This window comes from Takifugu flavidus, chromosome 3, assembly GCF_003711565.1.
Source record: "Takifugu flavidus isolate HTHZ2018 chromosome 3, ASM371156v2, whole genome shotgun sequence".
NCBI classification, from domain to species: Eukaryota; Metazoa; Chordata; class Actinopteri; order Tetraodontiformes; family Tetraodontidae; genus Takifugu; species Takifugu flavidus.
This window is the reverse complement of record NC_079522.1, coordinates 4056042-4200220: the sequence shown is the minus strand read 5'-3', so window position 1 is coordinate 4200220 and position 144179 is coordinate 4056042. Positions and strand designations below refer to the sequence as shown.

The window sequence follows — 144179 nt, the reverse complement described above, 5'->3', positions numbered from 1 at the left end:
TGATTTTAGGTTGATTTTGTCTTGAAGTTAGATGTCATGAAATTAGTCCTTTTTTTTACTAAAATTTAATAAATACAAATACTCCAGACATAAATGATGTGTACTATAGGTTACCGTTTACTTCGAACTATCCTGTTCCGGTCTGTTCTTCTGTGTGTTTGCCTGTCATGCACACTTGGATAAGCAGAACAAGACATCATTTTACACTTTATTAGGCAGACGTTCCTTTTCACCACGGCCTGCCGACTCGCAAGCTGAGCGTTTGGAGATGGAGGGATGGCATGAGAAGAAGCGCGAAATCAACATAATGAAAGCCGAAAATGGCTCCTTCGGGAAGACTCACCTAATGACAGACGCCTCAACGGCCATCATGAGGCATGTCGTCGTTCCAGATGAATGATGTTGAGCTTAAAGCAACTGTTTAGGTGCAATCTGCGGAATGCTTGAACTTTTCAGCGTTATTAGATTGGGTGATTACACAAAACATTAACAGCCCCTCTGGGGTAGCGGCGATGGTTACAGCGGCAGAGAACCAGTCAAATAGAAACGAGCAACTGTGAGGATTTGTACCCCAGAGCAGATTGGATAACAGCGTTTAGCTACAGTTTCGAGAGGTGTTCTTTCTTGGGTGAAAACAGAAATCCGTGACAGGTTTTTGTTGTTTGTAAGAGGAGTTCATCGTTGTAGATGTGGCTGCTTGGCGGAGCTTCAGTTTCACAGCATTGCTGAGCTGCAGCACTTTTTTTGCATATCTAGAACATAAACTATGTTAGTAATTCATTTATGTGAACTGAATTAAAATGACATAAGCTATCTTTGGGGAACTGACCCCAGTCATTAATGGTGATTAGGTTCTATATTGGATGCACCAGAGCAAATCTCCAAAGGACTAAAAAGCTGCTTAGGTTGCTGTTCGTGCTAAGATTTTCTGCATTTTAGATTTGAGAATACATCATTCAGTGTAGAGACTATATATAAAGACAAAGCAGAAAAAGTCTGTAAGTCTGAATTCCACCTGATTACCACCACGCACTGGTGGAATGATGAAGGCGTAGCAGCAGTGGTATCTCCTGCAGGTGGAGCGAACACAAAAAAGGCTTCAACATGGCCTCCATTATGCAACAGAAAACATTCCACAGTAGAAGTGCTGTCTGGATACTTTCCTTTGACAGGGCCCAAATGAAAAACGTCTCTTCCTTGGATCCTGCAGCCCATCTTCCACCCTTCTCTACAGGTTCAGCACTAATAAGGCCAGAGTTATATATATTTAAAAAGACCCCTCCACCCCCACTGTGATGCTGTTTTGCAAGACTGTCCTTTTTTTTCCCCGGTCTTTGCTCTTTCTCCTTCATATTTACATATTTCGCTAGAAATCTACCTGTCCTCAAGCCTCTGGGCTGAAATTTTATCGAAAGAAAACCTGCTTTTTCCTTCCGTATCTGAAATCTCCAACCCCCCCTTCAGAAAAGTCAGCTCTGCTTTCCTCCATTAATTAACTCCTCTGATGGAATTCAGGCTTGGGGGGTACTGATCACCTTTTGTGCTACCACGGCGGTGCCATGCTAGAATATTAAAAGCCTTGTAATGCCAAACTTATGGACGCAAACATCCATCTCTCTCTTCCTCGTGTTTTAGCTCCCAGGGTCTAGGAGCTATGAAGGTCCGCTCAGTGCTGCAGGAAGGTAAACATTCAGGAGGGAACTCGTTAGAGCAGTGAAAGCAGAGTGGAGGAGAAGGTTAAGTGAGTGAGATGGACGACCAGAGGAACAGCCTCGGAGGATAAAGCCAGGATGTGACACCTATGGTATATCCAAGCTGTGCCGTATCCCTGCGGTGAATGGTTTGCAGGATATGTTGCCAACCTGATGCTGAGGTTATCTTAATTACTCCTCCCCTGTTTTTGTTTTGCTGGGTAGATCTGAGAGATTACTGGCTAGATTTCAGCGAAACGTGGTGGAAGGATGGGCAATGAGCCACTGAAGGAGCCATTACCTTTGGGCTGGATCCAGATTCTGAGATGAATCTTAATTTAAGAAGCATCTTGGACAGTTCTTGGCGATTTCTTTTGCTGCTGTGTGTTGAGCTCTCACAGCTATTGCAATTACCTTTTCTATGTATATACATAAAACCTTTACCTAAACCTGAAACCTCGTGAATCATGATAACCAGTATTACTTGGTCTTAATTTCTTTCTGAAGGACTTTATAGCAGTATGGCCTCAGTCATTGTAATGGCTAAAGCTGAAGCAGGTATCAAAAATTAGAGTTGTAAATTTTAAATTTAAATTACATTTAAAGTTGTTGATGCTTAATAGCTTTGGCTGACTCTGGGAAACTTAAGTGGAGTCTCAGCCATCCAGGGCGTAAGCTCATGCTGTCTAAATTCATGCATTAATTACATTACATAATTAACTTGATTCAAACTTTTAACGCAAAAGCAGCACATGCAAAATTCCACTCACTGGTGAGGACAGAACCACCTTGGCCGAGGCGCAAACCCTAACCAACCTACTTCATGATTGTAAGCTTGAGGTAAAAAAACAAATCCAAGACAAAACAGTTGTTTTAAGCCAAAGGAAACTTTAGAATTCTTTGAAACCTGTGAGACATAACTCTTCTCAAAATTATGTATAAGGAGACAAATGTCTTCCAGAATCATCTAAATCTTCTTGAAGAAGCACTTTAGACTCGCACTTAACCAAACAAGGCGGATCAGGATATACATGGCTAAGATAGTTGATGTCATTACAGGCCCTTGATCGTGCCACGATGTGCCAACTGTGGCACGCATGCCTCGGATTGCTGACCCTCTGCTTCACACAGTAACACAGAAAACTGATGGCACTTCAGCATTTTCCCTGAGAAAAGTGATCATCTTTGAACACGACTCAATTCTCCATTAAAGTAAATGAAAACATTGTTTTCAGGTTCTATAACGCCATCGGTGCAGGGGCACATATTCCATCCCGATGAAACCATTCCAGCTTGGATATTTTTTAGCCTAATTGCCGCCCGTAGCTAAATCCTAACCATTTGCATCGATCTCCTTTGAAGAGAGATGCAGATGAGCTTAATGAGAGTGCTAATTATGCTCGCTCAGTGTGGGAGCCTTGCTGTAACCACAGCTATGTGTGTGTGTGTGTGTGTGTATGTATTTGAAATGCATGCCTGTGCATGCCCGAGTGTTTGTGCATGTAAATTCAACGAACAAACAACCTGACTTTATATCAATCAGTGAATTAATTTTAGAGAAAACAGGCGATGATTTTTTGCCAAAGAAAGAGGGTTGAGCCATCAAAAAAACCAAAAAACTGCATATTTGCTATTTTTTTCTGTGTTGACATGAGAATTGGGACGAATAATATTGTGTGGCGTGTCGGTTTGTACCTGGGGCTGTTTTGTTCTGTTGTGTGTGCGTGTGTGTGCATGCGCGTGTATGCTGCAGGCCAGCACAATGGCAATGACTGGTCTTGACCCCCCCCAGCCCACAACAGCGTGGAAGCCCAGACAAAATATCCTTCGACGGGCCTGTCTCTCCCTCCCTCCCGTCACTCCGCTCCCTGAAAATGATGTCACAACATGGCTGAGCGATGGAGCCGCAGCATGAAAAGCCACGACATCGGGGCACAATATTTACATTTGCAACTGAACATCTGACGCGAAAGCACTCTGACTGATGGATAATTGGCTTCTCGGAGATGGTCCGCGAACGGTGAAGGGCCGTGGCTGTCAAAACACATCACTGGTGATCGCAGATATGTCAAATATCAGCATCTTTGAAGGGGGGGCTCTATCAGTGGAGAGGAGGCATGCCACCCAACAGGCAAGGATCTCCTCACGCATAGCATCTTTCACGTCCCTTCAGGAAGTCAAGGTGAAGTTGCTTTGCGACTTCCAACTGCGTTACCAAGTTAGACCTGTCGGACACTCAGCAATAATGTTCTTCGATCTCACTGCGATGTTTTCGTCCTTCCTTCAGAAATAACAGCTTCATTTTTTCCAGGCTGTACATGTTGATTCTCTTATAAAAAAAAATAAAACAGAAAATAAGACGTGACCCTGCAAGACACAATGAAGCTACGAAGAGGAGAAAATTGGATTTTCAAAACAAGCCGCTGCAGTGAATTAGACTGAAAAGCTCTATAGAGATGCACATATTTGCTCTTTAGAAATGTACGAAAGAAAACAGGTTTTATTTTCTGGATGGTAGCACTCAAGTAGCAAATCTCATTTTTCAGGTAAGTGTTGGCAACTTTAAACTTCAGCTCTTCTATCTTTTGGAGGCAAGTGTTGCACTGTTTCTCCAGATTTACTTGTGAAACTGTGGCTACTTTGCAGATGACGTGCTGCATCGGCGATTTTCAATCATGTTCAGGGGGCTGCACGATGGTGCAACGGTTAGCACTATTCCGGGTTCCAATCCACATTTCTGTGCTCCTTGTTTTGCACCGGAAGGCTTTGGGAATGGATTCAATGGATTACATGCGTATTAAAAATCTTTATGTCTAAAAGTCGGGTTTGTTATCTTTGGAGTCTGAAAACATCAAATTTCTTTGGTCCAATCTGTGACGCCAATCCTGTAGTCTGACTAGTCTGGGTTCAGGACCTGAGATAATCCAGAATTGCAGTTTACCCACACAAAAACAGGCTTAAGGATGAACCACAGTGACCCACAGGTGGTGATGCTATGTAATCAGAAAACACACTCTTTTACAAACAATTACCAGCTTATGAGAGTTGTGGGGCTACCTGCTAGCACCATAACAAGGTAAGACATTTTTCTGATGTCCTCACATCTCAAAGTTGACAGTAACAAATTCCTTATGCTATGAAGTCACTGCGGTCATTATCATAAAAACTAATTTTGTGGCTCATCTTCTGTGAAACAATAGTAAAACCGCCACAACTACATCTCTGTTCTTCCAAGGAAGTGCACCCCAATTGCTGCGTTTAAAGAGGCTAATCTCCTACATGAGCTGTGTGTTTCCTCGATCATGACAAGCCCCGGCCAGCGGCACAAACAATCAGCGGATATCAGACCACGTACGCAGACAAGCCTTCCTTCAATTTGCTCTGAGTTTGTGGCGGAGAGGTGAGGCACTTGCCAGGGAAGAGAGGAGGGGATAGGCGGGCGGGCCGAATGAAGTGAGATTGATGCTGGCTGTTGGAGGAAGCTCACAGCACACGGCAACTGGGACTTGGAGATAATTTGCTACTTGTCTGTGAAAACAAGATGTGAAGCCATACTTGATTGTTGTTCTTGCTCTCCCATCTGCCGTGGGCCAGAATGAGAATGACCTGTGGTTGAGGACGTGTGCGTACAGGTGTGTATGTTTGTGTGTGTTCTGCATGCAGGCATTACCTCGCTCCTTGCCAAATTAAAAAATCCACAAGTGCATAAAGACTTGCACTTAAACTCAGAAGCCAAGCACATGCAGACACACGCTGCTTACAGGTTCACCTCACAGGGGACGATGAAGACTTGTGACTCATCGGGCTTAACTTTTAATTAGCTACAAGGTCATTAAAATGTGTTAATTATGTGCACTGTTAACGTGCGCGTCAAAGTCAGCTAAGGACAAGGCTTGGCAGAAGTGGCAGCCTTGCAATTCACAGAAATATTGTGTGAACCTGTGTAATTCCGATATGAGTGTTAGAAGCACCGTGTGCACTCTTTGCAGGCACATGCACTCTCAACAAGCTTTGACATATGACAAAGCAATACAGCACCCCCTTTTGGTGGGCTCTCTGCAGGGAATTGTTCCATCAAGTGGTAACATCAGCACTGTAACACTTGATCCAGCAGGAAGAGCACATTAAACATGATAAGTAATTCAGTTAATCTTGCAAAATGTCATATACCGATACAGCTACAACACTGTCGAAACTATAATTCACTGCTGTCGCAAAAAAGGTAAGCATAACCCCTTTTGGAGGCAAGACAGGCAGGCCTTCTGTGAAGAATATCAATTATTTATACAAAAGCCACACAATAGCAGCTATAATTCAGCCCTCCTATGAATAATGCATTTCAAATGTGTTGTTTTGACCAAAGTTGGGGTAAATTTAAAAAAAAAGTACTTGAATTTTTCCCCTTCATGCAAAGGAGAAGTTAGTAGGCATGAGTCTTTTCTGGACATGTCTCTCACATTACAAAACACACCATATCTTATTGTAAAAAAAAAAAAAGGATTTGGGAATATTTAGCTAAGGGGGATTTGAAAGTCACACACACACACACACACACACACCGTCCGTCCGTCCGTCCGTCCGTCCGTCCGTCCGTCCGTCCATCCATCCATCCTCCATCCATCCATCCTCCATCCATCCATCCATCCATCCATCCATCCATCCATCCATCCATCCATCCATCCATCCATCCATCTATCTATCTATCTATCTATCTATCTATCTATCTATCTATCTATCTAATTGGCCATCGGACTGAAACTGCAACATGAAATCCGCCATGTTGGCTCAAACCTACCGGCGTTGTAACGTGTAATCTGATGTTGTATTCAAGGACGTAGCAGATTCCTGTAATTACGACCACTCCGGTACGTGAGGTACGTGAGGCGGTCACTGTCATATGTTTAGTAATTGTCTGACCCACTATGTCGAAATATTTTAGTTTTCATGAGTAAGCGTCACAGAAACAAAATATTCATATCCTCGAATATTGAACAAAAACTTTTTTATAACGTAATGGTATGTGACTTTGGAAATCAGGAACCTTCAGACGCCGGAGCTTACAAAAAGACAGTGAACGCACCACAATGGTTGTCTTCCGCTTGTCGGACGCTCGCAACTGTCAGGTATGAACGCGTCTGTTGTCGTCCGGAGACTAGCGGCTCTGTCAGGGGCTTCGGCGGTCGGTGCCGGCGCATACGGCGCTCACGGTACGGATCCGCACATTCACGCTGCTCCGGCTTCATTCCACCGTTGCGGCTTACAACATAGGAGCCATTTCGACACCACACTCCTTTGCATAAAACAGCACAAATTCGACTCTCTTGACAACTTAGCTAGCTTTCCAACATTAGCATCCGGCGTTTATACCCGATTTTAAAAGCACTGGACGATTCGTTAGTGCGATTATTGACATGGCTCTTGTCATTTACGTAAAGTTAGCAGTTGTGTTGAAGGTGACCTGCCTCCACAGTGTGTCACATGCAGCAGGCATGTTTTATTAAGTGCGCCACCCTTAAGTTTCATTCATTCAAGACCACGACTGCTTAGAACTGGAACGTATTTTGCCTTAATCACCACCTACAGAACACTTTTTTCCCTTCCAAACTTTCAAAAATTAAATTCTGATACCCGCTTAATCTGAAATAACCATGAACACTACATGGCTATTTGACCGGTGATTATCATCCTCAACACCCTGTCCACTTATGAAAGCTTAAAAATTGTGGAAAAAAACTAAGATAAAGTTGCGCAATTCTGTCCAATATCTTGTTCCAGGTTTCAAAAGCAGCAACCCTGATGACTACCGAGTTGTGGTATGTAAATGTGCACCTTAACGAGTAAATTATGCATCTTTAAAGGTGTCTAGATGATTAAACCTTGCCTTTATAGATATACATTTGTGTTTCTGCCTCTCCAGCTATTTGAAATCGCCAACAAATACCATTTCTATCACAGCCTGGCCCTGCTGGGGGCCGCCCATTGTCGCAAACCCGCTGTGGTGAGTATATCAGCCTAATCGCTGCTCCTGGGGCTGGATTCACTTGAGCGTTCTTTAAAATTGAAGTTGCGTGATAGCATCAGCGTGTCCTCACTTAGAACACTGGTGCTTCTTTGCACCGTAATTACGGAGGCTGCCGGCTGCGTTTAGCGCCGTCCCAGTTGCTAAGAGCGATGGAGTGATGAAAGTCTAGGAGACGTTCTCTTTCTAAATCACAAACTCTTTCTCCTTCTCAAGCAAAGCTCAATAAAATAAGAATAAAAAGGTTAATACAGTCAAAGTGAACTGCTGTGGCTCAGAAAGGAAAATAGCCTGAATGATGAAATAATTGTGACAAAGCCGTTAATTGATTGACAAAGTCAGCAGCTGTGGATGCTAGCAGAAGGAAGCTGCCCTTTCACAAACAGAATTTCTTTTTGTTCCTTCCGTGCAGGCTGGTGGACTCCTGCTAGCGGGAATGGGGATGTTTTGTGGCTCTCTGTACCACCAGGCCCTGACAGGAGACCCTGGCATGAGCAAGGCTGCCCCTTATGGGGGCATGGCTCTGATGGCGGGGTGGCTGGCAATCGTTCTCTGAGCGGGAGCGATTGTCGGACTTGTTTCTGCCGCACCCTGTCCTGACAATAGGAGATAAGTCCACAGCGGGATTATCACTTTCCTTCTGTACCTGCCTCTGGCTGATGCCGCTTCACAACTTTTTACTGTTGTTTTTTTTTTTTTTTACTGGGTTCCAATTGTGGAGGTTCAAAAGTGAAATAAAAATGGTGAAAACCTAAAAACGCTTGTGTCAAACATTTTTAAAATGCATATTTTATTCGTTCTCTTCTTAAAAGCTTTTGCAAGTATTGACCAAGAACACATCTTTCCTCTATCATTGGTGGGACCGAATCCATCGATTTCATCTGCTCACTTGTTCTTGTTCCTTTTATCCCCTTTAAGGCCCCCAACAGCACAAAAGTTAGAGCAAATTTGGAAATTAAACTTCCATGTTTGTGGACTCACTCTGCTAAAGAAAATGAAGATATTCTGTAATTTAGGATTAAAATGGCAGCTGTGTGCCTGAAAAGCGTCGACATGTTTGCGTCTTTTCTAGCTTGATGAGCAGCTCAAAACGCCTCATCTCTAAATTTTAACCTGGTGCTTCTGCAAGTTTCTTCACTGTTTTCTGCTGCCAACTTCTTCCAAAGCTAATTTGACTGGCTGCGTATCCGCACAAGTGCACTCTGGGTGGAGCAGCAAACATTTGAAATCTGGAACTGCAGATGAGGCCCACTAATGCCAGGGATGGTTGAACGGGGGCATCAGCTCAGGTAAATGATTCCGTAGGATTCCCCACCTATAGCGGCTCCACGAAATCCCTCTTGCACAGCTGAATGTCTCGGCGGCCTCCAGCACTGGATCCTCAAGTCAGCAGAACACTAACGAGTCCATTACTGGTGACCTCTGGGCTGCATCTGTGCTCCCAGCCGCCTCGCATTCAAGTTGTGAGTGAAATCCACTGAAGCGCTTGTTCTCCATCCCAGCTGGAGCATTGTCGTACGCAGAAAGCAACTGGGCAAAGTTCTGGGTCGGGGTTTTCCTCGCTCGACGCCTCGGCCTCAGCCGGGAGACGGAGGTCGCTATGAACGGATGGAAAAGCTCCACAGCCCACTGATCCGGGGAATCGGAGTTGCTCCAGGTCCGGATTGGAGGTCGCACAGTAATCGGGAGGGGTTGACCCTCATCGGGTACATCTGAAGAGCCGCGTTAGGAGTTCAAAGGGAGAGTCGCGAGATTCTTTGATGAGATCAAAGCAGGTGCCTGCAAGAACAGAGTGGAGGAGCATACCCGTCATCACACAGGATATCTCGACGTCTCAGGATACCACTATTCCTCCAGAAAATGGTGGCTTAGTTTTATTAGCAGGAATTTATTTACCCGGGGAACAAAAATCAGGCTAATCTGAGCGGTGCACCTCAAATTTCTGAAAGGCGTTTGACAAATTAGACCTACTTTTGTTCTTGTCCTTAATTTTATTTTATTTTTTTCAAACTTTTGTGTCCCACGTTTACCGACAATAGCTTACATGCAGTAGCGTACATTGGCTCAAACATGGAGGGTAAACTGAGTGTTTATCGTTTACAAATCATCCCCAGAGGTTCCCACCTGCGTATGATTGTGTCGAACGTTAACCCAAAAGTGAGGTCAAGGTCATACTGGATTCCGATACGGGTCATCCTTGGGCTGGAGACGTGGTTGTTCGGATGTGTCTCTCAGGTGAGGCCTAGCCGGGACTCCCGTAACTTTACGAAACTTTCCACTTTAATCTACACGTCTCTTCCTGTCGCTGAACATACGGAGCAACCTCTTTCGCTAGCTTCCCTCCGAACACCTGTGATAAAGTAATCAATTTCTGCGGTTCCCCCAGTTCAAAATGAACAAGGCTCTAACGATCTAAAGTGTTCCACCCCTCTCATTTGTGGGGTAGTTTAAGGGTGCAGACTGAAGGGGGATTTTTTTTACGGTATCAAACACAATGCTACAAAGTTGCCGGTTCAACCTTCGCGCCTCACCGAGCCTCAGATAGGGAAGCATCAGAGATACAGTAGATATTGTTAATTGTATCTCTGGGGACGCCCCCCCCCCTGCCCCCCCCAACCCGAACCCCCACCACACGTCTCTAGCTTCCTGCTTTTTTCCCCCCTCTCGGGCCCGGTTTGGGTCACATTGCTTAATGTCTTGCTTCAGGTGAGATCGAGTCTTGAAAACCAAGGGGCCATGATGCCCCCACCCCCTCTTTTTGCCCCTCTGACGATCTTTTCAAAATATGCTGGTCATCAGACAGATTAGCCTCTCACTCTGGTGGACGTGGGGGCTCCTGACTCGCTCCGTTCTTGGCTTTACACCCAGCTGCTCCATGGTGCTGATGGCCACCCATGGGGGGTGGGGGTGGGGGTGGGGGTGGGGGGTGGGAGGGGGGGGGGCGCCAAGGGGGAAATGCACTGCGGGGATCCACCGTTGTACCGTATCACCATCATGGCTATCAGCAGCAGCCGTCTCACAGAGTAAAGTGATGGTCACGGAGTGCTATTATCCAGCTGGGGGGCTAAAGCTAGATCCTTCTGGGGGAGTTGGAGCTGCTTTAATGATTAGCACCCATCGAGATGCCACGTTTAGCTGTCGAGGGAAGTGGATCAAATCCTCCTGTTGACAAAGGAAGTCGTCACCTTGGCGATGTTTCCAGGTTGATGTAGAGGGGCCCCAAAGTTAGCTCGATGCATACTTCGACTAGAATTTTGCCCAGCTTTTACGTTTATTTCTTTATTTTTAACGTACACATCAGCTTGTCCTATAAGGAGCTGGTAAGAACCAGATTTTGTTCGGGACATTAGCATTTAAGGTGATTGTTTTTCTTGTTTTATCGCCACTCTAATTGAAGCCTTCCAGCTGGGAACAACAGTTTCTCCTTTTTTTTGCCCCACAGAGTGAAAGTGTGCATTAACCATAAATCTAACACCGACAGATGTTGCCTCGCAGGTGCGCAACAAGCGTCTGCCCGGGTTAGCAAAGAAAAAGAGACCAAATTATGACATTTATAACCGGAAGGGTCACTTTCCTTCAGCTGAATTGTTACTTTATTGTGTTTAAATTGCTTATTTATCGGATATGGCCGCTCCGGGGTACCTCAAACTCTCGCTGTCACGTGCTTATTTGCATAGGAGTTGTTTTCAAGTGACCATTTAGTTGTTTAAAGTGTGTACGGTTGCTATAAAGGATGCATTTCAGGATCAGCTGATGCTTTTGCAGCCTCTGCTCCGGGACTGTGCACACCCCTGCCCGCAGCGCACGCTCATCCACCCCGGGACTACACGGAAACAATTTTAATCACAGACCTGAGCTCACAAATCCCTCTCTAGATTTTTTTTTTTTTTTTTTGGATTGTCTGTGTGCGTGTGTGCGCGCGCGTCTAAGTAAATAGGGCGTGCGTGCGTGCCACGCCACTAATCCGTAGATCCTCAGGGAAGGAGCGTGATTTCTGGGACGGTGTTTCCAGGAGGGGGGGCACGGTTAAAGCCCCGGAACCTGTTGGAAATGACAGCTGAAGACGGCGGAGGGGCGCGCAGGAATCACGAGCAGCTCACGCGCAGGAGATAACCGAGCCCCGCGCGGCTTCGCCGATAAAGGGTGCGTGAGGGTGCGTGAGCGTTCGGGATCTTTCACGCAGGAGGCAGGTTGCGGATGGTTTGGAGCGCGGTCGTGCGTCTTTGCGGGCTCCCGAGTCCGACTCGGAGCTCGCTGTGTCGGCGTGCGGTCCCGCCACCGCGTGTGTGCGCGTCGCTATAGGTTTATCCGCGTGTGTTATTTACGTGCGAGTGTGAACGTGCGTCTGCTCTCTCCCCCACCTGTCGTGTTAGCAGGCTAGCAGGCTAATTGGGTAAAGCTAGGCAATAGTGGCTAATAAAAGAAATGAGCTAACTGTGAGCGAGGGGCCACCTCCGCCTTATGTTTGCAACCGAACGGGCGGTTTATGCGGTGTTGTGCGTGAATGATTTGCATAAACTCAGCCCGAGTTTATGGAGAAATATGTGATTAGCCGTTAACTTTAGTGGGGAGGCTCGCTAGTTTTGCTCGCCCATTAGCTTAGCAGCTAAGGCACGCTAATTGACACAGTTTATACCATGTTATTTAACTCGGCTTAACTTTGTTTCCGAGTTACCATCGAATGATTTACTTTAGGGGCCTGATTAGACGTCAGTTGAAGCGTGTAAACAGGGGCTCACGTGCCTTTAAACTGTGTGTCTGGCCATTTAATGCTAAATTCTGGAAGACTACTGGTGGAATGCAAATTAATCCTGGCTGTCTGCAGTAAAGGACGCGATCGACCAGTTTATAAAGGCACGACTCACCCAGTATAACCACCAGTATAACCACAGGACATTTTTAAGAGATCCAAGAGTGTTGCTACCCATAAAAGTACCTTTTATACCAGGTATAATATGAAAGCGTGTTTTTGTTTACCTTTACTAATTGGTAATGAGCAGGATCTTGTATTAGCACATTATAGGTTTAAATGCTGTTTTAGTATTTATTATTTTTCTTACTTTTTAGGAGCTGGTATACTAAAACAGTCATGTGTTGCTATATAGCGTAGCTGCTATTGAAATGCTGTCTTATTCCCATGTATATACCACAGGACTGACTCACAAGACGTCTTTATTCATATAAGGTTCTCTAAAACAAAGCAGATGCTGTGTTGAGGTAAAAACACGGCGGATCAAGAACATTCTGTTCAACAAGTTGCAGATTTAGCTGCAGGATAAGTCCCGGGACAGACTAAATATCGCCCAGCGCTTGTTCTCCTTCAGAAAAACCTGTAAAACGACGACAAACTCAAAGAATAAGCGGCTCTTCTGTGCTCAGGGTCACGGCGATGGATTCCCTGATGAACGCGGTGGCGCCGCGGTCCCCGGCCCCCGCCAAGAAACCCTCGGAGGTGGACTTCCGCTCCGGGGCCGCCCTGGATCAGCTGTCGTCCCAGGTGTCGGAGCTGGTCCTGTTGGAGCAGAGGGACTTCGGGGACCAGACTGCCTTAGAGGTCCACACTGCCAAGGACTTCATCTTCAACATGCTAGGTACCCCTCCGTTTAGGTGCCCCTCCGTTTAGGTGCCCCTTCGTTTCGGTGCCCCTTCGTTTGGGTGCCCCTTCGTTGGGTGCCCCTTCGTTTGGGTGCCCCTTCGTTTGGGTGCCCCTTCGTGTAGGTGCCCCTTCGTTTCGGTGCCCCTTCGTTTGGGTGCCCCTTCTGATGTGTGTCATTTTCCACGTGGTTTTCCTGGCCCGGCACGACCCCGTCCTTGTTCCTGGCACTGCGTTGGTTACTGAGGAGGGTTGTTGTTGTTGATGTGTTGGTGGCAGCTGCTCTGTAATGGCACACCTGTTTGGGAATGATTCTCAACCCCCCATCCCTTCTCGTTGCTAACTAGCTCCTGCAGCATATGTTTTCCCCGTTGTCAGAACGCAGATGATGCTAAACCACATGTGTTATAGTCTCTTTCTAGTCATGTCGCCTCGATTTGTTTTTTCCCTCCACCATTAATGGTGCATGTAAGGGTCCCAGTATAATCCCAGTTTAATCCCAGTTTAAATGTGGGCACTTGTTTTTGATGGGAAATTTGGCTGAAGCAGAGAAAATGGGCTCAAATGGAGTCGCGCTTCTCCGATAGGTGGCGCTCCCCCCCACTGTGCCCAGTCCTCCCAACTCTTCTCTCCTGTCTGTCCCTCCTTTCATTTGGAGAGATTTTAGATCATCTTAGATCTTCTCTTACTCCTTCGCGAACTGCAGGAATAAAAATATCACCCTTTGTTGAGCTCTTTTTTATAGCTGTTTCATAGCTGTTTCATTTTTCATGATTCCGGTGTGAAACTAGAAAAATGCGATGTTCTTTTCCCCTGCTGTTAAGGCCGTCCTTTTCTTTGGCATAATCATGAGCGGTTTGCAGGTTTTTTACACCCTCTGCCTCGCCGCCCCCCTGCTGTGTCAGCTCTGGGCGGAAAAAGAGTGAAAAAAAAGGCTTTCTCGAGAGAGGAGATGGTTTTTTCGCAGCTTTTGGAGCTAGGAATATCAAGCTAAGCGCACAGTGGGTGTCAGGAGCCACGGTGCTGGGGCCCTTGAGCCTGCAGAGGGAATTTTTACAGTCACATTACCAAGAAACAGCCGCTTTGCCCGGAGACAAGGAAAAAAACTAAAATTCCGCGTCACCATCGGAGCAGATGATCTGGTGCCGAGCTCAGCTGAAACCCCCAAAGGCAACATTGTTCCCAAAGGTTTTTCTCAGGGTCACGATCGCGTTTATGCATCATATCCGCTGATATCCAGTCCCAGTCCGATACTTTGGCGATACTTTGCTGTCCCAGCCCACCAACGACCAGCTGCCCCTCACCTTACCTGGAAGGTAAGCCCCAAATCTACGGTGCGAGAAGCCTCGTCCTGATGTGGGGACAACTTGGACGTAAAGACGCTACATTTTTGAGACATCGGTGATCTGGATCTTTTCCACGTGACTCCGATCCTTTGAAAATTATGTGATCGAGCCCGTTTTCCAGTGGCGGGAATGGATTGGGGACATTCCTCCGTTATCTGTCCGCTTGGTTGGGCTAACGTGATGACGACGCGTTCCCTACAGACCTATTGACGATTAAAGGACGACGGCTAGAGCTGAAAAAGGCTCATTTCATAGGTGACGCAAGAAAATTGATCTCCACGCTGATGTAATCAATTTGCATGTGGGGGAAGTGGTCGTTGTACAGTGGTTTTAGCTAACGCGGCAGCTCTCTCAGGTCCCGCCGCTCCGGGCCCGGCAGCTTCCACACGTCTTTTTTAGCCGGTTTGTACCGGTTACCGCTCTTGGATTTTTTTTTTTTTTCCCGGGTGGGCCTGATTTGCAGATTGACGCATTTTCCCCTAAAAATAGACAAATAGAGAGTAGAATTACAACCATGAGACAAAGTGAAACCCTTGAGGGTTTTTCGGTTGAAGACAGCAACAAGACTTTTAATTTAGCCAAAAAAAGAGGCTTGGAGATAATCTAAATCTGGCCGGGAAGATTCACACTTCCAAGGGGCTACTGTGGTGGCTCAGGCTAGCTCGACAGCTAATGCTAGCTATGGATGCTAATGACGCCAGGTGCTGTGCCCTAGAATTAGGGTGGCCAACCGTCCCTTATGATATGGTATCATCATGATGGATCCAATAAAAGACACGTCCCTGATAAGGGACGCACTTTTACCCTGCTGACTCTACCTGAGACACCGTTATGTTGCTACGTCACTGTCGCAACAAGAATGCGGATCTCTCCACCAATAGAAATCGCTGTCGTTGCTAAGATACACCTGCGACGCTCCCCAGTGCGTTGCAAGAAAGAACGGGAAAAACAAACAGGCCTGGTCAGAAATTGCGAGAGAGACGTGATGCAGGGCGGCTGCGCATCTGCCGAGGAAACGTCTCCGTTAGCCACCGCTGGACGATTGAGGCGGAGACGCCACGGAGGGACGAGAGACGTCAGGGTCTGTTGTCCACCAGCTATCGCAGGAGGCTGATCTACCAGGTTTTAATCATCATGGATTTGATTGAACTGGAATCTGGTGGGGAGGCCCGGCCAAGAGTGTCACGAATTTGCTGTTGAACTTGTCCCCTCCGCTACGTCAGTATAACCAGCTGACTTAAGACCACAACTGTAGTAATTAGCGAGCTAGCTGGATAGCAACTGAGCTGGCATCAAATGTTTCTTTATCTGTCCAAAAGCTAACTAGAAGCTAGCTGCCCCTGCAGCTCCTCTGTCTAGCCAATTTGTGGTGCGCAAACATGAGCCAGAACACAGCATTTGATTTGCTTGTTTGATTGGTAGCAGTTTCCTTGTTTTCTTTTTTTTTAACTTCTACTGTAAAACACCTGCCGACAGAGAAAATCTACAGGCAGCGGTCGCAAAGAGGAGCCTGGGAAATCTAATGAAAGAGAGCCCTGCTCCGAGCCACACACCTGCTGCTGACACACAGGAGCCGGCACGGATGCCAGGCTAATAAATTGCCTGTTAATGAAGCCGCCGTAGAGCTAGGTTGCACTTCCGCGCCGATCTCATTAAAACCTCGGCCAAAGCCGGGACCAGCGCGACACGTCTGCGCCCCCACGTGTAACAGTAAACCTGCAGTGACGCTTTTCTCCTTCATGATAATTGCTCGTCATTTAGCGGAGGTTAGCATCGCGCCGTAGCCGGCATGAAAGCAGCTGCGAAAAGCTGGAAAAGCTTCCTGTCGACACCCTCAGCAGGTGGTTGAGATGCGCCGTATCGCTCCGCAGCTTGTTTGTAGCGTGAACACGCGGGTTTGAACGTGCTCCGAGCAGACTCCAGGGCCCGACACCAACCCCCCTCCCGTCAGATTCAATTGACGCCTCTCTGTTTTTCTTCTTCCAAAGCTCTATTTTCGAACTAATCTCCCGCTTTGATACAAATTCATAAACAGCGCGCAGGCAGAGTGCGTCACCTCTCCCCGTTTGAGATTAATCCCGCCATTAGCATGCGAGACGCGGCCGCGAGAAGCGTCGGTTTGAACGGCGCCGATAGCATCCTGCGCTACAACAGACGCGGCCGATTCCAACAGGTGGAATCCTGCAGTTTTAAGACCATTGTTCTCCACAGTTGTAGAGCTTTGTTCTGAGGAGGCCATCACCACCTGGATCAGAACCTCTGCAGCATAAAGCTCACAGTTCTTTACAACCACAGATTTCTGGTGCAGGTTTTGCACTTTAATTTCACCTTAACTTCAAAGGTCGTGGCAGAGGCGGCTTCAGATACAGATCTGATCCATATTGGTGAAAGTCTTGTTCATTTACATCGTTTAGTTTGGCCAAAAAGGGGGTTTTGGTGCAACATTTACTCGTGTTCCTGTTATTAAAATCTTACATCTGGGGGATTCCCCCACGCTGGCCTCCTGTTTTTTAGGGCGCTCTCGCTCAGATTTGATAGAGCGGGAAATGCTGAAAAATTCCACACCTTCACTTTTCACGTTTGAAAGCGGACCAAACATCTGGGAGAACATCACGCAGCTGTTTTCCCAAAACGAGCACCGGCTATGAAAGAGATATAAAAAAAAGCCCCCTCACTGAATATGACCATATTTTCCAACCTTTTTTATCTCTGCTCGTCTCCGTCTTCAGATTTTGTCTCTTTAGTTCACTTCCCCTCTTTGGTTCACTTCCTCTCTTTGGATCACATCCTCCACTTCCTCCACTTCCTTCCTAGCGTACTGGATCCTTCAATCATGTGGACTTCAATATAAATCAAAGTCTGCTCTGGCCACAAGAAGCAGCAAATTAACATTTTAACTTTTTCCATTTGCTAATAATGATGAGAGGCTGACAGAGACCAAGGCGACATGTTAGTAGCCGTCAAAGTGACTTGGCTAACGGAGAACTGGGTCTGCTCTGGAAATAGCTCTTATCAGAAAATGCTCCTCTAATGGAAATCTCCATTCAAAGACATTTCTTACAGGATTAGCGGCTGTGAAACCAGCCTGGACTGTCTTCACTGCAGCTGTGTGTGTGTGTGCTAGCTCGCGCACACGCTAGCTGGCAGGACAACGGCACGCCGCCGTCGATTTGAGAGTTTGGATTAAGAAGTAGAACACGTTCCTTGGACCAGCCTCAGCCTTCCACAGCCAGTGTGAAGATTGGAGAAGCTTTGCTAATTGATGGAGGTTTTCCTCCATTTAATCGAAGCCCCCGCTGGGGAGGGGGGGCGCTCTTATTCTTCTTTTTATCACCCTGCTTCTTCCCCGCCGCTTTGACCCAATTTAGGGGGCGACGAAGACAAAAATCAGGCGAATCCTGGGTTCAGCCTCACTGGTTAGCATCTGATCTATTGCTCCATCTTGAACGGTCTATTTTTTCCTTTGTTCTCCTCAGTGTTCCCCTTATTAGCCTAACTGATTACTAGATAATAAAGATAATCGCATGCATTTTTTAAAGTCCTAATTAGACGAGGTCTATAGAACCGCACAGCAGCACACTTTAGCACGGCTCATTCCGCCTTAAGCTGATCTGCATCTCGACGGCTACATAATTAGCATCACCTCGTAGCTTTTTCTGGCTTATAATTTACCGATATATTTAAGGACAGGGAGGACTGCAGGATTGGTTGTCTACATTTTTAACCACCGTAAGACTGATTTTTGCTCCTTTGAGAGCAGGAACTATTTTATAAATATATCAAATTCCAATCTTTGGCGAGGCTCCCGCGCTGACTTCAACAGCAAGTCTACACAAGCGAAGCGAAACTTGAGCAGGTACCACGAGAGCCCTCGGAGCTCCCGAATAACTTCAATTCCCCCGATAAGGATCAAGCCGCCCTCATCAGAAAAGGAACGCAGCTCTCACAAGGAGAAAAGTAGATTTCTGCCTCTCAGCAGTGCACTTTCTTCCTGTTTCTCCTCTTGAACTGCTCCCGCTGAGCCTGTGTCAAACAGTGCACGTGTATATCAAAGCTAACAAAAGCAAAGCCCACTTTAATCTCTTCACTTTTAGTCTCTATATTTTCTTAGTTACCCCTTTCAGTATTTTTCCACTCGGTTCCTTTTGAATCCCACTCACACGTTGGTACACCCACAGACCTGCCACATGCGGAACACTTAGCCGTTAGCTCCAGACCAGCAGATATTTGGCCAAACGATCAAAGCATTTTTTCTCTCTCTTTTTCTTTAAGCTTGGCAAAATCGTAATAATTTGACTCCAGTGCTGCGACTCCCACGGGCCTTCAAATCAGGGAAGTTTACAACAGCGATAAGTAGCCATAAAGGGATTTGGAGGCTGGAGGTTCTCGTATAAAGTGTCCAGAATGGAGAGAAATGCCCATCGGCCTGAGGGAAGAAGCTGCTGCAGATGGGTTTGAGACTCAATAAAGAGGGTTGCATTTGCTCATTTCTGTCCTCTTTTAGCCATCTAATGATCTGTAATTGTCTATAAGGTAATTTCTCTTTGATGTACAGTCGTTGTCGAATGCAGCCTGGATGCTTTGGCCACGCCGGCGAATGCTAATCAACGCGTCGCTCTTGAACGGAGCCTTCCAGGCTGATTCTGCACGTCAATATTTCTATGGCTGTGGCTCATAAATCAAGGCCAGTTATCTCAGAGTTTCCTCCCCGAGCGTCTGAATGTTCCGAGCTTGTCTGCGTGTTCCGTGCACGTCTGAGGCGAGCAGACGGCCCGGTGGCGCCTTGGCAAGGACACAACGGTCTCTACCTCCCGCAGCACACAAACGCCAACACAACAGCTTTACAGGCTGGGGCGTTGGCCTGGCGCGTCATTGCTCCGCCCTTTTCATCAAGTATGCATCAGATGTGGAATTGGGACTGCTCGGTATCCCACAATGCATTTCAGCCGGGCCAGTGACAGTCGTGGCAACGGCGGAAAATACCAACTCCAGAGTTCGGGTGTGCAAGCGAACTTCCAAAGGAACATGCCGAGTATTTAGAGGCAGCACCTTACTCGACATCTACCAAACATTCTGAAGGGGTGGTCAGGTGACCATCATGTGACTGAGACAGGAAGTGACCATTCAAAATGTATATAAAATGGAAGGGAGCTAATTTCACTTGTCCAAACTTGCATTCACACTCATCAAAGTACCGTTCCGGTTCTTAAACTTGCCAAGGATGCACCACGTGACTGATGCGTGCTTGCCCCTCCCACTTCATCAGCTGCCCATCAACACATGTGACAGCTCGGGTCACTTTAAACAGATTTTGCTGTTTCTTAGCTTAAATATTAATGTTCATCTGCTGATTGACTGGGTTTCATGTCTTCCAGGTCTGGTCCAGAAGATTGACCAGCGCTTGCCCGTAGCTAATGAGTACCTGTTACTATCTGGTGGGGCACGGGAGGGAGTCCTGGACCTGAACCCGGAGGACCTGGGGGACTACGCGAAGGGAGCGGATTTTGACCTGGACTTCACTCTGTTGGTCCCTGCTCTCAAGCTTCATGACCGCAACCAGCCGGTCACTCTGGACATGAGGCACTCCCCGCCCTGCCACTCCTGGCTCAGCCTGCGCCTCTGCGACTCCAAAATCCTCTCCCGATGGAGCGTCTGCTGCCAAGAGGAGAACGGACTCTCCCCCGAGGAGGAGGAGGAGGAGGGAGATACGGGTAGGTTGACCTGGGACAGTAAAGTCAGAAATCAAGTGGAGTCGGAGAAAAATGTGGAAAAGGGAGCAAAACCGAGGCACGGTGCAGTTTGAAGCTGCAGCTCAGTCCTGTTTTTCTAAGCCCCCTCAGACGGGCTGAACATCAACACTGAAACATTTATGTGGACAGGACGTCTTCCTAGACTGTTCCCTGATATTACTGCACCAAAATGAGAAAAGCCTGATTGATAGAAATCTCCTCAGCCACTCCAAAGCCATTCCACTTAAGTGCGCTTCCGTGTGCATCTAAATTGGACTGCGCTTCCTCCTCAATCCCGTTGAATAATTAATGCAACCGGAATTTGTGTCAACAAAGCAGTTTGAGGTAGTTGGATTATGGGTGGAGTTGAGCCTTCCCCCCCAGGTGGCCATTTGCACTGTTTATCCTCTGAATGGGCGTATACTTTATGCTAGCTCACGTTAATCTACTGACAACTGAGCTAGCTGGGAGTGGTGGTCCGGCCTCACGAGCTCTGGGGGAACACATGAGTCAGCAGGAACAGAAACCCACCCAAGCCCTCTTCCTCCTGCTCTCCTCCCTCAGGGAAAGGCGCCATCCCATCCCTGGGGTCTCCTCAGGCTCTGGACGGATGCTACTTTTCCCCCGCCCTGGTGACAGGCTGGTTCTGGGGGGTGGTGAGCGAGGCCGTGGAGGAACTGAGACGCAGCCCCCAGAGGGGGATTCCCACTCCGGATCGGCTGGAGAGAAACGGACCCCTGACCACCATAATCCTGCAGGTATACCTGGGAAGGGGGGGGGTCAATGTTTCCGGGAACATTCCCTGCGTGACGGTGATGAATTGTTCCCCTCCTCCCGCAGGCGGGCTCCAGCCGGGTCTTGTACGACCTGCTTCCCGTGGTTTCGTTCCGAGGCTGGCCCGCCGTGGCCCAAGGCTGGCTGACCGCCAACCACTTCTGGGACGGGAAGATCACGGAGGAGGAGGCCATATCGGGCTTCTACCTGCTGCCCTGCTGCTCCGCTCTGGGTGGTCGTCCTGACCGGGAGTGGAGGCTGGCGTTCTCCCGCAGCGAGGTGCGACTCTGCCTCTTTTCTTTTTCCTCGACGGCGCTTTGTCTCCGGCGTGTTTCCAGCCGTCTGTTGTCTCCCTCCCAGGTCCAGCTGAAGAAGTGCATCCCCTACCCCATGGCTCAAGCTTTCCAAGCAGCCAAAGCTGTGCTCGCTCGCATCCTGGCCCGCCCACGTACGGGCCTCAGCCTCTACCACCTACGCACCCTCCTCTTCTGGGCCTGTGACCGGCTTCCCTCCACCTACCTGTCCTGCTCTGATGCCGACACCCCCGGTCGCCTCCTCCTGGGCCTCCTGGATGACCTAGCGCACTGCATCCTGGGGAAAAACTGCCCAAACTACTTTCTGCCCCAGTGCAACATGTTGGAGCATCTGAGTGATGCCCAGGCGCTCCTGGTGGCCAGGAAGCTCGCCCACGTGCGCTCCGATCCCAGCGAGCACCTCCGGGCGGCTCTGGACCAAGCCCAGCAGGCGGGCCATCTTAAGAAGGAGCTAACGGCTAGCACAAATGGTCACGGGTCCCCTGGCCATCAGCCATCCAACGGCATCATCTCTCCTTCAGAGGACAAACTAGCACAGCGACTGCAGCAGCTGGTGACGGAGAACCCGGGGAAATCCATATCGGTGTTCCTTAATCCCGACGATGTCACCAGACCACATTTCCGCATCGACGACAAGTTTTACTGAAGACGCCGCCGCCGCCACCGCCGCTGCTGCGTAGAAATACACTGTAAGATGCTTTAAGGGGGTCCAGAGGCTGTAATCAAGTGTTGGAATGACGTTCCAGAATTTTGAACCAAAAAATTGTAAAAATATCCACTACACTTAGCAGGTGTTGCACAAATGACCTGTTTTCATCTGTCATTGCCACGGAGACGACGCTAACATCTGGCCTTAGGGGACTCACCAGCCAGGGTTATAGACACACCGTATCAAATAAGTGTGTGTGTGTGTGTGTGTGTGTGTGTGTGTGTGTGTATCTTGCTGCCTAACACTTTTGATGTATTACCAAGACTACTAAAGACAGAGGAGGGAAAGCTTCTTGATTGCTGCTTTTCTCCTTTTTTTTCTATTTTAGATCAAATGAATTTAAACAAGGCGTTGCTGATGTAACTGAATGTAATGTTCTGAGAAGACCTTGAACAAAAAAGAAAACTTTCTCTGTTGTGAACACTTTATGCCCTATGCATCAGTGATGGCATGGTTTTTTCCCTTAAAATCTCAGGAATAATCCTTCTAACCCCTTTTGTAATGATGAATTCTCTTTTTATGAGCGTGCTCCTTCTATTTTTAAGTTGCGTTTCCTTATTAACGGGAATGTAACGTTCCAAAGAAGTTATCTTTCCAGAAACTCGACGGTTGCGGTCACCCTGCCATCTGAAATGGCAACGTTAGCATCGGTTTGGTTAGCATCTGAGCTAAAACGAAGCAATGAGCTAGTTTGTAAATATCCGAGGGAGCCTTTTCTGACATGTAGCTCAGCTCTTTCCCATATCTGATTAGCATTAATGGTTTGGTAAAAAGGCGCAGCTTAGTTAAGGTACAGACTGCATGCATCCCATCATGCACCCATGCTAATTCCCTCTTTATTCAAGAGGTTGGCAGTGACTTGCACCTCTTTTCATCTGTGCTTGTTGGCCGATGCTTCCGACATGACCGACTCCGATAATTGTCTTGTGTGTTCTCCGCTTGACTGGTCTGTTTTAATAAGCTGCGTGTTTCTGTGTGTGTGTGTGTGTGTGTGTACGTGCACATGTGTGTGTAGCCAAACCCACACAGCAGAACACTGACAGACACCCAGATGCCGCCTGTTGAATTCTACCCTCGGCGGGTGCGCGTTGTCGGCGGGTCGCGCGGGCCTATCATCTCTCACCAGATGCGAGTCGTCCTCCTCTGGCCTTTGAAGAGTCAACATGGGCCCACTGGGGGGTCTGGCAGCTACCTCTCTCTGGCTGGAACTGTTTCCTGCCCCCCCTCCTACTTTTTAGGACTGAAACTCTTGAAGCTATATTCAGGGTTTTTGTTTTTTTTTGTAATTTCTATTTTGGGGGTGGGGTTATCAGCCACATAGTAGCGTTAGTCATCTGCATAGCGGACAACCTGCCTCTTAGTTGTTTTTGATTGAAAGAATGGGGTTTTTAAAATAGGAGTATATTATCGTTTGATGGCGTTAAACAAGCACTAAAATGCTGCTCCTGTCACAAGCAGGGTGTCAACACTAGAAAGCACACTGTCAAATGTGGCCAAGTTTACGGACGATACCGACGGAGCGCAGCGAACTCCTCGTTAAATCTGGACATTTGCAATATTGTGATGTGACACTACTGAGCGTGTGGTTTAAATTAAACCCAAGTTTAAAGCAAACCCACCAAATTGGGTCTTTTGAAAATCATTTAGCAGGAACAAAGGTCTTTTTGAGGTACTTCAATTGATTTGTGTCCGTCTTCAAAGTAGTTATTACTTGATACCTTAACAGGCCGAATTAGAGATTATGAGACACTGCAAACACTCGCTGTCATAGATTGTACATTAGTCATGTTTGTGAAAATCTGTTTTACAAGAGTGTGTAGATTCTACATATGCAATCAGCACCAAATTGTACTTAATATAACATCAAAGGAGGACTTATCTGCTGTACCATCACTTATTGCTTCTTGCTCTTCTATTTATGATTACTCTTTTTGCTGAACCTTTTTTGTATTAGACACTGACCAAAAGAACGAATGTATCCACCGTATCTCTCTGATCTGCTCTCTACTTGGATGTACATCAGGACAAATTTCTCACTTTTATCTGAAATGACATCATCCAGACTGTGCTTTAGATGAACTGTATGGACTCGTATTTATCAGCCTTTTCTCTTATTGAGTTTATATCAATCTTCAGCATGAAATAAATGATATCTGACCAGTTTGGAAGTAAAGTAACTGTCACTGAACGTTTTGCTTTCACATAACAGTAGTGATGAGGAAGAAAAACGATTTATTTATCTGCTGTTTTGGCGGCGGTTTGTTATAAGCTGCAGTACTCGACCTGGCCATCAGAGGTCGCCATTGCACAGCTTTTGTACTGTGCTGCTGCCACACTGTTGAAACCCCGCGATAGTACTGTAGAATCTCAGACACCCGCCATTCAAAAGTTCAGGATTCCGCGTACATTAAACAATTCCTTGTCTGAAACCTTGGTTCTGTTTTTATTTTCCGCCCCTCATTTTCATATTGGGATGTGTATAAATGGGTGAGGTCAACATGTCGGATGCAGTCCCAGTAATGTGCAGAAGCTGAATGTCACAATGCAGATGTTCTTTAATTTGAAGTTCAGTGCTTTGAAATCAAGTTCATTTTGATTTCATTTATAGTAGATGAAACAAGCAGCTCATATCCCCACAAATTGTGACACCTTGTGCATGTTCATGAGGGCAGCTTCTGCTTTTCCTTTGAGATTATTGAACCTAAAACTAATCCCATGTAATTGGAAGATCAAAGGCTCCAAGATCCAGAAAATCAAGATTTACCGGTAGTCGTCTATTTCTTGTGATGTAATCAGCTTTACTGAAAATTTCCCAAACATTCATTCACATCTTTTCATCTTTCTATCACGTACCACCATTGTGCACCAATATCAGTGTGATCTTCAAAGGCATCAAAGCAAAACTTCATTGCTGTCTGGACTCTTCAAAGAGATAGTCACAGTTTTAATGTTGACGTTGTTTGGTACACGTTGACGTAAGTTTGGTACACGTCCTCAACAGAACTGTTCTCCAGCTTCCTTTCATTATTTCATAGTTAGTCTTGAATTTTAGTGTGTTGGGTTAATATAAGCGATGTGAAAAAGAAAAACAATCTTCTTCCCATGACTTTGACATTATACGAGTTCTATTCATTCTAAAATGAAAGTATGCCAGCTATGTCTTGATTGTTATCCCCTGACTTTATTCTCCAGGGAAATGGGAAACTGCTGCCGATGGTTAAATAAGTGCAAGAAAACCAGAGAGAGGTGAGGGAAATTTTCAGTACAACCCCCGATAAAAGCAGATCAGACTGAATGAATTTCTTTGGATTCTGAACCATCACATTTCAAATTTATTGTGTTAGCTTGTCCCGTCAGATTTCATCCGTTGCTCATGAGCGCTAATTCAAGCTAATGTGTTTTTTTTATTCTCCTGTTGTGACAGAGAAGTGTTTCTTCTCATGCTGGGAGCGACTAATTCAGGGAAAACTTCCGTCTTGCAGAGGATGATTGGTAGCAATAATTAGCATGGCCTGCTCATGTCAATATTTCCCCTCAGCTATTAACGTTTTTTTGGTGGTTTCTTTTAGACAATGCCCAGAATGTGATGTACTTGGATGAATTCACTCTGGTTGAGATGGTCATGGAAAACTTTCAAGTGACAATCCTCAAACCCAGCAGCCAGGAAACTACCACATGGAGCGAATTCTACGCAATAGCGCACAGTGTGATGTTTGTGGTGGACTCCGCTGATCTCAGCAGGATGAAGGAGACCAAAAAGACCTTGAAAAAAGTCATCAGCCACCCATTCATCGCAGGAAAGCCTATATTAATGTGAGCAATGCAAAGAAATGGACCATGAGCTTGTGTTGACATACAGAGGTCACAATTAGGCAAAGAAATATATGAAAAATGTAAGTGTAACTGCAACTGTATGTTTTCAGGATCGCCAATAAACAAGATAAGAAGGAAACACTGAATAAAGCAGAAGTTGTGGAGGAGCTCCACCTGGAGGGGCTCGTCAACAAATATGAGAGTCCGTGTAATATTGTGAGCAGCTTTTCACCTGTATAGAGACTCATTTCATCGGGGAGGATGGATTTTTAAGTCACGTCGGGATCATTCACGTGCGGGTTTGTCCCTACACCAGATCGCATACTCTGCCCTTCCGGCCTACATCGAAATTGCCAACAAAATGATGAAGGATGGCCAGGAGTGGCTCTTCAATGTCCTTGACCTCAACTACGAGTTCATCGAATACCGTGTGCTGAAGGATCTGGCCACGCAGGCCGCTCAGAGAGAGCTCTTCAAAAGAGGTCGATTACTTGTGCAAATACATGAGAGGTGAGGCAAACAAGTTGTGAGCAGGGGGAAAAGCCAACTTTGACACTTTTTACATTTATTCTTTAACTTATTTTAGTTTTGTCCTTTGAGGTATCAGGGTGAGCCCTAAATATTTCCACACAAGTTTACCCAAATCAGTTTTCTGCCACTTGTTTCTACTTGATTGGCCTATTTTGATGCCAAAAACATCGTTCATCCGCAGGTTGATAAAGATGTGTGAGATGTTTGAGAGCGAGTTCATTCCAGAAGAGGAGCATGATGGCGAAGAGCTGCGGAGTTCCGAACGTTTAGCGGTGAGTAGGATCGACTTAGAGGGAGCCAAAGTTGAAGTTGATGCTTAAGTTTGTGAAAAGTATTGATGCCGTTTCCCATTCCCAAAGTTCGACCGAGGCGATGAGCTTAAAGCTGAGTCAAGGCCAGAGAAGAACATCTCTGCCAAGCCTGAGTACAAAGAGGAACCAAGGTTGTGGATTATCACAAGATGTTCCACTAGAGACTATCTTGTCTTGACAACATCTTGCTGTCTTCACAGATACGGGGAGGTTCTCCAGAAGGTGGAGGACATCAGCGGGCTCATTCCAGAAGAAGAGCCTGATACTGAAGAACCTCAGAGCCCCTTGTGGGTGCTTGAAAGTGTAAGCTCGGAGGTGCGTTATATTCTCAGCTCAAATTTCAGCAAGTGTGATCGAGCTCAGGCGAATCTAACTTTCCATGTGCTTCCCCGTTAAGGATGAGGAGAACAGAGGCGATTTTATCACAGATCATCAGGAGCTGCAGGAGAACATCAGGACCAAGCCTGATGGGTGTAAAGAGGAACGAGGTGGAGAAAGGTGACCAGGCTGACGTCTGGAAGACCCCCGGAGAAAGCTTTGGATTGGGTGGGTGGTAAGAGCTGTCCATTGTGTGACCGTGATATCAAGAAACACAACAGGAACGATAACCCGCTCAAATCTGAATTTCACATTTTTTTATGGGTTGGACCACTACGATAATCCTCTAATCCACATATGACAAGAACTCCAAACGACTCTTATATTCCTCCAGTGATACAGAAATTGCAGAGAGTCATTTCATAGCAAAAGAAAGTTGTGTTTCATCCACTGCTCCATCTAACAGTGCCGCCCCCGTAGACCAATAAAAAATGCAGTTCATGTCTTTCATATATTTTTTTCATATCAAATGTACGTCCCCATGGCTTGAATGGCCTATTAAAATTGGCCGATTCTGGCCCACGGGCCCCAAGTTTCACAACCCCAAAGTACACTATTTTGTAAGTATGAGTGTTAAGTGGGGATCACTGTATGGTATTGACTGCACTCAATACATCCCATAATGCACTGGGAAAAGTAGCGTACGAAAGATAGTTGCGCAACAATCTGTATATTCTGTTTGCTCAAGAGAAGCTTGATATGACATAGATTATGAATTAACTATTAAATTAGTTATTAAAGGTACAGTAGTACATCACTACACATGTGTTTAATGTATTTAAATTTTAGAAAATGACATCGGAAATTACACAAGTGATGTCAATGTCAATCATTAGGTAACACTGAGACACCGTTGAAAGTGCGTCAAGTTTTCAGTATCTTATATCTTATATTTATTTCAGTAAAACTACCAAACTTCAGTAGGTAATATGGGTTTACCCTATAAAGACCCTCTGATATTACTTTAGCATTGGCTACATCTTTAGAATTATCATATGTGCTACATTCCACAAAGCAACAGAATTTCAGTTTACCTTTTGCATAAAGCTTAGACTCTAATGTTCACAAAACTGTCTGAAAGTGTTTTTCACCATTCATGAAATCAAGATGCGGTGACTGCATGCAAAAAGAAGCACACTCCAGTCCGAGGAAAGTCGTATTATTAGAATAATATCCATCGATTCCAGGATTTTTTAATGCTCGCTCTCACCTGAAGGCCAACCCCCCAAAAACTCTGTTATCACCAGCCCTTGATTATGGCTGAATGATCCAGCTGTTCTCCAGAGGTGTCCGGAGCTGACGCAGCGCTCCGTGCTTCTCCTCCACCGTCTGATCCCTGCATCTCATTTCTGCAGCTCAGGGGGAAAAAAGAGGAAATGATAGAGGGAGAATGGGGGGGTTGGCCCTCATCCCGGAGGGGGTTTTCTGGGAAGGCAGGGTAACAAAGACACGTGTGATGGAAAGGCGAACGGGAGGCATTAAACTTCCAACAAGACGGAGATTAGACCGAGGCGACAGATGGATAAAGGAGCTGACAGAGGAAAGAATAACAGTTTTATACATCCGCCGGAGATTTTTGGCCTGAGCTCCAGTGCGCATTTACGATCTGAAATAACTCATTCTGCCTCTTCTCACTAATCTCTCATTCTTTCCCCTACCATCTCTTTCTGTGTCTGCTCCAAATATACCGTTCAAAGGACGCCCACCTCTGCCGCCCCGCCCTTCCTCTTCCCTTGGCGTTCCCACATTAATTAAATTCCTGTTTAATTACCTCCGTCAAAAAAGGGAATCACGGCTGCGTGTCGCTGGAGCCGAAATACTAGAGCTGAATTCACTGCCGGAATAGAAAGACATAATCTGGAAAGGTCGGCTGTCAATTTAAAGAATGGCACGTTTGAACTGACTGACTCTAAGGCACAGATTGGAATGGACTGGGCATTCTCAAGGGTTCAAGGCCTTCTCAAGGCCTGGCGTTCTGAGATGGAATATCAGCTGTGTTTGGCGGGCAAAATATCAGTTTGTCTTGTCACCGTTTCACAACCGTACAGACAAAACTCGACGGTGGTGCAGTGATTGAGCAGGACGGTTCTGGGTCTCTGCACGTGTGAACCCCCCAATGGTGCTTGGATTAGTGTCAAAAGGTGACACTAAAGAGAAGAAGTTAAAAAAGACAGTGGGATCACGAGAGTATTCGCTTCTTCCTTCTGTAAAAACATCTGCTCTAGAAATGACCAGTATTGGCTTTACAATCATTTTATTTAAATCCAAGATCGTGTATTTAATAGATCACAGAGGTTCTTTGCGATGTGGACTGGATTGCATTCCTGAGGAAAAGACACGGGGGCAGTTTTGGTAAACATTTAATAGACTTCATGGTTAAAACTACTTTTTGGGATAAATTAAATTGTTAGAGTTTCAAGAAACTATGACTTAAGTAAACTTCAGGGGCTGGTGGGGGTGCCTCCTGGATACCACCTTGAGGAAGCATCGTTGCTGCATGTCCAGCTGGGAGGAGACCTCAAGGCAAAGCTGAGAAAATTGGAAGGTATTTAAAGTTTGGATGGGGCAGGGGTCGGCAATCCGCGCCGCCCTAGTGGCTCCCTGGTGCTCTTTCAAAAATACGAAAATGGAAAAAGATGGTTTCAACAGTCCTTGGACCGAATGGTTTGGAAGTTAAACTTAAAGTACCATCGTACAGCGGAGTAGTCACGTGGAGCATCGGTCTCTCCAGGATGTGCTGCAGGGAAAATAAACACTTAATCATGAATTCTCATTATGCATTTGTAACCTACTTATCATTTTGGTAGTAGGCTAATATAGCTAATATAGTTTTTTGGTCCAATATGGCTCTTTCGACATTTTCTGTTGCCGACCCCTGGGATGCCGCTAAGGTCGACTTTTTCTTCTTTAGCAAATCCTCCACAAATTGAATCTTCATTGTTCTGGTTTGATGTCGGTTGGTTTGATGTTTTAGTGGAAGGGCTGGTTTGGTATTCACACCGACCCGGTGCCTCACACTTTCAGGGAGTCACCACAGACTGAACTAATAACCTCTGAAGCAGTTACCAGCCTTCGGCCGCCCCTACCCCCGCCCCCAGGCCAACCTGCTGCCATTATCTTCCCCTTCATTCTCTGATCTTTCCCCTCTGCCCGCTTCTCCTCCAGCTCCGTCCGGGGCCGCGACACGCGCATGAATAATTCGCAGCAGAGCTCGCTGCATTATTGCCCTCCGTTTAATAACACACAGGAGTGAGGGAGCTCGCTCTCCCGTCCGCGGTGCTGTCCTCCGCCGCCCATCCTTCACGCGCACATGGCAGTTTGCAGATTAAAAACGCAGCAGCCTCTATAAAATGCACACATCCGTGCACGTGCAAAATATGTGTACAAGAAGGATACGTGAACATGCAAGCAGCACACAAGCATGCAATCATTGGGGGAGGGATGTCAGACGTGTAACCTGCCCGGTAGGGGGGCCTTCGGGGTATTTGGGCATTCAGCATCTTGCTCAAGAGCACCTCGGGAGTGCATGTGAATCCAACCAGAAGTCCTCCAACTCAGATGCACGACAGAGTGAGCAATGGGTGTGCACAAATGACACGTTGCCTGGTCATTAGCAGAGATTCAAAGAAAGGGGATGTGGGAAGTTTGCACTTTAGTCCCGATTGGAACCCATTTTAAGGTTATACAGTACTGCTCTAACATGTCAAAAGGGTCATTAAAATTAAATATTTGAAATTAAATGAATATCTAATGTGCACATTGATGTGATGCACAACTTGTCCGTCTTTGCAAGCTGCTCAGGATTTAGTGACACTAAGCTGAGGAGAGGACAATGAAATGTAAAGTTGGAAGTAAGTATGTAAAGAGAACTTTTGGTATTTATGATCAAAATGTCTGTGTATGCGTGTATTTTTAGATGGGTCGTTCACAGGGACACGTGTTTGTGAAAATAATAACAATAATAACAGTGGGAGGGAGGGCAGGATGAAGACAGAATGGTGGGATTGGAGAAAAAGGAGTGCACTCCAGGGAGGAATAATGGAAACAAATGAAGGGAGCGCGGGAAAGAATGCGGTGATGTGAAATGGAGTAGCGCTCTGGAACTAATATTACTTTTTATGTGAGGCTGGTTGGCAGGAACATATTGGGATTATTAAAATGGTGCTGAGCCGAAAGATGGACTGGGGATGAAAAACGACCACGGACTTTGTTGAATCACGCAGGCCACACCCAACCCAGAACTGAATATGGATGGATGGATGGATGGATGGATGAGTGGATGGATGGATGAGTGGATGGATAAATGGATGGGTGGGTGGATGGATGGATGGATGCATGGATGGATGGATGCATGGATGGGTGGATGGATGGGTGGATGGATGGATGGGTGGATGGATGGGTGGGTGGATGGATGGATGGATGGATGGATGGATGGATGGATGATGGATGGATGATGATGGATGGATGATGGATGGATGGATGGTGATAGTTCATTCATCCTACAAGACAAATTCTTTAATTAACCCAACTGTAATTTAGTCTGACTATGATACTGTTACTATTGTAAGGTTTTAAATAAAGGGACCACAAAGTTTTATTTATAAATATTTGTAGCAAAATACATTGGCAAAAATGACAAAATTGAAGATGTTCATAATGACACGCCCCTAAAGGGGATATGCCTATTTAATTTTCTCCTGTGGCTCGCCGGTGGCAGTCATGTGACAGGAAGTGAATGCTCCAAAATGGTGGTATCACCTGTATACACATGAAGGAAGGAGCTGCTTTCAGAGTTTCTTTGATGTCAAAGGTAACTGAGCACTTTTAACCGTTTCCGAGCTTCAAGAACACCAGCTTCACTATAAATAACATGTTCTGACTATGATTTCTGGAGACATTAACATAAAAACAATAGAATAAAAAGCAAACATCTTTTATGAAGCACTAAAGACTTGTGTTTACTGCTATCACCCAAGAAAGCAAATATGCAAATTTAGAAATGTGTTTTATCCTCGGTGACCTAACTGCTTAAGGTGAACCGTCTGCTCTCTTCTTATGACTCTAAAATCAAGCTTCAAGGTGCTTGTGGTTCTATTCTAACAGGCAGAAACACTATAAAAACACAACGGAAACTGCTGAGCTTGTGCTTCTGTCTGATATTTATGACTCCAAAATTGTTCTTCCTGCAGTTTAAATCAATAAAAATGCAGCTTTATTCCCGGCTTCCTTTGAGATTCCTTGAAAGGAACCAACAACATTTAAAAAATTACAGAATTTAAGCAATATTGTTGCGCCTTGGGGAAGATTTATTTTCAGAATGATTGTATCGGAACATTGTTTTGGTTTAATCATCAAAGGGAGATATCATTTTTTGCCGTCATGCCAACATATTTGTTGTTGCTCACTTCTGTGATCTCTCCATCAAAGTGCAACCTTTTACACCATCGTGCACATAAGGCAGGAGCAAACGCATGTTGGGGGCAGTGTTTAGCCTCCTTAGCATTTCTTTGTGTTTCTGCCATGTGTTTGTGATGGAGATAAAATGAGCATCGTTTATGCTTTTTAGCTTGAATATGTAATTTCACTCTCCTCCGTCTTTGTTTCTTCACTCTCATCCTTGATTCCAACACGCTCCCTACTCTAGATGTGCTCATGACCTGTCCGGGGTTTATTTCCACTAAGTGCTGTGTTGGCTTGACTAGAGGATGGATGGATAGATGGACGGACGGATGATGAATATTACCCTAGGGCAGGGGTGGGCAAATCCAGTTCTCGAGGGCCAGATTCAAGCCAGACTTTCTGTCCTACAGGTAAATACGGTATGTTCACCTGGAGTTCCATTTACCTTGGTGAAAGCATTTCCTGCCTGGTAGGATGCAAATTGACTGGATTCCAGCCTTCATGGATTGGACTTGCCCATCAGAGGAGGTCAAATCCATTCCTCGAGGGTTGAATTCAAGCCGGGATTTGCATCCTACCAGGCAGGAAATGCTTTCACCAAGGGAAATGGAACTCCAGGTGAACGTATTTACCTGTAGGACAGAAAGTCTGGCTTGGATCCGGCCCTCGATGCCCACCCCTGTCCTAGGGGCTACCTATGTTGGGTTTATGCAAACTTGTTAAATGAAATTAGTCGCCAACCCAGTACTGTTCCAATTCTAAGGTATCCCACGGGGCATTTCGCCTCGACCAGCGACAGCAGAAGTAATTTTAAACTTCAAACTACAAGCATATTTATTTATAGATGGTGTAAGTAACTTGTGGTGATTCCGGACTTGGATATAAACAGGTGTGGATGAAGTCAAATCAGGAAAATGTGTCTCTGTGACTAAATCTCTGTTTTTCTGAGGCAGTCAGTGATATGGACAGCGACACCCCTCAGTGGGCTGAGCCACTTATTCCCTTTGTCCATCAAAGTCATGCGTGTGAAACTTGTGAGCTGCAGATCAGTACAGGGAGGGGTGTGTGTGGGGGGGGGGGGGGGGGGGGTGGGTAGGGAGGAGCACGGGGGCCTGGAACAAGATCCAGGGGCTGCGATAAACAGGGAGCAATTCACATATTTCACCCTGGCAGATGAGTCATCGCGCTCGACACTGCGCTTGTGAATGAAACGGAATGGGGAGGGGGGGCACCTGCAGAGAGAGCATAGCGTGCGTTGGATGATGCTAAAAGCATTCCGTGTGGAAAGAGAAGAGAAAAAGCATTGTCGGTGAAAGGGGGAATCAAGTCAAGTGTGTATTTATTTGACCTTCAAGCTCTCCTACAATGCTGAGCAACCTCTTTAACCCCAGATAACTGGCAACACCTTTGCGCGTTAGTTTGGAGTCCCCCTCGTCGTGGTCGTAATGTTCAGTTTAGCGTTGCCAGTCAGAGTACATAGTTTAAATGGTTCTAACCGGGGGACATCAAAAGGACTAACATGGCGCTGGGAACTCTGAGAGGGGCACGTTGGTGGCAAGTAAAGCTGTGCCTGGGTGTGTTTTCCACAATGGCCACTTTTCCACCAACATTTCTGGGAACTTTTCCCCCTTTTCCCTGGATGAAAAAAATATTCAAATGAGGTTGATGACATATGGAGGAGGAGTGCGGCAGTAGGACCTGCTGCGACTGTGGTCGTCCTTCAGTTTCTTTGATTCTTTCCTAACATTCTTCAGCTTGTTTTTCATAGACCCAATTTCTTCGTTGTCCGAATATGGCGATCAAGGTCATAAGATTGTGTCTTTAACATGTTTTATTTATATATTTATGTATAACAGCATGTCCATTGTACAAGACCCCTTTCCCCGTGGTCATTACAATGGAAATGCGCAGAGGTGTTTCAAAATTCTGGCGAGTTCCAGAGGTGGAAAAGTGGCTAATATCTCCTTTTTCAGTTTTGTTGCTACGTGACATGAATGTGAGTACACGCTGCGGTTAGCATTTCCAATCAAATATGTCCATTTATTGTGAAGTTGTGAGGAAAAAGACAATGATCAAGCTAACTATTAGCCTGGAAATCACACATAATATCTTAAATTGTCAGGATTGGTTAGAATTATATAGGAGATTATATGTAATCGTTGCTATACCCGTAATGTGACTAGAATGATGATATTAGATCAGTGATAAAGCATGAACCAACAATGTGAACCTCCTTCAGAATTAAAACAGGTATTGTTATTTTTTAAAAATTGTATTATTGATAATAATAAAGATAATAATAGTACATTGATGTGGGTATAGAGATAAATAATGTTTTTACTGGATGCATGAGTTGTAGCGGCTTTAGCGGATTCGCCCTAGCTTAAATTAGAGGTCAAAGATTGAAACAATCAACGCATCAGTTCGCGGGTCCAAACAATCACTCCATAATTCACCAGTTGCGGTTCAAAGCCTTTCTTCCAATGCCAAAGGGGATGTAGCCAGGGGACGAGCTGATGGGGAGAAAGAGAACAGAGCAGCATCAATGGAACACTACAGGGCTATTATGCACCGAATCAAAGTGTCAATATCAAAATGTCGATCGCAGCAGCTGTTACAGTGGGAAAAGACACAAGCGCAAACTATGGAGGGATTAATTATGTGATTTAAAATCTATCGCCAAGCCTGTGCTCAGGTCATAGACCAGAGCTGGATGGAGATCTGTGGACTTCCTTTTGAAGATCAGACTTCCTCTTGAAGTTAGCCCCGCAGGGCTACAGAACCGTGGCTAATCACTACAACAATCTGTTTTCCTTTCTCACTGTGTGGCCGTTGGTTTTGCTGAATTTGCCGTTAAAATTTGAAACAATGACTCAGTTTTCGTCAAAGTATTGGTTCTTGCTCGTGCCGACCTCGGATATTTTGTGACCATAATGCTTGTGCGTGCGCCATCCGAGGAAGATGCGTCCTGTTCAGCTGCCTGCGTCACTTCTTTGTCCTATCACACTGGGATTACAATCACACTCTGCTGTCCTGATTATTTTGCAGCTAATCCCTGTGGGAACATTAATGCTGACATGCTTCCTTGCGGAGATGCACACACACACACACACACACACACACACACACACACCCACACCCTCGTCTGTCCCGACTTCATGGGCCATCTTTCAACGGGCTTTTCTTTTTTCCCAATGACGATTTCAGACCAAGGAGTAGCTCTTACTTTATGCCCCCCCCCCCCCCCCCCCCCTTTCCCCGGCATGTACAGTGAGGGGAGATGAGAGAGTCGCGATTTATGAAGTTATCTAACATCACACGGCGCTTGACCTTGGAGACGCTGACGTGTGTTGAAGCTGCCGACGCTGATCACTTTTCATTCCGACGTGCAGGCTCGCTGCCTGCGTTTGGACACGCGTATGATTCAAAATGATGGACTGTCTCAACTCAGCAATTAGCTATCTTATTAACCAATCATTTGTCACCTCACTGTGTTGCATCGGCAGATATTCTTTTTCTCATGGATGCTGCTAAGCCGAAGTTGACACGCTGGTGTGTTCACAATGTGTTTGAAACCATAGAAGTATTTCCTTTGAATTGTTGTTTCCATGCCAGACCACTAGTTGGGGCTGTATTCTGTGTGATGCAGCAGTAGAGCTTTGAGTGTGCACAAAAAAAGCATTGACTACAAGTGTAGCGAGCACGTCGTTGCCCTTCATGAACCTTTTCTCTGTGAACGTGGCCTCAGAAGTTTGGAAAACACTTCCCTCTGGAACCTGTCATATTAGTGTAGAAGGACTGACTCAGGAACGTTCTCATGTAGACGAGGTGTTATGTAGTTAGGACCAGTTAGGACCAGAAAACATAACATTTACTTACAAAGTGAGGACATTGTGGGTTGGTGAGGATATTTTGGTCTTTTTGAAGGTTGAGACTTGGTTTTAAGGTTAGGGTCTTAGAGTATTCGTGTTGGGGTCCTGCACTTAGTTGCGTTGGTAGGGGTCAAGGAAAGATTAGGGTATATATCATACACAGTCATACAAATGTGTGTGTGTGTGTGTGTGTGTGTGTGTGTGTGTGTGTGTGTAGTCCTGCCAGATGGTGTATTTAGAATTGGACCACAGGGGAAATAAACTGCTGTGGTTGGTTTAAGAAGCTACACTTGAAGGGAGGCGGAAGGCGTGATGTAGTGTATCAAAGTGTATTCTGGTTATCTGTCATTGCCTTTTCAGAAAGATAAGGAGCATCTATTGGCTGTTTTTGGATGCAAGCGCAATACACACATACACATTTCACGGGTAGTTCGCCCCCATGTGCACAGTGTCCTGTGTGATTCCGGTGCAGGAGAAGGTCAGCGGAGGCATTTGAGTGTGGCTCCAGGTAGGCAGTCAGTCACGGCGGAGCCACTGATCCACTCACCTCTGCAGAGGTCAAACCCGCCGTCCCCAAAGCCCCGAGGCCTCTGAAGGACCATCAATCACCGCAGACCCCAGATGCAGCCCACTTGAACAGTGTAGGAATGCTGTGAGGACCACCATGGCCACCACTTTTCTTGGGTAAATGTTCTTATTTTATTACTGTCCAAATACCTTGGAAACATGGGAATATCCCACTCCTGGACACTTGATGGGAAATGTTGCGAAGGCCCTCAGTTCATGAGCAGACGCTAGCTTGGAATGTCAGTCCATTACGTGCAGGGATCAAGGCCGATCCTGACGTCTTCATCAGTCACACCAGCCTATCTAAACCTTCTCTGCCACAAATCAAAAGCACAAGGATGAGAGCGGCGTGCGACTAAATCTTTAAGGAAAAAAACAACTTCTTTATACTGCAAATTTTGCATCTTTTATTCTGGTGAAAGGATTTGATTCAAGCTGAAGCTGGCTGGCCTTTAGTTTTTAAGAGTTAAAAATGTATTTTAAAAAAAACAACCCCGAAAAACAGTACATATTTTTACAGGGTATTTAAATATCTTCTCAATGAATCCCTCCTCTTTCTCTGATGGTGCTACCACAAACCAGAAATCGCTATAGTGTTGATGAAACTTCATTCAGCCTGTTTTGTCACTGCAGGAACTTATAGAATTTACCTGCGATATTAGAATGAGGTTGATGTCATATGGAAGAGTAGCACGGCAGTAGGACCTGCTGCGACTGTGGTCGTCCTTCAGTTTCTTTGATTCTTTCCTCTTCAGCTGGCCATGATTTTGTTTTTCATAGACCCAATTTCTTTGTTGTCCGAATATGGTGATCAAGGTCATAACATTGTGTCTTTAACGTGTTTTATTTATATATTTATGTATAACAGCATGTCCATTGTACAAGACCCCTTTCCCCGTGGTCATTACAATGGAAATGCGCAGAGGTGTTTCAAAATTCTGGCGAGTTCCAGAGGTGGAAAAGTGGCTAATATCTCCTTTTTCAGTTTTGTTGCTACGTGACATGAATGTGAATACACGCTGCGGTTAGCATTTCCAATCAAATATGTCCATTTATTGTGAAGTTGTGAGGAAAAAGACAATGATCAAGCTAACTGTTAGCCTGGAAATTACACATAATATCTTAAATTGTCAGGATTGGTTATAATTATATAGGATATTATATGTAACTGTTGCTATACCCGTAATGTGACTAGAATGATGAAATTAGATCAGTGATAAAGCATGAACCAACAATGTGAACCTCCTTCAGAATTAAAACAGGTATTGTTTTGTGACTGCAGGAACTTATAGAATTTATCTGCGATTTTGAAACTTTTTCGGATTACCTGGAATTTTTGAGGGTGTGTGTTCTGTTTGATTGGTGCGACACACTTGCAACCTTTGTTTCTTTCCTAAACGATTCACTTTGTATGAGAGATATTTAATGCAATATTGGAAAAATAAAAACGGACAATTTATAATAAAAGCACAGTATTACAACAGTTAAGAAATGTTGGTCTTTTGAATCGAGAAATACTAACAAGATTTGTTTTTCTTTTCTCAGAGTTTTCCTTGCGGTTTTTGAATCCTTTTGCAATTTTGCGACTATATTCTTGAAAAAGTAACGCAATTGACCCACCGGATGTCATCAGCCTAATTTGAATACTCTGTTTTGAGAACTCTGAGATGTAGTGGAAACACAACCAACACAGATCACCAGAGTTTCTTTTTACCCTGGTAAAAAAAATAATTCCTGGTTAAGTACCGTAGGTGGTAAAAATATTAACAAGGAAACCATAAAATGCAAGACAATTATATTAAACCTTTGCAGATTTTCCTGTTAAAACACACTAAAACATCACTATTGTAGTAATCACTAACAGCAGATCTGCCCCACTGAATTAATATGTAATTTTACTGATAGGGTTTTCCTCTTATCCAATGATACTTCCTCCTATTGGCATCAAGGTAACTCCCAGAAGACAATAAAAAGCAAAACAACCTGACTGTAATATTACCTATAAGTTAAGTAGCTGGTATAGCTAAGTGAGAAGCTGTGTAACCGTTAGGGTTCCTTAACCTTAGGCTTCTTCAGAAAATGTGGTGTGGCGCGGCCCAGCTGCTGCTCTTCACACGTACAATCCAAAACGGATAGGCTAACCACGATATTTATCATTGCGTAATTGTGTGTGAAACCAAGCGAAAGTCATTATGCAGAAAGTGGAAAATAATCTGGGTGATTTGACATCCCCACTGCAAACCCCCCCCCCCCCCCCCATCCATCACACACACACACACACACACACACACACACACACATACCACCTATCTCGGAATTTGTTGCTTTTATTGGAACTCTGCATCGATTGCGCAAGGGTTGAACGTGCTTGTTTCTGTGAAGACGTGTTGCATTCACGAAAACGAAGACCCAATGAAAAAGAAAAATAATCTTTCATAACAGCTAAAGTCACGAGGCACACGTTTTGTTCTTTTCTATCCCCAAGCATTGTGTAGCTAAAGTGCACACCAAAAGTTGGTTGTTTTGTGTAACTTGAATTGCTATCAGTCTTTGAAAAGTATGAGAATGCTATTCCAGAGGGAAAGAGTGTTTCCTCATACGTTGTATTTACTGCCTCATAAGTTATTGTGTTTTGGTTCCTGCTGCAATCAAATAAATTATTTCACAGCTGCAAAATCTCTTGGCATCGAGGGCAGATGACTAGTCTTTTCAATGCTTCTTATGTTTTGCAAAGCTAATGCAACCTAACTAATGTAAAATAAGCAAAATGAAATGTATTTTTCAAATTGCTGACACAGTTATATCAAGAGGTGTTGATACCCTTTTTATACTTGGTATTTGATACCATTTAGACTGTTATGACTTCTTTTTGAAGCTAATAAGCCAACATGCTAAAGGCTAGCTTGAAAAGTGAAACTAGAAAAATAACAGAAAACTATTTGTTTTGTTATTTTTAATTAATAAAAAATATTTTTAACTCATCTTTTTAATTAATCCAAATGTCTGCTGTTAGACTCACTCATGTTGGTGTCATTGCTAATTCAGAGCTAGCCAACATCGATCATCATTTAAGCCATCAGTTTTGTCACTAAAATGGTGCATTTGACTGTTGTGTTCTCTTAAAAGGGGCTGCCTTCATGGACTGGCATATCAATCAATAGTCACTTTTCACTTTAAAGAGAATAGAGATGAAAAACCATCATTCATTGCAAACATCATTATCTCCTTTCAGTCCTGAAAATGTCATAAAATGATCCTGAATTATGGCAGGACCTTGTGTTGCTGTCTATTGATTAAATATTCATTTGACACTTTCAATGCTTGCTTCATTTATAATAGAAAAATCAATTACTGCTACATGGGACTTGTTTGAAACTAGTTGGTGAATAAATGATTAATTGAACTCACTCACAGGTCAAATATACAGTTCAGTTTGTAGCAGTATTTAAGCAACTTTATGTTTTCTCTAAAACGTGGAAGAAAAGTGCCACCAGTCCATTCTCTGCAGCTCTAAACAGAATTAGTAGTATTATTATTGATGCAGCATTTTGACAGGACTGCGGTTGTTTTCCCTTCAATTTGTGCGCAAACTCCACGTCCTGTTGACCGTAAATAGACTTGGATAGGTGTGATTTACTAAGATTTACTAAGATATGTGGCGTCTGGGACCTGAGCGCAGGAGTGCTGACTGTGCAAACGAAGTTGTGGCTGCTCTTGGAAAACATTAGCGCTGTTCGTTCCGGCGGCCGCCCTCGGCGTCGCATAAACTGCACCGATGAGCGTGTGATTTAAGGTAGCACGCGTCCTCTCCTGAGCTTTGCACGGTTGCTCGCACATGCACTTACACCCCTGTGAGATAAAAAAACCCCCAAACAGTCACAAGCACACATCATTTGAAATAACTCGGGCTTAACTGGAGTCGGTTTAAGGTGAGCGATCCCATCGAGTGGCCGATACCAACTGATTTCTCTTCGTCCTCGATGACTTACTGCTTAAAGTTTGGCAGGTTCAAATTATTTTCAGACCTTCATTGAATTCTGACACTTACCCTTTATTACTGTTAAAACTGGGTCCTAATGTGGGTTTTGAAGCAACTCTTCATCTTAGCATTAAATGTTCAATATCCTTGAGATCCTTCATAAGGTCCTTAATTTTCTGACAGAGACTGCAGGCAGTCTGGTTTGGTGGGTACAGCTCCCAGTCCTTCCCATTGAGCACCGAGAGCCCACAAGGCTGTGTGCTTAGCCCACTACTGTTGTCATCGTGAACACATTGACATCAATTTAGGGAGGACCTGACACCACAGTGGTGAAGTGGTGAAAGGCACGTACAGGAGGGAGGTAGAACACTTGGTAAGCTTGTGGAACAACAACCTGATGGTTACCACATCTGAGAATACAGAGGGGATTGTTGACTTGTACGGTCGCAGCCTGTGTGCACGCCTGCAGATCTCTGACAGTCTCACCTGGTCCGAAAACATCTCTGTGGTTGGACCCTACAGACACTTCCTGAGGAAGCTGAAACAATCAGGACACTGAAACATTCTACAGCACAGCACATGGACAGCACATCAAAGTGTGCTCAAGCAACACTGGTAAGGAAAAACTCCCCTCTAACAGGAAGAAGCCTTGAGCAGGACCAGGAGGGACCCTCCTTCTGATAGCTGGCTGGGCATAGAAGGAGAAGGGTGGGAGGAAAGATAGAGGGGAGAAGACACATGCATCATCCTTATACATTAATTACACTGAGCTATCAATACTAGAGGTGAGCAGATCAGTGGGGTCAAAGGTCAGCAGGTCAGTGTGCAGCTAATGTTGATGCTCAATAAATCATATTGTATAAAAAAGAGAGGAACAGAGATCATACATGCAAATCCGTTAGACATGTAATCATTAAAGTTGGTTACCCTGAAGACGAAGAACCAAAACTGATGGGGTCAGAGGTCAATTTCTAAAGACCTGACTCTAAGGATTCCAATAAACCCTAATTATTCTGAACACAAACCAAAACTTTTGATCTTTCCTACACTAAAATGTTAAGTCATAGCCTGCAATCAATTCCAGCCTCTCACCAACATAATCTCACCTATGCCGAAGCAGCTTCTCCTTTTCCAGGCTGCAGGTCACTCTGGGACACCTCCTACTCACACACAGGAGCCAATCAGCTGTCTGTCGTGTTACACAGAACACTCTGTGGCTACAGCCATCATGTTTGTAATCCCGAGCGATAATGGCTAATCCAATTTACCAAATCCCTCCTGTCAAACCTCAGCTCTAATCACACACTATATAAATAAAAATATAGAATATTAATAAGGTATCGCGCTGGGCGAAAAAGTCTGTCACATGGGGCTAATATCATCAAAGGCCACTCTGGCTCCTTCATCTGCCAGGCAAGCACGAATGTACTGAAGAACCTTTTTGAACACTTTGTACACCAGGAGAAATCGTAATGCTGATTTGAATCAGAGACATTTCCGCCTTTGTAATGAGAGTTAATTTATTGTGACAATGAAAGCAGAGAGAAGGTGGGTACAGAGGAAGCTGCAGCACCTCTTACTGGCTGGAGATGGTGTCTTTCCAATGCTGTTATGCTTTGCTAAGCTAGCACAAACTCTGATTTTTGGCAAACGATGTCTTGTAAAATATTGCTCATTTAAAATAAATTAAAATGTAGTTTTCAAATAAGGTATTGCTGACTCAGGAACATTAGCCACAACTATAATATATAATATACACCGTAAGACAGCATATTATCCTATATGTCTGACAATATAGATTTTCTTTTCAATAATTCGGGGCAGCTGCAATCAAATTAGCTAAAAATGGGTGAAAGGGATAGAAAAGTAATTTAAAGTTTAGTGTCCTGAGGGGACTGTCATGTTTCATCTTAAGGAAAAGTTGGCTTGTTTAAAACCAGAGAGCGCACATAACGGAGGCTGTGAGGAATTACGCAATTTTGACACATCGTGTAGACACGAAAAGGGGTCGTAATTTGTCATAAAACGCTGCCTGAACATTGTAGACAGAGCAGAGCGTGCATCGTAAAAGCCGCTGTCAGGTTTTCTGGGTAAGTGTGAAATGCCCCCGCCAAAAGGAATCTTGTTTTTGCAGCCTCGGAAAAGATATCACTTTGTGCTGAGTATTAAACAGCATTTGACATTCAGAGCATTGTAAATACGGACCGTGTGCACCCAGACCTTACTTCCTGTCCTGTTTCGGGCCATGCTCACATCCACTCCACATCTCCATTTTCCTCTCCATCCCTCACTTCTTCCCTCATCCATCTTTTCTCCTCTGTGGATCATGGCAAGCTAATCTCAATCTGTTTCACTGCGATATCGCGGCAGTGGCTCTATAGCCGCGGCGGTGCCAGCCTATTGGGCTGCGTCTGCCCCCGTCACCAGCTTTTGCTGTCCTGCCAGCCGGCACCGGCTCGCAGCCCTGGCACCCGGCTTCTCCACGCTTTAGCAAGGGTTTTTCCCCATCGGCGATGTCGAAACACTTGGCTCTGCCACTGTGAAAGTGTTTCCTAGGCGCTCTGCCGCTTGTTATGTTCTCAATCCTCCTCTGGAGTCTTCCGTCTGAGCCGTTCTTTTTAAGTGCATGTTCTGCTGAGAGTGAATGCTCTTTGTAGTGACATTGAGAGCCTTTTACAAAAGACACAGTGGTGCAGCCTCAGTGATGGAGACCCTCTAATGAAGACAAACTCATCTGGTTCCTTCATTAGCATCTTTAAATTAACGTGAAAGAAGGACTAGGGCTTTAATGCTAATAATCAGATGTTGTGAGTGTTGAAAATAATCACAAACTGAAAAAAGTGAAGTTCTGAGCTGGGATTTAAACCCAGAACTGTCTTGCTATAAGGTCAATAATCAATCCAGCTATACACAATTAGTAATGAATCTCTATGTCCTCTTTTTGTCCTACCTCTCCGCCCGATCTTGTCTATTCCTCCTTGGAGGCCATCAGCAGGAATAAAGGGGGGGTCAGACTCAGGGTTTCTGCAAAACATTGAGAGACGATCTTGGTTGTAATAGGTGTTACATGAATAGAATTTGCTCAATAATTACTATTTGTCTAGCTTTAGCACCAAGCCTCCTACACTGTTAAAAAAACATGTTCTAAACCATAAGGATTCTGCTAAAATTGATGCTAAAAGGCTTAATCTCACATCCTAACTGTACTGTGACCTGAGTGCTACTTGTTCTTATTGCTCGAAAAGCTATTCGATATTTTAAATCATGAAAAACACGTGACTCCTTTGAAGAAGCTGATGAAGGTGGAAAAACAGAACAAGGAGTGTGGAACTAATGGAGGCCATGGAGACGAGGTTGTCTATTAAGCTTGTCCTGCTGGGTGATCTTAAAAAGTGTGCATCTTTCCAGGTTCCAGGTTGACCTGCATATTTCTGTCTCTGGACATAACACTCATGGCCTCCCCGTGTCTCCTCACGCCACCTGTCCTGTCTCTTCTACAAGGGTTTTCTGTTTTGAATCTTGTCTCTACATGAATATTCATGTTTGTGTCTGCTAAGAGACGTGTCCAGAGGGCGACGGAGCATTTGAGTGGCATGGCGTGTGCACGAGGAGGACAGGGCCTTGTTCACAGATGGAGGGACTGCTGCTGGGCTCCACTGTATGAGCTAACTAGTGTTGCTGTCTCCGGCAGCAGGAACACGCACATATCCACACACTGCAGACGAGAGTAGAGAACTCTGTCTTGATCAGTGTTGTTTCAGAGCCTGCCAAAGAACTCCAAGCAGAGTCGCTCTCATTTTACTCTAAAGAAAGCATTTTTTTTGGACAGGAGTTGTGTTGATCGTGACAAAATTGGCTTTACTCTTGATGTTGCACGTGGGAATTCTTTGACAGTGGATTTTACAATAGTGCAGATCCTCAAAATGTGTTTCTGCAAGCTAAAGTTTTTGAAATCGTGAAATCAATGCTTTGAAGATCAAAGAGAATTGTGTCCGTGTTACATTAACACCCATTTTGTCCGTTGATGGCCTCTAGTTACATCCTTGGAGCTGGTCAGGGCAGCCGAGTTGGTAGGGTAGGGTGCTATCACACAGGCTGGCTTTAGGTCAGCCGAGGTAAACTTTTGGTCCTAGCGTGGTGCAGGTAGCTCAGTCGTGGCCTTGGGCGCAAAAAAAAAACCACAAAGAAAACCCTCCAGGTCGAACTGTCGATGCCCTGATCCGAGCAGCTGCCTGGAGTACAGCACGTGTTTGAGCAAAGAAAGCTTCAGTTTCTGTTGAAGACATCGTGGTTCAGAAGGATTCATCTGTGCCTCCTCTGTTATTGCTATGTTGACACGACAAACCTTCTCATGTAAAGTTTTCTTGGATATGTCCGATGCACTGAGATGAAGAGGTGAACAAACACGTGGCATTTCCCAGGACGCCTTTCACCTCAGTTACACAATTATATACAATCAATCACGAGTCATGATTTCAATGTTTTTAACCACCTATTATGACAATATAATATTTGATTTTGACTGATAATTTTTACATGGTTGTCATGAATAAATTGCTAAAAATTAGACTCGTTTATTTAATTTTTCATTCCACCCCCATTTTGAATGTCGACATTTTGCATTATTGAACTGAACAATGTCAACACTTTTTACAGGCTGCGTCGATTATTTTGAGTTGAAATAGCAGCAGTACGAAGATCCTTCGGTCATATTTCATAACCTACGATCCATCAAATTGAAGAAAATAACAATGGTAAACTAATCTCAGTTCATCCGTACTCCAATCTGTGAACATGTGATGAAACACCTTAAAGTACAGGTTCAGGTTAAATTGCAGTACTGAAAGCAGCCAGCGACGCGTTAGTGCCCATCTTTATTCAACCGCCATATCAAATCCCTGGTTGGGGCCCAGTTGCCTCCCACAGTTACCAGTTAACAGGCACTTAGTGCCAGAGACAGAACATTATCCTGTTATTTATGGCTGGGTTGTACCGTTAAACCATCCTTTACCTGCATCCCAACCAAAGCTGGGGGCAGGAATGCAGGAATCAAATTTGTTACAGCCGTTGAAGCGCACAACTGATATACATGTACATTTCAGTTGCTCGTGTCATCGCTGACATGGCGTCATTTATGGGTTTATGGATGCGCCGCATGTGCTTTCTATCTTTATTGGGAGAATCTGTCTGCGACACAGCGTCCATAAGGCACGGGCTGATGTATGAAGGCGTAATGTATTAGCGCTCGTGCAATTGCTGATGTCAAGATGACAAATTCAGAGCCATGTGTTATATACAGTGCTCCTCTCCCAGTTTGCCTCATTTAGCCTGATTTTCTTGCACAGTAGGAAGGCATACAGGACAAATGTTTTTCCTTTTTTTCTGCTCTGAACAAAAGTGGCAGCTGTGTTAAATATTTAAAAGTCCTCCTTAAATGATGGTCCCTCGTCAACAAAATGTGTCTAAAAGACCCTTGCAGAAGTAACTGGTGTTAGTGCAGTAACACCGCCAAAGCCATCGTCACTGTTCGTAGAACATATTTTCATATGAATTAAATAGAGCCAGTTTTACCCCCTGTGGCATTTTGTAACACTGGCTGCACCATCTTCCCCCTCATGCAAATACACCCCATCTGCTCAAGATGCCTGTTGTTTATTTCTCAATATTTCAATAGTTATTGTCTGTAAAGTACTTGAAGAGCCATTTTCTTGGGATCACAATAGCTTGCGGTCTGGTATAATGTCTGAACCACATCATTTACACTTTTCATGATGAAATAATGTGATTTATTTTAGTAAAGTAGAGAAATCCTGCTTGTAGAGGGACACAGTTGCTTTTGCTAATGTAAGAAGGGGGCTGAAATTAAAAACACATTATTAAACCTGAAATAACAAATGAGCCAATATCTGCATAATGACCCTCGGATTAAAGTGAGTGGCAAAACAAAACCAGTCACCTCCACAGTGACATCGACATGTGAGGAAAGATGAGACGAGTAACATGAGGGTGAGGAAGGAGATTAGATTTGGTCTCATGTGGAGACAAAGGTAATGAAGGCAAAATGGGAAGGGGAGGGGGCACAGACTGGTATCTTTAGTTTAACTAGTGATTATGATGCACCTTTAAAAGAAAATGCACCTCATCTTTATCATTGCAGCCCCATATTGGTGCTTCAGTAGCGTGTAGATGTGGCTAATGAGAGAGAAAATCTGGAATTTTACTCAAATTACCTCCAATTCATGCCAACATTGACTGGACTTGGAAAAGTCCCCAATGGTAATTTAATAACATGCCAACTGCAGTTGGCAAAAGGAAAAATCTCGGGAAAAGTTGGCGTAAGGAGTGCAGCATCTCAAATAGAACGGATCAGAATTTTGAATATTAAACACATTATCTTCCAGAGAGGCCATCCTGTGGTCTTGAATCCAGTCTTGAGTCTTGAGACAGGGGGTTGCATCAACGTCTGATGGACCCAATAGAGAAAAATGTCCATCAGTTACCGCCTGGTTGTAGGTATCTTAACTTATTTTAATAAATAAGGGCTCACTCGTGGTGTGGTAGTTAGTGCTGTTGCTTCAGAACAAGAAGTTTCCAGGTTTCTTTAGGTACCCAGACCTAAATGAACCTTTAAACCGACATTGGGTCTGAGTGTCTTTGTATGTTGTCCTATGATGAGCTGACGGTTTGCCCTGGGTGTACCCAATCTCCCCTGAAGGCAGCTTGGATAGGCTCCAGCAGTGGAAAATAGATGGATGGATCACATTAGTTCCAAGAGTCACATAAAGACATGAAAATGCACCTTTTTGATGCCATGCTTTACTTCACCCCATCGTGAGGGGAACCCTGTCTCACCAATGACATATGTGTCAAAGTGTTAATAACTGTTAACACATTTTTGATGTCCCAGTCCAAAATGCAGAATTCCGGACTTTTTCAATGTTACAGCACATCTGAGGGAATTAATTGAAAGTCCCATGTGTCCGACAAAGAGAGAGACCTTGTGGAGTGGAACTGGTGCCAGAAGGGCATCAGAGGTAAATCAACCCCATAATAATTTCCCTGGCCGTCTTTAGTTTTACTGTCAGCAAGATGCAGCAGTTTGGACATATAAAGTGACTGTTAAGCAGTGTTTTCAAGGTCTCAGTTGTTTTTGTTGAATTGGTTAAAAAGTAACACCCCTCTAATTAATTCCTGCAGTGACCTGTGACAGAATGGATCCTGTTGAACAAGGACTAAATGGACTGACACTTTAACTGGCATCCAGACCTCACCCCCATTGACTCATGGAAACATGTATTTGTTTGAACAGGCCTGGGACATCATAAGTCATGTATTAGAAAATGGGACCAAGTACATTTGGGTAGCATCTTTCATCAACGTTGGCTCTCTGAAAACAAAATTTGCCGTTTTTCAATTAGCTTTAATTTGATTTATATGCCCCATTTGCCAAATATTTCATTGTTGTCTGTCAGCATTCTTTTCAATGTCATTGCCACGCAAATCCTCTCAACCGATCCTTACTTTTGTACGAATCGTTTGTCCTTTCACCTGCTCCGGTCTTCCTGTGAATTCCCTGCGTCAGCATTGAGCACCAGCGTGCGGTTTAAGAGGGTGGGGGCTGGGGGGTAACTTCGGAACAAGGTGGTTTTTGCACAGAGGGAGTAAGAGGGATGCCCTTGAGTGGGGAGATGGGAACGATAACAGTGGTGCAGTAAGGGGACAGGGCAGGGAGAGAGAGGGACATAATTACGTGATTTAACAGCTCAGGAAACTGCAATATGGTAGCATTAGGGGTGTGTGTGCATGTGTGTGTTCACGAGGGGAAATCCTGCAGGGTTTTCTCTACTCACTCTCTGCTTGGCCAGCAGAAAGAGAGAAGGAGACACCAGTAGCAAGGTCTGCCTGGGACTTCAGAATCCCACTATCCTTTTACATGTACTTACTCCGGGGGATCTGGTTGCTTTGAGGAGGCACTGTTGCTCCTCCACATCCCAGTGTAAAGACAGTTGTCTAACAAACAATACTTAAGAGCCCTTGGGATTTCTTTACCCATGATTCTAAGATTTAAATGTCTGCAATAAATAGCACATAGCTAATTAGTGGAATGATAATATATTAAGGCATGCGCTAGTGGCAGAACATTGGTTAAAGGACACATACTGGTCTTGTTAAGCTGTCACTAGACCTTTATTCAACAAAAGAAAGATAAAACTAATTTAGTGACTCTTCTGCAGCGATCTACTGTATGATGGGTGGATGGACTGTTAGATTGATGTGGTCGCTACACTTTGGATTTGGCTGCAGCCTGCTAAAAATCCTAACGTGCTGCCAACATATGCTCCGTTATTCAGTTTGAATATTAACAAAGCTGCCCTTGTGGAGACCTAGCTTGAACAGAAGCCAGCAAAGAATTATAGAGACGTCAAATGAAGTCGGCGGAAATGCAGACACTCCGAAATCCGAATTTACAGCTGGTACTGCACCTACAGCCTCTGAGCTGTTTGACTTGTTTTTATTTATTCATATTTGATTTTGGCCACTGGAGTGATCTGTTGATATTGAAGTTGCTGGGGGGGCTGGGCAAAATGATGGAAATCAAAGGCCACACGAAGATCACTTTGATGTGCGTGTGAAAAGTTTTTCAAAATGGCTGTCTGTGGCGGTCATTTGCAGATGTGCTGTAACATGTGCATAATGGATTAGACCAGATTATTGTGTACGTCTACTCCCTCTTGGCCCTAATCCCTGGGGCATTTTTCCTCCTCCAAGTCAGGCTTCTCTGTCAACCAATGATTGAACTGCAACGTGCTCGTACAAATAACACATTTCACCACTGTCCTGCAAAAAAAGAAAGACAACTATAATTTTGTCCTTCCTTCCCATTGCATGTAAATTGCAAACCATACTGCAACAGAATGAGCCTCTGTACATCATCTCGTAAAGACTTGTAAGCAAACACACTTTTCTATTTAGCCCCATCTCCTCAGACAGTCTAAGATTCTATCTTTGAACATAGTAGCAGGAGAGTGAATTGGCGTCTATGCAATTGGTTTTATATAAGGAACTTTAAAGATTGTATCCAAAGTAAGTCCTAGTCAGATGAAATGTCATGTATGTATATGAAATGCTTGTGTCCTTATCTGAAAATTGACGGTGTTCCTTTTGCGTATGGCCATATATACAAGTTGACTGATGCGTTGATGCACGTTGTCGCAGGACTGACTCAAGGTTGGCATGCAGTTTCTGAGTCAGGCAGTGTCACGGCTGCTTTACGTCCTTGTCACTGCTCCGAGCACAGCGCTGATGAGCTCAGTTTGTCTCTTTAAGCCACCGTTGTATTAGAGATGGTGCAGCGAGGGGGCACGCTGGGCTCCGACCCGGCCTGAGTCAGTCGCGCTCGATCCCTGAGAAATGATGAAAAGAATGTAGGTGAATGTGATCCGTAGGGATCGCGGGATGCAAGTGACAGAGGGGGGAGGAGAGTTGGAAAGGAAAGGGGAGGGTTTAGGGAAATGGATTTGAGAGTGTGACTGAGGCAGAAGTGTGTGTCTGTGTTAGAGAGAGAGAGAGAGAGAGTAAGAGGGAGGGAGAGAGATGGGGAGAGTATGTGAAGTATGCTGCCAGCACTCTCTGTAATGCACTGTGAACAGGGACGAGCGAGGGAGCGAATGCACACACACACCACACACACCCACCATCACACTTTCACACTGTGCTGCTTGTTCACACACTTGCCCGCACGTGTGCACCGAGGCTGAGCCGTACCTTGTTTGAGACTCACACTTTTCCTTCTCTTTCTCTTTCACACACACGGACACACACTGAGCAGCCGGACTCAACAGAATTGGACAGTGCCACTGTTGGGCACCAGCGGGGACTCTTGGCTCATCAGCAGCAATCCGGAATTCACTCTGAGGCAAGGCGACTTGCCGGCCCCTCCCTCCCCATCTACCTCTATCCACTCATTCATCCCTCATTCTCCCAGCTGTGAGGCAGCATGTGTGGCTGAAGGACACAGCGCTGCGCTCTGCTGTGGTGTAGCGCAGTGCCGAGAGAGTTGGACAGCCTGCTCCGGCGTGAGGTACTGATAGACTCCCGTTACTGTCTCTTCCCCAGCGCACTCTCTTGAATGTCACCTCTGTCCAGGAAATTTTTTGGATTAGTGAAGCTCCATGCCTTTTTTCCTTCCTCAGTGAATGCAAGTGATGCCACGCAAGCCTGAGAAACATCAAGGAAACAAACCCTCTGTATCTTTCCACGTCAGAACTTCAGGTTGGATCCGGTCCTCCTTTTCTTGGACATTGTTTGGGATGGGGCAATTTCACAACTAAGGAACAGAATGAAGAGGAGTTGCTTTTTAACCCAAGATTTGAGGTTCTAGCAATGTGGGTCTAGGACTGTTTAGGGATATTCCTTTCTATCTGGTTTCATTCTGTGGTGAAGAATTTCGGTCCTTTAATGACAAAGCTGAGCCAAACTTTTCTGGAGCTCTTTGAGACGGTGGTGTGGGAAGACACTATTCGCACGGCATTGGTATTTTGACTGAATAATGAAGTCCTGGCAGAGGTACAAAGACATATCAAGGCCTCACCTGAACCTCGACAACTAGGACAGAATATCAACTCTCTTACTCAAACCTTGATTTTTCAGGAATCCACCACTTTCCCCTTGAGAGATTCCTTCCCCTCTTCTTCCCTTTTTCTCACTGATATCAACTCCTGACGGCAACTGTCCTGCTCTACCTTCCTTCCACAGAGGTGCCCCATCGCCCTGGGTGAGTGGGCAGGGGGGTGGCCCTTGGTACCCCCCGACATTTGGACAGTGCAGAGCCGCCTGAGACCGAAAAGGAGGCGGCAGTGCCAGCGCTGGGAAGATGGCTGCTCTTGCCAGCTCCCTTATTCGCCAGCGCAGGGAGGTCAAGGACCCCCAGGCAAACCGGCAGGTTGCAAGCAAGCGCAAGCCCTGCCCGAAGAGCAACAAGTCGCTCTGTCAGAAGCAAATCCTCATATTAATATCAAAAGTTCGGCTATGTGGCAGTCGAGGGAGAAAAATGGAAAAAAGACCAGGTGAGTTCCTGTTTGAGGGTTACTCTGTTCGATCACCCTCCCCGTATTTTCATTTGCCGCAATTCTTTGGGGTCCGCGCTGGGTTTAAATGGTTGACTTGCCAGACTACAGATTAATCCTGAACTGTAAAGCCTCAATACAGAACATCCTCAGTTTGTAATTTCCATTGCAGGACTTAAGCCTTATCTGGGAAACATCCTAACCCATCGTCCCAGTAGCTCTACATAACATGTGCATTTATGGTGCTGCAAGCAAAGAGCAATTTGACTTCCAGTTTAGGACCTAGCCTGCATGTTAGCCCAAAGAAACACACACCTGTAATCTGGAAGGAAATGATAAACATGGCCGATACGGTGATATACCCTGATATAAATATGTCAAGAGCCACCTCATTTGCAATTCAGAATGTCATTACGCTGCTAATGCTTTGCCAGAGGCAAATGGAACACAATGTGACCCGTCCCGTGTGCATGCCTGTTAAATGCAATTACAAATTATTCATTGAGGCTAAATGAGATATTGACAATTGATTTGTATGATAAATTTTCCTGGGCTGTGTGCGTTTCCAATATTGTGATGTGAAGGTAAACTGAATTTTTGAATCATTCTCATGCAAAGGAGATAATTGATACCTTACACCAAAAGAGCTACTAAGAAGTCAGGGAAACTGTGAAATTGTGTCCTGTCCGTGTGCATTTTCTCATGTGTTTTGTGATATTTATTAGCTTGGTCTGCCACGTCTGTCATGATAATTGCGAGGATGATCAGAACAGCTGGTGTCATGGCAGCTGCTCCATATTGTAATAAAGGACCTAAAGTAAAGTCAGGGCAGTCCCAGCCTGTGCGCTGTAACCATTCGTTCCTCATAACATTAGCATTTCACATGCTGGGTGTTTCAATTTGACCAGATTATTTTGAGATTAATTGGGGCCTGTGTCAAGGGTTGTGTGGCACTGTGCATCTTGATGATTTTCTCAAGTGGTCTTTGTATGCACGTTGGGGTCGTAGAGGACGCCGTTGACCCCAGGCACAAGTGCGTGTAAATGGGCTAGTTGCTCTCCCGGCTGCAGCCTGAGGCAGCATTCGACCTCTGCCTGGGAATAAATGATTACACTATTCCTGAGACCCCCCCCCGCGGACTTTAGAGCAGCCTGCGACTGTCGTCCATTGTTTCTACTGGCATCATTCATGCTTATGGTGGCTTATTGTTATTTTGCTTTTGTTTACTTATAGAAAGGAAGATTATAGCAACATTTGTGCTTCTATGCATGTCAAGTTGAACCTGTGACAACATGTGTAGACATTGTACTTGCTTGTGAGGTCCCCTGGAGAGCTACGGAAAAGCCTCAAAGTAATGTGATCATGCTCAGGTGTATCGTTACACTCAACAGTGAATAAGCATCTTTCTGGGTCAGTGGTTTAACACGAGACAAGGGACTCGTATTGTATTCCATTCCTCTCTCTATTGCAATGACTGCTGTTAAAAACATTAAATTGGCCTTATCCTTTTTATATTTAAAATATAAAAGGAATTGCTCTTAAATTGTTCTTCAAGTGTGTCCACATTGGCAATATCTTTGCTCTGTATGCTAATTAGCAACAGAGCTTTAAAAAAAAACTTTGAGGGACTAATGAACTAATTTATTTATTATTTATTTAATCTATTTGTTCGACTGAGATCAGGCTTTATTTTCTTTCCATTTTTTCCCCTCCAATAACAGAATTTTTAAACAGATTTTAATGCTGTTTGACTCTTTTTAGCCCAAGACTTTCCTTAATATACATCTGTCTGGACTTTGGGCAGTATTCCATCCTTTTTAAAGTTCACAGGTTGTTCTGGCTAGAGAAAAATGTTTATTTTGATGTCCAATTTCCCCCTCCCCCAAAATACAACTAAAACATCTTAAGTAATTGTTTTAATCTTTTTGGCCACCACTGTGTAGTTCACTTTACTCCTAACATTTAGCATGCCGGGGATCTAATTTGAGGCTGCCTTTTGGAAGCTTCTTGATTTGCATCTCTTTAAATACTTCACTGAAGACCTATTGGCTCCGGAGCATTTTCCGGTGCAACAATTTAATACCTGGTACTTGCTGTAAAGTCAAGATCTGACTCAAATTCAAGTACGGTCAAAGAACACCTTTTGATACCTTTGAGGCTAATACACATGAAGATGGTGGTGCATGTCCCCGATCATTTGCGCTTTTGCGTGACATACTGCAATGGTTGTGTCCTGCACTAACCCGTGTCCCTCCCAAATTTCCCCACCGTTATTTCCCATATCTCCCCACTCGCCCCCACACCTCTTCTAACCCTCACCTAACCCATACTAATGATGCACCAACTCTCAAGCCCTAACAGCTTATAACAAGGTCACTTTGCCCTGCACATACACGCACATTAAAGCTAGCATTCAAAGATTAATACGCATTGTATGCGTTATGCACATGTCAATAATGACACACTTGCATGAATACCTACTGAAACGCGTAAATGAGATCTTGTGATTATTTATTGGGGGAGAGTGTGAGGTAGATAATTTCACACACAGTCGCATGTGTGTTTGAGTGTGTATGTGTGTCTGTGGGGGGCTGATAAGATCTAATGAGGATGTTAAGCCGCCTATTGTATATCAAAGCGAAAACCATAAATAGATTGTCTTGCCCTCTGCCTGCTTCCAAGAGCTGCCCCCCTCTTGCTCTTTGGAGGCACACAGAGTAGCGAACACAGGGACGGTTAAAAGCCTTCTGGTGAGGAAAATAGAATAGAGTAACCTATTATTACTGATGGAAATTATTAATTATACAATAAACAAAAATGGCAAAGGTTCAGGAAAAGTGGCCAAATGTACACTTAAAGAAATAAATTGCATAATTAAAGAAGTAAAATCAACGCGTCAAATGGCAAAATATCCAAAATATAGGCATTTTTGTAGTTTAAGTGACAAAATATAATATACAGTTAAAATAATAAAATGTTTGGTTTAAAGGAAAAATATGCCATTTAAGTGGAAATATGTGCAGTTAAAATGGTGAAATTTACAAGTACAGTTTACGTTGTAAGTATACAGTTAAAGTGGCAGCATGTACAAAAGTGTGTGTGTGTGTGTGTGTGTGTGCAGTCCATAGTGTTCAACAGTCCACACCAGCACTACTTATTGACACACACACTGATTTATCAATAATGTACATTTGGGTAGCGCACATTGACCTGGACGATTTACTGCCCAAACGCCGGATGCTTGTGTCAGGCTACACCAGAAAGCACTATATTTCTCACTCTTTCTCTTTTTATCAGCCGTTCCCGCCTCTCAATCCATTCCTCAACCTTCCTATCTCTGTTCTCTCAGTCTCTATTGCCCCCCCCCCCCCCCCCCCCTCCACACACACACACACACTGTCTCAAGGACATCTGGTTTTCTTTGAACTGTCTCTCCCTCGCCGTCTGCCCATTTCATCTCACTCGCCGTATTTTCTTCACCAGTGCTGATCATCTCATCTCTTGGCCAGTCGTTTACTTGCTCTATGCTAGGTAGGGGGTTACTGTGCTGCCATCTTACGTATGGCCGTGCCAACTAGATTAGAACTGATGCGATGTGTTGTTGGTGGAACTTGGAGCTTTTGGTCGATTGTCAATTCTTCTCAACTGCTTTTGAATCCTAAATGATGCATAATGATATGGTGGATTTGAGTGAGTAGATGTTTGAAAAATGCATGGTAGCTAATCCTGGGGTGCCTTGAAGCCAGAAGCATCTTGAATAGCATCTTCATTTAGCCAAGATATCCCCACTTGATTAGTCCACAGCTCATTGCAGGGCTTTCATTAAACGTTCATCCATTCACACGCACATTCACACCTAGGGTCAATTTAGAGGACCTAGTACAAACCTGGCCTGCATCATTGACAATGACTTCCCATTTTCTTCAATCCATTTCCGTGTTTTTCTTTGAAAGCGGAGACAGGTGTGTCCAACTTCCAACTAAACTAAATTGACTGCACATAGCTTCGCACATAGCGAGAGTTTGTTTCCCTCCTCCTTTTCAGGCAATCTATCAAAATTATATCTGCATTTATGAATCAGGGCAATTTGTGTATTAGTATTTAGGAGGGAATCCAGCTGGAACTAGCAGGACAAAGTCAAATTGCCGGGGTTTGCGCAGAGTAGTGATTGATGCCATGGTTACAGCAAGGGTACGGTGCAAGCACAATAATGAAGAAAAAAGTAATCAGAGAGGCGTTAATTTTTTCTCACATGGGTCACGAGGCCTTCGACTTGAATTTGAACAAGCTTAATCCTCTAAAACAGAATCAGGCCCCAAACTCAGCATTATAAATATGCATCCTGTCTTTGGGCTGCTGATGTGTTGACTGACAAGGAGACAGAATCGTGTTTTTTTTCTCGTAGACCTGACACTGACATTCCAAACGAGTGTGAAAACAAAAGAGTAGCGAAGCACTTTGTACTGCAAGCCCTCAGTGTGAAGCACACAGAGTCTGTCACGGAGTTCAGAGCGAAGACGTGTTTCCTCCCAACAGTGTGGTGTGAAGATGTGGAAGAAAAAAAGAGAGGCAGTCGTAGAGTAAATGAACCCGCTATGAGCCAGTGGGTGTTTAGAATTTGCTTCATCACACTGCTGCTCATATTACGGTAATCTAAACCTTTTTTATTTTATTTTTTTTAATGCTGCAGTCGTTGAATGCAAACATTTGTAATACTTTAGCTAGCTACACCTCTGGTCCACTTTACTTTTAAATATTCCCCAATGTCAAAGCCGTTATTGGTGTTTAGGTTTTCTTTCAACAAGGTAGAGACCACATTAGTAGACCCTCAAATATCCTTCATCTTTTGTCCCCCCCCAAAATCCATCACCACCTGGGAATATAGCCACATCCCTCATTCCACGCATCACCTGCAGCAGGTGGCTGCTGCCATTTGGTAACTGGTTTCGCCCTCTGCCTGTGCACCAGATGCTGCCACTAGAACACAGCCAGGTAAAAAATGATTTAGAGATGCTGACTTTTGACCTCAGCAATGATCGATGTTTTGCTCACACGTTGCCCAAGTGGTCATTTATTTCTGTGGAACATTTTAGATGGGTATCAGTCATCATTACCAGGCAAAATATATATGGTTCTGGTAGACATCAGTGCTGTTGTGTTCACCATTGTGGTCGTGCCCTGGCAGTAATGAGTAACTTGGCTTCAATGTGGGCCGAGTCAAGCGTCTCATCAAAAGCAGAAGGCAGCGAAATAGCGCATCTTATCATACGCATCTACCGGTGGTTTTGCATCAGGGCCATTCACTGTCATGAGAGTCTACCTAACCAATGTCCAGTAAATGTTGACGTTGATTCAGCGCCTTGGCTCCTCAACCCCACCCCGCCCGTGCTCTCTCCCACCAAGTCAACCTTGCGTCCTTCAATGTCAAAAAGGAAAAAAAAACAACAACTTTGAACTGCCCCTTTAACAAATGCCGGTAATTAAATTTCAATATTAGCCTGTTGAGGACAGACAAGCCATCATTAGCATTTTATATGCAATCAATTTTCTGCATGGATTCCATGCAGAGCTAAGCAGGATCTGAGGGGGACATTAAGATGCCAGACTACATGTGCGCAAACGTGCACAAGAGAGCAAGCTGCATGAATGCTGAACAAGGTGTAGAGGCACATAAAACTACCATGCAGCTCTCCTCTTCGCAACCATTAGTTGATGAGTGATTGGACACTGTAAAAAACATGCTTACATCATCTGCGTATACACCTCTACAGCCCAGTTTTCCATGCACCGATGCATGCACCTCTGTAGCCAATTACCTGTTTCTTCAATTTCCATTTACTGACAGGTCCCACAGACCCCAAAACATCACTGTGCACACATTAAAGATTCAAAATAAAAGGACATAATGTTTAGAGTAGATGAAGAAAACCAATGTGGTGCAGCAATTAATTTTCAAAGATATACCGAAAAAAAATCATTAGATAATAGTACAATATTTGTTATAGTGCAATAATAGTACAATATTTTCTGAAATGAAATTTCAGAAAATTAAGGTTAGTTGGTACAGACAGGATGGAAATATTTTAGTATTTAGAGGTTGTAGAATTTCATATTCCACCCTTTCTGTATCATTCAAAACATAATTTCTAAAGGGAAAAACAGCGCTGACTCGTGCACTACACCCCAATAAATGATTTACTGTATTTCCCTCATTGCTCTTGGGTGTGGAATTTAACCTCTTTGATTACCAGTGGCTCATGTGTCACCACTTCCTTACCTTCTCATCCAGTCATCCCCACCTCCTTTCACACATGCACCCTGATGTCTTAAATATGGATGTTGCTTTTACATAAAGTGCTGTTACCAAAGCACTACATGAATAACAATGAATAATGTAAGTTGCATTTGCCATCAGGGTGGTAAAGACCAGACGTCCAACCGTGCAAGGTTGATTATTGGCGTGGCGGCTCAACTTGTGTGATGATAAAAGACAGTGACTGAGAGCCGATGCTTGTTTGAAAAGAACATTTTTAGATGTTGGTTCAAAACAGAAAGGAGGAAAAAAACATACAGAATCCCCATGTGTGTGCTTTGTGTTTGTGTTGCGATGTTCACACCTTTTCCATCATGGGTGCGTGCTGTTACCGCGTGGTGCACAAGCGCAGGTGCGTGACGGGGGCCTTCGCTTTAATGTGCCATCAATCTGCAGAGCTACAGACGGTCCCAACCTGCCCTGGCTCCCTAAACTCACCCACCCACACGCAGGGAAGCGACAATTCCCTCAGAAACTGGAGCTGTGGTGCCTCCATTAAATTATCAATCACTCAATTAGTCTGCAGGGAGGTATGGAGGGAGAAAGGGAGACAGCTTAGCTGTTCCTTACGTCTAGTTTCAAGTCTTTACATTTAAAGATCCAAGAAGTCAAGATTATCTACATATCTAGAAAGACTGAGCCCACAATTGTTCAGCATAGGACAGTGCTAGCATGAGCCATTGTGGTTCCATAGCCTCCACAATAACCCAAATCACCTCTGAACTACTACTGGTTGTGATGTGACTTGATTGATAATTAGCATCAGATTTGTTGTGTTTCCAACCAAAATGGGGAGGTGGCGGGGTTAAAAATAGGAGTGTGGCTCTGTGGTGTAATGGATAGCGCATTGGACTTCTAGCCAAGCTCTTGAGAAGGAATCCAAAGGTTGTGGGTTCGACCCCCACCAGACTCAGCCTGTAATGGAGGTCAATGCCAGAATTACAATATTCAGCTACATCAACTTGGTTTTACAATGCTCACATTTGAAATAAAATCATCTTGGTTGATACCATTATTTTATATTTACAACCATCTGAAGGTATTTCTGTGAATGTGAGTCATAACCTTGGACAATTTATGACACATATTATTCTCCCCAGTCATCATCTGGAGGCACCTGGCAGGGTGCTAAACATGGCCAGGTATCTTTTTATAAGCACATATTCTGGATTTGTGTTAATTAAAATAACTACTGATTTGAAACATTTCATTGATGCTTATTGAAAAAAACCCAATACCACCACACCAAGTAAAATCTGCCATGATAAATATGTGGTTAGTCATTAACCACAACTGAAGGCTAAAATAAATGAGGAGCAAAAACAAGAACATTGTAATGAACTTTACAAAGGGAAGCTATGCTGGACAATTGTTCTATTTTGTCACATCATCACTCCTGACCTCTGCAGACTACTTTTATACTGATTAAAACCGTTATACGAATGTGTCTCTCTGAACTTCAATGAGGGTTTGATGTAACAATCTGCAAATAATAGCATGTGAATATTACAAAGACTACCAGACCGCCATTTCATGGAAAAGAAAAATCCCATCATCTGATAAATAATTTCATCATTTTTAATTTTTACACAAGTAAAGTCAAGCTTATGCTACATATCTCATGTTGAAAGACTTATTCCTTGGGAGATTTAGGAAACTTTGTGAAAACTTTTTAGATATTGTTGAAAAAAGATGAATTATCACATCCTGCTGGGAAATGACATAGGCTCTTATCAAGTAAAAAGAGGCGGCTTAAAATCAACCCTGGGCAAAATGGTAGAAGACAGAACTTTCTCTTAACTTCAACATCTTCCCCAGTGAATCCAGACATATTTTCAGAACAATTAAACCACCACATGGTCTGGAAAATATCACCCACATTCTCTTTTAGGCATCAATATGTATCAAACAAAATTTAACCCAGACGAACTTTCACTGAACAGTCTGTGGTTAATTTTGCGACGTTTCCCCCCCAAAATTCACAAAACCAAATTCATTTATGAAACTAAATGAATGTTTTATAAGTTAAAAAAGGCTTAGACTAAACCCATTGGGCTATTTCTTCTGCTTAAAACATAGATGCAATTTTTGATGGGAATACCAAAGGTGCAATCATACTATGAGACAAAAGAAATAACGCTGTTTAAATATTAGTGGTAAGCATTAGTGTCTATTTTTAGTGTATTCTGAACATTTAAAGGTTAAAAAAGAAATGATAAATTCACATCCACAACTTTTGAAAAAAAGTCAACTTCAAAATAATTTGAAAATGTATCTAGTTACCATTTTATTCATCTAATGCTGAGTTAAAACTATATAAATCTAAAAAACTAAATATATAAATTCCTGCTTTTTTTACACAGTTTGTCGTAGCTGACAAATTTCCAGCCTAATGTATTATTTTGAATATAGGGAACCACAAACTGATGTGTAGTGTCATATAACTGAAGACCAGTGATTTTACATCCTTAATAATCTACAATTATACAACAGATGTTATGCTATGTTAAAATTTTCAATTTCCTGGCATAGTTTGACATCCTTTACGAAGCGAAACTTGATGTTGACAATCGGGAGACTGTTTACGCAGTGACTGTGTTAGCTTACTTTGTGTGGACAACGCGTGTTAATGATTCTGAGGTGTGCACATTCATTACTTCAAGCTTTCTCTGCAGTATAGTTAGAACGTATTCACCTCTTCCTAAGACACCTCTGAACTCACACTGCATCGTGATCCATTATGATCGATCATCCGTCAGCATCAAACGTGTAGTGCTGTCGGTCTTCCAAGCAAAATACGGCACAAGTTAAAATCTAAAAGATCATGTCTGATCCTGGGATGAGGAAGGATGTCAAATAAAATACACTGTGGAGGTAAAAAAAAAAGAGACATTTATAACTGTTTGTGTACAAGAAGTGAGAAAACTGAAAACCCTTGAACTTTTTGAAGCACTTAAGCACTCTCTTCTCCCTGCACACAACAAAACTACTGAAGGGCAAATTAAGGTAGGAAGTATGTGTATCTAATTAACTGCATTATTTTGTGCTGTTTCCTCAGCTGCCATCATTGTATCATAAAAAACACTTGGTTTGGAGGCATTGGAACAAATATGGGGCTAAGTGGCACAAGGGACGGCGCATTGGTCGTCTAGTAATGCACTTGGAAAGTAGGTTCAAATCCCACCAAGAAGCTATTAAAGGTGGGCGATGCTGTAGTCTAGAATTAAAACATCTTACCACATTCACTACCTTGGCTTATGCACAAAAATAAAAAAAAATACATTTAAAGTACAAATGTCTGGCTTTATTATAATATTAATATTTAATCTCTTTAGACAGAAAAAAATACAATCAGGTGAAGGTGTCATTGTGAATGTGATTCGTGAAACAACTTTATACAAGCATATATTTTGAATTTGTGTTGATTCAAATACCTTCTAGTTTGAAACCCTTCATCGATTCTAATTGAAAAGTATAGCGTATGAGCTGGCCTCAGCTGCAGCTTGTTTGCTAGTGTTGCATTTGTGAAACACATTGATTCATGCTGGACAGACTGGCTCTTGCATTACCGATAGGAAGTAATGAATATTTCAGACACTATGATGAAAAGTGATGGTTACAATCCAACATTGTTTAGATTTTAAAGAACGTCCTGAAATTGTTTCCATTTGCAACAACGACAGGTGCTGTAATTGCACATAAAGCCAATAATTGTCGGCTGCTAACAGATGAGTTAGCTCAAAGCGACGTTGGTTAATTAATGTCACACCTCTGTTTTGCACCTATTTAATCAGTCAAAGGATGTTGTTTGGGAATATTAAACCTGCTGCTGTCATCTATATGCCATGGAATGAAGTTATACCATGCTATCGATGCTAGGTGAATGTATTTGCTGCAGCTGACAGGTGATCGGAGAGCGTGGAGTGTCTCGCTAAACCCTCCTTATCCTCAAGATCAAGGTTAGCCAGCTTTCACTTCCAATCCTTCTCTTCCTTGAACATCAAATTAAGAAACACTCGTTTGTATGAGACACATCCCAGAACAGACGAAAGACAGCGAAGACATCGAGGGAGGGGGAAACCGCTCCAGATCTTTACGAGTCGCAGCGTTGTAAACCTCGACAGGGCCATCGGACTATGAAGGACAGCCCTCTTCAGATATTTATCATCATTATTTTTCAACCATTTCAGCTTTATTAGGCATTTTCAAGTGGAAAGTGACAGGATGGGACGGCGGACGGGCGCCGACATTCACAAAGGTCACACCATGGGATTAAATCCCCACAATAGTGTCTACCGCAATGACTCATATCGACAGAACATCTATCGCTCCCAGCTTTAATTCACGCTCCGTGCATAAATGGATATATTAACATATGTATTCATGTTCGTCTCGTTTCCGGTAATCCATTTAAAGGCACGCAGAGATGAAGGGCGGAAGCGTTAAATCCTTCCAAAGACAGGATTGAGATGACTTATTCAACTGTTTTTCCCATCACAAATTCACGTCACAGTCTTAACTCAAGGCTCATCAACGGGCCACATGGCAGAAAATCACATCCACCAAGTTGAAACGTTGACTCGCTCATTTTTGTGTTTGTGTGCGTTTGTTGTTACCCTGAGATCACTCACGATTATGACGATGATGTCAGGGAAAGGCCATTATTCGGGAGATTTAATAGGGTGTGTGACAGAGAACAAATGGAATTCAGAGAGCTGGAGCTTAATTAAACAGTCCCACCACGTTATTTTAGCCTTCAGTGAACCTTTTTACTAGAGATGATGGAAAAAGGCCCAATTCAGTTCTTTTTCTTTAAATTCTTTAACACTTTCCCAACTCTGATCACAGTCAAAACTCTTTTGTTGGCTTTTAGTAACTTCTTAGCTCCATTTACCAAGCTAGTCAAGCACAGATCTATCTATCTATCTATCTATCTATCTATCTATCTATCTATCTATCTATCTATCTATCTATCTATCTATCTATCTATCTATCTATCTATCTATCTATCTATCTATTATTTATATAGCATCTTTTACAATCAAAATTGTTTCTAGGTGCTTTACAGAATCCCAGTGGCAAGGAAAAGCTCCCCTTTAACAGTAAGAAACCTTGAGCAGGACCAGACTCATGTAGGGGGACCCTCCTGCTGATGGGGGGGCTGGGTAGAGAGAGAAGAGAAGGGGGAGGACAGGGAGAGGAGAGGAGAGGAGAGGAGAGGAGAGGAGAGGAGAGAATGGAGAGGAGAGGCATAGATCATAGAGAATACATACAGAAATATATGAGGCAAGACAGGATTTTTTTTAACCTTACTACTATATGGAAACTACTAAAGAATTCTGATAAATGGACCCAAACATGAAAGCTATTTTTTTCATTATTATTGCATTTCTGAGATGATACAAACACTTCAGACTGGATTATTCCAACTATCAGATTATTCTAGGTTGTCAGAATTTTAGAGTCTCATTGCAATCTCAATTCAGTTTTTGTGATTTTTTCCCCCAGTCATTTTCAGCACAATCGGTTTACTTGGCCCATCTGATATAAAATATTGAAGTTTTTCTTGAAACGGAAAGTAATTTTAAGCTTTGTTGATAATGTTAAACAGGAAAATGTTTCAACATTTTGACTTAAAAATGACTCCCCAAGTCCTGGTATGTCAGAATGATTCTGTTTAATTCAGTTAAACTTAAATAAGACCCCCATCCCCATCATACGTGGGGACCCTCCTGGCAGGGCCAGCTCAGTAAACGAAGCGAAGGGGAGACATCAACACAACAACCTCTCAGGACATTTGGATCCATGTGTGTACTTTTTTTTTTTTGGGCCATTTCTTCGTTATGTTAGTTTTGCTACAACCAGCCTTATTTAATGCTGAGTTGCCAAAAGCACAGTTATGGTTCAAGTCAAGGCGCAATTTCATTTACAGTTATCACATGCTATCTGCAAAGCCGCGGCCTCTTTGTGAGGACAGTTCGTCACCATTTCCCATTTTCTGCACAGCCCTGGGACACAGTGATTTACATAGAAAATGCGTCTGGGGAAGCCAATTTATGCAAGCATTTGCCATTTCTCATTTTTCGATCTGCGCGTGTAAATATTTCACACAGCACTTTGTTAAGAAATCCGGGAAGAGAACTGAATCCTCCCTCCGATGCGCCCTCGCTCCGCCCCACCCCTCATTCTCTAAGACTTAAAGCAAAATTGGAGGTGGTGTGATTAGAGCAGAGGGAGGAATATGGAATTTGGACCTCCAGCAAGACAGAATGTGGAGGAGGAGCCTCATAGCAGGATGATCTATAAGTGACATCACTTTTGGTGATGTCAATTATCACCTCATGTTGCAGTCAAGTCTTTCGCTGATATAAATTGAGGGGGTGGGGGGGCAGAAGCTGCAACAACATATATTTAAGCAAACAAACAGGGGAAATATATTGTTTTATTGACAATATCAACCAGGAGCAGGTTCTTTAGCAACTTCATGAAATTCCTATCGTCTACTGGGACAGACTCAAATATATGTACAGTCGATGGATGAATGGATGGATGACTCAATACATGAATCCAAAAAGTGATTTTACAAACTGATATCGCAGATGAGATCATCACCTTCAATGTGTAAAAGAACTTCCAAGGGTATTATTAATGGATAGGTACTTCTAAGCTATGCTACATAATGAAAAGATATTTTAGTTTTATTTTGTATATTATTTCTTTATGGAACTTGCTGTGCAAAATCTAATGAATCAATTTAAAAGCAAGGTAAGGGGAAAAGGGGAAGAAAGCAAGGACCAAAGGTAGGTCTATGTTGGCCAAGGTGTGATAGAATGATGAATGGATAACGGCAAGTGGGAGAGTGAACCAACGTGGACCATTATAAAGTCAGGCAAGCGCCTCTCACCAAATAACAAGCCTGGCAAATGTTCCACAAGGATAACAAAGACCTCACAGAGGAGTGTGAGTTATGAATACAGAAGGACAAGAGAACAGTTTGATCTACATACCCACAGAATGTGGGAGCCTATGTAGCCAAGGGGGGAGGGGCAGTGTCACCATTTCAGAAAAGGATAAGCAGACATAATTAGGAGACCATTAATACATTTGTTAATAGGCGCTCTTAGTAGAAAGAGACAGAAAGATGGAGGGGGATCAAGTTGAATTGTGTGTGTTTCTCGGCTGAGGTATCATTATGAGAAACAACCCGCCTGCGCCACGTACACACTCTCATCTCAATGCTAATTTGCATAAAGAGGGCTTTTAGCCATGCCCTTGGACCCCCAATGACGGCGCGTCTACATCAAGCCACTCAGTCTCTCCAACACGTGCATGTGCGACGTTTAGGAATCGGTAAAAGTTGCCTAATTGTCATGGCATGTGGTGAACTTTATCCCAAAGAATAGTTGATTAAAATAAAATGCATTTACACACCTGAAGATATCGGCGTTAGTCGGAGGGGGCCTTTAACCTTTGTGTTAAATGAAAACAATTTGTAATGACGGGAATGATTTGGGCATACTTCGCTAATCCTGAGCTAAAAAACAGCAGAATACTGTGTGTGGTGGCATTTTACTGTTTAACTTACATCTGATTCATTTTGGGGTCAGTCTTGAGTGAGTTAATTGATTCTACAACCTGTCACAGGGAGAGCTGTGACACATTCCTTATTAGCTCTTTGTTTTGCAGTGCAAAACAGGAAGTGAACCTCAACCCGCCTCGCTTTTGTTGAACAAATTTTCTTCAGCTTGCCAAAAAAGACGCCACCTTGACTCTTCCTGGTATGCTAGCTCTTAGCACATTTAAATGCTTGGTGATTAATTTATTTGTTGCAACCAATAAATGTTGGAACATTATTGTTTGGCTACACTATCACATATTACAATTAACATAATTTACGTGAATGACAATTGCAGATTTTTACGGAGTGGTGGTGCAGAGGTTAGCTCACTTCACAGCGAGATAGTCTCTGGGTTCGCAGACTTTTCCGTAGGGAGTTTGTGTGTCCCACGTGTTTCTGCTCTGTCTGGCTTTTCTAGATTCTAAGTTGGCTTCTCTAAAATGGCTTTTGCTGTAAATGTGAGAGTGAATGGTTGTTTTTCTATGCTACTCCAGCAATGAACTGGTGCACCTCAGCTCAACGAGCACCCGGCATGACAGATAGATGGATGGATGGGTGCTTTTCTGTCTGCTTTCAAGTTGAGGTATCGCTTGGTTTGAGTCAAGCTAATGCCTTTCCCTGGCCTTTAAAGTCAAGTTTTAGTCAGAATAACACAATAGATAGTTTGGAGTTTGTTTTTAGGTGTCAAAAAACAAATGCAAACTTTTGTGGATAGCAGGCCAATCTGGAATTTTTAAAAGGAATACTGCACTGAAATGTGGAATAAATAAAAGAACACCTATCATACCGCAGCATAAGCTAGGTATAACCTGCACATGGGTACTTCCCCCACCTACTGCATGACACAAGGTTCAAATATCACCACACACTCCCACGCATAACGAGAGTACTATTGTGTTTCAAGAAATATAAAGAATGTGTTCAAATAGCGCCAGCAGGAGAGGAGAGAGAAAAAGATGTGAAAAGTCAAATCGCGTGTGTGCCTAACGGCCGGCATTCAAACACGCACGGAGTTCAGCAAGTGAAGCAGTTGACTGACTGTTGCGTGCAGGGTGTCACCAGGGGAAACTTGATGTATGTGCAAGAAAAGAAACATGAGAGGTTGCTGCTTGGGATTTTTTTTCTCTCTCCACAAGGATGGATGGATCCAAATTACTTCAATGGACCTTCCAGGATGATGGGGTACATGTTTTAAATGTTGTATCTGCCATGATAATGAAACAGTGTTTTAGCCAGTGCAATTTGAAAGATGCTGCCATTTCATTTCAGAAGGCTCGCAGACTTTAAGTTACACCCATCTACACTCGGGCAGCTACTCTGTGTGCCCAGAAGCTTCAGCACGCTGTGCTGTAATCTGTAATGTCAACATGATGTACGGTCTGGGGACCGTACACTGACAATGACTTTGTGGACTCACACATTGTCTAAATGTATTCATCTGAACAGACTGTTTGCTGTGCTGCTGTAATTTGTGCAACAGCGAAGGTACTTTTCATCCCGTTTGACCCGATGTCAAACAGCATTGGATGGAGAAATACAATGGGTGGTGCTATTGCTAAATGTATCTTGGCATCAGAGAAAGCACTGCAGAAATTGTAGAACTAATAGTAGCTTAAAAGAGTGGTAGATCATCTGCTTGGAAGAGCAGCGTGAAAATATTTCCTGGTAAACGGTTATTTGCGCCTCTACTGCGTCGTTTCGACTTGCCGACTCCAAGTCCTGTCCGTGCATGTAGCTTCTCTTCTCTTGCTCTATTTTTCTTTGAGGATGGAAAAACACAAACAAAGTGAAACCTTTCGAAAGGAAGAGGCAGTCCGTGCAAACCATAAAATGTTCTGGCAATAATCAGACCTTACTGCACCATAGTGGGCGCATATTGGTGCACTGGTTAGCGCTGTTACAACAAGAGGGTTTAAGTCCATTGGGGGCTTTTCTGTGTAGAGTTTGGATGTTTTCCCCGTGTCTGGAGTTGCTTGAATCAAAAAATCCAAAGGCTCCAGCGCCGTCTGCAGCCCTATTAAGAACAAAGGGGAAAGATGGATGGATGATCTATCATAGCTATACAACTAAATCTGTATTTATGGCTGCACAAAAAGTTGCCGTGTGTAGCTTAAGCACATAGTCAATCTTTACACTTGCATTTGGGTCCTAGTTTACTTTTTCCACACACATGAGATGATAATTGATGGTTGTGGTGATTTCTTTGTGCTACTTCTTCTGGCCAGATTGTCCACAAATAAGCGCCTTGCTGTTATTTGCAATTTGAGTTTGGCACAGAAGGAGTCTGAAAATTCTGTGTCAGCACATTTCTCACCACAACTAAGTAACTCAAAAACCGATCCCCATTGCACTGTAAAAGACTTTCAGTGTATTGCCATAGCCGAATGATTCTTGGCTGGTAAAACAGGGAGCCATTATCTCAACGTTTCTCAGTGTTTGTGACTTTCCATTCATCTCGGCATCATTCCCATCAGTCCCCTTGAAACTCAAACTAGCATCGACTGAACTGTAATTACAAACCCCCTGCAGTAATTAGCAAGGCGGAATGGCCGAGGGTTTCCCCACCATCGTTGCAATTCGTCTCATCATTTCTTCGATTAAATCAAGGATGGGCAAAATGAGAGTGGAGAACATAGGAAGGTTGATCAACTTATCGACCACTTAGTGCTTTATCCCTTCTTCCTCCCTTACAAATCTAAGAGAACCTTATGGGGAAGCGATTCATATGTTTTTTCTCCCTGTTAAATGATCGCTTTATTATGACTTCAACTCTCAACAATCATTTTGACTTATCACAAGTCTGTGGGGTGGTTGGAAGAAAGAACTGCCCTCAGTTTCTCATCTGCATCTTATCTCCTAACCACTTGTATCATCTCCCCTTCTCCTCCTCGTCTACCTAGCCAACTACCCATATTAGCAGGAGGGTCCTCCTAAATGAGTCCGGACCTGTTCTTGGTTTATTCCTGTTAAAAAGAAGCCTTTCCTTGCCACAGTTGTGTTTTTGGGGGTCATGTTTCTCTGAAGGAGTCAACTGAGGTCAATTGTGTTCTCTCTGTTGGTTTTCTCACAACTCTCAACTCAGCTGAGAGATTCCCTTAAATAGTCTAATTTTTCTGCATCCCCACTAGCTGTATTTCATTTTGTTGGAATATTTTGTTCCCAAGGCTCATTCAATCACTTCTGGCATTGTCTCAAGCAGCCTCATTTCAGCCATGATGAGATGTTGCCTTTGGTTTACCCTCGAGGGTCACGTTTGTCAAAGGAGCTCTAAAAGAAAAAAAAGGTTGCCTTTACCATAAAACCAGTGTTGTGAAGCTTAAAAGTCCCAATAAGAAACAATCAGAAGGACACTCTACAAAATACACAGTCGCATTAGTCTGAATAAAATTGAACATTAGAAGTACATTTAACCTTTTTAGTTCAGGCTGTTCTTTCTGGAAGATTCTTGTCTAATATAAGGTGCTTGTGGATGGTGTCTGTGGGGATGCGTGTGAAGAGTGACGTGACATCGTAGGATACCATGGTCTCTTCTGGATGTAGTTTTAATAAAGTCTTGGGAGTTTTTGATGTGGTGCGTGGTGTTGCCAAACATGGGAGAATTTAACATTCTATTCTACAAATTGAAGGTTCAGACCCGCCAAGGGACAGTTTTCAACTTAAAGCTGAATGTATAGTGAAATGGGTATTCATTATGAATTTCCTGGAAGATTGTGATGCAAAATGCCTTCTAGATTAAAATGGTCGTCCCTGGGTGGGCTCGAACCACCAACCTTTCGGTTAACAGCCGAACGCGCTAACCAATTGCGCCACAGAGACTGTGTTTGTCTAGTGCTAGGCACCCATCCCTCACACAGGCATGCACATATTACCCAGCATATAGTATGAATCCTATGTGAAATTGGAACAAATTGTGAATGTGAAATTGAAATTGGTGGCTTCTTCAGTTCTGAACTCGCTGGGGACCGATCTTGAAAATATAGCCCTAGTGGACCGTTGGCATGCTAATGATCTGGGTGGTCACCTGAGAGTCGTTGGCAGGGTCGCTCACCTAGTTTCAGTTGAGGTGTCTCCCCTTTGTCTGCTGGCTCACAAGGTGGTGAGTCAGCAGCAACTGAAATAATTTTTTTTTGTCGTGCCCAGATTAAAAGTCTTCACTTCTTGCTCATCTTAGTTGGGCAGCTAACGGTTGACTACCGGTGCGTTCTGTGACACTGTATATGTCCCAACGCTGACAAGCTGAAAGAATGAAAATCGTTACTTATTGTGGACCAGGTAACATGATCTTAACAACGCAAGTCTTGTGCCTGTATTCTGTGTAAAGGCGGTTTTCCAATTAAACAGCTTAGCTGGGTTTACCTGTGCCAGTGCCAGTTTTTCATCAAAAGGATGCTTTTAGATGTACAAGTGATGGTTAGTCAGCACCTCTGGAGAACCACACTTTCACAAACACAAATATATTAACACTAACATCAGTTCAACTGCATTAATTGAAATTATTTCGTTGTTATGAATGCAAGGTTTTCACTTGAAAAATAACATTGTACAAGCGGTGGCTTCTACAGGCAGGCCCGTAATTGGCCTGTGCCAAGATTTGGTCCAAAGCTGTTGACTTTAATGGCTGAAAGATCTGACAAATGCAAGTGTCTGAAACCTAAATGTTTCCTTTGCAGCACCATCCAATACCAGCTACAGGGTAGCGATTCATGCTCGGAAACATTTTAATTTGATATGTGATCAACCGGAACAAGTTAGCTTTTAAAGTGACGACCCCTTTAAAACCCATTTCCCACTGCAAGCTGAACTTTAGCACAGAGTTTTGTTAACTTGCAGTCGGATTTGCTCAGCTGCCATCTAATAGCTACAACAGTAATAAATGGACTTGCTAAGGGTGTGTCAGGTGTCTTGACCCACACAATGAGGGAATAGAAAGGATGGACAGATTTGGAAAAACATCTGATGGGACAGGATTGACATAGAGGTTCATGATGGGAATTAGCCCTGTCTCAATTATTACAGCGGCTTGGATAATTACAGAGTGCATCACTACCTGGGGGGAATCCTGCAGAGGGACAACTGAGAGAGGTTGGTAAGTATGAGGGCAGAGAGGAAAGCGGGAGAATCTTAGCATAGCGTCACTTTTTTATTATCTCTGTGTATTAATTTAGGCTTACAAACAAATCTGACAAAAGACCAGTGATGATTCTGATTTTCACAAATCCCATCCCTTCGCGGTCAGCTGTTCACTGTCGAGCCGACGTTGGGCTTCATCAGTCGAAGAGCAATCACATTGGACGGGGAACAGCTGCTATGGTCGAGATCAGGAAATAATTAGGAGCAACATTTTGTGAACCAGGTGGCATTTGAGCTGATTGCGGGGCTGCCAACGAGAAGGTACTGCACATTTTGGTATAGGTGGAGGCATGAATGGATTGGGGACAGAATGGAAGGTGAGGAGCGTCCCCGCAAATCAGTTTAATTAAAGAGTAGCGATGCATGAGATTAGATTGGAAGCCTGTGGTGTAAGGGATATGATTACACTGAGAGAGAGAGAGACGTGGAGAGACTTGGGAGACAACACAACAACTTTGCAGTTGATGAAGTAGCTGTTGCCTGCAGCGACGAGCAGTATGCCACTCTTATTGTTCCCCATAGGGTTGCCACGGCACCCTAGGTATTACCATTCCACACATACATGCAAATATATGTGTTGCCACATACCCTCCTCTGTTTAGCTCACTTTGGAGAATCTTGAATTTTTTAATTGCAGCTACATTAAAGAGTGCCAGGCGCTATCGAAGAAATAAATCATTGCAGAAAGAGGTCCCGATTAGTGTCAATAAAGCTATGAGCTACGTTCACTAAACCTCAGGGTTGTTTGCTGGCTCACACAAGAAATACGCTTTTAAAAATAATGTGATGACTAATAAACACCATGTGCATGGAGTTGTTTGTATCGTTACCTCCGCACAACTCTTCGGTTGGTTGGGGAATATTTTGTTGTGGTTTTGTTTTGCTACCAGGAGGCATTTTGGGATGATGGTACATTGTTTTAGTCATACCTTAATAATTGTGTTATGATACCCTTGTGGTTGCCACAGTGGATGCAGCTAGGTTGCTATGCAGAATTTGTCATCTAAATCAGTGATAGCTTTTGAATAGCAATGTGCTACACTTAGGTCTCATAAAATACAATAGATTTGCGATGTGGAGTGTCTCTGAAAGCTCCAGCAGTTAAAAATCAAAAGAATGGTAAGAAGGAAATCAACTATCTGCAAACGCTGATTGTCCTATTTGGGAGCAGATGTTGACATTAAATAAACAAGTGTGAAAATGACAGAAAGATGAAGCCAGGAGCCACGTAGATGAAAGGCGAAGCAAAGTTAGTCTTTTTCTACCCCCCACTTAACAGAAGACTGATGGAGCGCGTGAAAAACGGGCGTCCGTACTCCGGAGCCTGATTAGCATTGGGCTCCATGTTCCACTGCTGTGACTTGCAGAGGAAGAGGGAGAGAGATGGATGTGAGCGAGAGGAGGAGGAAGTGCTGGCTCAGCACTGTGAAGGAGGAAGAAAAGAGGACAAGAAGGGAGGACAGGGGAGAGTAGGTGAAACATGATGGATCCATATGTTTAGATCTGAGAAGACATCTTGTCCTCAACTGACAGCAGACCGTATTTTTCTCTTTATTGGTATGAGCTTAAATGTAGCTTTATTAGTATTATTGGATGTAATAAATTGCTGTATTGCGGCTAAGACAGAGGCACTGCAGCAATATTTACTATCACTTCAACATGTTCTTAAATAACCATTGTAAATGGGACAAAGATTTTGAGACATCCAGGTATCCTGAAGACAGAAAAACCACCTGCGTGTGTGTGCTTGTGTGTGAACTGCAGGGAGTCGGCGGTCGGTCATTAACTAATGCGCGGTGGGAGAGCGTGTCCACTGCCGCCGGCCTCGTTGAGATCAGAGGTCACTGACATAAATGCACGCAAGTCCCTTGCAGGGCCGGTCCTGCCTCATCCATCTCTGTCAGAGTCTAAGCCAAGAAAACACACACACACACATCCTTGTATTGCTATCTTTGTGGGGATTTGAATAGATATGATGCATTCGCCAGCTCCCTACTCTGACCCCAAACATCCCAACTAACCCACCAACCCTGACCTTAACCCAGGTCTCACCACAACTTTTAAAGCCTGTCTTAACCCTTAGCAGACTTTTGAAGTTGTGGGGACCTGCCAAGATGGCCCCACTTCACAAAAATGTTTTGGCTTTGCTAGATGAATGTACAATTGATACTCAGTAGGGAGTAAATACAAAGCCACGTTCACACACACCTGTATGCTGCTCCGGACAGAGTGCAGATAACATAAAATATTATTTCCTTTGAAATAAAGCAGAATGCTGCTTTAGTAAATGTGGTCATTTGCCTTTCTGGAGATAAACCAACTCCAGATGGTTCACAATGCACAGCTTGCACGTTTACAAAAGTTTTACCCTCCATAAAATTTTGGCCACCTGCCTTTTCAAAATAACAAATTAACGAGGAATCGTACAACCATTCGTATCCAAAGAAAAGTTAGACCGAAGTGAAGAGGCATAGATCAGGAGCCCTCTATATTTTCAAGTGTAAGAACTGGACAGAGTCTGCAACAAAAGGCTGAAATCATAGACATCTTTGCTCCCGATTGGCCATTTTTGAAAATATCAGTTATCTAGATTTGGCTGTTTTGGCCCTATAGGCTAGTGGTCAAGTGAGGAACTGCACATTTTGGACTCAAATTAAGCTATGTCCAGTTGCTTTTCATCTGTCTGTGGTTGACGTCAACCCATCCTTCCTCTCAGACCTCAATCTTGTTCCAAAATGCACTGATATTCTCTTGCAAGGATTTCACAACCTTTCCTGTTTTCCACTCATTCCCTTCTAGAGAACTTGAGTTTTATTCAGTACATAATGTTGTGACCATTTAAGTCCATTGTGTTTTCATAACGGTAAAAATACTCTGAGAAATATCATTACATTCAAAATCTGAAATATTGTCTGGATAAAAGGTATATATGACTTTTTATCCAAGGTAGTTTTCTCTGTCAACTGGACTGGGTTTCTTCTCTTGAAGACGTTTCGCCTTCTATCCAGAAGGCTGAACTGAAGAAGCCTTCTGGATAGAAGGCGAAACGTCTTCAAGAGAAGAAACCCAGTCCAGTTGACAGAGAAAACTACCTTGGATACAATGACCTGGATGACTGAGAATTTACAGGATATGACTTTTTAGTCCCGCTCAGTCTTTATCGCACTTCAAACTTTTGCTAAAGCCACTAAAGTTTCATCCTAAGAGACCAACATTTTTCCAAGTTTCTACACTTTAATCTTATCAACATCAGTCAAAGCTGTAAACTTGACTCCTCTTGCCAACTGGCACCTTGTCGAGTGTGCTCCCGTCGCATTTCCACGTGATATATTTGTGCATCCGCTTTGTTCGCTGGTGTGAGTAATGGCGTAATATTCTTTAAGTGTTATCTAGTGAGCTTCTATAGACAGGAAATTGGCTTGTATTTGCCTCTAATGGCTCCTCGGGGACGATTACTATTTATCTGTGAGGAGGTCGCCACTTACCGGAAAGAAAAGAAAGTGTGGAACGGTGGCACGAGTGGCCGTTCCATGGAGAGGAGGGATAAACTGAGTATGGTTGTTCCTGGTCATTGGCTCTTTTCACTGGTATGAAACCATGATTGACTGGCCCTCTACCCCACCCATTTCTTCCCATCTTTTGATTCCCCCAGTTGCTTTCCACATCATTTTATGGTTTGCTTCCATCTCTTTCTGTGGCTCTTTGACTATTCTGGCACTTTCTTATAATGTCACAGCCCTGTGCTTCCTTTATTTCCCTCATTTACCCCCATGGAACTTTGCCATCTTCTCTGATTCCTCTCAGTTTCTTCTCCTTCATCTCTTGGTAGTTTGCACTGCCTACAAATACAAAAGAGTGCAGAACTAGAGGTAAAATAAATGCACTTTTTTAAAATTTAAATTGTTTACATGCTTGATTTTAACATTTTATATCAGTTGCCACACTTCTATTTGATGTTATTATAGTTCTGGACTTGCTTTTGTTTGATATGTTTTACCAGAAATACTTTTTTTGAAATGAGAAGAATTCGAACTCAAGTAATCCTGTCATTATTACAGCTACCTCTGCTCCAAAATGGCTGAATCACATTGTTCTTTCTTACCTTTTGTCATTGTCATAAAGTGACATGCGTGTGCAAGGGAGAATAATTTCATGTGAATAATAAGTAACCAACTTTGTTTTCTCCCCCTAAATTGGTCAGCATCCTATTTTCTGTGATTTTCCAATTCAGAAGACACTTTGGAAGGGCCTTTGAAATAACATTTACTGATTAATTCCTTCTGAATATGAGATAAGAAAATGCTGACTTCGGATATCTTGTTGGCAAGTGATGAAAAAGTGAGTTTTGATGATGTTTGAGGCCTCGCCTAAAACACAGAAATTACGACAAAATATGCATCTGTCAAAAAGGTCAGTTAGTACAACATCCATCCATTTTCTATCCCCACCAGTCAATGTGCCTAAAGTAGAAATACACCTTGGGTTCATCAGCAGACCACCGGAGACCTACATTCCTTCACACAGTCAAAGGCAAAGACTATATGGATGCACTAACAAGGTTTAAAAGTACTGTATTGTATATCTGAAGGGGCTTTTTAAATTCTAAAGCACAACCTCGGACATGACCCAGGTTGCTACTTCTCTTTATCCTAGTCTCGCAGTCATTTTCTCCCCTTTTATTCCATAATCTTGTGTCTGTTAGCGTTTTACCAAGCAAACTCCTTCCCAAGGGTAACTTTCTCTCATTGCCTCCCATTCCATTTTCTATTTGGTTCTTTTTCTACCGTCTCTTATCACCCTCTCTATATACATGCGCTGCCTGACTTAATCACTAAGTCATTCGCATAATCTTCAAGTCATGAAGCTTTACAGCATCGGCTACAAAATTCACCCATTGCTTTTTAAATAACTGCCACAGTCTGACTCACTTCCTCCTATTTGTTTCAGTAGAGTTTAACTATAGGTAGCAGGAGCTGCATTTTTGGGGGGAGAGTATGATTTACACCAGCTAGTGTATCACTAGACAACTTTACCCTATGTGAAAGGCCAGGCTGAAAGGACAAAATGATGTCTAAGGAAACCTCAAAGAGGATTCAAAATACAGATCAGTTCATCCTGTCCTTGGCACAAGGTCTGAACACATGGCCTGGCACGTCCTAAAACATAGCAGTGGGTCCACCCTCAAGTAGCCCACAGGCTCAGAGGGTCATCTAGGAATTTGTGGATCGGGTGGCTGAATAGCTACCCACACGATTAAGTTACCAATTGTATAACAGGTCGGAGGGTGTTTGCCACCGGGCTGTCGCTTTCATGCTAGTTCGTTAAATGGTATGTCATTATGCTAACAACGTAGCAACCCACTGAGCCAAGATTGTTCTGTTGATCATTAGCCTTTTTTACTGTTAGTCCCATGTGTGCAACATAGATTGTGCCATGAGGTGGCATGTTTTCAACTCCAGGAGACTCAAACTTCAACAGTGCCTTGTTGTGCTAAATGTATAAACCACTACTGTTCACTTGTAATAACCGTGATTTGTTTGTTGATGCAGCTATTTGCATTTTTATAGCCTGGTTAAAACCATCCACTTTCCCATTTCTCCATTATTTGTGTCTTACAGAGCAGAGTTCCCACAATTATTTCATTTGTTCTGCCGTTACCTTGGGATGGCAAAGGCCCAATTTTTAATTTAGATGTTGGAAAAAATGGGGACCCTCTCGAGGCCTGTGTGGGATACAAAATTAATTGATGTTCTCACTAGTCTGTTTCATCAAGACCCTAAAAGTGATAATTACATAATAGCTCGTATAATGAAGCTAAAATTGGGGTTAGACATTGAGTGTCCCACGAAGCTGAGTAGATTGGAGGGAATCTGATTTGGACCACATTTGGTGAATGAATTAAACAGGACTGCTCTTTTTGATGCATTTGCAATTGACATTATAGGTTGTGCTAATGTTCACTGCAGATCAAGGGAAACACAAAAACATTTATCTCCATCTTTTAAAGCTGCTGCTGGCAGGGTTGATCTTGTTTTGTGAAATACTGAGTCTGACATATCCGAATTAGATTTTCCCCAAATGTCAACTCGATCGGCCTTGCACCAAGGAGTGATTTTTTTCCCCCACTTTAGATAATTTTATGGCCTGTTTGTGCAGTTTTGGAGCGGCTTCGCCGACACCAGCCCCTGTGCAACAAAGTTCTAATGTTGAAAGCAAGCGGTTTAATGACATTCTACCTCGTCCTTTTCTACCATCTTATGACAAACACATTTCCTGGTTGTTTGGAGATGATTGATGGTCCCTGTAAATATGGCCATTATCATAAAGGCACTTCCCACCTTCATCCTCATTATTCATTGTCATCCGGGGACATTCGGAGTCCCTAATTTGATACATATGCTGCGTGCATGTGGAGAAAAGTGCAAATATCATCCACAAAAAAGAAACTCTCTATCATGAATTGAAAGAAGAAACATATATTTTTGGCCATGGTCTCATTGCAACACTGGTTATGTTATTGTTTTTCATTTGTTTACCAGCGGATGCTATAAATGTCTGGAAATGAAATGCTAGCCGTTGTAAAATCCATATGTTCATGCATTAAGAGCTTTAGGGTGCTCATGCAAGTGGCTGGGAAAGACAATATTACAGTCAGTGGGGAGTAACAAGCTTATTAACTGTGGACGAAACTGAGAAGTGTTTCTGGCTCCATCGTGCACAGTGCGAAATAGCACCGACAGAGCCATAATTGCTAACTCTCACCACTTTTGACGTGGTTCTTGAGGAGTAAATACTTGAAAAACACCCACAAACAGGCTTTTCTTCAATCTGCGGAGCACCACAACTGATCTGTCAGCCAGCTGGCTGCATGTTGTGTGCAATACTGTTTTGGCCTGTTTGGTTCATGTCACTTCATAGGATAATGAGACATAGCTTCAGTTGCTAATACCGGTTAAGTTGCTGGTTGTCCATTGTGGTATTTCTCTTTGATTTTTTTTTTTTAAATGTAAGCAGCATAAAATATATGTTATTAACAAGGCACCATTTTACATTTTTTGGAAAAAATGGTGAGGTGGGAGGTTTGGCATTTGCCTTCACATTAGCTACTTCCTGACACGATGCGGACAAAGACCCAAGCACCACACAAACTCAAAATCAGCAGCGGTCTTTAACATGGGTACTACAGAGGACAATCTGGCAACGGACACATGTGGATTTGTGGCCTAAATACTGTGGCTGATTACAGGTGAATAGGATGCCAATGGGATTTGATGATAAAGCAAAGTGCTATATTATGTAACCTTGTATTACTACTGCTTGTATAAGCTTTACTATGGAAGTAAGTCGCAGTATGTGGGGAAATGTTTGGTGTGTGACGTCACAGGTCAGTTGAAAAGGTCCGACGCTAATTGGCAGGGTTATTGCTACATACCTTGAGCATGAAATCAATACTTTCCCCTAACGGACCCCTCAGTAAACTTGGAAAAGAACTGCACGGTATGTAGCAATAGCCATAGCTTGAGGAGATACCGGCTGTTGGTACTATTTATTACAGTAATCAACCATTGGCACGTGCCTGTAGGCCTAATTGACATTTCAAAGAGGAAACCAGTGGAGCAGCCTTATGTGGAAGCTAATTTTCAAAAATGCGGATGTGAAATTCTTCTCCAGTTGTGCCCTTTTTGCTTTAGGACATACAATGACTATGATTCATTAACAATGTGTCAGGGATGTCACACAGCTGTGCTGCCCCACAGAGCCACAGAGACATGACAAACAAATGGAGTTCTAATAATTGGCTGTCGTGAGTGTGCCATTGTCAAGTGGTCCGTCACACACGAGGGGCTGAAAAAAGAAGGAAACTGCATCGTGCCGCTGGCTAAATGAAACATCAGTGTCAACTCAAGTGACTGTGGTCATGCAGAGTGAGACAAACCCTAATATTGTGCTCTTGTGCTTCTTTATTTTAATTTCTTCCAAGTGACCTTGACCCTCCTTGAGTTTTCTTACATGTTTTCCTCAAGGGGAGATGGGTCCAGAATAAATTGTCTTTTTGCTTGGGTCCATATTTACTGCAGGGTAATTTAAATTTGCAAACTATGACGCCGCATTCTTATTTACGTGACATAACCAATTTTCTTTTGGCCATACTTTAATTTTATCATATTTGTACTGTAGTCAGAGGTTTTCTTGGTAACTTATTTTTGTATAAAACAAGGCAGAATGGACTAACGGAGAAAAGGAGGACAGAATGTGTCTGTTGACAGAACCAGGCCTTGGCAAATCCTGTCCAAGTCTTTAGCCAAGTGTCAGTGAAGGTGTCCAAGGGGCATACACACCCCCACATTAGGAGGTGGAGTGTGTAATACGGGCGAAAATAACACTCGAGTCGCTGCCCAGTTGTCATCTGACTGGACACGTCGGGGAGCCAAAGGGTTCAGGGTGACTTAAATGGTTGAAATTCTTGCTAAATGATTTTAATCCTGATCTTTATTAAGGTCACTCCATAATCGGAGTTGGATGTCTGTGGGATTATAAGCACAAATCCTCCTGTTGTGTAAACACACACAAACAACACATGCTGTGGTGACGATACTGTGATAAAGAGCAGAAAAACAAAACAGGATACTTTTTTGTATCAATGAGTCAGTGATTAATATGGGTTACAAGGTACTTATGGTTGCTTTTTTTGTCCCATTCAGCTACATAAGTTTAGCAACACAAGTGGCATGAAATCCAATCTTTAAATTAGCCACGTATATGTCTGGAATCTAGCACTGGTCTGATGCCGTGTTATATGAGCTCTTGTTGATGGACACAACAAACCCTGAAGACTTATCAGTGGATTTACTCCAACAGAAATGCCATTACAGTTCATTTTTGAGATTTATAGGAAGACATTTATATATACTGGATATACACATACACATCACAGCAGGGTGCAAGATGTTAGCAGGCAAGGCATACATGGAGCGGCATAACCAGGTGATTGGCATAATGTACAGGAACACCTGCATTAAGTATGGACTGGAGGTCCCAGGGTCCAGGTGGGAGACACCCCCGAAAGTGCTGGAGTATATATATATATATATATATATATATATATATATATATATATATATATATATATATACACACACACATATAGCATGTTGAGTTACTACATATGACTAAAAACGCTGTAAAAAAGCAGCCACAGCTAGCATGTCCAGCAGCATTGTGTTGCCTATAACCAATAAGTGATCCCATGGTTTCTGATTTCATTCAACCTTACGTCTCCTGAGTTGCTGTGATGACAGAAGTCAAAGTAAACAAAGGATCCTGGGGCCGATACCAATCTCGCGCTAAGATCGATAACCGTTGTGTGCGGCGCAAATCAGCAAAATGCAGTAAATCAGTCACGTTGCGGCCGTTCTCATTTTTATTGGCAGGTTTTCAAATTCTGCTTATCCTGAACACGCAAAAGTGCGTTTGTCGTGTTTATTTGCCTAAAGCTGCCTGCATAGAAACAGCGGCTACAAACACAAACAGACAAAAAAAACGCCCAATCCAGATTTCCAGCGATACGCCTCAGTGCTTTCTGATATTTGTCAGATCGAGCCTTTGTTTATCCAGCCTGTTTCTCATAGCTTGTTTTCTTGATTAATATTATATATTTCAAACCAATTAGCGTTTCTAATGAACAGATTGATGTCCTGCCTCACATTTAGTCTGGTTTCTATAGAAAATTAAAACTGAGCACTCTGCATGTGAATAGAAGGTTGAAACTGGCGTGTTTGTGTGGTCCGGGCCCCAGCAGCACGTGTCCTTGCCGATGGGCAAGTGTTTTGGATCACGACGTCATTACCAAACAGGGATGAGCAGAGGTGGAGTCGTTTTAAAGGTCAAGCATCCGCTTCCGCCGCCCAGCGCCACGGTGGATAAGTCGAGCAGCACATGGTCCGCTGTGCGGTCCGCGGCTTAATTTGGGATTAACACTTGGGATATTACAGATTACTACACTCCACGGTTGACCTTGACCTTGTCTGGTCAGCCAGCGATGGGGATGGATGAGCCGTTCTCTTCCAGTAGTTACAGCAGCTCAGTCTCGCTGGTGGCGGCCAATGGCGGGCCTGCAAACATGTTGTGTCACACGGTCGGGATGAAAGCGAGGATTACATGCCAACATGTCTTTGACTTATTCAAGTCATTGAGGCTTAATGGAACCGTAATGAGCTCCAACATCCTGATGCCCACAGCAAAAACTGCAGTTTAGATTAGCATGTATGTTCAGTATGTACTGAACAGTCTGAACTGTATAGTTAAATCCATAATATATGATACTGTTGGCCATATGATGTTAACATCGATATGTCCTGCGTATAGCTAGCTTTGTGCTGCAATACGGAATTGATACCCACTCCCAAATTTGTTGTTTGCGCTTCCTCTGCCATGCTCTGATGTCATCACACCATCAATAATGTCATTCTATAAAAGAATATATGCATTCTGAGCGGTCATGGCGTGCAAATGCAATTCCATGAAGAACAAATTGTGTCGAGGTGGCGGGGAAATTGAAATGTACTTTTGGTGAATCCTTTTCCACCAAGAGGCCCCTCCCACTGCAGCACACCTGCTGTCCACCTGCGCATCCTTTCGATGATGCCGTCCCGTCGTTTGGTGACCTTTCTGCCAATTCAGACCTATTTGCCTGCCTTTTTAAGTCTCACACAATGTTTTGCACACATGTTCGTGCTAACACTCAAACAACACACGGTTGAGGTTGTGACAACATGATATAAATTGTTCTATAAATTGATCTCTCTGTTTTTAGTGGATGTGGCTCTTGCAGGAACTCTCCCGTCTGGCTTCTTCCCTCTTACTATTCCCATATTTAATACCGTTAAATTGCTAATTTACATTAGGCACCATTTACTCCGGGTAGTTTTGATGCTAACTGCCTTCTTTTGACAATGTTCCACGAGAGGAGTATCAAATCACGCCAATTTAATTGTAACTCCACTTTTTTAATGTATATACTGTATTATATATTTGACTTTTTTTGGGAAGGACACAGTATAAAACATCAAGTCCTCTTTTTGCACTTTGAACTCAAAACAGAAACTTTTCTGACTCTTTCAGAATTTGCTTTTCCGTCCCTCTCCAAATCCCTCTGGCTGTGGTATTTCAGTGGCTGTTTGCTCGCTGTTGCTGCAATGTCAAAAACACAGCTTCTGGGATTATTGGTGAATAGTGAACAGCTAACAAAAGCAACTGCCCCTAGAGACCGGGCATGCCCAAACCCAACTCAAATTACTCTCTACGAGTGAGCGAGAAAGTCAAGCTCAAATAATGCATTTATTTCAATTATTAGCACTATTAATTGAACGTCCCTGCCATCATCTGTGACTTGGGTCACTCACATTATGACAGAGCAGCACAAAAAATACTCCAGGCCGCGCTGCTATGTGCTGAAAATTGAAAACCCTTGCAGCACATACTCGGAGAATTGGATTCCTCATAATTAATTTCACGAGTGAAACTTTGGGAAGAGAAACGGTTTGCAGTGCACTTACTCCCCCCTGCACATCCCTGCTGTCACCCGAGGGCCAAACGCCAGCTACCCCCTCCAGCTACTCCTCTGTCTTCATCCATATTTGATGGGCCTCATTAAAACTTAACTGTGGAAACACTTCAGCATTCTGACATCCCTTCTGATCCGCTATCTAGTCTCCCTTAGCACTTGGGGCCCCCCAGGTCTTGCATGTCTGGAAGTGAGAACGTCAACACAAACCCAACATTAGTGGAACGCCTGGGCACATGTCCAGTTGGTTTTCAATGACCAGTTGGTCCGATTAATCCATATTCTGTCGTTAATGGCTGGAAATCTGTATTTGAGCATGAATAGAGGATAGGGCCCATTAAGCTGGGAGCACGATGGTGAAGCTTTTTGCGGGGGGTCATTTTTGCCACATTATGCTAATTGCACAGAGCTTTGTGGCCTCTTTTGCTAACAGCATCGTTGCAAAAAAAATTTAGATTAATATTTCTCCTAAAAAAATTCCAACATTCTTGATTTTGACTTTCAGCGCAACGTATGGAAATATTGAACAAAAAATAAATGTATTGTATTCCCACCAACAAATCAATGTTTTTGTGGCTCTTGTCACACAAATTTGTATCCTTTTCCCCTCTTTTTCAATGGGAAAATGTTTCAATTTACACTCGTCCTTTGTTTTCAAAGACCAGCTGTCCTGCAGACCCCTGATAGAACACCTGAGCTGGGTTTTGCTTCCCTTTTTTTCAAGGTGTGTTTTGTGATGGAAATGTGATGCCTTTGGCTCAGTGCTGAAATAAGCCCTCTTTTGTGTCAAGGATCAGAACTTTTTTGTTGTTGTTAAATATGAAACTTTTGCATCATGACATCATACCTTTGCCACCATAAGCAAAGAAATGACTCAATGGTAAATAGCTCTAAAGATGTCTGGGCTTATTTACATGTTGATATGCGCAGAAAAGTGCGGCAGTGATCAAATGTTATTCAAGTTACTGTGATTGCAAGACCCCACATGGAGTAATTGACTGGGGTGTGACGTGGTTAATAATGACAATTAAACAAAACAGTAATTTACATGCAGTGATTAGCACAAGCTAGCTATAAAACCCAGCCTTTTTTTTAGACTAATTGAGTAATAAACATAACTGCACGTATTAGCTTGAAGAAGCATCAGCAAAAGTGCTGTTGGTGGTTAGCCAGCCTTTTCCTTTTTATTCATGTTCATTGATCATTTTTGATGATGACTGATGCCTTGACACTGGCCAGGATGTAAACACTTACAGTACATACTGACTGTATCGCATTGCCCCACTTGAACATTCAGCATCCTTGAAAAATGCATCAGTTTTTGCAGACCCCAAGGTGCCATAAATCTTAAGGGCCGACCCACACACACCTGAAGCACACGCTGTTTGACTATTTCACAGAGTAAATATTAAGATCCGCTGGCTGTTTAGTCGAGTCTGCACGGTGATAACAGTGTGTTTATATGTGTGCTCTCAGATGCTAACGTGTGTTTAATCCTGTGTTTGCGCCGCAGAGCCGCAGCTGAAGGGCATCGTCACGCGACTTTACTGCAGACACGGCTTCTACCTCCAGATGCTGCCGGATGGCACCATGGAAGGCACAAAGGACGAAAGCAGCTCCTTCTGTAAGTGAACAAAAAGAGACGCGGGGAAGCAGAAGAGCACTTTAATCATCATGTTTATTCTGTAGCTACGCCAGTGCAGGAGCCACTGGGGGTTCCCTCTCCTTTGATGCCAATGTACATTTAAAAAAGGACTTCTTGATGGAATTATTCATAGAACTGCATGCTTTAAAGGTACATGAATGTGCAATGACATTGCCGTATTTTTTTCTTCTTTTTATTCGCAAGGCAAACTACAAAGCCACAGGATGCTAGCAAAAGAAAGATACTTTTATGTCAGTTTTATGTCAGATTTATTTCAGTCTTGTGCAACTCCATATGTTAAAATTCATCACAACATATGCAAAGAAACAAACATGGCAAGCAGCACCATAAAGTTGACAAAGGGTCACTTCTGGAATTAAGAGATGATGAAATTCATATGAAATGACATGAAAACCTTTCAAGACCAGACCAAACAGCAATAATCTGATTGTGAGAATTTGAGTTAACGCACCTAGATTTACCTCCAATATTACATGTCTTTGTTCTCGTATACTTAGATATACTTGATAATCTGATTTTTTTTTCTTTTTTGCATGCATGTGTTTTAAAAAAATGCTAATGATAATATGTGCGTGCATGTTCGTAAAGAAATCAAGTAAATGGACTGATACATGCCTATCAAGGTTTCTTGATTACCCCATTTTTAAAGTGCATAATCTTAGCTGAAAAGTTACTGTGCATAAAATAGGATCAATATTAATGCCATTAAGTGTTCTGAGCAAAGCAAAAGTCCTGGAAAAAGTCATAAATTGAGAAAATTGTGAAATCTTGTTAGCAAGATCTCAAAACCAATGCTAGCAACTGAGTAGACTCACCTTCACCTCATGAGCAACAGCACACACATCCAGAGTGAATTTTAAACCTTCTCATGTCGTGTCTTAAATATTCAGCACCTGACAGTTCAGGCTGACAGGTAAGACTTGGGAAAAAAACGCTCAAATTGTGCACTTTTTATTTGTTTATTTATGCATTTATGCAGGAATTGTTAGGTGATCGACATCTGTGTAGCCGAGCATCAATCAGCGCCTCAATCACCCGGCTGGCTGCACAGAAAACTGGAGTTCAGAAATAGCTTCATAGGCATGTACTGTAACAGGTTAGGCAGATAGTTAAATACCTCCTAGTTAGAAAGGCATGTTTTGTAAGATAAAGTCAAACACCAAGGATCATAGACCACTTACTGCAGCAGATCTAACTGTTTGTGAGCTGCCATCCTAATAACCACCATGGCTATTGACATGTTGTTTAACATTTCCCCCCCAAAAAATTTAAACCCATGTGCAAGCAACATTTGACGACAATGAGAACAGACACCCTCATTTTTACCAGCTCGACTCTGGCCGACATGCAGTGTAAACAGCAGACCGAGCTGTGTTAATCAGATTTTTCGTAATCTGATTATTGATAACGCATATCAAAATGACCTCATGATGAATTACAACTCCAGAAATCTGATAATGATTGGATGTTCACGGTCATGTGACATGTGCTCCTTCCTGATTTGCAGCAATTCTAAGCAACCACTCAAGAGAATCTGCCTCTCAACTGCAGTGATGACAATTAATTGATGAGTTGAAGAATAAAGAATAGTAAGAAAAAATCTAAAACTCTTTTACAGATCCTTTATTTTTTCCTTTTTACTGTTTCATGAGTGACGATGACTGTTGATGTCATTATTAATGAGAGGTAACTTATAATAAGGTGCCCAACATCCCAGCCATAACAGTGGCTGCGGAAACACACGAGACTCAGCACGATATGGAGAGATTAAACTGGTTTCCATGCAAGACAATGTAAAATGTGAAAAGCCAATACACCCCCATGACGACCTTGGTTTTTGTTCAACCCCACTCTTCTGTTTGGTGAATAAAATAATCATTGGTGAATTTTATTGTTTCCTTATGTGAGTTCTGTTGATGCTTTTTCCCTTTAATCAGGACAGTAAATATGCATCCGACTGCAGCGTACACCAAGGGGGGGGGGGGTTAAATCAGCAGCAAATGGTGTGAATAATTAAAGCAGCAGATGTGTGAGTGACCCCATCAGCACAGATTGTGATGCATTTCTTAAATTCTAAATACAAATGAAAAAGGAAACTTTTCTCTCTTGTATTATCAAGGTCTTGATTTAACCCTCTCACCGCCTCTTCCCATGATATCATAAACCTGTATCCAGCATGTTTCATGTAGGTGTCTGTTGTCCTCTTCTCCTCCTCTACCCAGCCAGCCATCAGCAGTAGGGTCCATACATTATGAGCCTGGTCTGGCTCAAGGTTTATTCCTGTTAAAAGGGTTGGTGGGTGAGGTCGGACTCTGGGCTGTGTAAAGATAAACGTGATGGTAACGGATGCTACATAGATAAAGATTAATCAAAATGAATGATGCTATACACCCTGACTAGTTTGACCAGTTTAGACTTCTGCATTGCCAGTTTTCTTATTGTCATTTTTTATCCTCTGAATGGAGAAAATGAAGGACCCGCCTCTCAATTTTTGAGGGCAGAGATGAAATATGAGGGGACAGGTGTTGAGGGAGATAGAGGAAATATAACTGAAAGTGGGACTGACCAAAATACTTAAAGAAATGAGGCAAAAGAGACATGAGAATGAAAAAGAGGGAAAAAAATCTGGGTGAAAGGAAAGAGAAGGTGTATTGGCAGAAGACCGGAGGGAGTAAAGCGGGAGGCATAACCTGTGAGGATGATGGGGCATCTGGCAGACAGCGACGGCTCCTCCATCACTGCCTCCCACCCCCCGCAGGTAGAGTCCAGGAGGGGGGACACACTGCTCTTCCAGGCTGTGATGTAATCAAGCAGGAAGAGGGTAAAGATTAGAAGGAGCGGAGGGGCAGATGAGATTTATTGTCTATTCACGGCAGAGGAAAGTGGTTTTTATTTACCGGACTGTTGTTTTTGCACGTTTCCATGAAATTAATTTATTCCTATTGGTCAACATTTCATTTTTTAATATTACACTAGTAGATATGGAATTTTATTTGGAATTATATTCACTTAGATTTTAAGGTTTTCCCCCTTGGATGAACATGGATATAACAGATATCAGCAATATATTAATGCATTAAATTATGTCAAACCAAAAACGTGTCCCTGTATTATTTGGTTAACCCGAGTTAACTTGGGGGTTGTACAGAACCCAAACACAGTTTTGATCGGAATAATTTGTTTGAATTGAATCGAATTGGCCTTCTGTTCTTATTGTGTTAGGCCCACTAAAATTTTAATTTAAAAGTGTGTGTAAACATGTTAGCAGCATGAAACAACCACGCTAACACATGCAGATAAAGCAGCAGAAAGTCGATCTACTCTGGCCTGTACACAGAAAGGCACAGGATGTTCTGGAGTTGCTAACTTGCTAGTGCGGTATGGACGATTGTGATGTGTGCCATCATAGGTCAACTGAAACTGGCCCAACCCAGAAATCAGCATGACTGTGACAAAGAAAATGGTGCCATTTAATGGCTTAGTTAAGCTACACGTGTGTTTCACACGTAGCTTGACAATGGCTACAGTAACTACAAGAAAGCATGTTTTCGACAGGGTGGACTGTCAAAATAAATGTGCTGGGCAATGCTGATACTGCTGGCGCTTTGTTTAACATGTTATTATAAGTTTACCTTACGAGAACTATTTATTGATAGAGGGTACCTTTATATATTTTAATGCATTGTACCGATAGTGTCTTACAGGACAAAGGTTGCTGACCCCTAACTTTGGAACCTATAGAGTAATGGAAGGACAGTTTCTTTTTGGTGTTTAGTATTACATTTGCAGCAGTGAAATATTTGAAGATTAATATCTTTTTGATCAAGTATGACCAGCTGGTGGTCGTGGTAGGAACACAAGTAGGACAGTGACAGATGTTTGGAGGGTATGGAAATGATCTCACAGGAGGTGAAACAACAAAGAAAGAGAATGATAATGGCAGCTTCACTCTCTTTCTGAATTCTGATTTTGGAAGGGATGAGACAAGACAGACAGCTTGGCAGACAAAGACGAAGTAGAGATGAAAGTGATTGACTCTTACTGTGTACTTTGCAAAGCCATAAGGAAGCAGCCTGATTCCCTGATCCACTGTAATTACCATCTCCTGCTGTTGGAGGCAAATTCTGCTTATCTCTGGAAGGAGTCTGCTCAACTCTCTGTTCAGCTTTCCTCCCTGCTCGATAAGACCAAACGGATTCAAAGAACAGAGCAGGAAAAAAAACCCTGAAAACTTTGTCCCTGCTCGAGAGTCCCAGCAAAACAAGAACATTGAAAAGTGGCAGACTCCAAAAAAGTAAGATTACTTAAATGTGCTTGAGAGGGAAGAAAAGAGAAGTTTGACAGAAGGAAAAGGGGTATTAAAAAATGATTTGTGATAGTGTTGAATTATTTTTATATGTGCACTACATTGTGGTGCTGAACTTTAGCTCATTTAAAACAACTTTTGTGGATCATTAATCTGAAATTTTAATGTGCCTGAGAGTCAGAGTTGAGGATTTAGCTTTAAGCAATCATATTTGGTAATTTCTGCTCAAAAGAGGCCGTCCTGCCCTCAGTGAGACAGCAGAAACACAAGAATTCTCCAATCACGGCTATTCAGGCTACATGGCCGATAAAAAGATAATGACATATGACGTCACTTAAAGTTCTGATAAGATTTGAAAGAGGAAGAAAGGAACAATTCTAATATCCTCCTGTGATGATCTAGGTGTTTCGATTTTGAATTTCCAAGAATTTCAAACAGTGCTTTATAAAGGGTTATTAAACAATTCCTATTTCCACCTATATGTTATATTATCCAGGTATAAATCAGAAATGTTACACTAAGAGCGTCACTTAGCTCATACTTTACTAATGAAATAAAATTGAGCTACCTCCCTATTAAACAGAGTGAAAACCAAACAAGTAGCATTGAAAGTTTTGAAAATGTTTTAAATGTAAAAGTCTCATGGAAAAAAAGGCCTATGACCCATCATTTTAATTCCAGCTGACAGCAAGGACATTGTGCTTAATGGATCACATTAAATAAATACAATATTTAATCATTCTCTGTGTACTCAAGTAGGAGGATTTTTATTATTATTATAGTTGGTGTGAGTGGCATGGGCAGCCATCTAGGACTGAACCTCCCAATTCATCTGCTCCAGTTGATCAGTTTAATATATGTTCACTCTGAATTGCAGTCGATCCAGTTTTGTGAGCTACCAGCAATATTTGGCGAGCTGAGCAGGAGATATAGGGAACAGTTGCAATAGAGGGGCTGGGCTAATCTGGGCACCAAATAGGCCAGAGCTGAATTTTCCTCCTGTAATGTGTGTAAAGGTGACTTTTCAAATGTCACATGACATCTTTGCTTTTACTCATGTGTGAGTTTTTTGACTTTGATGGAGCCGTTTAGGATTTACACCGTTTAGAATAGAAAGTGAGACATGAGGGAGTTGAGAATAAAAAAGAGAAATAGGGAAACATAAAAAACCCCAATGAGATCAGAAGAGGGTTGTTAATTCATGACAATGAGGGAAGAGAATAAGGGAAGAAGACAGATAGATTGACAGAAAGAAGGATAAAGACAGTAATAGTCTCTTGGAGGGTGTAAAGAAAGCCTGGGGCCAGAGGCAAACGTTAAATAATAATAAGGGAGTTGTCCTGTCATCGGAGTCATCGATCACCAAAGGGAATCAGGTACACTGCTACAAGTTATTTAATCTGTTATTGACTGCCCACGGTTCATTTTTTAAAACGCAAGTGACAAAGCATGAATAGGAAGAGATGCAGATTCTCGGGCTGCCAATTCAAATCAACTTGGCGGGGCCTCACTTTCCAGACTGCACAGTTTAGATCAGGAGGATCTTGACATAGTGTTTTCCTTTACATTATTTAGCCTCAAATTAAGTCACTCCAGGGAAACATCAGGCTGTGTACACAAGGAACATTGTCATTATTATTGTTATAAGTTTCAATATTGCCATGACTTCAAAAATCAAGATGCTTAGATAGCTTTTAGATTTATAGACCATACTAAAATTAACTTTCTGGAACTTTTATTACCAGGAATTTATTTACTTAGTAAAAAAAAATTACCTTAGGTAATCTTTGGGGTCTGTGGTTCCGCCACACCACAAAATCCTGGAAAATCCTGGCTTGGAGAGTGGTAAGAGTATCTTCCTTGAGTTTCATAGACGTGATGGTTATGAATTTCTTCCTCAATCTGCTGAAGAGCCTGAACCAAGTCATTGAAAAGACAAACTAATGATGCTAATGGAGTGCCTTGGACCACAGATTTAATGGGAAATTAAAATCCTAGATCCACACTAGCCATTTCTTGGTAAGGGTAATTTTTGTTGAAATGTGCCAAAGTTTTTCCAAACACCTGGTAGGTGAGAAAAGTCCCTACATTAGAAAGTAGGCTATGGAGAATTAATTTATCGTATTCCGCCAGGATTGTCAGCATCCAGGGCAGTTTTTTTAAGCACTGGAAAGGTCAAAATTATTCATACACAGTGACAATGATACTCATTGATCAGACTATCGGCTGCATACTTTTATTCTGTCATCTGTCTGTTAACAGCTAAGGCTGTTATGATTTACATTCCACATTTGATTGTGGTTGTAAACGTTATCACTGAATTAAAATAGGCAAAAATGTTATTATTACTTTTTGACAATCATGGTGACGGCATGTGTGGTGTCATATTACAGCTGATGTTAGCTTTGCCTTGCACTTAATGGTGCTAATCGTGTATCTCATATTGTGCAGTGGTGTGCATCTATTAGGCAATTTGCACAGTGGTGAGCTGCAGCAATCACCAATAGCGGAAAAACAGGATCCCCTTCTCAAATGTGGGGTCGATGCACAGTGTGTGTTCTGAGTAAAGCGAGGAATAACCCTGAGGAATAATGTTTTCCTTGCGTATTTTCTCAAAAATGGCAGAATGAGTAATTCTATATATACCGTGCGTGTCAGTGTGAATCTTGCGAGATACTTTATATTTAAGCTGATGTTACAAAGATGTCGAAATTGACCAGATTTGGCCTTTGAGCAAGGCACACTTTAGTCATCTACTTTGTTCAGAACAATATCTAAAAAATATGTTCACCTCAACTTGAGCCTTTACCACATTATCTCTGGTTAAAGTGTTGGATATTGGTGTTTTCTAATGTGGGGCAAAATCAAAGTTGCAAAGATAGTCAATAAATCTGTCTGATAGGCAGATATCGCCAGCAAAAAAAGAAAAAAGACATCAAAAACAACAAAAAAAGATCAGTCAGTGTGTTTCAGCAGGAAATATTAGAGTTTATGATATCTTCACATTGCTTTCATCTACTAAAGAAGGAACAAAACAAATGTCCAGTAAGTTCAACTCTGAGTGACTTCTGAGGGACGACAGTAATCCCCTTTGTATTCCAGTAGAGACCAACGGCGCTGCAGAGCGGCGGCGCGGCGTTCGGTCCTGTAGATGCCCTCTGCAGCTTAGCTCTGCGTCCTGCCATTGCCTCCCCCTCCCCTGCCTGCCTCAGCTTGCCTCCACTTTCTCCTTGTTTATTTATTGTGTTGAAGATCTCAACCCCCCAAATTGACTTGTGGGATTGATTTGGCCCAACTCCTCCTCCCCTCCCCCTCCGTCTTCCTATGCCCTCCCTCTGTCTTTTCCTCAGAAGACTTTTGATTAATCCACTGCCCTCCTCTGTGAGTTGCAGAGGGGAAAAAAGTCAGTGTTACTGAGAAGGGCAGAAAAAGAGGAAAAGAGGAGAGAGGAGAGTGGGGGTAAAAAGCTGAATCAGAAGAAAGGGATGGGATGCCTCTATTATCCAGACATGAGGTTATGCGGTCCATTTGATAAGAGCGAGGCATTTTTTGATTGCAGATGAAAAAGAAGGCAAACTTTTTCCTGAGAGAGGAAATAGATATGGATGCAGAGTGAGAGACTCAGGCAAAAGATTATGGAAATGTAGGTGGAAATGTTCACTGGAGGCAAATTTAGACACTTAGGAAGAGAAAAGAGAAATGTATCATGTTTATCTACAAATTAACAACAAAATGGGGTTTATGTTCCCTGAACTAGATGAAATCTTATTCAGACATTCCACAGTTTTTACATCAAATGCCCACCATGGCAGCACAGAGGTGCAGTGGTTAGTAATGTGTCCTCACAGCAAGATGGTTTGGGCTTTGAATCTCCTGGGTAGCAAGAGGCTTTGTTGTATAGTGTTCAAGTTCTTGCAGGGGTTTTCTCCATTTTCTTCAGCTTCCATGGCCCATCGACATGAATTTGAGAGATAAGCAACTCTAAAATTGATCTTATGTGTGAGTGTGGATTGTTGTTTGGCATCTTTATTCTTAAGATGGAATGAGGTGGCGACTCATGCAGAATGTATCTTACTTCTTAACAAAAGGTAGCTGGAATAGGGTTCAGCGCCCTAAACCGTGAAACAATAGAGCTATAGATCAAGTGGCTTGTCCAGAGTTGTTAAGTCCCCACCATCAAGCCATTACATTGACAGTGGTTACATTTGACCTCTATAAGGGTAATCTCACTGTCCAACGTGTGAATGGACACAGGACCCGCTATTGAAGATTCACTTGGTGGACAGAACGATCCAGGGAGTTTAATGGGTAAGGTAAGCGTAAGGTAAACAAAGGAATCCATTGATACTAAACTGATCAGCTATCTGACCTGACTGTGCATTTACTCCATGGTAGGTCAAGACAGTGATCCTCAAAGTGATCTTCAACCATCATGATGCCACTGATAATTGTGGGTCACATGTTAGCTAAGACTCAGTGACTCTGAAAAACAACGGCGGGTGACGATGGACATTCTGGGTGGACTAACTTTAGACAAGTGAAAAAGCTTTTTAGGTGAGAGGTGAACCATCTTTTTACACCCCATATCAAGTTTGAGGAAAGTACACAATACTTTCAATGAATTATTGAATTATCCAAACATGGATGGCATTAGAATTCATTCACAAATCTAGCTATTAAGTAACATACAGTATGATACTATAATTACCGGTAGGTAACATTCTCAATTCCAAGAAACTATATTTGTGCCCTATGACGATTTTACTACTACTACTAGGTTCCAGTATGTGGATCGAACACATAATCTGTCTTTGTTATGTGTTATTAGCATCACATTCATGATGTCTTGTACCAATGCTTGGAAAATATTGTTTTTAGACAGGCAGTTAGGCTATATTGCTATTGTGAGACTGGCACAGAGCATGTTGTCACTTTTCTGTTTGTGGAAAAGCAAGCTGCAACACTGGAATGACACAAAATTGCCCATTATTGCACTGACAGTAATAGTGTGAAAAAAGTTGGGTTTTTGATAGTAGTAGTTGTGGCATTGATGTGCAATGAGAGCTCAATTTTCACTTAGTCATGTAATCTCAATACAACTTTCTGACAGTATATTAAACTTGTACATTTTTTTCATTGGACATCCATTCTACAAGGTTTTATCCTAAAGGAAAATCTCTGAATCTCCCAGCAAAAGAAAAAGAAAATGGTCTCCTTGCAAATAGAGTCATTTCTCAAGCTGAGCACCTCAAAAAAGCACCGCTATAATACCTCCCGCATCGAATATAATGCCCGGCATATTATTAGCTGATAAAGTAGAGTTCCATTACAGCTTGGGTTAAGGGGACGAACTGAATGTGAAACTACCATACAAACTATTCCCCTGAAGTATGACTCTTACTCCAGGGGGCATAGATTGAACACATATGAGAAATGTCCCTCTTTATTTTGCATTTTATTTTTGAACCCAGTGCACATGTGGTGGTCTATCCGTTGTGCAGAAGGTAATGCGATGTCATTGCAAGAGACTGAAAAACAGGTAAGGGAGGACACAGGGAAGAAGAGAAAGAGTGTGTGTGTGTGTGAGAGTGTGTGTGTGCGTGTGTGTGTGTCCTGCTCTATTTGTCATCCTGGCCGTGGTCTTTGGTGACACCGTGCTCATTTGCCAAACTGACTCTTTGAGATGCAGGAATCGATCCAGCAAACAGAAGCAAGGGGTCTAGAGCTTTCATTACATTTTGACTTTTAGCATGACATCTGTCCTGATTTATTGGTCACCCTCGGCTTGAGACTTGACCGTGGACCTAATTCTGATTTCATGTGAGATTGGGCAGCCTGAAAAGTTTTGGGCCAAAAGCCAAACTATGTAACATTTAGTCGATGTGTGCACTAGCTTTACTCAACCGGCAGAAAATGAGCGTTAAATAGAGATTAATATTTATGAAAGAAGAATATTTTTTGGATGGTAAGTGTAATAACTTCCATCCATTATTCTGCCACAAGCCTTGACTTTAATTCAATCTGTTTAATAGCACCCAATGACCGTATGTATCTTCAACATCTCCCTGATATTACACTTTTCTCAATACACAAAATCCATCATCATCCAAAAAAATAGGTACTTTATTAACATTTCCACCTAGGCTCATGGAATAGAAGCTAGTTGTCCTCTTGCATTGAAGATCCATGTAGTTATCTCATGTTGTCTGTTAAAAATGTTAAATTAGACTAAAACGTCTGAATTTTAGAAGAGATCCATTTATATTGACCTTTTGCAAACGATGGTCAGGCTAGCATTGATAAGACATGACTGTAAAATGGGAAAATAACCTTATACCTCAAAATCATGATTGAAAGAGTGAAAGAAAGGATTGAAAAAACTAAGGTAAAAAATGTAAAAGTAAAAAAGAAAACGTAAGATATGGTGCCTTTGAAATATAATTTTTTAGGATGCTAAAAGCAAATGCAAGTTAAATTGCTACTTTGATAAAAACAAAAAGCAAAAAAAGAAATGTTTGCAGAATTAGCCAGATTTCCTAAAATTTAAGTTTAAGATATTTCGGTATTAAGATATTTCTGAATTGAATTACATTTATTGTTATCTAAATTCCTGAATATTTGCGGTGCCTTTACGTTTACCATGTTTCTAGTGCTGCACAAACCTGTGAGGCTGACGCTTTGCTAAGACAGGACTTATAGAAACACATTTTAAAGAGGGGGGATTGGGGACGTCAAACCACAATCGTGTCATTGCAAAGAGTCAGCTGGCAGAAGGGCAGCAGAGCGTAGTGAACAATAACTTTTGACAGACACAGAGGCACTGAACATGATCTCGTGAGAGTGACGCAGCTGCAGCAGGAGAAATCAAGATTGAAATTACAAATTGAAGCGACCAAAATGGTCCACCTGAGCTCATTCTCTCTGAATAGTGTCACTTTCCCCTAATTTTTTCTTTTAGTTACACAGTCCTTTATAAAAATCTGATCTTATTTTCAGTCTAATATTGGCCACGGCAAGAAGTGAACCATAACTGTGCAACTAAAGACACAATTTTAGCAGTAACCTGTTAAATAAATACGATTTTTTTTTTAGATATGATGTATTTGGCTTGTGTTAATTCCAATCCAAAGAGTCCAGGGACCTAGCAATGATGAGTTGCCATGGCGAGCATGCACACTCTGACCAATTTCATCACGCTGCATCCATGCAAGTGCTCTGAGGAAGACCCCGCATGGAAATTCCAAGCATGTAGAGTCGAGCAGCAAGTGCAGGAGTGCATTTTGCATGTGTGACACTGATTACAGTGCAGATGCCTGTAAAGTAACGTGCGCGCTACACTCGGCCTTGCAGAGGTCAGATTAAATGTTGGCTTGTGCTGTGCAAAATTCAATATTCCACGCCAGGGAAACGAGACGCGTAAGGAAGTGTTGTTTTTCGTATCAGGACAGAGGGAAATGAATTCAGGAGACTTTGCAATTTACTGCCTCTGCTGAGCCTTTCTCCATATCTCCCCCCTCCCGTGCTCTCTCTCTCTCTCAGACAGGAATTCTCCATCCTGTCACTCCTGTTATTTTTTTTCCCAGCGACCTCTGCTGTAGTGGCATCCGGGCTCCATTCCCCCTCCCGAAATCCCCGCTAATCCTCCCCTGCCTCTTCCTCTTCTTTTCCAGACACATCACATCCTCACCTTTGACAGATATGCTCTGCAGAGCACACGGGGTGGTGGGGGTGGGGGAGTAGGGTGGATGTGGATGAGAAAGCCCTGGGAGTTTCAGAACAAGAACAACAATAACTTTCTTTTTCTTCTTTTTTGTGTCTTTTATTTTGCAGTGCAGTTCAACTTGATTCCTGTGGGGCTCCGGATCGTTGCCATCCAGAGCACCAAGACGGGGCTGTACGTCGCCATGAACAGCGAGGGCTACCTCTACACATCGGTACGGCCGTCGCATGCCCTGTACATCTGCAGTCATGCTGGGAAGCTTTTAAAAACCATGCAAAGTCCTTACTCAAGTTCTGGGTAAAAATATTGCCCCTACTCTCTGGCTTTTTGTACTAGTTTATTAAACACGGCGTAAAGGCCGCGCATGACAGCAAAACATGCATTTTTAATGGTGCTTAAGTATGTCTGCAGCATTATGGACTCTTAATTGTTTCACCTTTAAAGGTAAAAGAATTGAATCAAATCTGAGCTGTTGTTCTTGACACTTTGCTTCTACTTTGAACAATCCGACATCACCAGAGCTACTTGTTAACGTCTGCACGCGTCTCCACATCAAACGCTTTCCTGTCGACGATCAGAGCAGAGGCAGCGGTACAGAAGAGACACAGATCTCGGAGCACGATAGAAGCTGAGGCGAGAGGGAGGATCAAGTTGCATTGTAGCGATGACGGCGGAAGCTCTTCTTTGCGGCCTTCTTCCTCGTGGCGTGCAGGCATGGTGTGTGGGATCCTGTTTGAAGTGCATCGGCGTGCTCACTTCAATGCGCTGTCACAGATGGGGCGGGGGGTGGGAGAGAGATACTATCAGGTGGATCAAGGCAGCATAATTCAGCTGAGGTACAATGGGAAAAAAAATCTTCTTTGCTGGAAAAGCAGGATAGAATTTGAGCCTAAAACTGCTGAGACATCCACACGTCTGGACTCCTTCAACAGTCTACAACAGCGGTCATTAACCCGGTCCTATGAGGCCTGCTATCCAGCCAGGTTTCTGTCCTGCCCCTCAGACGGCTGCTTTTATGGAGGAAATTGGTCGGGACTTGCGTTTTCGAGTGCTTGGGAAATGTCATCAGTCACCGCTCTGTTTGAAAATCTATGTATGTATGGAAATACTGCAAAGTATTTGTTCCACCCATTTTATCAAGTATGCATCAGACAAAAATTGTGTGGACTTGGAACAGTCAGGCATCCCACAATGCTTTTCACCCCGACCAGCAACAACAACAGCAATGATGGAAAGTGCAAACTTCAAGTGCGGAGTATTGAGAAACAGCTTGAGAACCCAGGAAAAGCAGGTATTTTCCTGGCAGGAGAGAAAACCTCTGGTGGATTGCAGCTTTGGTTTGATTTACAGTTATTCACAAAGTACTTCACTTGAAAGGCTTGTGCACGGATTATTTTGGGGCAGACTTTTAACCAGTGTCTTCCAATTAAAGATCAGTTTTTATTTTATATTTCCAAAGCCACGGAGCTTCTGTTTTCAGGTTATTTTGACCCAGCTTGTTGCGCTTGTGAAGAAATATAGCAGCATTCAAACCAAACAGGAAAGCATAGCTGTGGAAAAAGATGAAAAATCTCGCATCCTACAGAATACCTGTAACCGAGTCATGCAACAACAGTTGGGATTTGGTGCGTGAATTAATTTGGATATACTTAAAGCACTAATGCACCCATAATAAATATTCATTTGCTTAAATCACAACTAAGTAGCAAAGTCAGCTTTATTGCATCACATGGGATGCAGAAAGCTGACAGTGTGATGCCTAAAACACATCTCAAAAGTTATAACAGAGATTAAGTTTAAACAAAAAAAAAAAAGTTAGCAGCTTGTCTCATGACAGGATAGTGAAAAACTCAGGTTCTTGGAGACCCCCTACTTTAAACCCTCCCAGAAAAATACAGAAACAGTTGTGAACTTTCAGCTTCCCCAAACCACCACAGAGTGTTCCAACCACTCAGGAGGCAGGAACGGGGTTCTGCACCTATTACCTGCTGGTGTGCAACAAGTGGATGAGATGCCACAGCCAACAACAGTGTCAGCAGCAGTTATGCAGGTTGAGGAAGTGGCCAAGCCTCAAAAAAAAAGTAAACGCCCCAAACACACCTCAAACTACAAATAAGTTAAAAGGGGAGGGGCTTATCAACTCTGTTATGTTTGTTTATGATGCAGCCTTAAAATAGGGGTAGAAAAGCTTATCTGATGGTCGTAAAGGGTATCACAATGTCTTCATGCCCAAATTTCTTCTATTGTTATTCAGAAATGGCTCTTGTGGTTAGTTTATTCCAAGAAGTCACTGAAAAAAATAGTAAAAAACAAACCTCTCCTTAATGAGTCCCAGGAAATGGTCCTTGCACAACTCCCAGAGACCTTGAATGCACACACACAAAGTGATATGCAGGATATTTGCACTGGGGCAAGAAGAAAGGTGTCCCATTTTCAGAATGGAACCACAGGAAAATCGAGGGGAGGAAAGGTAACCAGGTTCTGTGAGATGAGAGAGGACAGAGGACAAAAGAGGTGCAGCTCTGATGCAGCAGTGTGCAGATGTGAGTGCCGGAGTGTGAGATGAAGGAGACAAAGAGCAGAAACAGAGGACGAACGCGTGTTTTCAGGTTGTTGCCCTCCAGGTCTGGAGAGAGGTGGCGCACTGCCACGAGAGTGTGTTGCGTAAGCGCTAGAGTGTGCATGGATCTCATCCCCTGAAGACCTATGGAAACTAAAATTTCTGTATTTGTAGGTCATTTTTTTCTTGTTCAACCAGGGAGAGGAGAAAACTGCCACGTTTTAATTAGTTATGCAGCCTTTTGAAGTTACATTGATTAGGGATGGGTTGTCAGATTCTCTGATCAAGGTTACGGGATGATCGGTCCAAGAGAGGCCAGTCAAATTAGCAGAACTTTGACTCCAGTTGGCTGATTGAAGTAAATTGGTTTTAATGGCAAAAGAAAACTGATGTTATTAATAATTCAATTTCAAGAACTGCTTCATTTGATCTCTTTTTTTCCCCAAATGAAAAACTTTTTAGCATTTAGCTAGCAACAAAAAGGGAGGGGAAAAAGTCAGGAAGTCAAAATGGGTGCTTAAAGCAAAAATGAAGACAATCAACCCAAACAAATCACTTGAGATTCAAAGCATTTATATGTTTTGTTTAGAAATACTCATTTTTCTCATGTCTTTGCATCACCTTTGTATTAAATAATGATACAAATCAATATTGTAATTCAATTTAATTGAACTTAAATAACTTTATATAGGGGCCACATAAGAGCCCATGGGGTAGTTCGAAGAGGAAAGAAAGCATCTTGAGTAAAATTGACTTAAGAGAGACAGTTAGAGAGAAGCAGATTAATTAAAACCCTTATTAAAAGGATTTGAGAATGAAGCACCTCCTCTATTTAAATAACAACAATTGAATGTCTTCATTTGTTTTGATTGCTTTAAGGTTTTATTTTAGAATCCACAAAAAGTCTGTGTTGTTGTTGCCCAGGTGGTAGAGTTATACATAATAGTTTGTGAACATTTAGCCTCCCTGGGTGTGGTTGAACAGCCATCCTTTCAGTTCCCTATTGTGCCACATTTGATTAAATGTGACGGGTGTCACACTTCACAAGAAACATGTTACCAATACTCCATCCTTGCTGATATTTGCCATTAAGTTGTCAGGTATTAAAGGCTCATTATGCTTCTGCGTAGCCTATTGGCACCATTACGAAGCTGTTTATGGTTCAGCCGTCTCCTTCGCTTTGCGACTTCCTGAATTTAAATCCAAAATTAGCACAAACATCCAAGAAATATATTTACCACCTGTCACTTTTGATTTAGTTCGAATGACTGGTCAGCAAAAGGCACACAACACATCTCGCACAAAGAAAATATCACGAAAACACAATAAGAAGATATTTCAATCACTGTGTAGCTGAAATTGGCTTACAGGCTAACTTATGATGCAAAAAACAGCCATTAAAGCAAACACCAGTTTGGCATACCTATCATGGCTGCCCTGGTTTGTAGACGACATAACCCCTAGCCCCCCCCCCCCCCAAGCACTGCTGGCACCCTGCTGAGTATGTGCAGTAAACCAACTCCAGTGTACTGGCAGCTGAGTCTGGTCCTGCTCAAGGTTTCTTCCTATTACAGAAGATTTTCCTGACACTTTTGCTTATTTTAGAGGTCATTTTCCAGGTATTGCCAGAGAACCTAGAGACAATCCTGATTGTAACCTACCATGTTTTGTTTATTTTCCTGATTCCTCTTTTGAAATCAAAAAGGTTTCTGTTATTTCACTGGCATTGCTTCAATATCCAAGTCTGTGTTGACTTGGAGTGGATGTAACACTAGTGGTAGAGTGCTCCAACAGTGGTGTTGGAAAAGGCCACATCTTGCTCTCTCTATAAGCAAAGATTAATTGAATTTGGGTGAAAAAGACAAGCATTAGAAGTGTTATCGAGCCGTCCCTGGGTGGGCTTGAACCACCAACCTTTCGGTTAACAGCCGACTGCGCTGACCTATTGCGCCACAGAGACTGGATGTGCCAGTTCCACCACTGTGAGGTGGTGAGCCTCAAGGGCCTAGCGCTGCTCTTCATTGTTAGGGATGCTTTTTAAGCAAAGTTGAATTGAATACCATTTCTTTTAAAAAATAAAAAGGTTTGGGCGAAAAAGGCAAATATATGCATTGAAATGTTTCACTGCCCGTCCCTGAACCACCAAACTTTCAGTTAACAGGCCAACCTATTGAGACTTAAAACGCAGCTTCCTTCAGTGTTCCTTGTCGACAGGTGAGTCACAAGTGCCTCAAGATGATCGTCATTGTTAGAGATGCTATATAAATAAAGTTGATGTTGATCCCTCTTCATTTTAAATAAGGTTTGAGTGAAAAAGGCCGACTTTTGAATTGAAATATCTTTTTGCACCATCAGATCTGCCTCCACATTCCACACCCAACCCGTCCTCCTTTTGTGAATCTGTGCATTGTTGTGCACAAAATCAATACTTAGGGAGCTGGAAGGGTGCACTACATCACAACGTGGACGCCCTTTTGTCATGATGTGAGCCCATTGTTTCCAAGAGGACAAAACACAAAGATAATAGAGGTGCAGCAGTGAAGTGGAGAAGGCACCTACTGGCACCTGAAAATTGGTTTAAAACCACAAGAAAGAATTCCAGCCGATGACACCTGAAGGACAAGGTGGGTTGATTGACAGATTTAACATCTGGCAATTGCAGTTGCCTAATTTGGTGGCAGAAGGTGATCTGTCTTGCTCTTCATGCTGTCTCACCCACCCTCCGTCTGGATGGCTGGTCTCTACTTGCCTCTGTTGTCCATCCATGCGTCACTTTTTGTCACCTAAAATATTCTTTATTCCGCATATATAAACCTGTCTTCCTCTCTGTCCTTGGCTTATTTCCTGCTCTGGCTCACTCTTTCCTCTTCGGGTTAGGGGCCAAAAAGAAGTTTGACCTGTCATTTCGTCCTCACCTTTTGTTTGTCCTGAGAATTACACCTACCATACTGCTATCGATGTTAGCATCCATCAATGACCCCCAAACAATCAACAAGTTTGTGAAATGTGGTACATTACAAGTACATTAGCTTGATTAGCCTCTAAATAGGTGTGAAACAAAAATTGCTAGCCTATTCAGGGTGTACTCCTACTAGCCTAGGCTCCAACCCCACCTTAATCCTTGTACGCCCAAAAGGATCCTCTATAATCCAGGAAATAATCAAAATAGATATGCTTATTAGGCCTAAAAGTTAGTAAATCATTAAAAAGAGTTTTTAAAAAGTAATTAATTCCCCCTCTGATTTTGGAGACCAAAGAAATCAAACTATGAGTTGATTTAAAAATGAGAAAAATGGATATGAATAAATGAAAAAAATGAATATGACATAGGCTCCTATGGGGGGCATTTTGAGCCTGTTCCTGCTCCTGTTTTCTCCCTGTTTTCATTTTAAAAGATGCTCTATAACTAAAGCTGAACTGAATTGAGATATTTAGGCATAGCTTTGATCCTGAATCTATATGGCAGTGATTTTTTTCTTTCTTTTTTTCATATCTACATTATAATACCAGGAAAAGGACCGGGCCACTGGCTGTACAGTGGTCCTGGACCTCTAGGGACTTCTCAAGTGGTCCAGCAGAGGTTAATGGCAAGGGTGAGAGGGACTCCTCACCATGGAGCCATTGTCTGAGGCACCGGGGCCCGCTTATGGGCAACACCCGAAAATTGCTTTCTGATAAAAATAGCGTTCAGTCGCAGACCTGGCCCACTTTTATTAACAGTGTGTTCTGGAAAAGCCTCCCGGGTAGAGAGATGGGACACACACTCACACACACACACACACTCGTACACACACCACTGTGCAAGTCGGCCACCCTCCACCTCCTCCCAACACGCATGTGCAGCCAGGTATAAACAATCTGACAGAGGCAGGCCGACATAATTGGGCCGGACTCTGATATCCAGGATCAGCTCTGGCCAAACTCTGCGCAGCTAACAGGGGGAGAAAGTTTGGCAAAGTAAAACTTTACCCCACCAGATGACATCGTGGATCAACACTGCAAGGTCGAACACACACGGTTCCCGCCCGCAACCTGATACCGAGACTCATCGTTGGGAAAGGAAGGGAGGCGGAAATAAAACCCATTTTCCGCCTCTTTTCACACACGCTTCCAGGAGACTGCCAACATCGTGGAAGCACGCGTATTGATAGCATGTAGGACTGCCCGAGGAGACATTTTTAATGTATAAGATGAAACCATTTTACATATTTAATACAGCATGTTGTCCAGAGACATCTGGAAGGAGTTGTGCTTATGATATACGATTACATGCAAGGACAATTAGGAAAATAATTTATTTTAGCACCTTTCCCCATTTTTATTGCCAAAGTTGAGCAGTTAAGTCACTTTTATAACATCGATGAAAGATGCCAATCATATATAATTGCTAATAATCAACCTTTTCGGAGTAATGGATATTTGAAATTGTGTTTTTATTTATTTATTAACATTAACATTGGTGCAGATATTGCAATATTGCAAGAAGTTACCTTCGAACTCTGGTCTCAGACGTGTCTGTCTGCTATGCTTCTCTTCCCTTTTTTTCAGGAGGAAGAGTATAAGGCTAGTAAAGGCTGAGTAGGATCAGGAGAAGCAGAAGAGGGTGTGAAACAGCTTTCCTTAAAATTCCAAAGCTCCTAGCAAGAGATTTGAGAGAAAAGCTAGCAAAAGTGTCCTGTAAATTATTGTCTTAAGTGGATCTATGATGTCGCACGGTTGCCGCCGTGTCATATATGGGATGGATGGTCTTTGGTGATAGGGAGAGTTACCACATCCATCATCGCGCTGCGTTCCATGAGAGCGAGCAGGTCTTTTCCCCGTGGAGCCAAGTTGAGAGGAAGGAGACTGCTGGCTTGTAAGAATGGGCCCTTTAAGATATTTAGTTCACTGGTTTCTCCTTTTCCTTTTGTGAAGAGTAGGTCACAGCAGTTTTCATAAAGTTTCCTTTAACAGAGAGTCTGAAACGGTGCTGAGCTCTTTCTTTGCAAAACCTGACGCCTGATCTGTTAGCATACATGAAAAGCAGCTGGTTTTAGGTGCAATCAGGACTTTAACTGCCTACTTTTATAAACTTTTAGAACCTCTAGGAGGGGAACATACATGTTAGACATTCAGACCATTATGATTATCAGTGTAGATGCTTTGACTTTTATGGGCATTTGTGTGTTTTTATTTATTTACTTGTTTTTATTAATTTATTTTTGTTGTTTTGTGTAAAGTGAGCTTAAAGTGGTGCTACCATAACTAACAGACTTTATAGTTACTCAGATAGAAATGGAAATTATGTTGTTTGTAGCTGATGTCAGTAAGTTCTATCAACAACAAAGTCCCTTGGTTTTTTTTCTGTTGTTATCAAGGAACAATTCTAGCAGCAAAGGACACCAGCAGCAACACACACCAGCAAGAAAAGACCCCTTTAAATAAAATGTAGCACATGGAAAGCTACATTATTTGTCTTGGCTACTCAAATAAAGAGACTCAGGACATTGGACAGCTCCTTTCCTGCTGCCCGCAGAGATGTCAGCACCATGGAGAGCATCAGTCATGTCGCTGCATAAAAGGAGAGTTTTTAAAGACTATTTTTTATCTCTTTTCCATTTCTCTCTCCTTTTACACCAGAGTCTTCTTCTAGTTGTCATTTCTGTCCAGTGGGGAGATTGGTTGACTGTGCTGATTCAATGTTGATCAGCCTCTTAGCGAGATGAACAAATTGGAACGTAAATCACTAAGACCTTTGCATGACATAGCTTGATACATATTCAGAATTGTTTAATGATTTGATTGGTCTGGTAAATCTGGACGCACATATATATACATACAAACAATGCACACATAAAATATTCACCGTGAAATCGTCTGCACCCTAGCAATCGAATCAAAACATGCATGAATATTGGACATACATGGTAAATAATTTCAAAAATAAATCTGGAGCCCTTTTCACAATGACCATGAGACCGATTCAAAACAAACGTACTGTCAGCATTAGAGGTCAGGAGAAGATAGAAAAACATCAGCATTTATTTGTTAAGACCCAGATGCACCCGCTAAATTTTCTAGTTGAGGAAGAAAATATTGCTTTTCGTGGATTCAGGCAGCCCTACCGATTTTTGTTATTAACACTGCAATTTCACACCTTTTTAATGGGTATAGGGGTATTTTTAAATGAAGTACCACACAGCAGCAAACAAAACACACGCCTGACCGCGAATGACCAGAGAAAAGAACACCATTTTTTTTCCATTTCGCTTAATGAGATGCAACACATTTTATTCTCACACACGTATTTATGCACCCTCCTCTCAGTCGTGTACAAGGCAATGAAATGTCCAAACAAATGTGGTCCTTGGGAAGGAAGGAAACCAAGAATGATGGAGGAAATTGGAGAAGAGGGAGTAGAGAAAGTGCAAAGAAGGAGAGATGAAAAAAAATGCGTTGTGGATTTAGGACCCAGTTATCTCTGGCTGACTTTGGAAAATCCCTAAGTGCACGGCGGCACAGTGAAGGCAGTCAAGGTGAGAGTCAGAGGACATCCCTCCTCCTCCCGGGCCTTCCCTTCATGTGCCCTCTCCAGCTGTTCTCAATGCGTGCCTGTATGTATATGTCTCATAGGAACCAAATTATTTATTGTATTCATTACAAAGTGAGGACATTTCTAGCAATGTAAGAACATATTTGACTGTTCTTCACAACTCCATAGGACTGTTTTAGGGTTAGGACATTTTCCATGTTTAGGGTAGGGAGCTGGGAACGCATTATATCTATTGAAATCCCCACAAAGGGAGCAGGATAAGTATGTGTGTGTGTGTGTGTGGGGGGGGGGTAGATACATGTGCGCAAGTGTTCTTGTTCATCACAGCAAATCTTGATCATTATCTTCTTTTGTGCTGCATCTCATTCACTCGTTTACATGTGACTTCATGTTTTCATAATTCCACCCATGTTTATGGCGTGTTTCCACAGCCCTGATCGGCAGCAGCGCCCGTCGGGGTCTCTGGAAACAAGAGAATTTCAGCTCAGATAAGGATCTGCTTGAACCTCTTAAAAGTTATTTCTCTTTTATGTGGTCAGCAATTTTAACAAGTGGATGAAATATTCAAACAGAAAAACATAAATAACAGAAAACAGAAAAACATAAACATAAAAATCAAGTTAACTTTAGATAATTTTTTTTAAGTATTGCCAGAAATGCTGGGGGAGCCATGTATTGTGCGTAAATTAGTATTAGTATGATAATCACTGCTATCTTTAGACAACTATTTTTCTAAGCCCCTGCGATGCCTCCTCAGCTGTTTGTCCTTAATTAGGGGTTGTTTTTCCTGCTCGTTTGCTCAGATATCCATCAGAATTAATGTCAAATATGCTTGTGTGATGTTAACCTTGTTCTGTGTGCTTTCACTGCTGATATTTATCCTCCGTCTAGAGCTGATTCGGCATAAATACTTTATCTATTGAGGACAAAAACACTCCTCTTTGTCCTAATAGCTAAGGCTTTTCATCATTGTGTTGTAATAAATCAGTGCTTTCAGAGAAATAAATACTTTACTGACTTATTTAGGATTATAATAAGGATACAAAGGCCTTCCTTCTTTATTTATGGCTCTCATATTACATCACAAACTTTTGTCAAAGCAATTGAGGCTACACAGACACTGTGTGTGATATACACTATAAATTTTCTTTAATTTAAAAATTAAGTCTATCATCTGTAATTAAACACTTGATTCTTAGTTAATTGATATTTATGCTAATCAAAATAATTATGAAATGCTATATAAACAGATTTGTGGCCTAAATGTATCAGTCAATGTATAACATAACATTATCTAGTGAAAGTTGCATCACAGACAGATTTAAAAACACTTGACTGGTTGACCCTGACCTGTTCTGAAATAAGACTTCAGATTAGTTTTACCCATGAAACTGAAATTTTGGCTCAATTACGACTCTAGAGACCACAAATAAACATCTGCCACATAAGTTATTACATTTTTGTCTAAATACGATGCTTTTCACATAAAGGGTTATTCCTATGGTTGTAAATTGCTCATGTTGGAGTATAAACACACACACATGCACACACACTTAAACACATACACACACACACAGACGTGCCTGATCAACATTGTGAAATACATTCGTCCTCTGGGATGCATTTGATAAGCGTCTGCCATTTAAAGAGCTGGGATTAACCTGTGGGTGTCTGATTGAAGCTTGTAAGTCCTTTTAAGTTCCTCACACTCGGTTGCATCGCCATGTCACCATATCCAATCAAAGCCTAATCCAGGTTTTTTTCCCCCCTCTGGACTAACGTCTATCGACTTTTCCCAGAGGCGTTCAGATCAATTCTGCCGGCTGAGATCAGAGGAGAGTCTGTTGTTGATGTGTGGGGTCTGAACGACGCATTTAGGTGTTGACGGATGGAAATAGGCGAGCGTGTGTGTGTGTGAAGAGATGTCGAGATACGTCCTCATCTGTCAAGTTGCCGTTCACCAACTCTCCACTGTTTCAAATCCCCCCCCCAGTTTGGTTGCTTCCATCAGCCTTATTCATTGATATGTGTGTGTCTCTGTGTGTCCAAGGGATCCTTCATATTTCTTGTATCAACACTCGTGTTTGGCTAAAATCAGGAACGCACAAGGGAAAGCAGGGTAGGTTCCTGCAGCATCTTCCCTGTGATCCAACTAATAAAATAAAACCCAACACACCAAACTACTTTAAGGCTTGACTGTAAAGATGTGTTTTAAGTCTTCTTTCATAGATCTCCAAGGAGTTGGACTCCATAGTATCTAAAGGTGGTGATTATCATAATTTAGGGGCGTAAGTAACAAAGGTGAGATCCCCAGTATTGTTTGACTGTTGGGATCCTACAATAAATCAGCAGCAGAAAATTACAGTTGTCTTTGGGGCAAATATCTAACTAGGGAGTTAGCAATTTAGCTTGGTTCTAGCCCATGAAGTGCTTTGTAGGAGGACTGGAGTACTAGTTCTCATTGATAGATGAGCAGCAGAGTTTGGGTGAGCTAAAGTCTGTCAGTCAGTTTCTTTTGGAGTCTTGCAAAAAGTCTCTTGTAGGTTACAAGTATAAAGTCAGCTTCATCATTCAACATAAACATTTTGTCAGAGTTCAGATTTTCAACTTTTTCTGCTATTACCCTATTAATTTTTAACACATAAATTCAGTTCCCACTCAATCCATTTTATACATGTAGCCATTCAGGCAGTTTCTTCCGATTTAGTCAAAAACCCTTTACTTATTTATTTCAGGATCAACTTTAAGTCATGCCTTATATTTCAAACAAAGCCTACACCCATCTCACAGCAAGGAATTCTCTGGTTCTAATTCCAGGTGCCCCGGGCCTTTCTCTGTTCAGCTTGCATGTCTGCTCTGTGTCTCCACAGGTTCTCTCCAAGTGCCCCAGTTTCCTCCCACAGTTCAAAGTCAGGCATTTCAGGAACAGGGCGATTGATGACTCTGACTATCAACCTTAGGTGTGAATAGTTGTTTGTATCTATATGATAGCCCTGTAATGAGCTGTTGACTGGCCAGGGTGTACCCTGCCTTTGCCTAATGCCCCCTATGCCCCCCATTAAGGGATAAAATGTTAGAAGATGGATGGTTGTGCAGAGGTTTGTGTTTCCTGAAAGATTTTTCACTGTGAAGTAAAGCTGCAAGGCTGACATCAGTGTGTGTTTCCAGCAGACCCTACTGGTCATCAGGGGAACTGCAGGGCACAGAGGCTTGACTGCCTTTCAGAGGAGGGGGAGGAAGAGGATCAAAAAGCAGTGCAGGCAGATGCTCGCCTGTCCCTCGAGCATCTTCTGTCTAAATAATGCCTCCCTGTGAATGAATGATGCCTAATAGTGTGTTATTCCATCAAGCGATATTCAGGCTGGCACCCTGAATGTGTGTGTCTGTGTGTGTTTCGGACTACATTCGTTTGGCTTTCACCCAAAAAATACAAACAAGGAGTGATCTAAATTGAAATTAATCTGATTTCCGGTGCGTTTGCTAAGTCACCTAAAGAAAAATGAGGACAGGGCGCATATAAAAATATTCCCACTCTTTGCAAATCCTAGTGACACCACGCATCAAATGGCTTCTGTAAAGAAAATTATCTCCCTCTATCTCGTCCAGAAATGCACATATCAGTGCAATTATTCACATGCTCCACGCCACCACACCACACTGAGTGTGTGTATGGAGTGGAGTGGGGGTGTCAGTGTATGTGCATGCTAAGCATTGAAGTTAACATGTGTCAAGAATTTTGAAAAGTTTGTGTCGAAGTGACCAGAAACTGACATTTTTCTCTTTCTTCTGACATCTATTTCAACAAGAGAATTGGGACTTGAGATGTTGAGCAAGAAAAATGTGCACCAAATTCGAACAAGCCCTACATTCTTTTAGTCAGTGAAATATAAAAATGTCACCTTTGGGAGACATTTTAGGAGGTAGCCACACATCCAGAGAAGAATTAAGGAAAACACCATTAATACTTTGCTGTGTGGAACTGTGTCAGAGATACAATTATAGGTTTGTTAGGACATGCATGGCCGCAAGAGTGAATAGATGCCTAATTAAAGAAGGGGTTTAATGTAGACGGTGTAATTAGCCTGTTTGTGTGCACAATGGGCGCAGACGGGTGTTGAGCTTGTGCGTCAACTGGATGAGTGCAGCAGAGCGAGAGAGAGAGCAAACTCCTTATTCAGGCCTTTTCTGCTTCCTCCTGTCACATCAAGGCTCCAAATCAATCCTGCAAATTGGTTTGTTCCTCAACAAGGTTACCAAATGACAAAGAAGAGCAGTCGAATATGAGATGGGGGGGAATGTCTTATGGTTCGAAATGAGAGGCAGATGGAGGGAAGCGGTGGGGGGATGTCCCCCTGTTGACGTATTGTCTAATGGGGTGAGCATGGGTGCACGTGAAGGCCATGAGGTCCTTAAGCAATGAAAAAGGTGAAGGATCCTGCTGATTGTTGTTCGTTACAGTTATGGTTATGGCAAACTTGCACTAAAACCACTTCATCTGTGTGCGTGTGTGTGTGTGTGTGGTGTGTGTGTGTGTGTGTGTGTTAGAATTGGGTTTAGGTTAGGGGATTAGCTGGGAAAGTTAGGGTTAGGGTAGAGACCTGGGTAATGTATTATGTTTGTCACAAAGGTACACATACAATGTGAACATGCACGTGTTCCTGCCGTGTCTGTGTCTGTGGGTGTGGAGCCATAGCTGTGACCCTGTCACGGTGAAATGTGCACCCATTTCTCCCATTCCAGGCAGCTGTCAGAATGACAGAACACATATATAAATAAGAGAAGAGATAAGATGTTTTCTTCTTGTGTGTGCATTACAGGAACACTTCACGCCGGAGTGTAAGTTCAAGGAGAGCGTGTTCGAGAACTACTACGTCACCTACTCCTCCATCCTGTACAGACAGACCCAGTCGGGTCGGGCGTGGTACATCGGCATCAACAGAGACGGACAGGTCATGAAGGGGAATAGGGTCAAGAAGACGAAGGGGGCTGCACACTTCCTGCCTAAACTCATTGAAGGTATTGATATACATCATCCCCCCATTTTTGGCACCACTTCAATCCCCAATGTCTATCATACACTGAAAAGTCCTCAGATAAACACCATTTCATAATTTTTACCAAAAATTTGAAGTTTGAAGTTTGAATTTGAAGCTCTACAGAATTTCAAGAACCCCATCACCACATTTTACTCTCATGTGTTGAAGGGGGAGGAAGGGCAACACTTTGTTTATATGTCATTTGTTACATTTAAGCCAACCGGAAGTGGGTTATTGTGAACTTGTTGTCATATTATATGATATTAGTCTCATACTTTCTTGGAAATGTGAGGCTAGATTGTAAAATCAGACAAATGCACTTCAATTAGGACACAGTGAACAAGGTTTTCCTCCCATGTGCTTAGCCTTCCAATCTATTTCTTCTAAAGCAAAGGTATAAAAATCAGTGGGAGCTAAAAGGGTAACTAACTCACTGGTGTTTCTGCAGATGGCCACTCATATGTAGAGCGATTGGCTGTCTAGTGCATCAATCATTAATCAAATGTCATAGTGAGGGTGGATTGGCAAATGTGTGATTCGCAATTAATTTAACTGGGCAGCTTTGCTCTAAACCATGGGTGCCCAAATCCAGTTCTCGAGGTCCACAGTCCTACCAATGCGGGATTTATGTCCTGCCAGGTAGACAATACATTTACCTGGAATCCCACTTCACTTGAAGGAATCATTTTCTGCCTGAACTGTGGTCCTCCAGGATTGGATTGTGGTATTCTTGCTTTAAACCCTCACAGATGTATCACCATGAGTCCTCATCCTGTTTAATCTTCTTTCTCAACAGTTGCCATGTACAGGGAGCCCTCTTTACACGACGTTGCTGAGCAGAGCCCACCCAGGAAAACGCCCAAGACCTCTAGTGACTCTCCCGTGCTGCAGAATGGCAAGAAGGACCTTCAATCCAAAACCAAAACCTCTACCTCCTAGCACCTAGAGACGTGGGTGGGAGGACAGGAGGAGGACATGCCAACTCTGCACCAGGGGACACGTGAACAGGGTTTTTTTTAGGGCTTGCACCAATATGTTGCCTGCAACATGGATGTTCAAGAGTAATCACAACACACTGGTGTAAGACCAGAGAGGAGGTCCAAAGGGAAACCCCTTTTCTCCATTACAGACAAGGGGTTTTACCCCTTCGTTCGCACCAGCCCGTCTACCTTCTTAATGAATAACCTCTGATTATCAAAGCCTGAGATATAAAAGCAATAACTCCATGAAGAGGTAAAGACCTGGCATCATATAGCATGTTTTAACCAATAGGGTGGAGATCCCATTATCCGAAATCCATCCAACCAGATATAAAAGCAAGGTTTTCTGGGTTTCGCCCCAACAACAGGTGTGAGGGTCACACCCGTCCTGCAGCACAGATGCTACAGAATAATCCGTGTTTTTATTCCCCAACAGTGTCCCATATTCCTGTTTGCCTGACGTGGAGCCATGCTAATGTGAGACTGCTGCAGAGACCCTCATAGACTTTTTGTTCTGAAGCCATCTGCTCAAGCCACAACTCCTGCGTGCGTCAGCGACTTCCCGAGATGGCCTGGAATGCGCGTCAGACTCACTTTTTTGTGTATGCGCGTGTCGCCATCTTCTTCTCTTCACCCTCAGTGCAATTTGATTAGTTTGTGACATGGACTCAATTTTCCACTCGGTGGCACATTTATCCCTCGCCACCCGTCCACTCTTCGACTCTTTATGGAGTGTGGGGCTGATAAGAATCTTTCTGCCCTTAAATGAGGGGACAAGAGCTCCCTCGACACACACACTCATTACATTGACATTTACTCACTCGTGAAGAAGGTGATGTACTGGGCGCGAGCACCTTTGTGCTCTTATATCCAGTCGAGACAAATTAGCACTCAACACAATGGCATGCATTAATATTCACGTGTTCGGGCAATGTGTGTATGAGGCTGAGAATATCCTGGCTGTTTCTGTTCCAGATTGCATTGCTGTTGCTCTATTTCACCATGGCCAATCATGCAGCTCACAAACCCCGAAGGCCAGCATCCAATCTGAGAATAACTGAATGCAGTATTCTCCGAAAACAGCACGCTAAGTCCACGAACTGAGACTCAATCAGAGCGGTGATGCCAATTAGATGACACGACCTTTAAAATTTATTTTCCTTCCTTATGCCCAAGGGGGCTATTTTTTCCACACAAGAAGGTCCAAACTGCCCTTACTTAAAATCACTTTGGGACAGTTCTGCAAATTGATGTATAAACAGAAGTAGTCATAAAGGTGTTTTTTTTTTTTTGAAATTTCCAACACACTACACTCAATTTTTCCTTCACAATTTTTGCTCTGGGGTCAAAGTTGAGATTCTCTTCATTAATAACTGAATTGGTTCATCATAAAACTTTAATCTAGACCTGCTCTACATGTTTCAGAAGCTCTCAGCTGGCACGATGCTAATTAGATTAGCCCATGCTTGATACATCAATTTAATGTTTTCAACCGTAACTCACCAGTAGACTGAATTTAAATGTGTAGTTTCTGCAAGATACACTGATACGATCTATTGATTTCAGTCATTTGAACTGAACAGAGGACATTGCAGATAAATCCTAGATTTTTGCCTGTGTCTCTAAACCCTGTTTTTTATCTGCCTTCATTGGATCGTTCTAAAAGAGAACCTCCAGTGAAGCCTTGAAACACCCTTTCAATTGGAAGAACAGACACATACATGTGCAAGAGCATTAATCCTGGTTCGTTGTCCTGAAGATCTTAAATGGAAGCAGGGGGCATTCCAAAGCTACGGAGTGACACCTGCAGAGCGATCGAGAAACTGAGATAGAAAGAGAGAGAGAAGCAGAAAAGTAGAAATGAAAAGTTGAGCTAATGTCATCAAATATTAAATTAGAAAGGAGAAGAGAAGAGAACATTTGTAGAATCTGCCCAGTTTGTTTAGGAACTCTTTGTGGGTTTGTTTTGTTTGGGTTTTTTTTTCTGATCAATGTGACTGTTCATGTGCATCTTTCTTTATGCTAACAGTTCAGGCCTGGTAATTATTCCCACCTAATGTTTATTTGGCCTCACCGTGCTCCATTATATAGGTGCTTTTGTGGTACAGAGCAGAATGTGAGGAGTGGTGATGACGAGAGCTGAATGACTTTTAAAGGAGATTTATGGTAATGTGTGTGTTTCCTGCATAATTCTCTGCCCTCCCGTAACCGACGGTTGTAAATAATAACAGCTGGTAACCTGTGCAGAATAAAGGCCAGCTGCTGAGCAAATTGTTCAACAGACTTTGCCTCCTCTCTCCCTGAATGAGGGGGAGAAGAATAAAGAGGTAGCCTGAGACACATATTAGTGAATAGGGAAGGGAACAAATGAGATTGTAACCCGTCAGGCAGAAATCTCAATTATCTTTTGATTTATTTAACAGGAGATTCTTTTAAAACCTCGCTTCAACGCTAAAGACCTTAATTAAACTGTTAAATAGACACTCAGGTTTGCGGCCAGTGGTCCCCACTTGGATTGCCAAATCCAGAACACAGTGTTTGAGTACAATTCACAAAGTAATTACGCAAATATTTAATTAAATCCGTCTTGTGCTTACAAGAGTATAATTAAGACTGACTGAGACTCTGGAGGTATTGTCAAACGAGAGGATAGACGTAGCCCCGGCATCAATGTCTTGTCATTCAAGGGGCTTGGAAATTGACAGTACGATGGTTTCGTTGATATCGGAGTTGACGAAAAACTGTTAAGGAGAGGGCTATCATGATTAAATCCTGTTAAGATACATAAGTGGAACATAATGCAAAAGCATTGCTGAAAGCTTACCTCAAAAAAAACCCAACGATGTAAGTATTTTCTAATATTTGGGCACAGTCGTTTACCTCTGGTATGAAACTGTAGTAGACCGAGAAGCTGCTATTGTCATTGTCAGTGATGTAGTTGTTGATAAAGATCGTGTTTTGGTGTGAACCTCCCCTTTACGGGAACAATTTAGAAGTTTGCTGGATCAGCCCTCCAATCATTACATTACATTTGAGTATTTTCTTTTAGTTTGATCCTGTGAGTTGGATAAGAGATATCAGCATTTTGGACATGGCAACATCTGTTTGCAGTTCAGTAGCAAAAACACAGTATTTTGTGTTTTCTTCTTCTTGCACATCTTAATCCTAATCCACTGCACAATTAAGTGCAGACTGAAAATCACCTCTTAAGGCAACTGTGAAGTGTCAGAAAGCTGTAGCTCACAAGCTGACCTGTACATCAGAAGGGCATGAATTGTGAACATGAAGTGTTAACTTCATGCTAACTGTTCTTGCTTATCATAATCTCAAATTTACGTTCCACCACGAGAGCAATCCAAATATTTGGTTTGAAAAACAAAAAGAGCAGCAGTCAAAAAGATTTGATTTCTTATCTATGGGCTGTTACTGGCCCTTGAGGGCTGATCCATCTGTAAGAGTCATTTGATACATTTTTTTTACCATTTACACGCAGTATTTCTCTGTAGCAACGACTACAACCACATGTGTTTGAAATGAATGCTGTAGATGTATTCCTGTTAAGGGCTTTAGACTGATATATGGCACTTGTTCAAAGGTGTGAAAATGTGTCTACATCATTATTTGCATGTGCATGACTACGTGCGTGTTTATCGTAGATGCGGATCTGCTTTTTTGCAGTGTTAATTTTCCGAAATCCGTCTGGCATCTGGCCTTCAAGCTTCACTCAAAACGAGGAGAGAATATAGACAGATATTATAGATAGATATCTTTCCATATACATAGTATATATAAACATGTATATAAAATTTTAAGAAGAGGGATAAAAGTGGATGGGTGGATGAATAGAGCTGGTAAATGATGTAGCCGCAGGCACATTTCTCTACAGGGTCCCCCTTCCCTCCCATCTTTTCCGCCCTTCTGCTTACCGAGCGAGTTGCGACTGCAACATGGGTCATGTGAGGCCGGAAAGGACTCGGCGGTGGAAACCAGAGAGGGACAGAACACGCTCAGCGTAGCACAGCTGGCTTTGCGCCCCTCTCACTCCCTCTTTAAACTTCCCTTCTGCCAACACAGCTTCCTGTTTCATTCGGCGTTCGGTTATTGCTTTATTAATTTGTTTTGACGCACGTGTTCATTCAGCGTGTGCACGTCCTGGACCTCACACGTGCAATAGTACTCGCCGTCCAGGTACCTTACATCCTGAGAAGAGAGGGAGGAAAGTATTGGCACCGAGGAAGCAGGCGAGGAAAATTAGAAGATGAATCAGAGGCTGAATCGATGAGCACGAGTCCTTGGGCAGAAAGCAATAAACTCCATTAACAAGGCGCAGCCACATTATCTTGGTGGGTGTGGAGGGGGAAAAGGGATTAATATTGATATAGAACCCGACCGTGTGTGTTAGTCAAGCTTTTATTTTCTTTACACTTTTTCCCTGTGTGTTTTTTTTTACTTTTTGAGGTGGAGTCCCTTCACCACATCTGCAATGCAGCAGAAAATACAAAAAGAGAGAGAGCGAAAGAGAGCGAGGGAGGAAGAGAGGGACTCACGTGACAGAAGAGTGACACTGCTGATTTTCTCTCTCACTGGGTTTGCTTTCTTATTTCTTAATAGCTTAAATTTGGCACTGGAGCGTGCTTGCTGCATTAGATAAAGCATCGCACGGGCTGTGTCTTTTAAAATGCGAGTCCACCATCTCCGGACTCATCTGTATTGAAGACGCACGGCTGACACACACACGGGCGCAGATGTGGCTACACGCTGTGACCTTTTCAAACCGATCACTGGGGGGACTTCATCTCTCCAAAGCTAATGCGTCAGCGGTGTTCCCATGCTAAATCACTGTTGTGTAACATGACCTTATCCACATACATATACCATATACGTATTTGTTTTTTTTCGTGACTCGTGATGGAATCATGTGAATTTATCATTATGCTGTTTAAGAATCCTTGTTGCTGGTTTGATGTGTTTTTGTGTATTTCCAAACGTAATTTTCCATTTCTTGCCGTCTGCTCATCCCCCCAAACGTTGTGATTTCTTGTTTTTTAACTGTCCCTTCAATGATCGACTGACCCCTGACCTTTGAGCCCCTAACATGCCTTTAATTGGGCCCAGATGACACGTGGACTCTTCATTCAATGTCTTTGTCTCATGTATAACATGTCCACTTATGTGTGACTTTGTAACTGACCTTTGATGGATTTTTAGGGATTTTTGGGTTTTTTCCATTTTGTTCTTATTACCCGATTTTTGCATGGACAATAAGCTGTCGTGACAAAGTCTTCCAGGAAAGATTTCCAAGGGAACCACCATAATCTTTATTTCCTTGTCTTCCAAATGCAAAAAGAATGCTTAAGTCTTCCAGCTGTCAAAGCCACAAAACACTATTTTTTTAATAGGAACAGAGCAACAACATATACCTATATGAATCGATGTATAAATATATTCATGCAAAGGGAGGGAGGGGGAAACTTTCTACACGCCATCTAAACCCCCGGCTCACCTGGAGAGAAGGACTACAGAGCTCTGTGGGCTCCTGGAGCACAGATGGCTTGGACTAAATGCATGCTCCAATCATTTACTGGACACCTTCAGAGACACAGTCCCCCATATTTACTCTTCAGCCCCTTTAAACCTAATCTGCTCCCTCCGACACTCTATTATCACAAACTTTTGATCTGTATTTATTTCTTAAATACCTTACACAAAAGTCAAAGGGAGATGTATTATTGGATATAAATGAATAAAACAAACTCATATATTTGTATGATTATAACTTGCGTCTGCTCAGTCTCTTGAGTTGTTAATCATTAGACTCCAAAGATGTTTGGACTATCTGACGGCACGTTTTATGGTTCAGATGTGACTTAGTTGGATGAACTGCAGTTTAAGTTACCTTAAATGCACCCACTGGCTATGTGCCACTGCTGAGTAGTATAGCTTGGGGCACTTTTTATAACACAAAACGGGACCGGAGTGCAATCAGCAGTAACGGTTGCTTTGTTTCTGGATTGTCCCCAAAACCATCTCCTAATCTTTGCAATGTTACGTTCAAACTAGAGGCTAAGGAAATGCTATCTGTATAAACGATGTGACCACGTAATCTATTCCCAAGAAAAGACCAAATACAGTGACTCAAACCAAGACATCATGAAGACAACCCTTAAGACCGACTGGTCAGTTTCCCCAAGTTTGATTGATAAGTACAGTTCAGTGTCATCATAGCAATAATAATACATCCTTTCTGGTGCTTACCCAGAGTCAGGTCACAGAGCAGTAGCCTTGGCAGAGAGGCTTCATCTTTCCTCTGCCTCGCAACTTCTCCCACCTATTTAAGGGGTGATCCTGAGGCGCTCCCAGTTCAGCTACTATGCATATGGCATATTTCAATTGCACGAACTTCGGACTGATTTTATGACGCCACTCTAGGTACCTCCCACAAATGGCCATCACAGAAACTTTTAATTAAGACCCTGCTCCAGGGTAGGCACTTAGATTGGCCCTGTAAAACTCCTGGGTAGGACTTAAGGTTTACATGGTGCCAACTGCCTGTCTTGGGTTGTATTTTATAATTATCACGCGTGAGACACAACGATCAGGAGAGCTAAGTGAGAGGAATAGTGCTTGTAAAGTTCATGCCCCCAGTATTTACCAGGAAGTCCTGCGGTGGGAAACACTCATGGTCCCTCGGGAATGAATTGGGTCAAAACATCACCAAGAGTCATCCAAGAGGAATCCTAATCAGATGCTTAAGCGGCCACATGTGGCTCCTCTCAGGGTGGAGGGACACCTACTCTGCTCTGAGACCAAGAGAGACGAAGGAAGGAAACGCATTTTGACTGCTTTTACACATGATCTCATTCTTTTGGTCACTACCCACAGCTGGTGACCATAGGTGAGTAAGTAATGTGAGAGCCACCCGCTGGTATATGGAGATTCTGCTGTATACATTAGAACATATTTGTATCCAAAATAACTGTATTTAGCTACCCAAACCCTAACTCACAATGCACTGCAATGGCAAGACCGTGCCATATCCACTGGTAAGTGAGGCACTTATGTTCCCACAGAGGACCCCCCCAGTCATCTATCGCCATCTCCATCCAATTCTATCCTCTACATTTGTTTCTTGTGGACCACCTAACTTCAAATTCTCTTTTACAATATCCAGAAATCTTCTATTCTATCTTCAAGCGCCTCAAGGAGATAGCAGTACACTTCGAACAAGTATGTTTTAGGCAACAATGGCCACTTTCCCCTTCCTTTCTCTTTGCTTATGTCAGCATTTCTCCTTCAGACTTTGTGGATGAACGTGACTTGTCTGCACACCGCCCTGACCTCAGCCCTCGCTGTCTACATTTGGGATAAACGATCATCACGTTGACCTAAAACAACTGTTCTTGACCTCAAAATGCTCTTGTGGCTGGAGCAAAATCTCAAAAGCCAGCATCTAAATCCAAACAAAAGAGATATTATTCTTCAGTGGTTTGGGTTGGTGCTTTTAATTTGTAAACAAAACAAGGCACATGTTTGCCACTATATTAATATAGCATTAACTCTGGAGCAACATTAAGAACTTTTCTTGGTCCCCATATGTGCTCTACTTACATGCTGTTTTTATTGTTTCAGTTTCTGATAGACCATAACTCTTAAGTATCACAAGCAATCTAATCACTGACCTGCCTTTGCTTGCATCAAATAACGATCATTTATGGTTAGTCTGGAAAAGTTTGCTGAATTTAATCGACTATCAAAAAGGGTTCCAAACTACCCCGTGAGCACATAAAGATGTGACAGTGGCAACGAGCTGTTGGCTATTTAAATTCTATGGTAATTAAATTGGCAGCGGGCCATAAGGCAGTGACGGTGGCTTATAAATTACACTGGCGTGGATGAACGATAAACAATAATGAGTGAAGAGTAGCGTGACGGGAAAAGTTAATGAATATAAGGTGTCTATATACTGCACATACTTTATATATGGCATATACAGTGACAGTACAAATACAAATACAGTGACATAGTTTCTGCAAAGAGTCCAAAAGTCCCAATCCACATTTCTTTGGAATAGCAATTGGATAAATCACAATATCACAAGCATGCCGTGATGAAAAAAGTGTTCATCCTAGTTCTCATGAAAATGGTAATATTTATATATATTTTTTAATTTGGTCCATCTCCCCCACTCTTTTTTTAATAGCCTTGCTAGGTCCCTTTGCACACTGTAGTTTTAAAGATGCTTGCCTGATTTGCTGCACATGCCTGGTGACCCGTGACCCACTCGCAGAGAAGTGATGTCAGATCGGCAGCCCGGATCCATCCGTCTGTCTGTCCGTCCGTCTGTCAACGTATTAGCTATTTTCAATGTAGAACAAGTTCACTGATCCTTTTTTTTTGTTAAATCCATTATCCATAAATTAAATCCATAATTTTCAGATTCTCCCCTGTAAACAAAAGCAGGAGGAACAGCTCATAATGCCATGATCCCTATGAATTGTCAGTAAAATCTATGTTTTACATATTTACATCCAAGTTTCTTTAGCAGCAGTGCAAGAAAGGAAACACATTAAAACAAGTGCAATGCATTTAAACACATTAGGATGAAGTACCTCATCAGATTACCCATGTGACAAAAAAGTTTTATATATGAACACCTTTAGCAGGGCCATAACTGGTAAACTAAAACAAGAAAATCCAAAAGAGAAGGGGAAATAACCTGCATACATACCAAAACAATGAATATTAAAACTATGTATCTGCAGGGATTTTTTTTTTTTGTCATTTTGCTGTCATATTTTCTGTCATTTTGCTGTCCCTTCTCATAGACCTACTTTTGAGGAGGATCAGCCAGTCTGTGCTGTCACTGCCTCATTGTTGAATCACCTGACAAGCATTGACAAGTATGGTGACAAATGCTCAGAAATGACACATGCACACTGTGAAAATCCAGACAGGCCTTGAAGGACGCACAAACTACACCAAAGTAACTTTGAGCATTACCAACACATGGAAGTTGAGAATTGTCCAGGATGCGTAATCTTAAAAGTACCAAAATGATACATCAAGCAAGGGAAACATGAAAAATGAACTCAACGAGAACACAATAAATAAATAAAATGAATAAAACCAAAGTCAAAGCATACCCATATTGTTTGCCTATGGTATTTATTTTTATGTTTTATAAAAGCAAACATTAAATGATTGCAAATCAGGAGGAGGTGAGGGAGGTGGGAGGGTTCAGTAGCAACCACCCACCCCTTCCCATAGATGTAATCGGAGCAGACAGCAGTTGGTGAAGCCGGGCATGACTGACAGACAACAACAGTCTAAACACACCAAGTCACAACTTACACTGAAGAGCTTTGGCTAGCAGCAAAGAGAGTTAAAAAAAACAAGAACTAAACAAAGGGAAGGCAAAGAACTCTGAACCATCAACCAGAGGCCTGTTTAGGTGGGAACCCAGCAGTCCACCATGAAATATCTGCTTCTTCTGCCACTGTCATGCTGCTTATGCAGCTTGATCCCACTGGGAGGTAAGACACAAGTTAGCACTGTAGCAACCTATAAAGTAGAACTGCCACTAACCATTCGCCAAGCATAGAACCAGAGGCTAACATGGAACCTGCTTAGAGTAAGTGCAAACACTGTACTGTTACAATGTGAGGATACTAATAGGCCATGTATAAAGTCTAAAGACAAATGATATACGGCAACTGTTGCTAACAGGCCTATAGGCCCCTGCTAATGCTTAGGTAATATTTACTTTTTGTTACCATTTTCTTTCTTTCACCTTCACAGGCTTAAACTTTATATTAGGAATAAAATCTTCGAATGGAATTATTTTAATTATCTAAAGCATAATTGTAGTGATAGATAATTTGATAAAAGATTTTTTTAAGAGAAAAATGTGTTTTTTGTGCCTGTGTTTCATATCTAAAAAGAAACATGCACTGTGATAATAAAAGATAAGAAACAAAGTAAATCAAAACAGTCATGCCATCAGATACAGTCAAATATATTGATAGTGTCACATCTATTTCTTCAGGCGAATCAATGGCTTTCTTGTTTTACAACTGTTTATTTGATAACCAACCGCAGGTTTCTGGGACAAAACCACTCACTTGGAGATCTGATTGAATGATTCAATTTGATTTTTTTTTTTTTTATTATTATTATTGTCACTCAGTGTGTACATTATTTTAAATCAGAGCAGAAAAGGAGGATTGCTGAAATTCATAAAATGATGTTCCCTTAGTCATCCTTGTACACTTCACATTGCAAGCTAACACATACTGCCCGTACAAGTTTATGGTGGCAAAGAAAACTGGTACTTCTGAACATCAATAGATCAACTTGTAACTTTGGGAGTTAGAAGAGAGAAAGACCAAAAATGAAACAATTGAAGGTCATTGTGAGCCAGATAATTCAGCATTGTCCAAGGGCTACAGATATTTTTAACGAAGATTCAGTAGGCTTTTCTACATACTTTAAGCTTTTATAAGTATCATATAAGCCCTCAAATTCAAACCCAATAAGAAAAATATGTTTGGGAGTCATTTACAGTTGTATAATCAGATTTAACTATAACTTTATAGAGTCTGTTGCTGTGTCAATTATGTCAATGTTGAAGTCATTAAACTAACTTGCCCAACTCATTCATAGTCAAATTCTGTAAATTCCAGATTAGGTCTCCTTCACTCATCACTATCCTCCTATTTGCTCTTCACTCAACTTATTTTTGGGGTTTTATTATTACTTATTTCCTCGGTCATCTAAACTGCCTGATAGGGGGCATAAATGTCAGCCGGACACATCCACCTCTGCTGCGGCCCCTACCACCACATGCCGCCCCTGATGGGTGCATCTGGTTGGGTGATCATTGTCATTTATTCCTGTCAGGGCAGACCCTACAGGGTGCAGAAAATGATGAATTGTGCATCCTCTGAGCTACTGATTGTAAATATTTCCAACCTTACCACAGTCAGGTGGAAACACAACTGTAAATGTTGCTTAATGTAAACATTAGGCTAACCTTGCTGTGAATTACTAAGTTTTGTACACGTAACCAGTATGATTGTACCTACGTTTTTTCTCTCCCCCCTGTTTTTTTTTTAATGCAGGTGCATCTGAGGTGGAGAAGACTCTTATGAAAACTCTCTTTTCAAACTATACGCTAAAAGTGAGGCCAGCCGTCAGCCCCGAGCAGAGGGTGGTGGTCCGTGTGGGTATGATCCTGTCGTCGTTTGTTGGCCTGGTGAGACTCCAGACTCCAAACAATGCATGAGCAGAGTCATGTGCACATCATGACTGTAGCACTGCAACCTATCTATGCTGTAAAAGCAGTGGTTTACACACATATGCCACAATTACTGCTTCCAGAATGTTAAAAATTGAATTTATAGCGTGTTCCCAAATTCACATCTCGAAATGTGGATGGAAGAGGCTTGAACCAAGAGAGCAGACAGAAGTCGTCTATTATAACTTCCAACCGCAGATACATCTTGGAAGTGAACATGCACTCCTGTACTAGTGCCTGTACGTGATTTTTTCCAGTACAACCAGCCATGAACAGTGACCTGACATAGGCCCGTAGCTCCCGACTGACGTGAACAAATTTCATGGCTCATATTCAAATCTATTTGTCCACTCTGGGTTACTGTAGAAACATGGTGGACATTCTAGAACCCAGATCAATATTGATATTAATAGCTTAATCCCAAGTAAAGGAAGAAACAGTGGCGTTGGACTGCTAACATATGCATGGACATGCAAACAACAGACACAATTATTCAGAGAAAGGTGTCAGGGTGCATAAGCTGCCTTCAACAGGTGTCCCAAACATTTAGTGGTTTGGTGCCTTTGCTCAAGGGCACCTTGGCATTGCTCCAGGATTGTTCTCTCCTGCTACATGCACTCTCAAAATTTTGGTCCACCACTAGGACTCAAACCAGCAAGCCTCCTCCTACTATATTAAACAAATCATGTCCATCTGACCAAAGGTCACGTCCTAAAAGTTGGATGTTTACATTTTTTGTAGTATTAGGGAGCCTTTTTTGATCATGCTGGAGCATTTTTTTCTGAACACATTGTGTGATATTGTGTTTTCCCAGAACTAATTAAATTGTCATCCAGAGGTGAGGACAAATGGTTACAGGAAGTGTGGGTAAGCGATAGTGTCTACCCCCTCCCCCGACTCTTCTCAGACAGCTGTCCATGTGACATTCTTCCCAGGGTTTTAAATAGCAAGTTTGATTCAATGAGGCTGTGCCTTCTTAGTAAATACACGGCCACACGCTCACACATGTTCAAGTGTGGATCTTTCCGAAAACAGGGACTGACTTCTGGGTTGATATGGATTTTGCACGCAAACTCGATACTTTCAAACGTATCCACGTGCAAGACTGAAGCTGTAATCCTCCACGGCGGACACCCAGTTTGTTACAGCTGTGGATGTGACAACACAGTGCAGTTTTACATCAAATTAATACTGACATTAATCTGGTTAATGCATCCTTACTGGACTACATCCAAGTTCCCAAAATGTAATTTTCAAACAAAACCTTTCAGGTCAGCCCAGAAAAAAGAATGAGGCAAAAAGCCAAATTGGATGGTTTTGTTAAAAGACAAAAGAAATATGCAGCCACGAATCACTTTGGATTAATCTGGATCAAGGGCAGGTGTATCTTTTTTTGGAACTGATGATACATTCTCTATATACAGATGTAGCCAATTAGAATCAACTTAGCAACACATCAATTTAGTTTCAGCAAACCTGATTAAACAGTGCCAGAACATAAATAAAAATGTTCATCTTAACATTTTGGAATAGTTCAAAATTAATTTAATTAACACATCAAATAGTCCTACACCGTCTAAACGTAATATCACATTACTTGAAAATATATGTTTTAGAACTATATACCAGAATTATTGGTTGTATCTTTTTACATAATTGTCAACATTTTGCTGAAATCACAGACACTGTTAATAGTGACGCATGGTGGACAGCAGCGACCAACACTTTCCGTTAAGGATTTTCATAAGTTTTGTTAACCTTATCCTGGTTCAAGTTTAGGATGCAACAAGAACTAAATCATTGCTTAAAGACTCAAGACACTCTCAAATAAGCTCACCAACCAATTTATAACCATTTGTCAACTTCTCTTAGAGGTATTCATTACTTTTACATGAACAAATAAATTCTGAAAATGTTCAGTTCAGTTAAGAATATAGGCTACTTAAATTCTCTCTTGTAAAGTCAGATTTGTGTTAGGTATGAATGATAATGAAAGGGATTGAGGGTTGGGAGCTTAGTATCTGACTGTAGCAGGCAATAGACAAATTCTTAGCCAAATATCAGGATAATATACAGTGCTTACATGCTTGGAGAAAGGATTTCAGCACATTAACATTAGCAATTCATGGTCAAGTATTATTTTGTTTTGTTTTATTTTTGTCCACACAGAATGTTTGTAAAATGAGGGTAGAAATACTTCAGTTAATGTTGTGCAGGCAACAGTAAATCACTCATCATCCTTTTTCAACATTTCTCTTGCAGAATATGAAAAATGAAGAAATGAGCACAATTGTTGTCATGAATCTGGTAAGTATTCCTTAGAGTTTGATCAATGGAATTCCAGGCATCCTGGGTTTGCACTGGTGTGAATTGTCAGTAACCCAAAAAGTTGCTACACATGAAAGGAAGTTGCTTCGGAAAACCCACAAGGTTCCATATTTACACACATGAATGTGGACATTTTCTCATAATACCAACTGAGGTATCAGCACAACTAAAAGTAAAGGTTTTAGCAGGAAGTCTTTTATTTATTTATTTTTATTATTCACTACCAGCCCTACAATTCTGATTGTTTCTAATACACAGTAAACACTGAACATGATTAAATATGCAGATGATCTTTCTTTATTCATGACTACATGCACAATGAACCCATTCTTTCATCTCATTATAATTGCGAGAAAAGACAAAAATTAAAACATAGTAAGTTCACCAATTTTTGTTTCCCTCTTGCCCTCACACTTTTCATGTCCATGACCTCTGTGTAGCTAATGTTAGCCTAACCACTGCCAACTCTTTCTGAAAACAGGAATGGACAGATTATCGGTTGTCATGGTCACCTAAGCAATATGGTGGCATTGAGGTGTTGCGTATCCCATCGGGGAAGGTTTGGCTGCCTGACATTGTCCTCATTAACAAGTGAGTATGAATATTGTGCTCACAAGGTTTCAAGACAGTCAAGAAATTTTAAGGGAAATAATTTCATTGGTTCAGATTTCATGTAATATTCGATGTGCCTGTTGACCATGAATGGCAGTTTCAGGCATATTCCATTAATTCCTTTTTGCAATAGAAATAAGACAACACAATCAAAAATGCAACTTTAGATTTTTTTCTTTTGTCTCAGAGCAGTAGTATTAATCACTCTGACATTTTAGACCTGATTTTTACATCGGTGTTTTAATACGTACTCATTCTCCAATATGCGATCAGGGTGAATAAAAATGTCAAAATGCAGTATTATGGTTTGACCTTTTTGGAAATGGGCTCATTTCTGAGAAAAAGAAAAAAAAAGAATGCAAAGTAACGGAGAATTTTCTATTTGCAGTAATGACGGAGTATTTCATGTGGCACTGCACGTCCATGTCCAGGTTTACAGTAATGGCAGAGTAACCTGGACTCCCCCTGCTCTCTACTGTAGTTCATGTGGAGTAAAGGTGAACACCAAAATCTGCTTGATTCATCAAATTGTCATTTTAATTTGTAAAATTATCACCATCTACGGTATTTCCTCTATAGGTAGAATATTTCCCCTTTGACTGGCAGAACTGCTCCATGCAGTTCCGCTCCTACACTTACGACTCGACAGAAATAGACGTGCAGTACGCGCTAAACTCGAGAGGACAAGAGATCAGGGAGATCCAGCTGGATGAGGCTTTCACTGGTGCTTGTTATTTATTTAGAAACTCTTAATTTTTATGCACATTTTTACTGTCTTCAATTTATAACATCTCTCCAGAGGGTGGCGAGTGGTACATCAAACACAGGCCAAGCAGGAAGGTCATGTTGGATGATGAGTACGAGGGAATGGTCTTCTACCTGATCATCGAGAGGAAGCCCCTTTACTATGTGTTGAACATCATCCTCCCTTGCATCCTCATCACTATCATTGCCATCTTTAACTTCTATCTACCACCTGATGCTGGTATGCCCATCTATTCCCTAATTGCTGCGGGTGCTTAAGCCTAGATCAGCAATAGGCAACTAGTCGTTGCAAGGGGCAATCTAAAATCTCCACATGCACATTTTAGAAATGAGGGAAGAACTAGGAGTACCTGGATGAAAGACAACGAACAGCACCACCCTGTTGTGCTGCTAAATAATATGTACAAACCAATGATTAACAATGATCACTTGCTAATTTACTGTGATTGAATTTAAAGGGGGAATCAGATGTTTGTCCAATTACCAGCAAGACGGATTCAATTTGAAATTAGATGGTTGCTGTCCAAAGAGAACTGTTGAATTGATATCCTTGGAAAAGAGAATAGTGATAATCTCCCTGAAAATGCATTTAAAACAGATTTCTGTTAATGACCTGTTTACATGGATTAAGTGGGCAGTCTCTTCATAGGTGTGACTGCTGATACAAGTCCAGACTGGTAAAAGAACTCAGATTTAGTAAATCCTTTATTAAATCTTGTAAAGACAAATGATTCATGCAAGCAGTCCAAGGGAGAACGAGAAAAAGAGATGATGAACATCAAGAGACAGAACCAGGCTTAAATAGAAGTTGAGAAGAAATTCCAGTAGGGACAGAATGGCTTTTGTAAATCCACCCAAGTGAAAACTTTCCAGCCTTACTATCTGCTGTTAGCTTGTAAACACAGAGCTAGTGCTGATGTGGTTGTGTAAGGAGTGAATGAGGCCTGTACTTTGAGTGTTCCTCTACGAGCATGTACAACCGTCCCACTCGTCGATATCTCATTACTTACCATTTCGAACCAATCTGAAGTAAACATGGCGCCTGAATGACCTGTGAGTGAACGGAGCTGCTAGGCCGTGCACTATTAGCCACTCAGCTTTACTTAGAGTGGGGGATTAATTTCCTATTAGAGCCATTACACAGACCAGCTGTGGCTAATCTCACTCAGATGAAGGATGAACAAGCTCGCTCCGCCTAAAACTAGATGAGTCGTAACAAGCGGAATTGTCACTTTGTCAATAAGAATGGATATTAAACTCAAGCATCCCCCCAAAAAATAAGATAATATTACAGATGTCATATCTTCCCATGTTGATTTTTTTGCATTTCCCCTTGCAGGAGAAAAGATGGGCCTGTCCATCAATGTGTTGCTCACCCTCACTGTCTTCCTGCTGCTGCTTGCTGATAAGATCCCCGAAACGTCGCTGGGGGTGCCCATCATTGTCAACTACATCATGCTCACCATGATCCTAGTGACATTCTCAGTCATCCTCAGTGTGGTCGTCCTGAATCTGCACCACCGCTCACCAAACACCCATCAGATGCCAATGTGGGTTCGCAAGGTGAGGTCACGACTGCTATTGTTACTATGAATAGCAGTTGTAGAAGTAGTAGTAGTACTAGTAGTAGTATTAGTACAGAAGTATTGTTTATTGAGGTGGGGTTTTTTTAGCTCTTAGCTCAGCAATATGAGAGTATGATATATATAGATAGATAGATAGATATATATATATATATATATAGATAGATAGATAGATAGATAGATAGATAGATAGATAGATAGATAGATAGATAGATAGATAGATAGATAGATAGATAGATAGATAGATAGATATCTCTATGTGTGTGTGTGTGTTGACGTACACACACACACACACACACATATATATATAATTTATAACTTATAAAATTTATAAGATATATAAAACAACATATATAACAACATATAAAACAATGGCCATATATTATGGAGCATTAGCAACACAAATTGTTAAATTCAAATCAGTCCAAAGTTACAATTATAATTTGCACATAATTTTAAGCAGTATCTTTATACTTACCTGGGTTATGTGGTGTAAATGACAAATATCACTCAAGCCAGAGTGTACTTCTAACAGATGAACAAAAGGCAACTATGACAACGGCTGACAACTGACAACTGCGTGAAAAGAAGGAAACGAGCTTTGTTTATGTTATATTATGAATCATTTACAGTAGCTTTTGCCACAGATGTTGACCTTTCAAAGCGTTGCATCACTGGTTATCAGCCAACCGCTTACATCTAAAGAACATAAACTCTTCACCTTATAAGTGGACAAAATGTAAGCCGCTTACCCACAATACATATTTATTCATTCGACACCCAAACTAATTACTACCAATTAAATAACACGGACGATAAAGGTCATAAAGCTAATTGCGAAAAGCAAATAAATGGCAGCAGATTAACTGAGGCTTCGAGGTAATCGATCATAGCATCTTATGGTTGCTTGTTAATGGGTAAGTCACGCTATTTTACATAATTAGAGTGATTTGAAAAATAATTAAAACTTTTATATTAGCCTCCAACATTGTGGTGAACTGTGGTCTGGGCTTAATTAAATAATATAAGTCTTTACAATAATTTGTTGGGTGGAGGCAATGGAGTGTGGTGTTCAAGAAACCCAGTCCTCCAAAAGCCTGGATGTTGTGGTGTGGCGTTAACCTCTATCAGCGGCCCTTTACTCTACATCATGTGCCACTAATTAAAGGCCTGAGCAGCTGATTTGCTGTCATTCACCTCCAACTAAGACAGGTGCTTTGCTGGGTTTAAGCTGCTCAGTGGTGGCAAGAAAGGACATTGCTGCTCCTGCTACTTTTCAGTCTTTCTTTTAAAATTCTATATTGGTAAAATCATTATTTGTTGTATCAGTACTTGCAACAATAGTTACAGGCATTCATTTACTCATAAAAGTGAAACGGTATGAATCAGCAACAAGAAACAATCCTCCAAAGAGTTGATAATGCTCTTTAAATGTATAAATAGGCATCTAAGCAGTGATGTGAGTCGTGTTTATTGAACCTCTAATGAACAAATCCAAACTATTTCAGCTGGGCAAGAACAAATCATTCCCTGACAGGACGATACATTAATGATATTGTAAAAAATGAGTTAAATATTGATTTTCTTCTCTAAGTATTCTTTTATTACAGTTATTTAAACTGTAGTGGTGCAACATTCAAGAAAGATATTTGGCTCTGCCATCGTTCACAACGAGGCCAATTGGCAATCCATTTTGCTTCTCTACCACTCTGCCTGTCTGTTCATCTGTCTGTCCGTCCAGCTAGCTACCTATCTATCAAAAGGACTATTAAAACTATTAAACTATTAAAAAATACACATTCAGACTTATGCGTGTCATGTGTAAATACAATTTTCTTTGGAAAAAAGTGAAAATTAACACTTTTTAAAATTAATGAAACATTAAAACATAAAATTAAAGCAACAGTAGCAGGAAAAACTCCCTTTTAACAGATATAAACCTAGAGCAGGACCAGGCTCACATGGGAGGAGGCCTCTCCTGCTGATGCCCGGCTGGGTAAAGGAGAAGAAGGGGTCCTATGGCAGACTGAGTGTAGAAAAGTGCTGTTTCTGTACTGTAATTTCTGCACATTAAGGCTCTAATTGAGTATTTAGGTTTTTTCTCCCTTTTTCTCTATATTCAAGGACATCTTCATTGCAGACATTGAAAAATGAAATAATTTCTCCTTATTTGATTTTTCCACACTCACTGTTCTCAAAGGTTATCTAAATGTTACGCTCAACATTTTCCACTCAACACAAATATATCCATCATAATAAGCAAACATTTATACAAAATAGATTCAGAAGACCCTGTAAAACAAAATTTTACCCTCATAGACTTTCAGAAAAGTTGACAAACCCAACATTTTCAGGAATACTTCAGTTATTTGTTCTGATTCTCCTCTTAGATCTTCATCCACCTGCTGCCCCCTTACCTGTGCATGATGCGGCCCAAAGTCGAGGCCCCCCTCTATCTGGAGGCCCTGCCCCGCAGGGAGAAAAAGGTCACCACCGTCAGCAAGGTGGCCGATGAATACTTCATCCGCAAGCCCGATATGTCTGTCCTGTTCCCTAAACCCAACAGGTGAGACACAATGTTTAGTCACCAAAGAGTGTTTTCTGCTGGTCTGTACAGCTGCGCTTCAGTGCTGAAGTGTCCTCTGTGAACAAGGATAGAAAATATCAAATGGAACAAGCAAACATAAATGAAGATGTTGCTGATCAAAAAGAATTAACTTGCCCCAACATTTCTTTTCTTTTCATAACTTAAATGTTAATCTGTTGTGGACTATAGAGTAGTAAATTGATATGTACTTTAATATATGTACCTTTTAATATGTACCTTTTCCATAGTGAAGACTGACTCACACAATCACACCTAAAGTAAAATAAGCAATTTGTCACAAAATAAAATGCTCCCGTACAGAACTTTCCTTGAATTAAAATTCCGAGGGTTGAGTTCTGTGTCCTGCTATCCTAGCTGGTGTTTCCCATGTTCCGGGAAGCTTTAGTTGTTTAGTTACTTCTGCACAAAGCTGTGATAAATGTACACTAATATTTGGGCATCAGAAAAAAACAGTTAAACTCTGATCTGTAACCAGTGTGCACAGCAATTCAGTGTCCTTGTTTAGATGAACTTGATGAAAAGGTGTGAGAAGAGACGGCTCAAACAGGCCCTTCTTACCCATCTGGCCGCACTGCTGCTGCTTGATTAAACACCCCCAAATCCTCCATGCAACCTCCCCACCCTTCACCTCCAGAATATGTCAGGAGAAAACTTCCAGTTTTATGATTGCACTTTCTTCCCTCAGCCAAGTCACAGATGCATTCCTGGCATATCTTTTGTAGATGTAGTTTCCCTTTTATCATGCTAAAAGCAATTTATCACATTATAGAGAAGTGCTCTAGCACAGCCCATGAGGCGGTGATGCACCCTTCTGTTAAAAGCAAAAAAAAAAAAAAAAAGATCTACAGCACGTTTCTCTTGTTCTCTTTCACTTGTGGGCTACTCCATCACTCTATCCCCCTCTACTGTCCGTCTTTATATCTGCAGCATATATAACATACAACAGCTGCTCCATTGGTAATAGCGTCATACAAAACATTAAAAGTTATATGTAGCCCCCTGCAGCTGGCTGTCCAATGTCATAGTGCCACAATGCCCTCTACTGGTGGGCTGTCTGACCTGCGGTTTTTGTTTGGGAATTTAATGACTGAGAGGTGATTAATATTTGAGGTGTTTCATCTAATAACAGATGTTCACTGAAAGCAAAGATGAGGCGATGGCAGCGACTCAGAGTGAATATTTTAACAAAAACTTTTCAGAGGAAACTGAATCTGACAGTCCCATTGCACGTGGCAGGTGGACATGCAATTCAGGTGTGCATGTCGCTTTACGTATAACAACCCCTATATATTATCCTTCTCATCCTTATGGAAATGCGTAAATAAAGGCCAGGATTCGTGATTCTAAAAACGACAGCTCTTCTCACACAGGCCTTCAAGCCATCATCTTGCAGAGGTACTTGCACGGCTTCGCCGCTTAAAAGTTGTAGGAGGATTACAGCCGTGTGGCTGACACACTGCAGGAAGCAGCTAATGGAAACATGCTTCACTGCTCAAGGATATTCGCCATGATTAATGCAGCTCGGGAAATCAGAGCAGAAAAGGTTAATGACTAATGAGATACTTCAGTAGACTAGTAGTATAACTTTTGATGCAAATACTGCAAATAAAAATATGCAAAAGATCAAAACAGTAAACATTTGCTACTACTTTTGTGCGGAAAAAAATCAATATGTTTACTTCGCGAGGCACTAATACCCAGCCGGTATTATTAAAGAATTCCAAAACATTGAGTACCCTTAACAAACAGTAGCAAACATTTTCTCAAATCAGGGTCTTAGCATTGGCATTCACAAAATTTTCAGAGAACTCTTTAAGTCCATGACATTGTTCAATTTCTGTCCAAAGCTTTTCACTGGAGGCTAAAGCATTGTTTTTTTCATTTAACACAAGCAACAATTAAACCTAAACGGCGCTGCAAATTTAGAACCATATTCAACATATCGAATTAATGTCATTCTCTAATTCATAGAGAGGATGCCAATACGCTATTAAACTAGAAAAAACAAGCCTCCCCCTAGCATCTCTTTAGCAGCTGGTAGTTGGTAACCTGGGCGACCCCTAATACACACATCATCTCCAGCGCAGAGGCCTCAATCTGGCACAGTGAGCCTGGGGAGCTCCTCTGACCTTCTCTTTCTTCCTCTCTAAATGACAGAACAGTGCACCGGACACCTGCAACAAACAATGCAAAACTCCAGTTTAACAGCTGCTAATTGGCTTTACCACATTCCCACAATAGGAATTTCATGCCTGTGACATTAAGGCGTGTGTTTCTTGGCAGGTTTCACTCCGAAGGCTTGTGCACAGACCTGAGGAAGTTCATCGACGGCCCCAGCTCCTACCTCTCTCTGCCCGAGGAGCTAAAGTCTGCTATCGAAGCTATCACATACATCGCCGAGGCTCTTCAGGCCGAGAAGGACTATGAAGCCGTAAGTTGATATCTTCATTCTTTTCTGAAACAGCTCTATAAATGCTTTCCTTTTCAATTTTCCTCTCCTTCCATTTCATCCGCCCCTTCTGTCTCCTTCCAGCTGAAGAAAGACTGGCAATATGTTGCCATGGTAGTGGACCGCATGTTCCTCTGGATTTTTGTCATCTTCACCACAGTGGGCACTTTGGCCATTTTCGCTGAGGCTAGCTTTAACCGTGCCCCTGCCAACCCCTTCCCCACGACTGCAAAAGACGTTTGGTTTTCGTAGTACCACACAAAATACCAACGCATGCTTCAGAAAACATCGCAATACACTATTATCAGTGTTGAGGCAGGAAAGAAAGGATTTAGCGAACACAGTGGAGGGGGTATTCTGTTCTTTTTGGATGAACGACTAAGTTCACGGCATTTTTGACCTTGCAGAATCTGAAAAACATTCAAATATATCGCTGCAGGTAGGCCTGTGTTTGTGACTGTTTTACATGTATGTGTGCGTTCCTTTCCTCCTTCTGTCCTTCTCGCTGCCATATCACCCCTTTTCCTCTACCTCTCACCAGCCAGTCATCAGCAGTGGGGTCCCTCCATGTGAGTTTGGTCCTACTGAAGGTTTCTTACTGTTAAAAGGCAGTTTTTCTTGCTGTTGTTGCTAGTTTGGAGGGTCAGGCTCCGGGTTTAACTGAAAAACCTAGAGACAATTTTTAACTGTAAGAGATCCTGTATAAATAAAGATAAATTGAACTGCATCGCTACTGGGATGACATCATCACACCATCCCTCCCTCCTTAATCATACTGCTGAGTGGAACATCCATCTTTTTTTATTTCCCCAGGATAGTCCTAAATGCAGAAAGCTTTGGATAAAATCAATGTGCATCAGCTGATAACCCATAGATTAATTAGATTAAGTGCACATAATAAGCCAAGCAAGGCTAACAAAACAAGGATTAAAAATTAGCAAAACAATAGATGTTAATATTTGCATGAACTACACTTTACAAAGAAATGTAATTGTACCAATTATTGTGTATAGAATAAATACATAAATCTACCTAGTGGTTGTTGCTTCCACTGTTTTTGGGATATGTTATCCTCAAAAAGTCTTTGGGTCTAATATCGGATATTCATAAACCGTGTTCACACATAAACACCGTGACCAGCTGTGCGCTTCTCACTTCCACCGCATCAGAACGGACCAGGGCATCTTCGTGCTTTGCTGACTTTTCTGCATGCCATTAATCCCCTTTGTATTTCCAGCTATGCTTTATGTGTGCGCAGGATATTCTTAAACAGGAGTGCATGCCAACCCCCGTGCACCGGCTGCTGCTGCGGCCCAGTGGAATTCTTATTATTCCAGAGACCTGCTGCCTTTTAATATGCAGCTTTCATCAGGCCCCGCTCACGCATGCATGACATTCTCTTTAATTTGCGTGGGGCAAACACATGGCTGCCCTTGTAAAAGTTTTTTTTGGGGGGTGGGGGGATTTCTTTTTAAAATAAAGATCTGATATGTTGAATATCAAAGGCACCCACTGGTCCTGCATAAGCCCTGCATGGGCTTCCCTCATATTTCTTTGGTCGAACACACCATGGGCTTTTTTAGATTGTGGTAACGGTGCTTCAAAATTGGAGTTAGGATGAGGCCTCATTTAATCTCTGTGCTCATTATCCAACTCTTTGACCTTGTATCAAACTGTAGCACTGGGGAGGCTGTTCAGCAGTACACAGAGGTATACTCAGACCTTTAAAACTGATTTATGTCTGCAGCAGCAGCTCACGGGAAACATTTTCTCTCTCATCCCTCAATGTAAAGGCTGATTTATGGCCTGTTTGCGTTTTTGCTCAGGAAACCCCGGCCAGTGGGAGAAACGGCGTCGTGGAAACAAAGTAATAGAAAGAACAAGCGTAGGTGATAGGCGGTGTTTTCTTATCTTGGATCACTGTTTAACTTTCGAGTCCTTGGAAGACTGAAAAAAAAGAGTAGGAGTTTATTTGTCCTTTATTGCTACTTCTGCTCCACCACATTTTGGAGAGAGCTATTTACTAACTTTACTTAAGACTTTCGATTCCTAAGTACATTTACTAATAATATTTTTACTTTCTATAGCAACAATCTCACTTGTATTGGAGGCTAATTTGGGGTACTTCCAACAACATCACTGTGGGCCCGGATTCATCCTCCACATTCTGAACAGATTTTTATTTTTTCCTGCCTGTTTTTGTATTCCCACACAAATGCCAGCTTTGTCCGGTTGTGTAATATCATATGTGATTATTATATAATTAGCAGATTTTTTTTTTTAAATGTTTTGTTTCTACCAATTTTGAAAGATGAGTAAAATATACTTAAATATAGAGTTTGCTTATGCATTATTAATGCATGTCCAGTCAGTAAACTGTGCCTAACTTCAGTATGCATCGCTGTCAGTTCTGTAGGACATTGTCATAGCCACTGTCACCTCCTTAGTTAAACTCTTTATGTTATCATGATGTGTCCTTTAAGGTGATTTGTGGGTGATTTTGCATGAAATGTTTTGCAGAAGGTGGGAAAGGCTCAAACAATGCTGATAGTGGCTTTCATTTGATGAAGATGTTTTTTTTAAGTTGGTTTTTCAGGGTTATATTTCATAATTCTTAGTAGAAATCAGTCATTCTTCATAGGATATGATGGAAAAAAATCTGATGCAAGAAAGTGAAGGTTCCAAATGAGTCAATGAGTCAATGAATAATCCTAATCTAAATGTGTTCTTCCTACTCTTAAGGACACTACACACTCTTTACAGCAGTCTAAATGCAGTAAATCAATAAATATAAATCAATGAATAATATTAAATAATAACTATTCAAAAATTTGTCAAAGAAAATAAACTACAGAATAAAAAACGAGGAGGAGATGGTATCCCTCACCCACTTCTGCCTCAAACGAAATCAGCCATCCAAGGTGAAAGGCCGCGTCATTCATACCCACCCAAAAATATCTCAATTGTCATGACCCACAGCCTATTCCCCATCCCTGTAACCTCCCCTCCCCCTCTTTCAGCCCCACTCCCTCTTCCACTTCCTCCACAACACCCGCAGTGATAACCTCAGGCTGGTGAGCGCCAACAGGTGCCTGCCCCAAAGGCTTGCTGGTACAAAGGCATTCCGCCCTCTCGTCACTCCCAGTATTCGAGCACCCCATACAACCAGACCCTGGTAGCCTTAAAAGAGCCACAAAGATTTCACAGGGGGAACCCTCAGACAAGTGGCGCTGAAGATAGACTAGAGAGCTGTTATTATAACCAAGGTGTTTCTATAAAGGAGTTACATAGACATCTGAAGTTGTGCCACTGAGGCCTGAGGTAATCGTGCAGAGGGGTCCGTGAATATTGGATGGTCTTTAATTGGTGCACCAAGGTGTAGGATGCCATCAAGGTCATAATCGGACAAACAAGAATGGACATTCCTTCTAGGATGAATGTATTTCTCATCGCATGCAGCTGTCTTTGTCTCACCTTTACTGGTAAGTGCTTTTCATAGAATACTTGCTCAATCTGTGCTAGACGGTTAGCATTTATTATTGTATTCATGATTAAACCAAGAAGGGAGAGCAGCAGAAGGAGGTTGAGTAGACAAAAAGTAGGATTGAAAGTTTTCTGACATTGACCTCAAACCTCACAGCATAGTTGGTAAACAGCTTTCTTTGTTTCCATTTAAAAACCAGCCTCAACTCCACCTGTAGTTCTAAAATTTTGAACATTTTAAGTTTTATCAGCATGTAGGGCCAGTTCAATCAAGTTCCATGTGAGCATGTAAAAAAAAAAAACATCCAAATTTTGAAAGTTTTTTAAGACCAAAAAACAGGTGACTCACAAGAGGGATCATCCCAGTGGAAAAACCAAACTCTACCAAAAACTGTCTTCCTCTGTAACGATTCACGTGAACACGCATTGTTTGTTAATCAGAGCCTATTTTTGTCTCTCATGAGGCTGGTATCTCAGCCATCCCTTTGATCCCACTCCCTCACAGCATATCAATTACATTAGCTCAGTCACCTTTGCTAACCATCGTACCACACCTGCCTCCCCCCACTGACTTCTGCTTATTTCACACGTCCTGTTTGTCCTTTCATGCAACATTTTTTGCTTGAGTATCTGGATATATTTGAAGTAAATAGCCATATAGAAAATTTTAAATCTAAATTCCTGGCCCGCTTGTTTATACCAGTGTTTTATTTTTAGAGCAACAGTGTGATAATGCGCAGTATTTCCTATGGCAAAATACATCATTCATGAACGAGTAAAGAGCCACTGCACCCATGGAATGCATACACAAACACAGTGTATTTTTAGGTTGGTCATCTCATTGAGAACTGAACCAACTGTGGGCCCAGCTAAACCACTAAGAGCAAACATGCGGTGGTCTGGTTGTCACTGGAATGTGTCAGGTGTTCTGGTTCTGCTTGTACTGTTGATGTATTTAAGCCCTGCTTTGGTCCCACACGCAGGCTGTGTCTTTTCACTTTAGGTTTTGATCTCCCTCAATAAATCAGAGGCTGTTTGTGTGGCATTAATTGTTCCACAACCCGTTATAAGTTAAAGTATTCCAAAAATATGGGGGCGAAATGTAAAAAAGAGATGGACAGTGACACAGAAAGTATTCATTATTCGTTCGGTTATGACTTTATTGTTATCAGGACATGCTATCAGGTGGCTTTTTGGTCAGTCTAGGCTTTCTTCTACTGATGTCCAGCTGGGTAAAGGACAAGGAGAAAAGCCAAGTCTTTTGACTGGGTTATTTTGAAAACTTGTTGAGTCTATGTGGCAGGAGGTCAGAGAGGAGACAAGATCAGAGGCACTCGGGGTGTTCTTGCATTTCTCCGCTATAGGGTTCTGTAAATGGAAGCATCTTGTATCAAAAGCTAATGTTGAAAAAATGTTATAAAATAACGATAAATGTGTCCGATATAATTGGCCTACTGGTATTGTTGGCTGATGCTGATGTTCAGTTGAACTATCAGAAATTATTGGTGTCAGTTTTTAGACTTTTCATGACAAAACATGCACATATTATACATCAAACTTATTAGCTACTTCTCTTCTCACACAAAATGTCAAACTATAGGGGATGCGATGTACAATTTTATCGATACATCAGTTGTCGGTAAAAAAAGCCAATATCGAAACTCCCTAAATGCAATTTATCCCTTGTTATCCTTGTTGTTTCTTTTTATTTGCATCTTCATATCCAGGAGCCTCAGAAATAGAACGGAGGCTCCACCAAAAGATCTTTCATAACTACAACATGAAGGTCAGGCCTGCTCGTTACTGGGAGGAGAAGGTGATGGTCCGAGTGGGGATGACCCTGTCCCAACTCGTCAGCCTGGTAGGTATAAACATACACAACAACAATCATGTTTTGGGTGGGGCACACTTAGTCACTATTGGGCTGCCACTGTGGCATCATATCTCCCCATCTGTCTCTCAACAGAATGAGAAGAATGAAGAAATGACAACCAACGTTTTCATGAATCTGGTACGGCCTGACAACAGGCCGTTTCCCGGCCTCGCTCCGTTGCTCCCGCTCCCGTCTCCCATCTCTCTTCTGTCTGCTCGCTCTGCCCTGAAATGGACTTGTCACTTCCTATAAGCAAAAAAAAAGATTTCATCGCCCTATCCTCCTCATTCACTGACTCACTCTTGTATGTCTTTGCCTTGCCTGTGCTAATTAGGAACTATGGACAACTTGAGTGTTTGTGGCATTGGATGAGAGTGTGCGTCTGTCGGTGGGGTTGAAATGACGGGACAAACTAGGCCTGTTATGTAAATGGCAGAAGCATCAGGGAGCCGTGGTAATGACTTCACTATTTGACTTTTCTTTTGTGCCTTGCGCTTTTTCCTTTTGCTGCCTTTAATTACAGGCATGGTCAGACTACAGGTTGTCATGGAAACCAGAGGAATACGACAACATCACAGTCTTAAGGATTCCTCCCAATAAAGTGTGGCGGCCTGACATCTACCTTATAAACAAGTGAGTGTCCAACTCAAGCTTGAGCTGTATCAGGACATTTTGAACTTTTGACAACTTGCCAAAAGTTCAAAATATCATTAATACGTATTTCTGTCAGGTGCATCTGCTTGAACACTGAACTATGCAAACCCATTTGTACTGCACAAAAATACAGGATTCTGTAAAGCAGGTCCCAAGGGTTTTTCGTTTTGCACACATATTGTAGTTATTTCTTGTTCGCTGAGTCTATTTTCCGTAGCTTTGCTTGTAGGGCCATGTGACTGTCATATTAGTGATTGGTGAAGGAAACAGGTAAGGAGCCTATTCAAGCTGCCTTCAGGTTACACATGGAACTAAACAATCTTTCACAATCGTATTCACACTTAAGGTCAGGTTTGAATTGCCAATTCACCTGTGAGAACTGTGGGAGGAAGCCAGTGTACCAGTAAAGCACCCATGCAGACATATTTTAATTCCACATAGGTTAGCCCCTGGCCCCGTGGGATTCATAACCAAGACCCTCTTTCCAGGCGACACTGCTAACATCTCCACCATTGTGCCTCTGTGTATAAATAAATCCCAAAAATTCTAATTCATGGATATTATGATATTCCAAACAGTAACGATGGTCAGTTCGATGTGGCTCTCTACGTCAACGTCTTGGTTTACAATGATGGCACAGTCAACTGGCTTCCTCCAGCCATCTACCGCAGCTCCTGCTCCATTCAGGTACTACCTGCTGAGTTTCCAGACTGAAAAACTATTCTGCATCCACACCTGCAAGACTGTACATCTTCCTTAAAGGTGTTTTAAATGATCACGCTTTTCCTCCCAAAGGTTTCGTACTTTCCATTTGACTGGCAGAACTGCAGCATGGTGTTCCGCTCGTACACTTATGATGCCTCCGAGGTGGACCTGCAGTACTTCCTAGATGATGATGGCAAAGAAGTTCACGAGATTGTTATAGATGAGAATGCATTCACAGGTTGGCGACTACTTTCTGTGACCAAAGAATCCCATTCATGAAGATCTTTGCTCCGCAATATGTGCATGTTATTAAAGTAAGCCGGGCCTTCTCCATTGTTCCACAGAAAATGGAGAGTGGGCTATCTGTCACAAACCCTCAAGAAAGAACATCAAGGAAGACCTGTATGAGGACATTACCTTCTACCTAATCATACAGAGGAAACCTCTTTTCTACATCATCAACATTATCGTGCCCTGCATCTTAACCAGCGTGCTGGCTATTTTTGTCTTCTACCTGCCTCCCGGAGCAGGTCAGCATGCTTTGACATGTTGGACTACACATGATGCCTGGATATGTTATTAAGACTGTGTAATGTCTGTTGACTTGTTCAGTTTAGCTTAGACTCGCTAAGCTCGGCTGTCGTAATTCGTTCTGTGAACCGTCTGCAGGAGAAAAGATGACTCTCTCCATTTCTGTCCTCATCGCTCTGACTGTCTTCATGCTTCTGCTGGCTGACAAGGTCCCTGAGACTTCTCTGGGCATTCCGATCATCGTCAACTACGTCATGTTCACCATGATCTTGGTCACCTTTTCCGTCATCCTGAGTGTCGTCGTCCTCAACCTGCACCACCGAACGCCCAGCACACATATCATGCCAAACTGGGTTCGAAAGGTGAGGTCATACATTGATCCAGTTTCGCACTGTCATCCGTCATCATTTGGATCAGATTTCCCTGCCCCGCTTTTGCAGGTGTTCATTCACTTCCTTCCCAAGTACATTGGCATGACGAGGCCCAAGCTGGAAGAGCACGACGACACAAGTGAAGAGGAGCCGATAAGAAGCTTTAATGGCCGTCAGCCCGGAGGAGAGTATTTCATTCGCAAAATCAACCCTGATCTGGTGATGCCTTGGAGAAGCAGGTAAAGTCCCTGGAAAAAGTAGTAATATTATCTAACTAAATGATCCAGATACTGAATAAAGCTTAAGAACTCTTGTTTTTCTCCAAACACATAAAGCAATTAATATTGCAGTCCTCGGCTGCAACGTTTCTTTCTCTGTATCGATTCTGCTATGAAACTATGCAACTGTCCTTTTAAGTTTTCTAGTCTGTTTAGACCAGCAGAAAAAAGAGTAATATTTATTAATATTTATAAAACTACTTCTAATAATGTTGACAATGTGTATACAAATATTAACTTTGATTTCCATCTGGGCAAACAGAAAACCACCAAAACGTACTAGCATGCTGGTTTTGGCCGAACTAGCGGCATCAAGCCTTGTGGTATCATATTTATTTTCACCACCTTGAAAAGGTTACAAAAATAGTCTGTAGCCATTTTTGCACAGGTAAAACTACAATGGTATTCGAATAGCAGCCCAGTATATATTTTAGCATCGCAGGTCATTAAGATGACCGGCCTCACGTGTTTGCGGATAAACACAATGACGCCAGCTCTGAAGACTTTGCTCTGACCAATCTGTCAGTAGTCCTCGCCATGACTTTGTAAACAGCTCCACGGCTCCGCTGCATTCAGCCTGGTGCTGGGGGGGGGGTGCTCATTCCATCTGCAAAGGCATCAGTTTCAACCAGAGTTAAGCTGCAACACTCCCGTCCTCAGCCGCCAGCCTTAAAGCCTCTGTTTAGATTGGGCATTAGGGGGTAATCCCGTAGGAGGGGTGGGATGGGGGAGCCTGGGAATAGATAGGCGGATGAGTGCAAGGGAAGCCCGCTGGTGAGTGATCAGAGAGGATTGGATTTCGTCAAGTTTGATGAGGGATAGATGGCACCATTATCCACACTCCATCACATTGGCGTCTTTGTCTCCGCCCGTCCCTGTTTTAAATCATCAGTAGGCTAAATGTCACACATTTCAAAGCCCGTAACATGGATCACTATATTTTCAGAGAGGTACCCTTTCGTCTGTGCACTGGATACACAATGACAGAGTCAGCACTTGCATCCATGTGATGTACTGTATACCAGTGTTTAGAATGTCCATGTAAACGCCCTCCACTTATGAAAAAGGACAAATGTCTGTATCGCTCAAGGAGACACTTAAATTATATTTTATGGAAGAGGAGGTAAAGGGTCACGATTTGCAACTATGCAACATCTGGAATAAATGTTGGTAAATCCTATCAACTTTGGAGAGAATTAAACTTTGCAGTTGTCAGTTCGCAAAAGCTAGCTTCTACAGACTCGTCAGCCCAACCCACTTTAGAATACACACTATCAAGGCTAGCTTTTTTTCTTTTAAACATTCATGTACATTGGGGTGGCAAGACGTCTCTCTTCTGTTTTGAGAATATTTCAACTGTCGACAACAGTGACGCCATGCTGCTGATATGGCCTTTAAAGGTTGGACTAAAGGCAAGAGACATTTTTATCCTTCAACAGAATCTTGACATTTCCCTTCCCTTTCCTGGCATTTAAAAAATGATTGAACGATGTCTAGCTGACCCATTTCCTTTGTCTTGCTTCCTGGGAATTCCGGGCAGTTCCTCTAGTGAACTGTGCCTAATAGTCTCTGTGGGGGCATGTCATCCATGACACCCGGAATCCTGGATTTCAAAAGTTGTCAAATAAAAACAAGGCATGAATGTTCTCATAAAAATTAGTGCAAATGAAAAAAATATAATTATAAAATCATCAGTATAGCACCATTAGTCCAGCAGTATTGGCTGTATAGGAAGCTTCTACCCATGCCCAGCAAATACACTGAATGTTTATAGTTACCACTCCAAACATGTGCACATGTTAGGGTGCCTGTGTGACACAATAGACCTTCAGGCCTAAACAGGCCATGGAATGTGAGTGGGATGCAGAATGTGGATGACCAACCTTTGTAAGGACTTCCACTGACACAATCAGGACCCCAGCCCCATACCCTAACCATAACCATGCCAAATACCCTAACCCTAACCCTGACCCTGACCTATACCCAAAAAGCAACCACAACCATGTCTTAACCCCCCAATGTTCTGAAGACCACCCAAAATGTTCTCAGGCCTCATGTTGCTGATAGGATGAGTACTAAATATGCAGCAAATATGAGAACACACACATTGGACCTCTTATGTATTGTCCTGTAGACCATCTGTTGTTACACTGTGGCCTGCCCCGCAAGTTCGATAACTTGCACTGCATCTCCTACCTCCCCTTCATGCCAGAGCTCCTGCATATTATTGCCATCACGCACAATGTACAGCCCATATACGTTGCATGACATTCTGTACATTGATTGCATGTGCTAGAAGACAATCTGACAGGTGGAGTCGAACCAGACACCTTCAGTAGAAATGTTACAGTGATAGTCTAATTGGCATGTTACGACATATTTTTCATGACAGCATTATTCAATTTTAGTTGAACGTGATAATATTATACCAGTGTAGCAATGTATGGATGATGCAATATGACTGGACAATCACCTGATTTCTTTGTTTCTTTCAATCTTCGACTCAGATGATAATGAACTACCTCCTCCTCCTTTTCCTGTCTCCACACTAATTACAGCCTTGCTTAAGCGGGGTACACAGACAAATCTTAAGGGTTGTTTTATCATTCCACTTCCCAGTTCACGGAGAATAAAGACTCAGGAGTCGTTGGCTTTCCCATCACTCAAAGATTTTTGTTCGTAAACATTGAACAACTTTAATATTTACATTTTTTAGCCCTGACAGTTTTTGGAGAGGATTCTGTCAAATACACCTCAGACCTTCTAACAAAGCCACTTTTGTCCAATTTCCGAGCACTAATTTAGCAAAGGCAGATGGAATTTGAGGCCAATATGGAAATTCCGCTCAAATTCCATTGCTAAATTAGTCCTCACAAATTATTCAGTGTGTGCTGAGTTTGAAAACTAGTTACAAAATAAAGTTTCTGTTTTGATTCTAAAGATCTGGGACTTATATTCAAGTCTGTGATGGTGAAATTTGAAACTACATTGGGTTTTTCAGCAGAAAATTAAATTCATTTGATGGGTTTCAAATAATAGCTTATCTCATCATGGCAAATTTGTGCAAATTGTAACATAATGTTACTATTTTATAGTAACAAAACAATCCCTATTAGGATTAATTGAA

The 144179-nt window shown here is 42.4% G+C and overlaps 5 protein-coding genes and 3 non-coding genes across 13 annotated transcripts in view; 6 read left to right on the top strand and 2 right to left on the bottom strand.

Annotated features, from left to right (window-relative positions):
* The first annotated feature begins 6744 nt into the window (after positions 1 to 6744).
* On the top strand, positions 6745 to 8468 carry tmem256 (transmembrane protein 256). The gene is made up of 4 exons (XM_057027938.1): positions 6745 to 6898; positions 7467 to 7504; positions 7609 to 7689; positions 8123 to 8468. The coding sequence occupies exons 1-4, from the start codon at positions 6817 to 6819 to the stop codon at positions 8264 to 8266; spliced, it is 345 nt and encodes a 114-aa protein (XP_056883918.1). The 5' UTR covers positions 6745 to 6816; the 3' UTR covers positions 8267 to 8468.
* Positions 8469 to 11678: 3210 nt separating this feature from the next.
* tmem102 (transmembrane protein 102) lies at positions 11679 to 24348 on the top strand. 4 transcript variants are annotated; one of them, XM_057027221.1, is made up of 6 exons: positions 11679 to 11863; positions 13090 to 13301; positions 20025 to 20360; positions 20943 to 21136; positions 21219 to 21431; positions 21513 to 24348. In XM_057027221.1, exons 2-6 carry the CDS (start codon positions 13100 to 13102, stop codon positions 22110 to 22112), a joined length of 1545 nt encoding a protein of 514 aa, XP_056883201.1. In that variant the 5' UTR covers positions 11679 to 11863; positions 13090 to 13099; the 3' UTR covers positions 22113 to 24348. The 4 variants fall into 4 exon arrangements, with proteins under 4 accessions (XP_056883201.1, XP_056883200.1, XP_056883199.1 ...); XM_057027220.1 differs by having other exon boundaries at positions 11680 to 11853; XM_057027219.1 differs by lacking the exon at positions 11679 to 11863 and adding an exon at positions 11870 to 12658.
* Positions 24349 to 50682: 26334 nt separating this feature from the next.
* Positions 50683 to 117292, top strand: fgf11a (fibroblast growth factor 11a). Of its 3 annotated transcripts, XM_057027910.1 has the most exons (6): positions 50683 to 51107; positions 51220 to 52092; positions 84230 to 84340; positions 96519 to 96622; positions 110318 to 110516; positions 111333 to 117292. In XM_057027910.1, exons 2-6 carry the CDS (start codon positions 51900 to 51902, stop codon positions 111473 to 111475), a joined length of 750 nt encoding a protein of 249 aa, XP_056883890.1. In that variant the 5' UTR covers positions 50683 to 51107; positions 51220 to 51899; the 3' UTR covers positions 111476 to 117292. The 3 variants fall into 3 exon arrangements, with proteins under 3 accessions (XP_056883890.1, XP_056883889.1, XP_056883891.1); XM_057027909.1 differs by having other exon boundaries at positions 50683 to 52092; XM_057027911.1 differs by lacking the exons at positions 50683 to 51107; positions 51220 to 52092 and adding an exon at positions 70837 to 71470.
* trnar-ucu (transfer RNA arginine (anticodon UCU)) lies at positions 59227 to 59318 on the top strand. Its single transcript is given in 2 exon segments — positions 59227 to 59263; positions 59283 to 59318. It is a non-coding gene; the product is annotated as a tRNA-Arg (tRNA).
* trnan-guu (transfer RNA asparagine (anticodon GUU)) lies at positions 69766 to 69839 on the bottom strand. The gene has a single exon. It is a non-coding gene; the product is annotated as a tRNA-Asn (tRNA).
* trnan-guu (transfer RNA asparagine (anticodon GUU)) lies at positions 100855 to 100928 on the bottom strand. The gene has a single exon. It is a non-coding gene; the product is annotated as a tRNA-Asn (tRNA).
* Positions 117293 to 120786: 3494 nt separating the features above from the next.
* On the top strand, positions 120787 to 134192 carry chrnb1 (cholinergic receptor, nicotinic, beta 1 (muscle)). Its single transcript, XM_057027935.1, has 11 exons — positions 120787 to 121049; positions 122637 to 122770; positions 125075 to 125119; positions 125622 to 125731; positions 126141 to 126249; positions 126332 to 126476; positions 126552 to 126737; positions 127857 to 128080; positions 130491 to 130666; positions 132992 to 133139; positions 133242 to 134192. Exons 1-11 carry the CDS (start codon positions 120989 to 120991, stop codon positions 133407 to 133409), a joined length of 1506 nt encoding a protein of 501 aa, XP_056883915.1. The 5' UTR covers positions 120787 to 120988; the 3' UTR covers positions 133410 to 134192.
* A 3280-nt stretch (positions 134193 to 137472) lies between these two features.
* The window catches only part of chrnb1l (cholinergic receptor, nicotinic, beta 1 (muscle) like), a 9624-nt gene continuing 2917 nt past the window's right edge, over positions 137473 to 144179 (top strand). Inside the window, exons 1-8 of the mRNA XM_057027936.1 lie at positions 137473 to 138501; positions 138607 to 138651; positions 139037 to 139146; positions 139746 to 139854; positions 139963 to 140110; positions 140217 to 140402; positions 140542 to 140765; positions 140844 to 141013. Of these exons, the coding sequence (XP_056883916.1) occupies positions 138310 to 138501; positions 138607 to 138651; positions 139037 to 139146; positions 139746 to 139854; positions 139963 to 140110; positions 140217 to 140402; positions 140542 to 140765; positions 140844 to 141013 (1184 nt within the window). The 5' untranslated portion in view covers positions 137473 to 138309. The remainder of the gene's footprint in view (positions 138502 to 138606; positions 138652 to 139036; positions 139147 to 139745; positions 139855 to 139962; positions 140111 to 140216; positions 140403 to 140541; positions 140766 to 140843; positions 141014 to 144179) is intronic.

Bases quoted from the DNA above. Each gene is read 5' to 3' on its own strand.
- fgf11a (XM_057027910.1), top strand. From the start codon at position 51,900: ATGGCTGCTCTTGCCAGCTCCCTTATTCGCCAGCGCAGGGAGGTCAAG. The intron at 52,093-84,229 runs GTGAGTTCCTGT...TTTGCGCCGCAG, and splicing joins AAAAATGGAAAAAAGACCAG to AGCCGCAGCTGAAGGGCATC. The intron at 96,623-110,317 runs GTACGGCCGTCG...TGTGCATTACAG, and splicing joins AGGGCTACCTCTACACATCG to GAACACTTCACGCCGGAGTG.
- tmem102 (XM_057027221.1), top strand. From the start codon at position 13,100: ATGGATTCCCTGATGAACGCGGTGGCGCCGCGGTCCCCGGCCCCCGCC. The intron at 13,302-20,024 runs GTACCCCTCCGT...CATGTCTTCCAG, and splicing joins CTTCATCTTCAACATGCTAG to GTCTGGTCCAGAAGATTGAC. The intron at 21,137-21,218 runs GTATACCTGGGA...CTCCTCCCGCAG, and splicing joins TGACCACCATAATCCTGCAG to GCGGGCTCCAGCCGGGTCTT.
- chrnb1 (XM_057027935.1), top strand. From the start codon at position 120,989: ATGAAATATCTGCTTCTTCTGCCACTGTCATGCTGCTTATGCAGCTTG. The intron at 128,081-130,490 runs GTGAGGTCACGA...TTCTCCTCTTAG, and splicing joins TGCCAATGTGGGTTCGCAAG to ATCTTCATCCACCTGCTGCC. The intron at 130,667-132,991 runs GTGAGACACAAT...GTTTCTTGGCAG, and splicing joins CTGTTCCCTAAACCCAACAG to GTTTCACTCCGAAGGCTTGT.
- tmem256 (XM_057027938.1), top strand. From the start codon at position 6,817: ATGAACGCGTCTGTTGTCGTCCGGAGACTAGCGGCTCTGTCAGGGGCT. The intron at 6,899-7,466 runs GTACGGATCCGC...ATCTTGTTCCAG, and splicing joins CGGCGCATACGGCGCTCACG to GTTTCAAAAGCAGCAACCCT. The intron at 7,690-8,122 runs GTGAGTATATCA...CCTTCCGTGCAG, and splicing joins ATTGTCGCAAACCCGCTGTG to GCTGGTGGACTCCTGCTAGC.